Raw genomic sequence first — 112,461 nt, forward strand, 5'->3', positions numbered from 1 at the left:
TATGTAGATGGTCCCCAGCTGGACGCTGTGAGGGCACTGTTGCAGGTCTGGGGTTTAAACTCCAGGGTTAGAAGGGCACCTCCATACAACAATTCTTAACATGTATTTCCACTGGAATAGCTGAGGAGTAAGGTCAGGGCACGTGTCTCTCTTCCTCCCGCCCCTTTTAGCTCACGTAAGTTGCTGTAGATTGTATTTAAAGTAGATACCTTGAAGTCCACATAAATGGTTCTCGTTCAACACATTAACTAGTTTATTTCAAGATATGTAATTGTTGTTTGTTCATAACACTGCAGTAAAAAAAGAATCATCGATACAATAGAAAATAATTATATCATAAAAAAAGTTATATTTTCTTAAAATTCAAGGCATCATTTAACATCACCACAACAAAGATCTTTTTTTTTTTCTTTTTTTTTTTAAATTCCTTCCATTTCCTCACAGATTTTGCCAATATTTTTCACTCGATTTTGGTTGTTGTCAGGGTTTTATGTTTGTTTTTGTATTGATGAACTCAACTTTAATTGAGGCTGTGTGCAATTATACAACCTCAGTTATGTTGAGGTCAGGTTGTGTTCCATCGGCACATAGGCTTTTTAAGTCTACATCAAGTTTGTGGTGTTTTTGATGATGTTGGTTAAGTGGAATTTGCGCCAATTGTTTCCCTGGAGGCAATCAAGATTTAATTTTAAACCTATCTAGATCTTTTCTCTATGGGAAAGATGTTTTCGCTCTTTTCCCAACTGGCTTCAGCCAGTTTCAAAATACACAAATCACCTGCCATTAAACAATGGCAGGTGATTTGTGTTTTTTGAAAGTGCCTGACTTTACCAAACCGTTTCCAATGACGGCTTTTCATCTGGCGCGTCAGATTAAATAATAATAATTCATTACACGTATATAGTGCTTTATCATAGACACTCCAAGCACTTCAAGGGGAGGACTACTCTCCAACACCACCAATGTGTAGCGTCCACCTGGGTGATGCACAGCAGCCTTCCAACGCCAGCCGTTCACCACACATCAGCTTGGTAGAGAGGAAGGGGAACATATTTTTTGTGGTGGTGGAAAACCAGAGCACCTGGAGAAAAGCCATGCAGACACAGGGAGAACATGCAAACTCCACACAGAAAGGCCCGGGACAACCAGGGTTCTAACGCCGTACCTTCTTTCTGTGACGCCACAGTGCTGCAACATCATTATGTTAGGGGTATGCAGCCTGAAAGGAATATCTGCAGATACTACTTAGGGCTTTGCTTCTAAAAAGACGCTAGAACGAAATAGTAGTCAAAGACCAGACAGTAGAGCACAGTGTGGTAAAGATAGAACAAAGTATCCAGTATATCCACAGAAGGCTTTTGACTGGCATGATTCGTAATTCCAACTCAAATTTGCAATTGTCTCCATTAAACATTCTGCAAATAAAATGAGTGATGGCTGGAGTCCATTTAGCTGCTTCAGGTTCAGGGACCTTGTATTGCTCATGCTGGCTCACTGTCACATGGTTATGACTTGCAGGGACACTTGAATAAAGCAGAACCATTGTTAATATTATTAGTAACATCTGTGCTTTCCTATTATGACAAATCAAAATGTCCCTAGTGAAAAAGTCATATTGCCACAGAAGACAACCATGTACTTGTTACATGCTAGTAAAGAAACACTTGACTCCAAACGCTTCCTGGATATAAAAACTTTCAGCACTATTTTCTCAGATTGTTTTGGACTAATTTACAGTAATGCAGGGGAAAGTAGCACAATACAGTATTGTACCTATTCTAGCTCAGGTAATATGTTTGTATTTTACAAATTATTATATAGCTTTTTTTATTGATTGGCATAAATTGTTGTTTGAGGATTTTTAGAGAAGCGGCCTTGGTTAGTACTGGTTTTGGAAACAATAGTGTTTTCAGGAAAAAAATGTTTTGTAAAAAATTGTATTTTATTGACCAGTGTTGATTTGAAGAGGATTGACTACATATGCTAGTGACTCATTTATTGCAGTCCTGAAGTAAATAGTCAAAAAATAAGAAAAAGATATGGACTGGACAACACACACCAGCCACCTGTACAGGAAGACACAGAGCAGGCTGTACTTCCTGAGGAGACCGCGTTCTTTTAACATCTGCAACAAACTATTGTGGATGTTTTATCAGTCTGTGGTCACCAGTGTCCTCTTCTACACTGTGGTGTGCTGGGGGGGGGGCAGCATATCCAAGAAGGACACCCGCAGGCTGGATAAACTGATCAGGCGGGCCGGCTCTCTGGTCGTCATGAAGCTGGACTCACGGGTCACGGTAGCAGAGAGGAGGACACTGGACAAACTCCTGGACATTATTGACAATGCCAGCCACCCCCCGCACCCCATCATAAGCACCCAGCACCCACTTTTCCCAAAGTGTCGGACCAGCAGACTCAAAGACTCCTTTGGCCCTCATGCCATCAGACTATACAACTCCTCACTCGGGGGGAGGAGGAAATAGGGCGTAGAGGACAATACATACATACATACATACATACATACATACATACATACATACAGTACATATACATACATACATACATTCACATATACACATATACACACACTCCTGGACTTACATTAATACCTGGTCACTTTAACACTTGACTCAACACTGACACTTTTGACTGATAATTTATGGTTAATGACTTTTTATGTCTTTTTATAGCCAAAGGTTCTTATTATTGTTATTATTATTATTATCATTATTATTATTATTATTGTTATGTTTATGCTGTCTTCTATACTGTATTCTTGCTAAAACGGATGCTGGAATGCTGGAGTCATCCCAAAAGGATTAATAAAGAGAAGTCTAGTGTGATATATCATCTATAAAGTGCATACAGTATATGTATAATAATCAAATAGAATCATATTCTTTAATATTAAAATATCATTGCTTTACATACGTTTGTGACAACAAAAAATATATGTAATGTCAGTAAAGAAACACAAAGCCAACTATATTGAGGCATAGTACAGATTCATCATGATACAGTTCTACTAGATTATTACAAGCTGCCTCGCCACAACGGCTGTCAAGTCAGGCCTTTTTGTTTGTTTACTCTGGGCATAAAATCCAATTGCAGGAAATTAATTCTGAAATTTAAACTGCCATGTCAAACAGTGGAGATGTACGCCAGGATTGTTAACATGGAGGAAAAGCATCTCCCTTCTTTAATAGAGGGACATAATGAGTAAAATACAGTAATAAAGAAAATGAAATTGTGTTTTTATGGAGTCTTAAAGTCATAGGCAATGTCTGCTGAGAGCAACAAAGTCATTAACTGGTTATGACTGCTGTGAGATCATTTGCTCTGTTCCTTGACACCTGGGAAGTACACCTGTACAAACTTCCTCAAGGACATAATGTTCGGTAATATTGTTTATTCAAGGCACTAAGGTTTTTTTCTTCTGGCTAGAGTTTTGTTATGCGTTAAAAGGACACCTGTCTGGCACAGGCAAAGAACTCCTGGCGAAACTTGGACTGGGTGCACACATACAGGTACATGTTGGCAGCCGCATTGCTCAGGCTCAGCATAGTACCAGTGTCTGCTGCTATATTTATCTGTAGGTTATAATCATTCCTATCCAAAGTGTACATGTGAGTTGTGCGCAGGATGATCTGAGTTATAGCACGAGTGACAGACAACAGCAAGAAACTCATGGACACAGTCACCAGAAGGACTACAGATTTTCTTGTCCTGGAGCGCAGCAGGGGCATGACGTTGTTGACCCGGGAAGTTAAATCAGATGTGATATGAACCCGTTTTCTGAGAGAGATTAGGCGCAGTGTCAACCCATTAAGTGTGAGGATTATAATAAAGGGTAATATGTAGGCTTGCAGGGTTTGAACCCAAACCAGGGCGTGAATGAACTGAGTTGGGGCCTCCGGTTTGTAAATGCATCGGGTCTGGTTGTTCGCATAGACTGAGGCATTAGACCAGTAGTAAGGAATGGCAAAAAGATTACTGAAAAAGAAAACGGCCATTGTAGTCCATGCTGCACATCTCGAAGTGCAGATTTTAGTTTTCATTTTCCATGTGTGAATAGCGACATAACGTTCCATTGTAAACACAACCACCAGCCACGTCGAGGCGTTGGATGCTCCGTAGTTAAAAATGTCCCTCAGGCTGCACCACGGCTCGTAACTCCAAAACGGCTCCTGCTGGTGGTACTTTACAGAAAGCTCAAGAACCACAATGAAGATCAAAACCAGGTTGTCAGCCACAGAAATAGCCATCAGGTAGAAGGTGCTGGACCTGGAGAGCTTGCATTTCCTCCTCCAGATGATCAGAAAGGTGATGACATTGGCTGAGGAAAATATTTGTGTCAATAAAGGCATCTCTTTACTATCACCACTAAATTAAATTAAAAGCATCAGAAAACAGTAACGCATTTTGGTATGAAATAAGCCTACAGCTCTAACTCTGGCATTGATGTACAGTACTTACAGGGGATACCCACAGCGGCTAGAGCAGGGTAGAAAACCTCTTGGAGTGTCACCATCCAGTGTTTCTTTTGAGGGCTCATGTCCTCTCGCGCCACAGGTGGCACCACAACAAAAGCAACATAAGAAGCATCTTAGCTCCGTATGCATATATTGCTCAGCACAAGATGGTCACTCCCACACATCTCGACCTACAAACCATGACAGTGTGTCAACAACCTGGTGATATGTGTCGAGTGTTGAGGAGTAAAGCGGCTTTTTGACGGCATGACAACAGCTAAAGAAAAAGCAGGAATCCTCATGTGATAACATTGTTTTTATATGCCTATGGAGTCATTCAATTCAAATTAAATTGTTCAGCGGGGGTCTGCGGACAAAAGATTTATAACATAACGATGATATGTCATCACCTTTTAAGTTGATATGGTGAATTTGTTTGCAAACAGTTGCTTGTTTACACATCCAGCAGATAAAGAATACATGATTGTTGTACATGACCCAATTGTTGGGTATTTGTAAATTATAGAGTGTGGTCTATACCTACTCTATGGGTAAAGTGTCTTTAGATAACTTGTTATGATTTGATACTATAAATTAAATTGAATTGAATTGAATTGAAAGAGCAACATCATTTATTTAGAATTGTATTTCTGGCCTACAGCTATATGTTATTCCAACATTAACTCTCTTTAGCTCTGTTTTTGGTCTTTATACTCCTGAGGAAAACATGTGGTTCTTAAGCTGCTAAATGCTTCTCAATGTTTACCAGCTTGTTGCTAACTGTGTCTGCCATGGATGGATGGATGGAGTAGTTTATTAATCCCAGCAAGCATATTTAGTTTTTTTTCTTTGATATGACTCCAAATATGAAATAAAAAAGTCTGCACAAATAGATCTAATCTCCGATGTAATTGAATTATTAGACAACTGGGTCATTTAAAGTTAATAAGATGTCTTGATTAAATGAAAGGTAAAGCAGACTTGCCAGGTCCTAAAATACAAATCAAACATGCCAATTTCTTAAATCAGGAAAGAGCTCCAAAAATATTATACATAATAAATCTGGCAGTCGTGCACATCCTCTCCAGTGCTCAAATTGAGTTTCTAAAAAAGGGTCCCACCTCGACATTGCCCCACAATACAAAAAAACACAGTTTCTGTCTTTGAGCCTGCACAACAGAAAGATCTTAGTTCTAGCAGGATGTACAGTATTAATATTAAATGGTGTGAAGCTTTTTTTGCTTTGGAGGTAGTTTATTGCAGAAAAGTCTGAGTCACTCTGTATAAGATACCAGATAAAAATCCTTTGCTGTGACAAGTGCTCTACGGCTCTTTCCAGTTGGATTGTCACTCGGCTTCCAGGGTTTAAAGTCTTCAACACATTTTTGTTTGATCATTCCAGGCTGCTGACCAGGCCATGCACTCATTCTCTCAATACAGCATGTTGCATGACTTGGGCAAATATAGTGTGTCCAGGGGAGTAGATGAGATCTTAGTGAGTTTTGGATCAGTTTACTTAAGCTCCTCTAAAAAGCAAAGCATTTTTAAAGCGGCAAAAGTTCAGCGCAGTGAACTCTCAGAGCGAAATCTGAGCATGTTTACGTGGGGAGCAACTTCTTCAAACCCCTACTGCCGTGACCGAAAATGCCTTCCTCTGCCACCTCCCCTCACTGAAATGACAGAGGCAAAGCGTTACCGGTTGGCATTGTGGAAGTTCCTTCAAAGCAACACTCTTCGGCCCCCTTACAGGTTGTCTGTAGGGGGGACCGAAGATTGAAAAAGTTACATATTATTGCTTTGAGGCCAAGAGGAATGCTATTAGCCGAGTAGTTCCTTTCCGCTCTACAGCTTTTTCCACAGATGTTTCTGGTCAAACGCTCAAAACCTCAGTGAGGTTCACCTGAACACCTGAGTGACATTACATAAGATAAGCAATAATATAATTATGCAAAATGCTACCATCTTTTGAAAATGGAAGATGGTAGTTGAGACAGACAGGAAATGAGGGGAGAGAGAGGATTAAGGCATCCCACAATGAACCCTGGCTAGAAATGAAATGGGACGTTGCAGTTAAACGCCATGCAGCTTAACCATTCTGCCGCCAGTCATCCGTGTGCAAGCATGCAAACAGGAAAATAGTTTGTGGTCTGTGTTCATCCCAAACCCAAATATCTCTAACGTGTCTTATCCAATTTGCTAAAACTCTGTATGTAGGCCAACAGTCAGCCAATGAGCTGTACATTTATTATTCACAATATTATTCACATAATTAAGTCTGACAATATAAATGTCTTGGCCAATTAATAACCTAATTACAGGGCTGCCCTACTTGTGAGTCAGCGGTCCCATTATCAAAATGTTGATATTTAAATGTGTGAGGATCTTATTTGTATCAGCTCTACAATAACATGCCATTTGTGGGAAAAACACAGTGAAGGGGTGATTTTTAAAATTTTCTTTTTCCTTGTGTCTGTTCACATCATGTTCTCTGAAACCATCTGTTCGTCTGGTGCTGGAAATCCTTTTAGAACCTCTTACATTATTGACTTTAGAAGTACCCAGACTAAGCAGTCATGAGTAGAACAATACATGTATTTGACATAAACTGGTTACAGGCTGTTAAAAGTCAATGCATTATGCACCAGCATGCACGCTATGCACACTCTTTTGAGGAAGAGGAACTCTCTCCTCAGGCTCATAATCAAGGCGCTCTCTCTCTCTCTCTCCAGATGCCCCATCTGCTTTGATGCTGAAAAGGCTCTTTGGCCATTCTCCATGACCATGAGATAAAAAAAAAGAATGTGTCTTGTGGCTAATGAATTAAATGTGCAGGAAGTCTAAATGTTATGTGTCTAATCTAAAATCAAGACATACAAAAGCACTTTAGTTTTTTTGTTTTCAACATGTCCAATCCATATGATGATTAACACAGTGCTAAATTACAAGGAACTTGGGACATCTGACCTATTGCATGTTTTGGTTTCAGGTCATCGAATGGATGTCAGTATTATTAGTTGTGGGGTAACTACCCTTTTCTCAAAATACAATTCAGTTTTTTTGAAGCAATAGTTCAAAATCCAATACGCTTCATTTTCTCACAGAAGATTAGATGAAAAGATTGATGCCATGATGTTGTGTCTTTCCATTAAATATATAATATTACTTCATTTTATTTAGAGGTCCCATGGCATGAAAATTTCACTTTACGAGTTTTTTTTAACATTAATATGAGTTCCGTCAGTGGCTAGTAATGGCGATAGATGTAAACCGAGCCCTGGGTATCCTGCTTTGCCTTTAAGAAAATGTTAATGTTTGCCCCTTATGATGTCATAACGGTCAAGGTTACCTCCCCTTTCTCTGCTTTGCCCGCCCAGAGAATTTAACCAACTCATAAGAGAGAGACATCATGGCTTTCAAATGAGCAAAGTGGCACTTGGTCAAAGCCACACCCCCAGCCTCCATCTTTGTTGTTTGTAAATTTGGAGTGCTGTCAGTAGCGAGAAAAATGAAAACATCGGTGCTGCCGACAACTTGTTATCCTCCTGCTAGAGTTAACATCCAACAGGTTTAAACAGGGCAAGTTTTACATGGGTTTTTAGCCTCTAAACATGTTGAAAATGTCATTAAAAGTGCGTACCCATGTGCAGTGATTGTGAGTGAACACAGTGAATCTGACTGCAGTAGATGTGAAAGAAAGGCATGAAAGTACTGCTAATTCAGCTGTTTAGTTCCGGTCGCCCCCCCCCCCCGGGTTGAGGATTTTACAGGGATATGTGTCCGACTCATAATGTAGGTCTGGCTTTAAAGAGAAAAACCTGCAGTGGATGAAGGAACAGGCAGAAAGAAAATCTCCTTCACCTTAGTGCCCTGTGGCAGTTGAAACCAGGGTTTAATGGTCTGCTTTCTATAGAGTAAAAGATGACTGACTGCACGTAGGGTCATCTACCGTTTCACATGCTTCTTAATCATGCTGCCCAAAGCCATCTGGCTCTACTTTTCTCAGCGTGCAGCAGGGATCCCTGCTCCTCCCCTCAGCCACCCACTGAGCAGATATCTTGAACTTACTGATGCTGTGCCCAAAAATATGACTGTGATTACTGTGTGGTGCGGATGTTACATAAGTCTGTAAGCCAGTCATTAGGAAAGATGTTTTTAAACATTTCTGAAATCTGTGTTTGGCACTTGCCGGCTTGTTAGTAAATGATGATGGTGGTTGTGGTGTCATTTTTATCTACATTTCACCTTTCCTGTTACATTATAGCCTGCAGTCCATTTCCAATCCATGGAGGCTTGTAAATTTTCTTTTGCTACCTATAAAATCAACACAAATTATGTGACATTCCCATTTACCTCCCATGTTTTAAAAGTGATGTCCACTTGCTATGCATTAAAAAGTAATTTTGAGTTGCATCTCTGACTGTTGCATGACTAATTTTTTTTTTTTTTTTTTTTTGACAAATGCTTCCACTTGCACCGGTTTCACTTTAGATAACACACTTGCCGATTGCATAACGGGTGTGTGGCGATGCTTCTTTTGTGCTTACGTCCGGATCACTGAGGTTGTCCTGTTTCATTGCCAGCCCCATTTACAAGTCAGAAGATGAGAAGTTCAAAAATGATTTATCTGGTTCATCTGTTTTTGGTCTGTTGTCACCAGCAACATGTTTTTGTATATAGTATCTGATAATTCGGTGACAGTGTTTTGAGTTTGTAAAGTGGTTCATCAAATGACATAAAGCAATACAACTAGTATACAATTGTTCTTTTACATATAATTTTCCTTTGGTGAGGTTTTTGAGGCTTTTCATGAAACACTACAGAGATGAAAAGATGTATCTTATCTATGCCAACTTGGGTACGATAGTCTAGCTATGATTCCCAACAATCCTCCAAGATGAGTGTTCAAATTAAAATTCCAGTGTGCTGTCATGAGGGAAGAAAAGTAAAAACCTCAAGGCAGAAACTCATAGGAAGCAGATGTCAAAAAAGACCTGAAAAGAAGTTCGACAAGAACACAAGGAACTGACATATAATATAAGTATGCGTGCCTGCACTATGACTAAACACAGTACTGAGTACTGGTAATTCACATTAATAAAAAGATGCATATAATCAAACTGTTATTAGCCCGAGAATTAGCTGACACAGTCTGTGTCGCCATCTGTTGGTCATCAGCCAGCATAGCAGGACCTCTCTTCTCAAATCTAAACAGCAGAGAATTCGTTGGACAAACAGTGTCTCATTCCACAAAACCTGGACATTAAGACCTGGACATTAGTATCCTGCTTGTAATAAAATGCCCTTTAAACCCATAAACTTAACTTTGTAAGAGAATCACTGACATTTAAGATTGTCAAGCCTCATCTTACACTCAGCAACAATGCAAATAAGCATTTTTTCACAAAATCTCAAACCATACCTTAAAAATAAAGCTAACTGAACAAATATTTTTCTATTAAATGCCTGCATAAAAGGTTAGCAAGGCGTGACATTGCTTCACATAGAGCTAGCAATACTCGCATGTTATGAAGGGAGGCCAAGATGGCGGCGATGTGGGTGTGCGTATTCTCGCTCTATCAGTTAACTCTGAGGGTTGGAGTTTAACCGACTGATGCAACTTTAAATTTTACTTGAAGGCAGCATAGACTAGTGACTACTTTTTATATATTGAGCAAAGTCGGACCTGAATGGCCAAAAGAAAAAGAAAAAAGACTTTGAGACTGGAGAAAACTGACGATGCTGACGTTACTCCAAACGTCACACAACTTAAATGTAGGCTTCTAGACAGCTGTGGTGGTCATTTTAGATTTAGTCATAACCAAATTAGTATTTTTCATCATATCTCTTGAACCAAACATGATAAATCACAAGAGGTGATATTTACCCCATGTTCTGATGGTAAAGAATTACAATGAGGTCATATTCAACATCATAAAATATTTATTTCAATAGTTAAGTTGTTGGACAGGGGCTCTAGTGGAGGCAGGGTTTGTATCCTCAGGATCAGCAGAATCATTTTTAACAGCCTCAAGCACCACTAAACATGAACACCCTCAGATAGCCCAGGAGTTTCAGAGTAAAACATTTGTTGTGCACAAATCAAGCAGAGTTCTCTGCAATGGTTATATACCAAGCTCATGGACAGGTCTATGCTGTCATCAAGGGAAGTGGGGGTGCAATAGGTCTGACTTAAGATCCATCAGCCCTAAGAAGGTGGATGGTAGCTGGGAGAAGAAGAACCCAAACTTCATGAGCTAATCAAGAACTGCATGAACTTCTTCCATCAGGAACGAGCCTCTGTCAATTTTTTGAAGAAAAAAGGTGCTGAAGGACCACTGCCAGCTCTTCTCCAGACTGTTTATTTCATGCCAATGATCTGAAGGCGTTCTTTAGACGTGAGAATCAGCCATTCCTTACTGCCTTGAGTGACGGTGGGAAGCTCCACAGTGGACATAAATCTCAGCTGGCTGACCATCCTAGAGTCTCTTGTCAAAACCCTGACAATGAACCAGAAGCAGAAACCATCATTGTTGATGGGTAAGAACTGGTGAACAGTTTGCCACCACGGAGCTCAAAATCATTTGACTACTGGATCTATGACGACCCGGATGTTCTTCCTTCCGTTGCATTTCCCTATATAGTCAACTGCCTGGTTTTCTCGCCGAGCCCATACACAGTGGCAGACCTTTAATCCTACAAAGGTTTGGAGACCTATAACCAGATGTTGGGTGAGGGAGACGCAGTCTCAAGTCATCAATAGCCGTTGTGTTGTGACGGCCGATGTGTGAAGGTGAAGTGAGTAATGCAATAACGTCTTTAATCCACCTACTCTTAACTGTATGATATCATTGCGGTACTCAAGGTGTAGCCAAGTGACTCTCAATCGTTTTGTTTTTTTTCATTTCAAAGACCCCCAGTTTGCTATCTACACTGTACACACTGTATCTGAGTTAGTTTCATAATATGTTTTTATTACTTCCAGCATTCCTCTCTCTGGTTTTAAATAACTTTTGAAAGTAGATAATATCCCAAATGTTTTTCTTGGTCTGACCTCTTGGTACCACCTAAAACACGGCAATAATTAACCATTTTGCTTGACAACGTTCGGGATCTACTTCTGTGCTTTGTTGTGATGCAGAGTGCCGCCGATATGGCGACTTCCGGTATGATGTGGCGTGAATTCCCTCTTTAGCTCAACAATGACTGCCCACTTTTTTTAACGGCTCTGGTTCCACAAGTTTACCCCTCAATATGTCCATTGACGTTTCCTTAAATGCTTAAGAGTTTTAAGCCTGGAACCAAGCCAACCACCTCTGAGATGAATTGTGGCCATACAACATTTGATTAGGCGCAAAATAACAGTTTGAAAATGGCAAAAAAAAGGCAAAGGGACAAGACTGTGTACGAAACTGTTATAGGCTTCTGTGGTAGAAGCTTGCTCTAGCCGTTTTGCGGTGCAATAAACAATTCCATAGTAACAGCAAGTTCCACCAATCAGACATCACTGTTACACTTAGGATTGTTAGTAGTGTAGTATTTTTTCATAGGATTGCACATAAAACATGTTTTTCTTAAAACAAGGTTGATTTCATACGGACGTCTAGCTTCTACAGAAGCAGAAACTCCGGATGGTTTAAATTATGGCTGATAATCAATATCCTTATGGAGAAAATGAATGGGATTTTACTTCTGGAACCACACTGTTGAACTCATCTTTGGTTTCTAGGTCACAAGTTTTTCATGGACAAAATGCTTCTGTGCTAATGAGGTCTGTATAACAAAAACTACAGTAACATGAGTATGAATGTGCTGTTATGTTGTTGGACAAAAATAACCAGAGACCTTCCAAACCAAATACTACAGTCTGTGGTTTATAGCAACTTTCCAAAAAGTTGAAGTCTGCTACTTAGAAAACAGAATGTACCATTGTACACACACGCACACACACACACACATGCATGCGCACACGCACACACACGCACGAACAGACACACACACACAGAGTTATAGACACAAGTGTTTGGGTGGTCTATGAGATGCTGAAAGGGATTTACATTTTTGTGTTTTTCTTTTTTAAATAGTTCCTTATTGACATGATTTTGTTGCATTGAGACATTTGTTGATGAACTTATTTTTGTTTGAGAAAGTGACTGTCTCAAGTGTTGTGCTTCTCAGTATAAAACAATGCTTTTGTCAGGCTAAATTATGTATTATGTGTTATTAATAATTTCGTATTATTATGTCCCTTTGTAGTCTTAGGAGTTTGCCAGACAAACTGGGTGTCATTTCAGAGACACTAGGCCTTTTGTCTTGAAGAAGGGGGTTGGTCTCTTTGAGATAATTGTTATAATTGATGTAAGATTGCATTAATGTACTTTTGTTGAGGATTTCTATGAGTAATAACAATGTCTTTATTGACTGCATTGCCCTGATCCAATATGGTTATTAGACATGTCCTGACTTAAATTCCTTGTTGTTCCAGGTGATGCCTTATAGAAAAAGGAGCAGTTGACTTTCTGTCAACTTTCTGGTGTCTGGGGACCTTGGGCTCCTCACTATTAGTGTCCTTCACCACGATTTCCTGAATGACATATGGATGTAAATCAAAGTATGACATATTACATCTGTGGCCAAGGAGCAGAAACGCCTGCTGCTTCATTTCACTCACATACTCGGACAATCTGCTACTGTAAACTATGTGTCTTGTTCATGTGTCTGTTTCACCTTACCGTGACCTGCCATGGGCCCATTTCTTCCAGTTCCTTTCTTGACAAATGTTCAACAATCCCCACGCCAATGCAGTCTCCCAGGACATTGACAGCACTGTTGCCGCGATCTCTGAAAGACACAGACCAAAGAGTAGGGGATATGTGCGTCTTCACGCTGTGCTTTTTGGTCATGTGTAGTAATCCCTGCCAAAGCACAGGTTAAACTTACAGAAGCCACTCTAAAACCATCAAAAGAGACACGTCCCTCACAGGAATCCCAATGACTGTCAAAATGAAGAGGGTGATGGCTGTTCCTGTGGCTGGGATCCCTGCTTCTCCAACACTGGACACTGATACTGTCGCACTGCAAAGGAAACACAGAATCAGTGATCACAAAAGTGGACTGTAAAAGAAGTAATTCACCAGCTTCTAAATAACCCATAATGTATATTTTTTTCATGATGTCTATCACATACTTGTAAAGATTGTCCTGTGTCATGTTCCACAATGTTTGTGTGTTTATTTATAACCGTCTTCCCCAGATTTCTTTTTTGAAAAAGCAGCCATCAGACACCAATGCAGCACCACTCACATCCTACTTGCCATCCATACTTTGCAGTTATGTGCTTCTAGAAATGTTTTGCTGCACAACCAATTAAGGCAAAATCATAAAGTGTAATATTAAATAATAACATGTCACGGTAGCTCAAGACCAGCACTATCCAGCTACCGATCAGTTGGAGATATTGGATCGGCTACTTCCTCTAAGCTGGAAACTCATTACTGTATGCCAGCAATCAACTGGATGATCCACTGTAAATATTCTTTTACAATAATGGGAAGAGCAACATACTAGAATGATTGTGCCATGCATCATTATAATACATTAAGTGTGTTACTTATAGCATATGATTTATCTCCACTTCTTAATAACAGAGCAAGTGAGAAATAATGACTTACGCAAGGGTAATTATCTGGCTCCAGCTCAGTTTCATGTTGTTGAGTTGAGCAATGAAAACTGCTGCCGCCACTTCGTAAAGGGCTGTTCCGTCCAAGTTGACATTATGTCCAATAGGCAGCATGAAGCGAGTGATTCTTTTGTCCATCTTGATTACGTCCTCACAACATCGGAAAGTCTGTGCATAGGAATAGCTTGGAGACAAAGTGCACTCTGCTGTTAGTTCCTAAATATCTATAAATTATCTAGCTATTAATGTAAATCCTCTTGTGATACTATCTTGTTGAACGCTCATTCAAAAGGTTCAAGTTTTACTTCTCTTACCTGCGCGACACAAGGAATGACTCCTTTAAAGCAGGATAAACGCCCTTGATGATAGAAAAGGGGTTCCGTCTCACAATGACGACATAGATCAGTGGTAGGACTACTGTTGCGTGGATGATGAGCCTTAGAAAGAGCAAAAAAATACTTAGTGGATACTGAGCATACCAAACAAAATGAGCAAATACCGTTTATTTATCATGCAAAAGAGCTAAAAGTGTGAAAGAGAACATACCCGCTAACAACCACTGCTATGAACATTAAAAGGCTGTAGACAGTCTCGTATTTGTCCCAAACTTCAATAACATAGCTTGCGGTCATGAAGAACAATCCTATTGGCAAGAAGCTGAAATAAAAAAACAAAATCATGGGAATACTTCAGAGACTTCTTGAAACTACATTGTGTAAGAATTTCTCCCATCTAGCGTTGAGATCATATATCCCAATCAACTCATTCTCGCCACGCAGTTCAAAGTATGTATCGCACCTACGGTAGCCGTCACACTTCAGAAAGCGAAATTGTATAAAAGCAGTCTATCAGCTGTTTGCTGGTTGTTGGAGTGCATGTCAGAGAGTGGCTTCACCACCAGCGGGCACGCGCGCCACCCAACGGAAATGAGAGAGAAAGAAAAAGAGACTGCAGCGGTCCGGAGGATAATTAACTAGTTGGGATTTGGTGTAGCAAAGCAGCTCCAATGTTCACTCTTTTTTCTGATGACAACATTTTCTTGCTCTGTTCAATAACCATTTTTTTTTTCTGGGCGAAGAAGACTCCCGTTCCTGAAAGTTGGATTTTGAATATTTGTGGTCCTGCGTGTTTCCTTCTTCAAACTTGCCGGGGCCGGGAAGCAACAATACCCATTAGCAGCAGCTGTGAGTCGAACACGCCAAAGGCGGAGCAGTATAGCCTGTATGTCCCTCACCGGCTTACGTATTGCAAGATGGCGCATGACGACGGAGAGTTTACCCCAGTTCATGCAAGCGCAAATGTAAAATCTTAAGTCAATAGGAATACTTGAAAGTGACGGTGGTGGTCACTAATCATAAAAATGTTGAACAGGCAACACAGATTTGATAATGAACTACAAACGTTACACAATGTAGCTTCAATGGAAAGAATATTACGTTTTTTACTTCCACGTCTCATATTTGGACCAATACGGTAGCCTACTATACATTGCATACTATATTTCACATTTGAATATTGTTGAATTTGCAGAGGTTTTCTTCCAGATCAAGCGTGCTGTTTCACCCTACCCTTACCTAATTATAATGTGAACCACATGTTTAACGGCATCATGAACTGCGGCATTGATGTCCACAAAGAGTTGCCCTTCTTCTCCCATTGACCTGAGGGCCACTCCAAAAATAACAGAGCAGACAATAAGGCCCAGAGCGTTGAGTCCCTCAACATGTTTACCCACCAGACGCACTGCTTCCCTTGTCTGAAACAAGATGAGAAACTGGTTGTGTGAAACTGCAGTGAGAATGGTCTGATGGACACTTCAGCTATCAACAATTATCAATGTTAAAGTGACACAATGGGAAAGGTGTTTACCAATTCCTGGCCAGAAGTTTCATCGAATTCATTAATTGCAAGCACCACCTTCTGAGTCTTGTACTAAATATTAGAAAAACATCACATCATTAACTACACTTCATGGTCTCCTTCATGGGCCGTATATCCCATACCCGAGTGATAAAACATACCTGTTGAAAACTAGCTTGAACAATATTGTTTGGCACCATGTTTCTATAAAGGGTAAAGAAAAACACACACACACATCCACCGTCATAAAATGGATGAATTAAATGAGTCAGTCAGCTTGTAAATGTTGACAAATCTGAAAAGAAATGCAAAAAAAAAAAACTTTCTTCTTACCTTATTAGATCCAACAAGGCATCAACTTCGGAGAAGGCGTGTTCATCATCATCATCATCATTTTTCACACGGCCACTGAGAGGGACCCCAGGCTTCACCAACAGTGCCATTGTTAATCCTACAGCACATAATCCAGGGGTGAGCACAGGAAGCAAAAACCCAACAACAAACGCCAGATGTTCCGCCAGAGGTCCCTTGCCTTGGAATACTCCATTTGTTTCAGGAAAACAACAACTTTGCAAATAACTTTGAGCTAGCAAGCTGCACACTGAAAATGTCAAGTTTTGAAGGCAAAAGATTTTTTTATTTATTTAACCTTTTTTACCAGGTTAGTCTCACTGAGATATAACTTCTCTTTTTTTAAGAGAGGCCAAGACGGCAGAACAAAGTTACATGTAACAATTTAAAATTACAAAAGAGGCAAAGACAACCTAAGTGGATTTCAATTAAATAACAGTGCCATTAATTAAAACATTTGCACATCACTGATTACAAAAATTGCCATGTAAATTGTAGTCAGTAATGGATTACATTTCAAAGTAATCTGACCCAACCCTGAATACAACAGTCCTACAACAAACCCTACATTCATTATGTGCATAACGTTTTATAAGGTGGTGCTGTCGAATTATATGCTGACAGGCATTTCTATTATTTTGTCATCAACACAAACTACATCATTTAAAATGATCATACAGTTAAAGCAACCCCTCTTAAAAACTGAACATCGTAACCTTCCTGAAGGTAGGATTTACTACATTAGTTTGAGCTTAGTTAGCAAGTGAGTGTATATTCTATGTATTGTATTTCGCTTACCTATAGTAACAGACAGAAGAGTGGTTGAGATAAAGTATACTGCTGTACGTATGGAGATTTTTCTGGAGATGCCAACAGCCCGACTACAAACTCCTATTAAAAAAAAAAAGAAGGAAAAAAAAGGGTTAAAGCATCAATAAAATAATTTATGAGCGTTACATCATTGTAACGCAGGGACAGTTAGGACAACACAGTCAGTCAGCTCAATACCAGCATTTTCAGCGGTATCTGAGGCAATACAGATACTGGTATCGGTATGGGAACATCTCTAATTATTAGCATTCTGAATTTTGAACTGCTGACAGCATGATAAATACACCTTTGGCTTACCTTGTATAACATTTGACACAATCAGAGGAATGGTCACCAAATGAAACATCCGCACAAGTATTTCTCCGGGGAAACTAATGTACTCCATATCAGTAGGTGTCAAGGTGACGTATATCTTCAGAATCACGCCCAAAAGAATGCCTGCGAGACAGTAACAATTAGAACTTCAATAGAGAAAAAGGCTTCCAAATCGCTGAGAATAGATTTGTAGGCTAACAGAAGCTAAGCCAACCAAGTTTAGTGCCCTTGTAGCTGCACAAATAACACAACAATAACAATATAGTATCAGATTATGACACAATGATTTTTAGCTCTCTGTCCGGTCTACATCTAGACTGTGGAGACATTGGCGCTCCTTTTTGTATATTACAGATGAAGGTTGTTAACCTTTTAATAATTTATAAATTGTACTGTATATTTATTGCTATGTTTATAAATGTTGTCATCTTTAATGTACTGTTGACTTTCCATTTGTGTCCTGAATAGAGTAAATATTATTCTTATTATTATGACCAAACTAAACTACATGTCGAACTAAATAAAATAATACATCATAATTTATCACCTGGTTGTTTTTGTTGTCAGAGGCGCACAAACTGTTTTATAGGCCTATTTTGTATTGAATTGATGTCCTCTGTATCCGAACATGCTCATATTACAATGCTTTATGTCAGACCACAAGACAGATACACAATGTCACAGTGTAAAAAAAAAAAAAGAAAACACACATAACAACTTTCTCAAATTGCACAAATAAATGTGTTCTGTATAATGCTTTTCTCAACCATATCCAGTCTGCACATACACATACATTTCTATTAAGGTTCCCAATCAATGCCGTACAATGGACACATTTACCCGGATGAACAAGACATATGACCAGCACTAGTGTCTTAGCACACGCAATATAGTCCTCACAATTCAAAAGCTAGAACAAAATTAAGCATGATGTAATTTTACAGGCTTGCGTCATATGTGCAAAGTTTTGTACTGTAGTAAGAATGGTTAACTATGGGGTGCACATGATCTTCAAAACCAAATACAAGTGTAGTGTTGGGTTTGCATTTGCTCAAACAGAGACAGCACTACTCTGTCTCATGCGATAGATACAGTAACGTTAGGTATCGTTGTTGTGCCAAGTTCCAGCTGGGAGTTGCATCCACAAGATAAAATAATATTTTTAAGGTATAATACTGTTTAAAAATTATATAAACGTCTTTGTCAGGTTTTTCGACTATGATAAATCATCATCATTTTAGAACGTTTAGCTATAATAATCAATGTTTAACAGAAATAATTGTTGCTGTCCGAGTGAATGCAATATTGTTTGTTTACAGTAGCTTAAACCACTTACCCATTATAATAGCAAAAAGGCTGTACGCGGCTAACTGATTCTTCTTGTGGAAAGCGGCACAACAGGCTCTGGCGCGGTCCATTTTCACGTCTGAAAAACAAACTCAAATTAGCTAGCTTGCTTGCTAGCTACAAGCTAGCTACAGTTACCGTAATTATTTTAACGGTTGTCCTGAAAATGTGACGTTAGCTACTTGGCTAATTTAAATTATTAAACAAGGATGACGTGAATATGTGGACTATAACGGTATTTTAAAAGCAATACTCACAAATAAAACGTAACGTTAGATGATAAATGTAGCTATAATGGCTAACGTTAGGTAGCTAGCTACTTACCTCTCTGGTCTCTGCTTGATTTTTTGGTTGTAGTCTGTCACAGTCGTTGGTGATGGAACATTAGCCGTTTCGTAGCTAACGTTACAAAAAACAACAGAATATCAAACGCGAAAAATACAAGTCTGTCAACTGTAATAAAGCCTAGCAACATGACTCAAACAGGATGTGGCACACACTGTAGCGTTATCTATATATATACATATATATATATATATATATATATATATATATATATATATATATATATATATTATATATATATACACACACAACACAAGAGAAGGTATTTGAAACAGAAGGCTACACTGCTGATTTTACAGGTTTTCCTACTTCTAAAGCATGTAGAGGTTACATAAGGCTCAACTGTGAGAGACGGAATCTAAAACAAGAAATGAATCGAAAAGAAGAGAATCAGGAAAATCACATTGATTTTTTACATAATTTACATTTTATTGCATGACTTATGTATTAGATTCATCATAAAAGCTGAACTTAATATTTGGTACAGAAACCTTTGTTTGCATGTACAGAGATCATACGTTCCCTGTAGTTCTTGACCAGGTTTCCACAAAGGAAGGAGAGGAACTGATTGTGCCCACCCAGGATTCAAGTCCTCTTGGTTAGCCTTACGTCTGGTGGGCTGACTCGGTTGGGCCAGACTCGGTTTTAATTCTTGCATTTGGCGGAGTTTTAATTGGGTCCTTGTTGGATCTTGCGACGTGCGGACCAACATGGGCAGCCATTTGGACGTTGCCCTAGCAACTTACAGGGTCTTTCTGGTATGGCATATATAAAGTGTTTGTTTATCACACATGATGAGGGGCTTAGGTGATGTCATCTCATTGGGTGTCTTAAATAGCTACCCCATTAATATGTATCGTACAGTTGCAAGATCAGAAGAAGTTATTTTAAATACCTGCATTGCTTTTTCCTCCAGAAATGCACAACATTCAGCCAAACAAAGATCCATCATTTATCCAAAAGCATTGGATATTCAAAAGTGTCAGGAGGGGATTCAGCTTAACTACACCCTGAAAACAATGCATCAACATTCACAAAAACACTCATGATTCTGTAATGTAAGATTGTGTTTACCATAAAATAACCTATAATTAGGCTATGCCTAAAAGTAATCGGAACTTACCAAAATAAATCACAATAAGTACTAAAATTAAACACATATTGTAGAATTTGGCCATACAGTGCAAAATATGTGGTCAAATTGGACGATTAAGCTAATGCTAATTATGCTAATTATGCAAATTGCTCAACATATGCCAATTAGCATCCAGCAGTTTCTGTATACTGGGGACCCATACTTCACACTTCTGCAATAAAACTTTGGTGTACTCAACATTTCCGGGTTCACCTAGTTGGCTACTAGACTAGTAGGGGTTTTAATTTGTTACAGAAATTTAAAGGGGACATTCTTGAATGGGTTTCCTCTCAAGCTGGTAGATGGATTACACTGATAATTAAACAAGACAATGCTATCTTTATTGTTTGTAATATTTGCAGGTTTAATTCTCACGCTTTTAACAAGCTCTTATTTAATGAAATACCATTCAAATTGAAAGATCTGAGTAATAAGTACCAGGGTTCTTACATAATTCTTTGTGGTGATTTTAATGAGTGTCTTGATGACTGATAGATAGACACGCCATATCCACCTTTATCCTTCTTTGTGAATGATTCAACAGCCACTAATGTAAATCCAGTTTTTCTGGATTTTATCTGGAAAAATAAGTCACATAAGCTAAAGAAAAACATATTCAGTAATAAAGCAAAAGGAGGTCTTGGAGTTTTAGATTTCAGTGACACTGCACCTTTAGAGTTAATTAGTCAAAACTATTTCTTAAAAACCCTGAGTCAGTTTGGTATTTTATCCCAAATTTCATTTTAAACAAAATTGGAGGTCTTTCCTTTATTTTAAAATATCATTTTCTGCCTAATAAATTGCCAAATGGAATTGAACTAACATGCATAAAGTGTAACAATAACATAAGATATACCCTACTAGTCACCCTGTTTCTAGATTTGCCGATATTGACTCTTCCTGTACATTTTGAAAACAAAATATTGAAACAATGTCTCACCCTTTTTGATTGGGAAATTTCTAAAAACGTTCTGAACAAATTTGGAGTCTTACTTCTTTGACCCCACCAACTTTGTCTACTCCTTTAACCTTAAAGACATCATTATGTTACTGCAGTAATTCAGGTAATACCGCTCTTGAGTGTCTAATTCATTTTGTTGCTCTGTCTGCAAAATTCTATATTCACAAGCAGAAATGTTCTAACTCGTGTCCATAATTTTATACCTTTTCTCATTGAGTTTAAATCTCTACTGAAGTTAAAACGTTGGATAACAAGAAAAGTATTGAAATTGTGGATACTGTAGAGTAATTCTTTCCTGAAAACTCTGACTACCTACACTTTTTGTCTTCTAGTATGTTTTCTTTTTCTGTTGCATTGACTTGTATTAGTTTTTTTAATTATTTTTAATTTTTTTAACTATTATTTATTTTTGATTTATTTAGTTTCAATTTTTTATTGTATATGTATATTCTTTTTATCTCCATACGTTTGTACACTTGTTGTTTGTGTGCTATTATTGAAAAAAATAATTAATAAAAAATTGTCTTGAAAATAAAAAAAAATAAAAACCTGCACGTTATTCAACTAACCTGACCCCTGAGTTTTAGGATACATAGAGTGAACTCTATGCTGCCAGTGACTGATCCATCAGACATGCTACAGTACGTCATAAGGCTGAGAGGATTGCACTGCTAAAAAAGGATTACACCGTTTGACATTTTCCCTGACCAAAACTGCTTTGATTAGAGACCGAAAAAATGAAGAAGAAATTCATTTATGGAATTTATCAAAACAGCAGATATAGTATAATATAGAATATATAGAATAATTCTGGGGTGCTGATTATGTTCTTGTGGATTAGATAGATAGATTTGTTGGCAGATCTAAGCTGTCACTGAAATGCAATACAGTATAGGGTGTTATATATATGTCAGTTGGTTTTGTGTTATTTGATTTTAAGGTGTCATGGAAAGGTCCTGTCACAAAACCTAAATACATGTCCTTTTAACATACTGTGTTTTCTTTTATTTATTAAACAGTAAATTAATTAATTAAGAGAATACATGTAACAATGTGTACGGCATTTTACTTTATTTTATTTATTTAGGCATTTTAAATCTCCATGTACTGGGCCCTTCGTTAAGGGCTTTTTTGCCATGTTTGTTTCCATTTAATCCTTTAACCTGTAAAAGACAGATGTGTTTCTAAATTGGAGTAAGATGAAATAGACAAAAGAACCATAAAACCATATATTTCACCTTCCATATAACCCTAGATACATTTTTTCCCCCAGATATGTTTCTATTTAACACACAATAAAGCATAATTACAGAATTAAAAAGTCCAGTATAGTTTTCAGCACCCAAACTCCATATTGACCATATTAGGTGCTGAGAACAAGAGCGATCCTTTACACAGATCCCTGAACAGCAACTGAATCTGTATCCACTAGTTCAAAATATAACCAAACCCATCTGGCATTTTACAACTTGTATACGGTAATATATAAATTGATCTGTTGCAGATGTTGCTACTATCTTTCTTCTTTCAGATCTTCTTTGCCATCCAACTCCTTGATCTCACTTGGATTTTTTGGATCATTCATAATACTTTAGCTGTGTTACTGAAGAGCAATGTATAGAAATGGCGTGTAATGTATAGTGTATGTATGTATACCATATGACTCAAAGTTAAAACGGCCATAAACTGAACATTCCCCATTTGGTCTGATCCTGTATTTTTAGTTGATGTTGTTGTCTTTGTTGTTATGTACTGTATGTCAACTTCTTTGCTACTGCAGCAAAATTAATCGCCCCTCGGGGACAAATAAAGGTCTTGAACTTGAACATATGTAATGTAATCCTATAAGTTACATTGCAGTCCAGTCTGTGGCTGCCGGTTGCAGCGTTCACGCTTAATACTGGACCAATTTCAAAGATTGTTGTTTCTATCTGTCACTTACACACAAAAACTAGGAAAATAGGGTCCAGGTTGAAAAAAGGTAGTTACCCTTTAATTACTATATAATTATATCCATATAATGACGGGGGCGGCTGTGGCTCAGTGGTAGAGTGGTTGCCTGTCAATCAGAAGGTTGGTGGTTCGATACCCCGCCCCTGCAGTCATTGTCGGAGTGTCCTTGGGCAAGACACTGAACCCCGAGTTGCCCCCGGTGCTGCGCATCGGAGTGTGAATGTTTGTGAGTGTTTATCTGATGAGCAGGTGGCACCTTGTACGGCAGCCCCGGCCACAGTGTATGAATGTGTATGAATGGTGAATGTATCCTGTAGATGTAAAAGCGCTTTGAGCAGTTGTCAAGACTGGAAAAGTGCTATATAAATACAGCACATTTACATTTACATAATATTTGCCTGATGTGGAGACTCTTACTCAAGCTCGCTTTCTACAAACATATTCATCTGGTGACTAGCTGTTTTACACTTGAAGTCACAAAACCAGGGTTTTTCCCAGCACCTTTTTTCACAGCCTACTTGATTTGAGCAATCGATACTGTTCAATACAGTGACCCCTGGCTTCATTGAACCCCCTCACGGGCAAATATTGTAGAATCCTGTTGGCAAAGTTCAAACTGAGGTTATTCAGGGGACAAAACCATAAAAACATGACAAGGCTAAAGCTAAAGACATTTAAGATCAGAGGATTGCTTGCCCACGTGGTATCACATCTATTCAGTGGAATAGATGGTAGAAATACTGCATGTATGGATAATACTCATACTAAACTGCAGCTGAAAGATTCAGTAGCAGGATGGGTCACACCGAGTTTGTCTGTGTTGCAGTTTTGAAATATTGTAAGAAACGTTTGTCTTTCTCACATTTAAACACTTTGACCCATTATCTCTTATTCTTTTGCATTATTCATCAAGTATATTTTTAAATTTTAAGCAATTCTGCTTAGACAAAATTCTGTCTTCATTTATTAACATTCAATTTTATTTAGGACTCTCACGGACAGGGGGTGTGTGATGCGTGGCATTCTCAGAGAGAGGGAGCATGTTCAGGGGTTGCGCTCAATTTGGTAGTACAATTAGTATGTAATAAAAGTGTCAACATGTTATTGTTGGTAATTTGTACAGTACACTACTTTCTTAGCAGACAGACACAGTTATCAGGTGAGCATAGCAGAGCATTTAGCTGCTAAAAGTCAGATATTTTTCTCAGTAGTGAATGCAGACAAAAGTCAGAGCCACATAACTCCAAAAAAATGTTGCTCTGTCTTTTCGATGTGTAAAACAGGCAACTGTCTGCTAAGTTCATTATATCAACTTTAATGGTTATAATATGTCAGTGTTGTGCTCACAGCTTGTTTTTTTCTGCCCCCAAGTGGCTAGAATTTTATTTTTTATATTTTTATACTTGTGCTGCTTGTATACATTAATCTCTCCTTCTAACTTTCAACCTAAACCTTACTTTAATTAGATTATCACACGTTTTTTGATGTGACGAATGGATTCCATATGTGAACTCTGTCTTAATTCTTCCACATGAAAGTAGAAACCGAAGCTCAGAGGAGTGGATGAACTCTATACCTCGCCTGGAAATTTATGAAGCATCCTTTTTTCATTCAGACACCTTCAAATAGAAACAACACCACGAAAGTATGTAGTACATCATAATTCATATCCGGTAACGAGATAACAGTCAATTAATACTGCAACATCACCAACCTTCTGTCCAGAGAAAATCATTCTCAGCTAGAAAATATATAACATGTGATATAGTGTGTGCAGCAGAAATGTAGAAAATTACAAAGTGACACTTTGATGCAACTAAGATATTATCCAGCATACAACCTCCCATAAAACCCTCAAGTTGTAGTTTTAATCAATCAAGATATAACATGCTGTTTAATGAGCTTTAGATGTGAGGCTAATTGGATTTTTTTTATTTTTTTTCTAAGCTAACCATCTCGTGGCTGTAACTTCATATTTAACAACATTTTAGTCTAATTCCTTTAAAGTGTCCAAGAAATCTTTCTTTCATATGACGTTTTGAAATGAGATGAATTCAAAAAGATGACATATAACTTATAATGCCAGTTTGAGATGCAGCTTGGGCTTAAATGTTGATCAAGGCTTAATCCTCCCTTGACATAGATTTTAGGGCCAGGTGGAGGCCTTGTTTTGACTTGGATTCATTTTTTCTGGTGGTTTTCCCATTTCCTGTTTATTCTGAAGGGTTTCTGTTCCTCCTAGTATTGTCTTGTTTTACTTCCTGTTGTTTATTTTCCCGCCTGTGCGATTACCTGTCCCTTGTCCTAATGTGTTGCCCCTGTGTCTCATTGTCTCCCCTGTCTTGTGTATTTAAGTTCAGTCTTCCCCTTACACCAGTGTGAGATCGCCTGCTTCCCTGTGTTCAGTTTTCCCGGGGTCCTGTTATTCTGAGTTCCTGTTGTTTCCCTGGATTTTGACCATTGCCTGTATTTTTGGATCATCCTTTGCCTGCCAATTTGGACACTGTTGCTGTATATTTATTAAGCTTAGCCTATTAAATAAACTTTTGCTTTTTACATACCTGAGTTGTGTATTGTGGGTCCATCCTTCTGTATGCGTGATATTTAATTTATATATTTCCCTCCCTGTTGTGTGTGAAAATGTTTGAAGTGACAGAAATATCCATCTTTTAGAGGGGAGTACCAGAGATCATTTCTGTTTGTGTACTGTATGTACTTGCAGACTCCAGCTTGAGGTCAAATTCAGAACAGCTCTACCTCTCATCCTTCCTCCCCATATCCCACAGAGTCCCATATCAGTCATAAATCTTAAACCTCCCAGGACAGCGTTGACAATAATGACAAATCTGCCCCTAGGTATTAAAGGAATCTTTGCATGTTGCACTCAGTCAACCTTAATACCACTGATCGTGGCTACCAATAACCCCCCCACCACAAAAAAAAATAAAGTTTAAAAAAAAAAAAAAAAAGGGGAGGGAGGCAGGGAGGAGGGTGCCCATGGGTTAAGAGCTAAAGCCGCTTGGCCCAGATGAAGATGGCTCTCAGGCTCCCTGCCAATCAAAGCCCAGCCAACATCCCACTCTGACTGACAGGGCAGAGACACGGTAAGTTAGGCCACACGCACACTCGATGTACATGCAGCCTACAGTTTACAGACATATGGTGCATAAATCACACAGCATAACAGGGTTGGAGACAAAGCGTGAGGGCTCTGCTTGAAATTGAATTTACATAAAGCTGCTATAGTCAAAACTTTTATATAAACAATGGATTAAATTGAGTGTATGTAAAAAGGGGTCGCTATGGGTGACAAACCCACCTGATCCCCAACTCTACGGAGCAATAAATCTTATTTTTCTCACTGTTTTGGTTTCACAGCCCGCAAGTGATCATCTTGGGATCTCTTCTGCCGTCCTTCTAAATATCTCCTAAATGCCTCCTTTCAGTTGCTGATCAGGCAAAACTTACCAACTGGTTAATTCAGTAAATGTCATTTAAATATGCCATATTTACCTGATATTTGCAAAGAAGTGATCATCAGTCACTAGTAAGTAAAAAACAATGGAAAAGCTACTACAAGGTGTAAATGATGGAAGCTAGCCACTGTCTGGTGTTGGTAGCCTGGATGTGCGGTTCTTCGCAAGGCATGATGAACATGACATATGATGCCATTTCTCTAACAAGGGATTTGTATGTAAATAAATAACAGTGAAATGTCACAGCTTGTACTGTAAACTCTGGTATCATGGAACTTGCTGTAGTTTAAATCTGGTATGTAAGGTGTTTACACTGGTAAAGAGTACTTCCTGTACTACTTTATCCCCCTTGTGCAAATCCTTGATTTCATGTCTAACAATCCGTCAATCTTCATGTTTATTCTTGTGCACCTCTCACTGGGGGACATGCTTTATTTTAGACTGAAATCCCCCATTATCCTTAGAAATTGTTTCTTTTCCTTCTTGTGATCTGCTTTGTTACTTTCTTGCAGCTTCCATTTACTGACCAACTGACAACTAGCGTACTTCTTCCCTACATCATGCCTTTCTCATTCATCTTCCTGTCACTCAGCTATTTTCTTTCTTTCTCTTGTGTCTTGCAGTGATAACAGTGCAGCTAGTAAATTCATGGTGTTTTAAAATGTTTGTTGTTCTCTCTGAACATCTGCCAAAACTCAGATCATCTAACCAGAGATGGGCACACAGTTCCCTGCAATTTAAGATCAAGCATACAAATACTAATGGTTTGAAAACAAGCTTTCCTTTCATCCATTAAATGCCAGTTGTGTTGTTGCCCATACTATCGTTTTATCACAAGGCAGGTGGTGTGGATTAGGGAGGCTCTCTGAACTTCAGTATGACACATGCATCACACAAGAATGTATAATCCACAAGCCTGCAGCTTTTTAGTCTTTACCAGCCACCTGTATGTCCATCTTTTCCTTGGTTGCCTCATCTTTGCCTCTCCTCACTTTCCTCCTCCAAATTTCTTCCTATTTTGTCTCCTTTGTCCCTTCAACCAGTTCTGCCACATTCGTCACAGCTTATCATTTCTATTCATTAAGCCGCCCCCTAGGCTACATGATGCTGCCTTCCTCAATAACTGAAATTTCTATGGTTACCCCAAGCACACACACACATGCAGTACATGTACATCTAGGCACATGCATACATACATACTCACACTTTTATACCCTCATTCTCATACACATTCTTACATTATACATGTCATGCATGCATGTACTGTATATACTGTATATATATATATATATATATATAAATATACTCGTACAAGGCAGCAACATTTTACAATTAATTTCAAAAGAGACAAGAAGCCAATGTAAAGATGATAAAATGGGTGTTATTGTTTCTGCTCTCTTTTACTTGTTTTGCAAAAATGTCTGGTAGTTGCAATTTGTATAAGATGAAGTAAGTTGACCCATCTGATAAGTCATTCATTCTTTCACTCATTCATGTATTCATTGCAATGGTTCAGGAAAGAGAACAGCATGGCACAAATCAATTTATGTGCTTTGCATTCCAAATTGTGTTTTAAGATCAGCACCAAAAGTTAAAAATTCAAAAATAGTTTCTTACACACTTATTCAAGAGACCAAAATTATGCAATCACCACGGCAGTTCAACCAGTCTGTGTGAGGTGAGGGGCTTGCGTTTTAAGTTCAAACAGTTATACAAGTGCTGCCTGAAGCCCTTCCACAGATAATGGGCCATGATCACGCAGAAAAATATAAAAAAGAATCAGGGTGAGGGAAAAAAATACCAAAAGGGGGATGAATACACATCAACAAAATGGAATCCCATCTTCCATCTGAAAAGAACATCAAAGGAAATGTTTAATCTCAAGAGGCAGTACTTTGTCATCTGACGTGCATCCCGAATGTCTCTCAATCCTTTTCCATCCATCCCTCTCTCGTGATGAGATGGATGATGATGATGAACGTGCATGAGGGAGGGAGGGAGGGAGGGAGGAAGGGATAATACCTCCTGAATACATGATGAATGCAGTCATTGGGCTTAAACTGACCGGGGGTCGAGTGTCGCACTGAGACTGAGAGTGTGCATGTGAGTGACATTGAGCACCATCATCAACTCTCCCCTGCAGCCTCTTGCAGTCTCTCTATCCTCATCCTGAAGAGAGACACATGGCATCATGCAACAAACAAGACAAGTTAATGAGAGGATGAAATATTGCTTCTTCTAATTTTGAGAACTGAGTTACGAGAAGCGAGAGAAAAGAGGCAAGTGAGATACCGAAGTAAAGCAGAATCTTGTGGTTGCATCCAGCATCCAGCTTTTTTTTAGGCAGCAAGAGGATGCTGAACAATATGACGGACTGCGAGGAGGGAGAGGGGGGACCCACCAGCCAGGGTGAGTGACGAAATCTGACCACAGACTGATGAGAGAGGAGTATATGACAGTGTGTGTGTGTGTGTGTGTGTGTGGACGTGGGTGCGTCAATTTGCGTACATGTACGTGTGTGAGTGTTGTGGGGGCTACTGAATATGCAAGCATGCGTGTGGGAGTTAGGGAAAGTTAGGGAAATAAAATTATGTCATTTCAGGGAGTGCAGAAAGTGTTGGTCCTTACATCTGGCTGTGTGAAGAGCTAAAAAAACAGCGATGGAGAGCGGAAACTTGCAAACTCTGTCATCTCTGGTTGTATGTATGAGGTTGATTGCACACAAATATTACTGTAATGTTTCACCTATTGAAAGAATGGAAACAACAAGTGGATGTGCTTCGGTCAAGCATCCATCCTCATTACTGCTTTTTCAAAATCAGCTGTTTATGGTCAAGTGGATGGATGAATTTGACATCTTGGTGCAGTATATGTGTTTCAGATGTGGTTCAGCCTGTGACTGTAGATTTGCACGTCCATGTCAAACACGTCTAGCACGCTACTACAAAAAGGTTTCCAGTGGACTGAGTGCAGCCCCTGCAGAGCATCTGGGGAAACCAACCTTTTACTCTCAAACTCATTCATGTCTCTCTCCATCAAGAACATCTCACCGGGGGCAATAGCTGCCTTTCATAATGCTGTGTGTGTGAGTGTGTGTGTGTGTGTGTGTGTGTGTGTGTGTGTGTGTGTGTGTGTGTGTGTGTGTGTGTGTGTGTGTGTGTGTGTGTGTGTGTGCGCGCGCGTGCGTGCATGCATGCATTCATGCATGTGTGTGTGTGTGTGTGCGTCTGTACAGTCTGAGTGTGCCCACACATGAATACAGATATGCCTTGGCTGGTAACTTTTCTTTATATATTGTAATATGTTTAGGATGCAGGACAACATTTTTCACTTACTCTTCCTTTCATTAGTTAGAGCTGCATTGATTAATTGATTAGTCAGTTGACCGGAAATTAATTTGCTACTATTTGATGATCCATTAATCAGTAATTTTTCAAGCCAAAATACTCTGGTTTCGGCTGGCAAACATGAATATGCTCTTTTTCTTTTCAATACCTTCAGATTTTGAATTTAAAAAAGCCAATTGGAGACATCACCATGGGTGCTTTTTATTTAGAAATTAGATTATTTGATGATGAATTATCAATATACCCTAGTTATTACAAGTTTTGCAGTGTGTGTTTGTGTCTGTGTACACACACACAGAAATTCTGAAATCAATTCTGAAGTTCATTTTTTTCTTCCCAAAAAATAAAAAATGTCCTTCAAATTTGTGACACCTCGCCTCACACATACAGGCATACTGCTCCTAATTTTAATTTTAATTTAATTTAATTTAGTCTCAGTTTCTGTACTTGGAGTACTAAAAAACACTTCCATATTACTTACACCATTTCACAGTCCTTGTTTGTATCTTGATAAAGAAGTTATGTTTGTTATTGTTGAGTGAGACATTTTAACATCATGGAGTGAGATCCCTTGAGTTTGTTGAGATCTTGACTGGTTTTGGCTTGTTGGCTTGATTTGGTGTTTTTTTCCGCACAATACAGAATGGGATTCGTTTGATAATCCACACATAAACCCTGTTTGAGTCCAAAATGTCACTTAAATAACCACATTTAAGTATTAGAAGTATCAAAGTGTCAAAAGTAAAAGTACTTGTAAGGGAACCATTTATCACATGTTTATATGTTATTGTAATATTAGTTCTGTCAAAGTGAAGCTAATTTTAATTACTTTATATACTAGTTAGTTGAATCTATGACAGTGTGAATCTGAAAAGTAACTAGTAACTATGGCAGTTAAATAAATGTAGTGAAGACAAAAGTGTAATACAACCTCTTGAAATTGGAGTGAAGTGGAGTGAAACATATAAAGTTGCATGATGGAAAAACTCAAGGAAAGTATAATAGGATGCAGATAAAATAGAAGGAACACATTTTTACACAACTAAATCCACCCTAGTTGTCAACGTTTCCTTGAGCAAGGCATCTAATCATCAACCATCCTAATTAAGTCAGAGTGATACCGTTTGTACAGTAATAAAAACTGATCAAACCAACAGTTAAGTATCTGAAACAGTAGTCATTCACCTCATGTTTACAGTACTGTTGTGTCACAGCAGAGCTGTAGACACCAAAACATTACTTGTATGTTCTGGAGCAGCAGGTGCAGGAGATCATCATGTCGATGCCAAATTTGTGGCCGTTTACATAAAAGTATGTAATGACACCATGTGAGAGTCATGCAGGGTGAGAGCTTAGGATTTTATTACTAGAGCGGATAGACCAAAGCAAATACACATGTAGAAAGATGCAAACAGAAAACAGATGACATGCCATATTAAAAATGTTATATTAAAAATATTATAGAAGCCAAATCAACAATTTATTTGTGGCTTTGGACATGCAGACTGTGTTCAGTCAAACAGGAAAAATCTTTAATGAAAACATAGGGGTGGCCGGTGTAAACGCTGTACCGCTTACCGTCAAACACCGGTATGAATTTGCTCCATATTAACTTTGTGCTACTGGAAAAGCCCTTATTTTGCTTAACCCCCCAAAAAAGAGGAGTTGGAGGTTGAGTCAGGAGCCAGTACCGCACCACAGCGCAGTTGCATTACACACAGCCTTTAGCTGTTTACCTTGAATCGCCTTAAACAACACCAGGCTGCAGCATAATCATACAGACCTCTACACACATCAGACTAATCGGTCATAATTCCACTCAGCCAGAGATTCCCCTCTTTTCAGCTACAATGGACAGGAAACAGTGTTTCAGTGTTTACATTGTATAAATTGACATGAGCTCTGGGGGTCAGATGGTCCGGAATTGCCCTCTGGCTGTTTAAACTAGGAGAGATTAAACTTTGGTTGTGCATGCACACATACAGTATAACACACTCACGATACTAAGAAATAAGAAAAGAACATGCTTTTGGCTGTGCTTATCACAAGCTGCTTCAAACATCCAGGAGACACAGAAATGTGTCAGTCAGTTTTAAGTAATTATTAATTTCAGTTTAGTGAGTGAACATCACAAAAACAGCAACAAGACTCTTTCTGATCAACAACTTCAAGTTAATGATAACACCTGAGGAAAAGTCAGAGGGTCACCATACCTAGCAGGATTAACTTTATTTAATTGTCCAGTAATACACAAGAATGAAATCAAAGATTATAGGAAAGTACTTTTACAAATATAATTTTGTTTATTGTAGTTGTGTACTGCTCTCCTATACATTTTTTTGACCCCCTCAGATTTATTTTCTGACCCTTAGCGGGGGCCCCGACCCCCAGGCTGGGTAGGACTGCCTCTTAGCCTGCCGGAGGCTTTTATCAGTCAGCACATGTTACTGAAATTAATCAGTTCCAACAGCATTGTTTCAACTAAATTGCTTTTTATTAAGCAGAGTTGCTCCAGCTCTCTTTCTCTCTCTCTCTCTTTCTCTCGCTCTCTCTCTCTCTTTCTCTTTCTCTCTCTCTCAGGTGAATGATTAATGGTTGACAGGGAACAAATCAATCATATGTAAAGGATTGCTCCCACATTTTGGGGGTGTCATGCTGATTTGCTGTCTGACACAGACTAAGATGAGATGTATCATAATAGTTTTTCATATTTAAAAAAAAGTCAGTCTTTATAATGAACAGCTATAGTTTTAACACAGGCAGAAGAAAGCAAACCATCATATTATACATAGTGTTTTTTTAAAGGAATAGTTCAACATCTTGCCAAGAGTTCGATGAGAAGGTTGATACCACTCTTTTTTTGGTTGACAGCCAGTTAGCTTAGCATAGAGAAGGGACTCAGGGAAACGTCTGTCCAAAGGCAAAAATACGTACATACTGATAAAAAAATAAGTAGTGTAAAAATGTTAAATCATAGTTGTTTTACGGGGGTTATGAGCTTGTCTTCTCATCTCTCTGCAAGATTAATGTTAATAAGTGTCTTTGCCAAAATAACAAACTATTCCCTCATTAATTTGATGTGTATGCTCCTCCTGCCCTCCATAACACAACCACAGACTGCTAAAATGGATTTAATCTGCTGGCCAGATGTTGTTAGCTCATCCACTGGTGTTTGAATCTGAATCAATTTGTCTGATTGCCCATACGTTAATGCAGAGTGTTTAACATTGTAATTTCACTAAGAGACAAGGGGCACCTGAGACATTTGGGGGATGAGTGGAGCACAGAGAAAAATAACTCCTTCTCCTCCCAATGCATTCATTGTCTTTGCCAGCGTCATAGCTAAAGGCTAAAGACGTATAATGTTACCCGTTCATATATTATAACATTATTGGTATTTACCACAGTGCCAAAGGTAGCAGCATCATTATTATGATTGTGCTGTAATAAGGCAATCACAAGGATGGGGACGGGGGAAACAGCAGTTACATAAAGTTTAAGGCTAGAGCTTAGTTTCTGTCTCCCCCATGAGGAAATAAGTAATGACACTCCTCCACACAGTTGCTAGTATGCAAGGAGGACACGGAGGATTAAAAAAAACATGATGGACTCTTCAGAAGACGTTATTGTCTTCACTTGAGCTTCTGCGCAGGAAAGTCATTGGACAACACAATCTTCTTCTGAATACAGAGAGAGTTTTGTGGAGCTGACAGTCTTAATTAGCTTTGTAGCAACTCACTTGGTAATGGCTTGAATGTAAAGGATGTTCATTAATGTCAAAAAGGTCCGCACTTATCCTTTAAATTACTTGTTTTGTGTCTATGTGGACATGAGCTGTCATGTCATTATGCATTTGGAATTATCTCCTTGCAGAGGACTGCTGGATTATTTAAACCTGCTCTCTTAATGCCATATAAAGGATTTTAATATGGCTGCTTCTTTGTAATTTCACTGATGTGTCTACAATACTGAGGTTTGACATAACAGATTTACCTTTTACCTCCAGCATGTGACAGTTGTGCATTAACCAGGGTGGCTTTTGAACAGTGAGCAACAGGAAGATAAGTCACGTCAGTGATTGACAGTAATCCTCTGTCGAGTCCCTGCTCTTCTGTTGCTGAACACTCAATGAGGAGTGTGTCAGACACGGACTTTAATCCACAAAGAGTGACATGATCAGAATGTGGAAGTTGGATTAAAATTGTCATGCACAGTATCCAATTCAATGTGCTTAATGTATGTACATTGTCCGTTTTATATTAAAATAAACCCACCTTGTGTCTTCTTATTGGACGAGCCATGGTACGTCAGATGAACACTTAACGTTGTAATGAAATGTCACTGCACTGTTGTCATGACATGCTGTAACGTTAATACATATGTGGTATCTTACAGAGGAACCTTTGTTTACCTTTATTTTGACACTTTCATTTGGTGAATTTGGTTAAAAGTAAATGATGTGTGACAAAATTTTGATTCCAGGAAAAATAAGCGAGAAATAAATGTCCCAAAAGAAAACAATACTCATATACACGTTTTCTGATCTGATGTATTAACACTGTTGGGCCAGAAATTGGACGGATATGGATTGATTTTAGGTGTAAACCAATGGGCCGTCAATTGTGGAAATAAAAAAGCTTGAAAAGATGGGATTTTTTAACATATTTGAATTAACACCCACAGTAAGTGTTTTTAGTAAGTTGCCCAAAGCATGTAACTTTCAAATCTGAATTAATTGTTTTTTTTTTGTCCATAGCAGACGACAAGCTGTAAAGATAACACAGACACATTATCCCCTTAGACAATTGGCAAACTTGTGAGCAAACAGGTACTTATTCACACATCCAGCCGATGCAGAGTCACATTCATTGGGAGTCGTGTTTGATCACGTGATGAACGTATGGTTCCAATATTCACTCTCTTTAAGCTCAACAACTCTTGAGGAGATCTCTGGCTCGTTGCCAAACGCTCCACAATGTTCTCCACTTAGTTTCTAACAGTGTCTGTCTGCTGTTCGGTGCTGATTGAGTACTGCACAGAAACGCTGTGAGAGTGGTGAGACTGAAACAAGTTGTGCAGTATACAGTGATGCTCAGTAGAGTTGAACGGAGCTATTGAGGATTATTTGTGGGTTTGTCGACACGTTTCACATTATACACTCAGTTATTTGAACCATAGATCAGGTCAAAAGCAATTTTAAGATTAATGAATTTGGTTCTGGTATTAACAGTCTCTAATTGAGATATGATAGCTACTTCCTAAAGCAGCGACATGACTCACTGGGGCTTTTAATGGTTTTACTCAGACCATGGTCAGAATACAGAGATCAGGAGCAGAGCAATTTAACTGGAGAAAGTGGGAATAGTGATATAGCTCTCCTCTAATCCTCCCACTGAACACATCTCCCACCCAGTCGTCTTAGACTGGAGATTATGAAAAACAGTGTGGTCTAATCCTTTCTTCCTCATCACTTTCCTTCCCACAGCTTGCTGTCAGCGGTCCAGTCATTTATTCCTCTATGCTATTGAGCTCCATTGTTTTTTTTGATTTTTTTTACTTGGTAAAAACACATCAAGGAGGCACAAAGTAAGACTTCACATACCACATAATACCACATACACGGAACAGTTGCTGGATATAACTCCTAGAGCACCAAATCTACGGCTGAAAGAAGTCCCTGAACAAAATACACAAACTTCTCCTGTTTGAATAACATTTGCTAGAAACTACCATTCCCATCTGTTTTTGGAAATGAAAGTAGGTATTGCTAACCCATTTTTAAAGATGTATGTCTTCAATAGGAACCAGTGGCTTGTGACTGAGAGCCACAACAGGTTGGAGAAATCGGAAAGTTACATTTTTGGCATTTTAACGGGATTTGTTGCCAGTAAAAAATGCTTTCCCACCCTTTCATGCATCTACAGATACCTTTCATTGGACTCTTACATTCCCAAAGTAGCTTTCTGCCTTCATCTGAACCTGTTTATTGTATCCATGCCCACCCATGTGAGGGAGACTCATCCAATAGACAGTGAAAATCCCTTTCCTTTAAATCATTTGGTAAAATCCCATTCATTAACCTTCACACTCCCTTGAGTGCATCTAGCTGTGAATTAGTCAATTGATGTTGAGTTTGATGATGAGGAGGAAGATGTGGAGTATACTCAGCAGCAGCCTGGCCCAAGTTTAGGGCTTGTTTACATAACAAATAAGCCAAAGGCATATTTATTATGGAACAATTGCTTTAGAGCTTGATGCATTGATGATAAACCTGCTCCTCACACTCATGTTATTTGCTCATAGTTTAAATGAAATTAATTTCACACTCTTTTGTCATCCATTTGAAATCCACACAAAACTTTCTATAGTTGCATGCATGTGTAAGCTACCTTGTGAGAACATAATTAGTTTGTAAACTATGATTCAGTCCAATTGAAATCTGTTGTTGTCAATGTTACTTCCTGCCCTGCTTTTATCTCCACTGTGTGGGTTAAGCAGCAGTGGATAGAGTACTCAGATTATACAAGCCTGTTGCATTGCATCTTCTCACCACATCCAGGCCTCTCCTGGCTCCCAAACATGTGAACAAACACAGGAGCAGGGTGGTCTCATTACTAGCTGAGTTATACTGGGAACACCAATTCTCACCAATAACTGACAGCTATTCTCTCTGGCAAACACGCTCATGCATGCAGAGAGGCGAAAGTGTAAACTGATATCAGAGGCAACAACATTGTTTGGTTTGTGAAAAAGCTTCACATCTGGATGTTGAGGCTGGTTTGAATTTGGAGCTGTTTTTTTGTTTTGAAGCATCAAGATGAGCTCTGTTGACAAGTTGATGGATGTGTTCAAGTTTGTGTTCACAAGTTTGTTTCTGTGGGAATGATGAAGTGTTGCTATAGTGATAAAACCAACATCGGACTTCATGCAAGTTTAACACATGAGGGGGCTGATGTTAAAAGACGAGGGGGAATATTGACTAAACCCATTGCAAATGATTGACAAGGGTGAAAGATTTTGCATCGCTGCAATTCAGCTTATTTGCATAAAGTGCAGCTTAAAAAGCTGGGCTGTTTTGCACGTGTTGTGTATGTCTGGAGAACGATGGAGCACAAATGAAAGTTTTTTTCTGCTGGTAAACATACATATTGAATACAAAATTAAATATGGGTTCTAGAGAAGACACTTTTGAAAGTGCAAGCGTGCATTAATCAGAAGAAGAAAGCAGCATGTGAGGATATTAGTTAAATAGCCCGTCTGTTTTACAAAAAGATCAGTGACTGAAGTAAAAAAGTAGTACTGGCTTGCTTTCTGCTTTGAACTAAATGCTGACATCAGCATAATTAAATATTCACAATGTTGATGCTAAGCAGGTGTAATGTTCACCCTCTAACTTTAGCATGTTAGCATGCTAACATTTGCCAACACAAAGCAAAGCTGTGGCTGATGGGTACATCATTAGTTTTGGAAGGTATTTGGTCATAAACCCTAGTATTTTGACCTGATGAAAAGTTCAGGGATCACCAAAATTATTACAATTTATCTTGAGAGGAATGTGAATGTGTGAACCACATTTCTAGGATAAAAAATGAATTCATGAGGTTAGGGAAATGGCAGCTTTTGAGTGGCCAACCTGAAGGACTTCTAGATAAGATATTGGAGTGAGCTGAGAGCAGTGTTTAATAATGGTATGCTTGAAGTGAAGGAGAAAGCTATATTGTATAACTGTTGGCCAGCCAGAGCATTACTCCAAATTAAGAGCAGTGAATCAGGACTATTTATGAGCCTGACACATCTTAGCTGAGTCAGTTGACATTTCAGCAGGCTGTGACTTTATTAATCCCTCAAGTCTATCAAAAGCTGTGATCAATCTGTTTATAGTATCTTGTCAGGTAAAAGTGGCAGTCATTTCATTTGGATGTGAATGTCTGTATATTTGAGGTTTTATATAACATCATCCAAATATTAGACTATTTCAAATTTGAATTTATGATGCTAGAAGAAAAGTCAAACAATCTCCAAAGTCAGTAGTAGGCCTATTATCTTTAGGGAAAAATTAATATCTGCACAGAAATTCAATGGCAATGCATCCAATTGTTTTTTAAATACTTTTTAAATGTGCCAACGCATAGCCAAAAATGCTTTTAAAAGAGTCTATCAGGGGTAACTGTTTTGTTTCAAGATCCATTATATATACAGTACAACAAAAGTGGATATATCTGTAATGAGATTCACGTCACAACATTATTCATCACATATTATTGCTTCTGCTGCAGAAAATGCAACATCATCCCTTGACTCAATATTTTGTCCTCATTCCTGTTTTAATAGCAAGTTTCACATTCAATGTCAAACCATTTTTGGCAGAAAGCCTCACATTCAGTGTCACCCCTGCTGACTACAATCTGCCTAAGATTACAGAAAAACAGGCAGGCAGCAGGCGTTGAAAGAGTGTCAGTTAGGAGATAGGATAATGTAAATTAAACAAATGACTTCATGGAATCAGGTTTAATTCCTCAGTTACAGCAGAGTGGGTGGAAATCAATGAGGTATGTGTGTTGTGGATGTAATTGTGATGTTTGCTGTACAGCTGATTGGTGCAGCTCTGTAACATGCAGAAGTTAATTTCTGCTTTCCTCTGTGGCCTCCAGCAGCTGCTGGATAATCCCCTTGAGCCTGCGTCCTATTAAGCTTTTAAAAGCCGGTATAAACTGTCCATTTTGTAATAGCCATGTCACATCAAGGGTAAAAATCTACACTGCCCTCTGCTTTTCATCTGCAAGCAAGTCACAGTGACAGCTTGGCCCACTGCTGCTGCAGCCGCGTTATTATAAATATGTTCGGATCTTGTAAGCCAGCAGTGATGTAATCTTACTGAGCCGATCACTTCTTATCAATATGTCATGTCTGTCTTGGCCTGAGGATAAAACAAGCTAGGAGACAGAAGGATTATCCATTAGTGGCAAATCTGCTCAACATTTGAGTCACAAACTCAAACTTAACTGTATGTGTTTTGTGTTTTTGTTTTTCAGGTTACGTGTGTGTGTGTGTGTGTGTGTGTGTGTGTGGTGTGTGTGTGTGTGTGTGTGTGTGTGTGTGTGTGTGTGTGTGTGTGTGTGTGTTTGAGTGTGTGTGTGTGTGTGTGTGTGTGTATGTGTGCGCACAGTCTGAGAGTAAACATTTTGTAATGACAGCTCATTTATTAGTTGAAATCTGTAGTTTAATAACTCTTCCCCTGAGGCACTGAATATGATAAATCATGAGAGTTAGACCACCACAAGCATTATAACTTTGAGGTGGATGCTCATTCCTTCTTTCTGAAAAATTAACTTTACAATCTCTTTTCCTGCCTCACTCTCCACAGAAGAGTTCACATTGTGAACACACACGCTCATGGTCTCCGGAGGATAAATCCTATTACTTTGATGATCCCCTGATTTTTCCTCTAGCGCAGCAAAATGTGTGGTCTACTAGTGGATGGATGGCATGAAATTTGGTACAGACATTCATGTTCCCCTCAGGATGAATTGTTCTTATAATGTATGAATATTTACCTCAGATTTAATAAACAGTAAAGCAAAATTGATTAAGCCATTAAATGCAAAACCTATTCAACCACTATCTTAAACCAAGTCATTTTATTAAGACAAAAACACATACAGTATAAGCCATTAAATCCATCCGCATCCATCACACAATAAGATACGGGCTGACAACAAATGCAATTTTGTGTTTTAGAGGTGCTTTAGAACTAAGTCAGTCAAAAGAACACAAAAGAGCTTGTCCTGGGGCAGTAATTTGCTGTGGACATGATGACTTTGGGTCAGATGAGGCAACTCGTCCTGATCTGAAATACACATTCAAGACAAAGTCGACGTAGTACTTTTGTGTTCTTGCTTCAGCCCCACAGTAACTCCTTACCTCAAATACACTCAGTGTGTCTGTTCCCTGTTGCTTTAATAAGCTTTTTCACATGCCGTGCATCATGTCTGCTTCTAGATTATATATTACATTTAAGTCTCTAGTTTCCGTTGCTGCAGCGATGTTTGGGAGTTGAACCTTTGCTTGGTCACTTTACATGACATTTTTCTGGATTTTCAGGTATTGGAAGCTTTTACAACTGAATACAGATAAATCTAAAGAGCTGTTCACAGCCATATAAACCTCTTTGTTCTCTTCAGTTGCAGAAATGTATCTATGTAGGTCACTTTCAACACTCTTTAATCTACTGGCCAATGATTCTTCTGTGTTGTGTAATCGAAGGGAAACTGTTGTCTGTACTTTGATTTTATCAGAGTTACACTTCATTTTACAGGGCTCGCCTAGACTACAGATAGTACAAAAAGCCCCATATAAATAGACTTACAGACATCTTTTAACCACATAAGAACTTGAACAGAGGGAGAAATCCTCGGGCAGTGCACTTCTGGTTGTATCACAGTCATGGAGGAAGAATAACAGTGTTTTCTTCTTCCTGCATTACCGCCCCCAGGTAGTTCTACCAGACTAGCTGGTTCAGTTTTATCTTTTAAAAAGTTTTAAAAAACACGTTTTTTCCAGATGACCTGGGGTTTGAATTTCTTTCCTGTGCAGTGTCCCGCTTGTGTGTCGCAAAGTGCCACAGAGAATTTAAAAAAAACAGTGAAGACATAAGATCACATTTGGTTGAATGTCATTACTTTTGCAAGTATTAAGGAATCTAATAGGCATTGGGGTATTTTAGCCAGCATGGCTAAAAAATAAACTGCTGCAGCAATGTAATATTTTGAAAACATTTTGTTTGAAACCATTTTCAGAGTGATGGAAATGTTATATTGACTGCATGACCCTTATTATTATAAAGTGTTACCGACACGTTTCTAAACGCAGCACAAATGATATGATAGATGTAGGACTTAATAAAACTACTATGACAGGCAAAAATAGACTGATGTAACCTTTTCTGTCACAGTAATGGTCAAGAGGATCAATTCCAGTGAGACCTCTGGTTGGTTGGTTGGTTGGTTGGTTGGTTGGTTGGTTAATTACACTCCTGGGTCACTCACTGATTGCAGTAAAGGATGAGGGGAGGATGTGGTTTCTAATCTGGGGATGGAAATAAATAAATGAGGAGTGAGGTTTTTGTACATCTTGTAAATGGATTACTATTGTTGACATTTTGGGGTGTGAAATACACAGATTTCATAGCCAAGTACATCTTGTATTATTGAACGCATCTGCAGTGTGATGTACACAACACTCCCATCCTATGGCTAACATTGCGGACTTTGACATGCAGCTTCATTGCGTGAGAGACATAAAAATGGCTTTTTTTAGAGGGTGAGGAAGCAGAAAACAGAGGGTATATCATAGACGGATTGGATGTAGAAATTAATGCAGCCACTCTGACTTCACCCATTGGTTTGTGGACTAGCATTGGAAAGCTTTGAGTTTGATTTTTTGGAGACTGAAGGGACCATATGACGAGAGGGTGGAGCACGGCAGGAGTGCTAAGTTACCAGTTCGGTTAGCGAGGGGCATCATTGGTTCACGTTAACATATTAATTGGGATGCTAATTTTGGCTAATGACAGGCTTCAAACAAAACGTTGTTACTAACAAACAAAAAAATAATCAGCTGACTTCTTAGGGCCACTGTCAAACAGAGAGTCAAAACGTTTTGCTCACTGCTTTTTGTGTTGCTGACCGCCTCATGTTCTTTTGCTGGAGAGCCCTGAACATCTCAAGTTTAAAAAAACTTCTAATCATTATAGTAGGATCATTGGCTTCACTTTTCAGGGCCAGAGGTTGCCTCATTAGATCAGATCTAGATTAGATTTCAGCAAATCAGCCTCCTCTGCTGTGATGCCCCCCACTCAAAAAAGAAAAAAAAGAAATGAAGAAATATTGTTAAATATACAATAAATTAACTTATGCTTTTTGGAATAATTAAAAAGATTATTAAAACTCAACCTCATTATTTGAAAAGGTTACATCCTTTTTTGAACGCGGTGTTGTCAACAGTTACACCTTTCAGCCAATCACGTCCCCCTCAATGACGAAACAGCAGGAATATAAGCGACTTGTTACAAACACACAGACGTGCACAGAGAGAAGTCCTCACACACACGTTAACTCACCCACACCCACACACACAAACGCACAGACACATCCACACAAAGGCATTTAGTAAAACATGGTTTAAAAATCTGATTTCACTCTAAGCTAAGAGCTGAAATGAGCTTTAAATGCAGATTTAAAATTCATGGTGGATTACGGAATACTCAGGTGCTTGGCTTCGACATAATCTAAACTAACCCTGAGTATAAATAAACGACCTGCTGTGAGTCTAAATGTCACAAAATGCAGTTTGACTGGTCAGGTCATTATTATTGTCTGCTGCACAGTCTGGGATTATTTGCCTCTTGAAAACAATAAGCAAACTAATTAAAAATGAAGAGTTCATATTGGTAATTTTAACGGATTTTCACATCACTAAATAAATGTAACCCTCTCACCAAAGGCTCGTAATATGAATAATACTTTATGCAGCTATCACAATGTTAGACATGTGTATTACCTGCTTGGTAAGAATGGTGAAAGAGACATCTCAGTGTATAATTAATCTGTCTAGGGTAAGATATGACTCTCGTTATGACTTTAGCAATTACTGAGAGGCCAGGAGAACAACCCTGGTTTAATAACCTCAAAGAATATCAACTTAATACTCTACATTATCCCATTCAATTTTACTGAGAATTGAGAAACCAACACAACACAGTATCTCGTTTTGATTTTGTATTCACTGAATGCAGATTTAGTTCACATTAGTACAGAGACATCCCCAATATGAAAATAAATATAAACAGAAAAACCCGACCGTTTGTCTTTAATAATTTCAACCTGAGTGCACTCTTTAGTTTAGTTCGTTCTTTAGCAAGCTTGCATTAAGTTTCGTTGGCGCGCTTAAAGTTGGAGCTCATGAAAAAGAAAGAAAAACGAGGCCAACAATAGGCCTACCTCCAATGTTGTGTGTAGAATGAGAACAGTTCCTACCGCGTCCTCTTCTCAGACCCGTTTCAGTCCGCACAGAAGCGATGAGCAGCAGGCCGCCCTTTGACTCACAGCAAACCCTTCGTAGCAACACCTCCGCGTCGACCTCCGAAACCTCTTCCAGCCAGCCTCCGCTCCGGTCCGTGTATGCAGACGAAGAATGTGGCCGTCAACTCTCCAACGCTGGCGGGTTCTCTTTTTTCCACTAAGCTAGCGGCTAGCGTTTTTTTATAGCTAAGCTAGCGAACGGCTTAAGTCCCACAAAACCACACTTGACCGGCAGTAACAATGCCGACTAATGCTCGTAGCCTAATCAGGAAAAACAGTTCACAGTCCCACGTATTTGAAGTACACATTTGCAAGCTAGGCTATATGGTTGGACTCCCACTCTCTGCTTGACGTGTTTCTCTCTTTTTTTACTCCTCGTGTCGTTCATTCTTCTTCTTCTCTCCTTCGCCAACCGGAAATCAAACTCTCCCAGGTCATCTCTAAAGTAAACAATTACGTTGTTGTTGTTTTTTTTCCCTCTGTACTAATCAAACCTTGAAACGTCATTCACATATTATTAACTGCAAATAACTGTCTGAACAGAATAATAATACTTATTTGTCTCAATAAATGTTATGCACTTTGACATAAACCAAATGAAGGTGTGCATCTTATTAATAACTCACATATTTAAAATGAGAAACAACTACAAAATAACTGACTTTACCAGGTTATTACACTCTCCCCTCACCAATATAAGACATGCCCTCATGACTTGGTGCTTTTAAAACATAAGCAAACATGGCACAACATATTAGGTGAGTTATTGGATACACTGGGAGTAGCACCTATGACTAGGTTATAACAGGAGAACCTATCCATTATAAAGACAAGAAACAAATCTCACCGATTGAGCTGCTAAGGAGCTTGGATGTCCTGGGGGTGTCATATGTTAGCGACAAGGGAGCTCTTCTGACTCTCTGAGTTCGTCTAGTCTCAGTTTCAATGTCTGTGTCTTCTTGAAGCAAACAATTTTCCACATCCAGAAAATTTGGGCTTTGGGTTGTTTCTTGCGTCCCACTTGTCTCTTTTAGATCAGCTTCTCCTTTTGTCTCAGCAGACTTGTCCATTTTCAACATTGTCGGTTTCCACAATATCTTGCATCACTTCTGACTGTATTGACTCTGGTTGTCCAGTCATTTTATTCCATACAAGATCCAGATCCAGGCTGATGGTTCGACATTTCTTCATCCACTCTATTCTTGGGGGTTCTGACAGCTAGGTCATACCACATCCCAAGTTCTTCATCTTCTGAGTCAATGTACTCTTTTTCATCACCATCGTCTGGTTTTAGTTCTCCTTCCCCAGATTTGTTGTCTGGTGTTTGCTGTGACATTTTGTCATCTCCTCGCATATCCTTGCGATTCTTCTTTCGTCTCCTTCGGAGGACTCTCCTACTAGGCGCAGTGTCAGCAACAGGAGCTGGGCCAGACGCACTGTCTGTCCTAGTGGCAAAAGTTGATTTCGATGGAGCACTTAATAGTCCGCTACCATCTTCTGGTCTCAACCGGAACACTGGTAAGTTTGGCATCTGACTTTCCACTACATAGGAGTTGAGGCCCAGCGATCCGCCAATTTATTTTCCCTTGTAATCCCAGATTCCGTATCAAGACTCTGTCTCCAGGCAATAGCTGCGAGTAACGTATCTTCTGGTCATATCTTGCGCTTATTGCCTTGGTTCTGCTTGGCAGCAGTGGATTCTGCGAGTTCATACGCAGCTTTCAAGTCTTTCTCATATCTGTCACATATTTGAGGTAGGTCACTTGTTGTTGCTATCGCTAGATGTTCCAAAACACAAATCCACAGCATCTCGCCTCACGTCCAAACATTAGGTAGTAGGGCGAAAACCCAGTGGCCTCATTTGGAGTGCAGTTGTAGGCGGGGGACAAGGTGTCCAATGTGTTGACTCCATTTTTCTTACTGTTTGGCTCCAGGGTCCCCAGCATGTTAACAAGGTCCTATTAAATCTCTCAGCTGGGGATCACCTGAGGATGATAGGGCGTAGTTCTTGATTTCTCAACCCAAGTGTACTCAGTAACTGATGAATTAGACGACTCTCAAAATCCCTTCCTTGATCCTGTGCATCCTCTTTGGCAATCCGTAGTGGACAAAGTACTTCTCCATTAACATTTTAGCCACCGTAGAAGATTTCTGGTCTTTTGTTGGAAAGGCCTGAGCGTAGCGTGTATAGTGATCAGTATGACCAAGACATGTTCTGTATTGCTTGAATCCGGTTCAATAGACAAAAGTCCATACACACAAGGTCTAATGGTCCATCACTTTGCATATGAGCGAGGGGAGCAACTTTCTGGGGTAAAGTCTTTCGCTTTATGCACGCTCACAGGATTTGCAGTAATCCTCAACATCAGACTTCATGCGTGGCCAGTAAAATCTATCTTTGATTAGGCCATATTTTTTTGTCAAGGCCCAAATGACCAGAGTCATCATGTAGTGTTTCATCACCATCTCCCTGTATTTTCGGCAAGACAAGCTGAGAACGGCAGGGTTTGCCAGGTGGACTGGTGACGCGATACATGACTCCTTGTTTTGTCTTCAACCGATCCCACTCTCTCAGAAGCAGAGGGCAAAATGGATGCCTTGTCTTATTAACGTGTGTGGCCATCTCCATTTCGAAGAGCTAACCATACTTCGCCAAGGCCAGGATCTTCTTGTTGAGCATTTGATAGCTCTGTAGGACTTAACAAAGGCATCCCCTTGACACTCAGGGTAGACAGGTTGCAGTAGGCTTGTGGAATAGCATGTATAGAGAGTCCTAGGTGGTCAACTGCTCTACCAGAACATGTTTTTTTCTGTTTAGTCACCACAGACATCTGACACATGGCTCTCACACCGGCTGCAGGTATGTCTTTCCACTCCTGTCCTTGGGCTGGTGTATGGTGTGGGCGACGAGAGAGAGCGTCTGCATCAATGTTTTGAGCACCAGATCTGTACTTGAGACTGAAGTTGTAAGTGGACAATGCAGCAAGCCAGCGGTGACCCGTGGCATCTAGCTTGGCAGACGTCAACACGTAAGTTAACGGGTTGTTATCCGTTCTCACTTCAAACGTTGTCCCGTACAGGTAATCATGCAGTTTGTCCACCACCGCCCACTTCAAGGCCAAGAACTCTAGTTTATGGGCAGGGTAATGTTGCTCGGACGGGGAAAGGCTTCGACTTACGAAGGCGACTGGTCTTAACCCTTCTCCTTGGTCCTGATACAACACGCCACCTAGACCTTCTTGGCTAGCATCCACATGTAGCACATATGGCAGTTGTGGGTTTGCGAAGGCCAACACTGGAGCTTGGGTAAGCCTCTGCTTCAGTTCCTGAAAAGCTGCTTCACATTTGTCGTCCCACCTACAACCAAATGGCTCTGACGGGTTTAGATAGGTGATGCTCTCTTTCTTCTTGGATTTCTTGGCAGCGGGTGGGTAGCCGGACAACAGCTGGTTCAACGGATAGACCACTTTGGAGTAATCCTTCACAAAGCGTCTGTAGTATCCACAGAACCCAAGGAATGACCGCAAAGCAGTCACAGTAGTTGGTCTGGGCCATGTGGTTACAGCTTCTGTCTTCTTTGGATCTGTGGATACTCCATCTTGAGAGATTATATGTCCCACATAAGTCACAGATGGTAGACAAAACTGGCATTTATCCAGTGACAGTTTGAGACCCTCGGTCTTTAGGCGGTCAAGCACCTTTAACAACCTTGCCTCGTGCTCTTCAAGTGTTGCTCCAAACACGATAAGATCATCCAGATAAACTAAGACTTCCAGCAGATTCATATCCCCAACAGTTTGTTCCATTATCCGCTGGAAAGTTGCTGGAGCTCCTGTCACTCCCTGTGGCATCCTTTCAAACTGGTAGAAGCCAACTGGGCAGATAAAGGCTGTTTTCTCTTTGTCTGCTTCATCCATGGGCACTTGGTAGTATCCACTTCGTAGGTCTAGCACACTAAACCACTTGCTTCCACTCAGACATGCCAGTGCATCTTCAATCCTTGGCACTGTATACTGGTCAGGAATAGTGCGTCTGTTTAGTGTCCTAAAGTCCACACACATCCTTATCTTTCCATTCTTCTTCCTCACCACCACAATGGGCGAGGCGTAAGGACTTCGTGAGTCAGTGATGATCCCAGCAGCTTTCAGTTGTGACAGATGCTGTCTCAATGCCTCCACATCAGCAGGTGGCAGCCGACGCGATCTCTCCCGAAATGGTTTGTGCTCAGTGCATTTGATAGTGTGGTGGGTACTTTTACAGCAGCCAACATCAAACTCATGGGTCGAGAAAACATCACTGCGTTCTATTAGTTTTCCCACTAATCTGTCCTTCCACTCCTTAGGGACTGGCGAATCTCCAAAGTTAAAGGAAGACAGGGTGACTTTTCCAGCTGACTCATTTGACTCTTTATTTAAAGAATGAGAGGGCAAGACATCTACTGGAAACAGGTGAGCAATAGGCGTTCCTCTGGTCAATGTGATTTCTCTTGCAGACACATTCCTGACCAGCACAGTGATCTTCTTAGACATCACACCAGATGCCTGCAATTCTGGTCTTACCAAGAGCCCTTCCGGAAACCTTGGTTCCTCTGCAGGTTCATCAGGTGAATCCACAAGTATGGCATGAGTACTCTGCATTTCTTTGAACTTTGGCAAACCTGTCACTCTAGCTACCCCTCCAGGGCGCAAAATAATAGGTTTATTTTGTGTGAACCACACAGTTCCTCTCTTGTTGTCGTCATCATAATCAGGTGGGAGCTCTGTAAGCTCTTCGAAAACCTTTCTGAAAGCGGGATGAATGTGCATTGAGGTTAAGACATTTTCTCCTCTTCTTTCTTTACAGCTCTTAAGTAGTCGTCTCACGGTCGGTGTGTTTGTACCAACAAGTATGGAAGCTTCACCTTTCACAACTGGATCGGGACAAACCAACACAAGGGCATCAATGGTCTCAGTCAGTCCTACGTCAGCTTCCAAAAACTCCAGCTTAAGTGACAAATAGCCATCGTAGGGGTAATCAGAAGAACTAAGACCCCATAATTGCAAAACACTAATGGGTGTCAATGGCAGGTGTGACAAGTATCTGTCGTAGAAGGATCTGTACAGCAAGGTGACTTGAGAACCACTATCGAGTATGGCTTTAGCATAAATGCCTTCAATCTGTACTGGTACAGCAGAGCATGGCCCCACTAAGCCTTCCGGTATAGTGTCTTTCACTTTCTCGTCTGGATCGATGCACTTGGTGGAACGTGTTTTCACCACCGGGTTGCCAGGCCGTTCCTCTACTGGTACCCGTGGTAGTTTACCGACTTCCTTGTCAGTTTGATGAGGCGCTTGTTGACTTCTTTAGGTTTTCTTCACCTTACAATCCGCTTGTAATGTCCATCCTCCCCACATCTGTAACAAAATACTCTGGATCTTTCATCATCATTTCCAACCCTTTGTGAGGTTTCATTACTCCTGTATCTTGCCTTGCTGGGGATTTCAGCCTGTGGACTTTGGGTGTCAGCCTGTGTTTCAACTGTAGCAGCTTTGAAGCTAATCATTTCGGCTTTCATGACACTAATTTCTTTTCTCAGTTGTTCCAATTCAGGATTGACAGTTGTTTCAGAAGCAAGCCTGGGAACGGGAGTAACAGTGTTAGACATCACTGTGCTCTTGACATCATTCCTAGTCTGAAGCATGTCTTCTTCCTCCCTTACCTCTTTTAACAACTCATTGAAAGTAGGAGGATCTCGCAACTTGTGTGTCATACGGATACGAAGGGCAATCATGTCTTGTGGCAATGCCCCTCTCACAATCTGCTCAATGCGTAGTTGATTCATTTCGGATAGCTCCACCCCCCCTTTTCGTAACACACAGTGTAGCAGTTTATCTAGCCTAAGCAAGAAGGCAGACATTTTCTCCCCTTCAAATTGAAATGTGTGTCTAAATTTTACAAGAAGGTCAGATGGACTCTCAGTGGTACCAAAAGCTGTTTCCAAAGCTTGCATGTAGTCGAATGAAGTAGCACTGGGATTCTGCGCCCGTAGAAACCTCACTATGTCAGCAGCAGGACCTTTCAGACTTTCTACTATCCTTTGTTTCTTCACATTGTCACTGCATTGCCATTCCTCCAACAAATGCATTGTCTGCTCTGCCCACGCATCATATTCTTCTTCCCCACTGGGGGTAGGTTTTACACCAGAAAATGTGCGAAGCTTTCTGTAACTTTGGGTATCAGCAGGCACAGTGTTGCATTTATCGACCAGAGAACTGATTGCGTTAATCAATGCAGTGTTCATGTCAAGAGGTGAAGTGTTGAGTAAGCCTTTAACATCAGTCATGGACTTCCCTTCATGCTTTAGAAAAGACAACAGTTTAGCTTCAAACTCTTCACCCTCATCAAGACCAGGGAGAACATGGATAGGCCAGGGGCCAGCCCCTCCAGGAAGCCCAACACGATCAGGTAAGGTATGTTGAGTAATGTCAGTGGATGTCTGAATCAACACAAAATGTGTCTTGGAAGCTGTATCAAGGCAGTGATCAACTATTTTAGTCTTTCCTAAGACTTTAACTAGACTCAAAGCTTCAAGCAGAGTATCATTTGTGACATCAGTAGCAACATCACTTAAAACAACTGCATTTTCACAAGCTAACTGCTTCCTTTTACACCAAGCTTCAATCTCAGCAGTATCCATTTTGTGTGCTCAAAACAAACAGTGAATGCACAAATGTTAATTACACAGCTTAAATATAGTCTGTGCTAAAGTGTCAATCTGCCCTCAATATCAAAACATCAACTGGTTTACATAAAAAAAAAAAGAATCCCGGACGAGCCCCCAAAAATGTAACCCTCTCACCAAAGGCTCGTAATATGAATAATACTTTATGCAGCTATCACAATGTTAGACATGTGTATTACCTGCTTGGTAAGAATGGTGAAAGAGACATCTCAGTGTATAATTAATCTGTCTAGGGTAAGATATGACTCTCGTTATGACTTTAGCAATTACTGAGAGGCCAGGAGAACAACCCTGGTTTAATAACCTCAAAGAATATCAACTTAATACTCTACATTATCCCATTCAATTTTACTGAGAATTGAGAAACAACAACAACACAGTATCTCGTTTTGATTTTGTATTCACTGAATGCAGATTTAGTTCACATTAGTACAGAGACATCCCCAATATGAAAATAAAATAATAAACAGAAAAACCCCGACCGTTTGGTCTTTAATAATTTCAACCTGAGTGCACTCTTTAGTTTAGTTCGTTCTTTTAGCAAGCTTGCATTAAGTTTCGTTGGCGCGCTTAAAGTTGGAGCTCATGAAGAGAAGAAAGAAAAACGAGGCCAACAATAGGCCTACCTCCAATGTTGTGTGTAGAATGAGAACAGTTCCTACCGCGTCCTCTTCTCAGACCCGTTTCAGTCCGCACAGAAGCGATGAGCAGCAGGCCGCCCTTTGACTCACAGCAAACCCTTCGTAGCAACACCTCCGCGTCGACCTCCGAAACCTCTTCCAGCCAGCCTCCGCTCCGGTCCGTGTATGCAGACGAAGAATGTGGCCGTCAACTCTCCAACGCTGGCGGGTTCTCTTTTTTCCACTAAGCTAGCGGCTAGCGTTTTTTTATAGCTAAGCTAGCGAACGGCTTAAGTCCCACAAAACCACACTTGACCGGCAGTAACAATGCCGACTAATGCTCGTAGCCTAATCAGGAAAAACAGTTCACAGTCCCACGTATTTGAAGTACACATTTGCAAGCTAGGCTATATGGTTGGACTCCCACTCTCTGCTTGACGTGTTTCTCTCTTTTTTTACTCCTCGTGTCGTTCATTCTTCTTCTTCTTACATTACAAATTTACAAATTTACATAACCTTATCGCCAGGGGACTATAGTCCAATACAAAAACTGACTAAGTGCATCGAACAAATTAACGGCTGGATGTGCCAGAACTTTCTGAAATTAAATGAAGGAAAAACTGAGGTGGTTGTTTTTGGAGCAAGAGAGGAACGATTAAAAGTCTGCGCTCAGCTTCAAACAACAATGTTAAAACAACAGACAAAGCCAGAAATCTTGGTGTAGTCATGGACTCAGACCTGAACTTTAACAGCACATTAAGACAATTACAAAGTCAGCCTACTATCACCTTAAGAATATATCAAGGGTTAAAGGACTTATGTGTCAACAGGATTTGGAAAAACTTGTCCATGCCTTTATCTTCAGTAGACTTGACTACTGTAACGGGGTCTTTACAGGTCTCCCTAAAAAATCAATCAGACAGCTGCAGCTGATTCAGAACGCTGCTGCTCGAGTCCTCACTAAGACCAAGAGACTGGATCACATCACTCCAGTTCTGAAGTCTTTACACTGGCTTCCTGTGTCTCAAAGAATTGATTTCAAAGTACTCTTGCTAGTTTATAAATCACTTAACGGTTTAGGTCCAAAATATATTGCTGATCTGCTACTACACTATGAACCACCCAGACCTCTCAGGTCATCTGGGACAGGTCTGCTTTCTGTCCCCAGAGTCAGAACTAAACAGGGTGAAGCAGCTTTCAGTTTCTATGCTCCTCATATCTGGAATAAACTCCCAGAAACCTGTAGATCCGCTGCTACTCTCAGTTCTTTTAAATCAAGGCTGAAGACCTTTCTATTTGATGCTGCCTTTCTTTAAATGACTAATCATTTCTTTAAATTTCTTATGCTGCACTGTAAATTTTATTCTTGTGTTTTATGTTTACCGGTTTTTAATGCTTGTGATTTTTAACTGTTTTTACTTGTGTTTTATCTGTTCAACTGATTTTGTGTAAAGCACTTTGAATTGCCTTGTTGCTGAAATGTGCTATACAAATAAAGCTGCCTTGCCTTGCCTTGCCTTGCCTTCTCTCCTTCGCCAACCGGAAATCAAACTCTCCCAGGTCATCTCTAAAGTAAACAATTACGTTGTTGTTGTTTTTTTTCCCTCTGTACTAATCAAACCTTGAAACGTCATTCACATATTATTAACTGCAAATAACTGTCTGAACAGAATAATAATACTTATTTGTCTCAATAAATGTTATGCACTTTGACATAAACCAAATGAAGGTGTGCATCTTATTAATAACTCACATATTTAAAATGAGAAACAACTACAAAATAACTGACTTTACCAGGTTATTACATAAAGAAGTCTGGAGGGAAGTAGGATGCAGGATTCTGGTGTTTCGAATGTGTTGTGGTTAGGTATTGATAGAAAGCTATTAAAACCTCTTATCCTTTATGAAACTCAAAAAACGACATGAATTGAAATGCTGTCTAATCCAATTTGACAGGCAGCGCGTCTTTAAAACAGCAGTCCATCGTTCAAAGGATTATGTGCTGCATGAGAGCAGTTTGGCTGGCTTTGACTGTCCTCTTTGCTTTAAAGATTAGTGTATAATACAGCTGCAGTTTGGAGAATTGAAAGAGACAACTTGATTGTGTTGCTTTTACCAACCAGGAACTGCAGGCATTTTACAGGCTCTTCATTAGATTTGGTTCTAATATTCACTTGCAGCAACTAAAGTATGATTCAATGTTTGGTTAAGGATTGGGAAAGATCATGGGTCTGGTTTAATATTGACTAACTCAACATGGGACAAGACGTGTTTACTGGATCAGCATTTAACTAAAACCAAGACTTCTCTGTAAACCTAACCACACCTAAAATGCAAACTTTTTGCTCTCTGGTGTTAAAATCCTATAATGTGTATGCTCTCCATATTACTCACCTGCTGTATATAAATGTAGCATTTCCTTCACTCAGAAAGCAATATTGTGTTTGAACTGTTGCATTTCCATACAAAGAATTGATTCAAAAAAGTATAAAACATGATCAAACCCTTCACAACACTTCCCAAGTAAGTTGCTGCTGAGAAGAGACTGTTTTTATATCTTTACTCAAACCCCTTAGTGCCAGCAGAAAATCCAAATCAAATCCTACATTAGTCCGTCTAATTTGAGTTGAGAGATTTGAGAGCACTTTTCAGTATTAAATTCCAAATGCTGGATATTTTTATCACAGCAATTTCATGTACTTGCAATCTACTATTCACTGTGTTGTCAACATAATCGCATGACGTCTGTGAATGAAGGAGACTCGGCTCTGAATGTGCCAGTGGGTCTTTCTGTGTTTCAGGTGATGGGAACCCCAAAGAGAGCAGTCCATTCATCAACAGCAGTGCAGCAGGCGACACAGGCAAGAGCCAGCAGTATGACGGCAAGAATATGGCTCTGTTTGAGGTGAGGATAGTTTTCACAGCCCAGTGAAAACACATGCAGGTCACATTGCCAGGTATAATATGACTGTGTGTGTGTGTGTGTGTGTGTGCAGGAGGAGATGGACACCAGTCCAATGGTCTCCTCTCTGCTCAGCAGTCTGGCCAACTACTCCAACCTGCCTACGGGCAGCAAAGAGCACGAAGAGGCCGAGAATAACGAGGAGGGGGCTCGCCCGTCTAAGAAACCTGTCAAGGTAGAGTACTGCGTGTGATCTGTTCATCCATCCAACCCTGCAGCAATCTGAACCAGAATCATCATCTGAAAATCATGAAACTAACAGGAATCAGAGAGCAAAAACAATTCCCGCTATGCTCCGTTTTGTAAGCATCGTTGATTTGTTTTTCAGTGTCCTCAATTTTGACTTTAATTTTCTTCATTTCTGCTTTGCTTACATTTTTAGTCCGTATCCATCAACACAAAAGTCAACTGATTTTACTATGCCTGCAAACCATTATTATTATAAGTGGGAATGCAGCTTCTAATTTGATCCAAACAAACCTTTAACTGGACTGAGGAACAGATCAGTAGAATGGTTGAAATGAAAACCAACACCCCATACATCACTGCAGCAGAGACACTAAGTCATAACTTGGTATGGTTATATGAATGTTAAGGACAAACTTTTAACTAAGCAAACCTTGAGAACCACACGGGGTTTTCAAAGGCTATTTATTGTGGACATCTCACGTAATTGGATTAAACGTTGTATTTCCTGATACTTGTTTTCACATAACAAATCCGATATCCGGGGAGAAATATGGAGAATTAACCAAATATCAATCAATAATTGTGTCATTGTCAATATTTCAATTTCAAGGCCTGGCTGTACTTCAGTTTTGTTTCCTCTGGCTGGTTTATTATGTATTGGCTCTCATCAGAGTTTATGTCAGGTCGGTTATCCTGCGTTTGCTTGGTGAAGCACAAGACAATACCCTGAATCCTCTTTGGGTTTTCCTCCAGTTTCTCTTGGGTTGTCCTGTCATGCTTGGCTCTTTTAAGCCAAAACGTAAATTTATACCACTAGAGGATCTATTTATTATTTTATTTGATTAGGACAATACACTTTGCTTCTTTTTTTTTTTTCTTTTTTACATACTATATACAAAATTGTCTTTTTTAAATTTATTTTTTACTTGTTGAGTATTTCTGCCTTCCCCATCCTGTATTAATTACTGTAAGTTGTGTTGTCATAAAACATCAGTTATAAATATCCAGTAAAGAGAGGGCATAGTAAAGCCATCTATATAAAGATAATTAACTAAATGAATTTCTAATTACGCCCAAAAGGTCACATGTACCATTGGTAGGAAAATCTATGTGGGGTTTGTCACGCAGGGGATACAAAAGAAAGAGTGGATGTATGAATCTTTCTCTCAAGGATGTTTTCAGGTGTGTTATATTCTGGTTTCTTTGAATTTCACAAGCTGCACACACAGGAGCAGCTGTTTTCCATGCAGAGTGCTGGAGGGGCTTTTTTGTCTCTTTCTTTCTCTTTCAGCTCTGTGAAAACTTACGTTTTGAATTGCTTTTAATTTAAGCTTTCCCTCACTGGACATTTGATGCAACTGGTAGAAACTATTCATACTAAGATGTGCATAGTGAAAGTAACTTCTTCTCCCGAGGATTACAATCTCTGTCTTTGAAAAGAATAAACCCCTTTCTTTCTAATGTGCAGTTTTACGTCATTTCATGAATTTAAAAGGCTGAAGAAATATAAGGAAACAGAGACAGATCAACAAGGGGAACTCCTGACAGATTATAACTCCAATTTTAATCCATTCACATGGAAAGTAAGATGAAAGACTGAAAACTGAGACACCACAACTTTACTAATTACTTTCAATGTTTGTGTTCTCAGGCTCCACAGCTGGGCACTCTGATGGGTGTGTACTTACCGTGTATCCAGAACATTTTTGGTGTGATCCTCTTTCTGCGGATGACTTGGATGGTCGGGATTGGAGGCGTTTTAGGCTCCTTTGTAATTGTCTTCATGTGTTGCTCCACAGTGAGTAAAACTGCAATTGTGTAACACGACTTCTCTCTGTGACTGCTGTGTGGCCGCACAGAAAACAGATGTTAAATTAAATATTTCTGTTCAATTTAATGCAGGACAACAGAGATGTCAATCTAAAGGGACTCTTCAGCACACACATACCCAAGTAGGGTAGCATCTGAATAAACAACAGGCTGTAATAATATATAACAGGCTAAATAATTATAATTTGCATTGCACAGATGCTGAAGGTGACATAGTAAATCCTGGCATAAGGCGGACTGCCAATAAACCCACTAACACCCCACCACCACCACCATTCCTCTGTTGGAATCTGTCATTCGCTGCTTCATTAACAACCAACTCAATATAGTCAGGAGCTGAACCCAAACATGCCTCAAAGGGGATTATTACATTGCTAGAATTTGGTCTAAAATGTCGGAAGCAACAATGTAGAAAGGCTAAAAATGGTTATATACAATCTTCCATTGGATGGAATCTTATATTATTGTACAGGTACCTTATAAGTGTAATCAACAAAACTATAAGTATTTAGTACGTTTTATCTGTTTCTTTATGCGCCTAACCAGTCATACAGGCATCCCTGCAATGAACAATTCAACGTGAGCAGATGAGTTAGACTTGTGCTGTTGGATGTTTTTATCTGCCTTCTCCCTCAAGGCCTTACTGTTTGCCATATTAAATTTGAGGTGCCCACTTGTTTCCTCTCAAAGTCCCTTAGTCTCGCATTGCCAGACCTATCTCCGCAGCGCTGTATCAGCAATGAAATGTGGTCCGACTACAGTCCCCATCTATTTTGGGATGGGGGAAAAAGTGCTCTGGCTTGTTAAAAACATCCTGTGTGGCGCTAAGCCAGAATAGTGGAGATGGTAAGAGAGGAAGGACATCCGGTTCCAGATGTCACGCTTCATCCAAGACAAAGAGTCCCCTAACCCTCCGCTGTTGGGTGCTGTTTCTTTCAGACGATGCTCACAGCCATCTCTATGAGTGCCATCGCAACAAATGGAGTTGTACCAGGTGAGTGGATATCTGAGGGGAGATATCACTGTGTTTGTGTGTGACAGAACAATGCACTGACTCTTGTGTGTTTGTGACGCACAGCTGGAGGTTCATATTACATGATCTCTCGCTCTCTGGGGCCTGAGTTTGGTGGAGCTGTTGGGATCTGCTTCTACTTAGGCACCACTTTTGCAGGTGCCATGTACATTCTTGGCTGTATTGAAATTCTGCTGGTGAGTTGCCTTAATTATCAAATAACTCAGATTATTATTGTTTTGCAAATTGTCTATGCAGCATTCAGTATTGTCTACAGAGGCTTTTTTCACATATCACACATATTTTGACATGTCAATACAGGAAAAGCACACATGTATCATTAATTAGTCCTGTTATCGTGCATGCTGCTGTCTTAATTGTATGACTACAGGGACACAAAGAATGTATGCCACATTAATGTATTCCCAATAGACCCATCAAGCAGCACTGGCATTCTTTAAAAGAAAATCTGATGTTGTCATTATCACAACACAGCGCACCATTGTAACAAGAACATCTAATCCATCTCTACATCTCTCCACCACAAATTGGCGTAATTCCTTCCTTCCTCTGCCAAAACTTTTCCCTCTCTATCTTTCCATTCTTTCAGATTTATATCGTTCCTCAGGCAGCCATCTTTAAGATTGAGGGTCTTGAGGGGCAGGAGGCAGAGGCTGCTCTCCTCAACAACATGCGGGTGTATGGCACCATTGTGCTGAGCTTCATGGCGCTGGTGGTGTTTGTGGGGGTCAAATATGTCAACAAGCTGGCACTGGTCTTCCTGGCCTGTGTCATCCTCTCCATCGTGGCTGTCTATGGCGGAGTCATCAAGACCGCCATTGACCCTCCCGTATTCCCGTAAGTGTAAGTTCATTCACTGGTCAAAGTCGCTGCCGATGATCCGAGTTTGTGATGCTGATGTGTTGACTAACTTTACAGCGTCTGCCTCTTGGGAAATCGAACTCTTGCTTCGAAAGGATATGACGTCTGTGCAAAGGTCATTGAAATAGACAATGAAACCGTCACCACAAAACTGTGGATGTCCTTCTGTGATTCTGAGAATCTCAATGCCACTTGTGACGAATACTTTACCAACAACAATGTTAAAGAAATACAGGGCATCCCAGGGGTCACGAGTGGCATCCTGGCAGGTAAGAGATGCCTTATCACAAATACTATCATCATCAGTATGAGGATTAATTCACCTCACATGCTCATTTAAATGCTCCTCGGTTTTTTAGAGAACCTGTTTGGTAACTACCTGGAAAAAGGGATGTTCCTGGAGAAGCGTGGGCTTGCATCAGAAGCAGATCCAGACAGTCCCGCAACCGGCTCCAACCGCTACGTCCTGGCTGACATCACCAGCTTCTTCACCCTGCTTGTTGGGATATACTTCCCATCTGTCACAGGTCAGCAGAAGAAAGGCTGTACATGTTCTACATTTTCAAATAATTTATTCCAAAAGTGAGTTGAGACTGAAGAGATTGTTAGAGTACTTTTTTACAGCTTTACCATCTTTCCATGTGAAATGACCCCAGTGGACAAACTAGAGAGAAAGAAAAATAAACAGTAACACCCTATGCAGGTGTATAACAAGTGCTTATTTCATCTTGCTCCACTCACAGGTATCATGGCAGGCTCCAACCGCTCTGGAGACTTGCGTGATGCTCAGAAGTCGATCCCCATCGGCACAATAGCAGCCATCACCACCACATCTATTGTGTGTATCCTTCACTGAGCCGAGGTCGTTATAAAAAAAAACTGTGTAGACATGAGAGTGCTGATTGAGGACTTTTCTATAACCTTTTTCATGGTATTGTACTATTTGTATCAAACATTACCAATAATACATTTCTTTAAGGCTTTTCCCAGACATGTCCTGTGTGGTGCTGTTTGGTGCCTGTATAGAAGGAGTAGTCCTAAGGGACAAGTGAGTGTAATTATTTAGATTTGTGTAAATATATTATAAAATGAGTGTTATTATTATTATTATTATACATGTTTAGGTTTTTTGATTATGTCTTTTTTTTTATTAAAGTCCATATTCAATAAATTCAATCAAGAGAATTGATAATTTGCCAAATCCCACCGCCAGACAGGGATAAAACAATCACAGTTTAGGAACCATTGCTAAGTCAAGTGTTGGAGTTCTCTGCATGTGTTCACAGGGCGGTAGCAATGTCTTTTTTCTATCCACTCCATATCATATTGGAAATATTAACAATAAAGCATACATGTAAGCTTTTTCTTGCTTGTACAAACTAAGCAGCCAAAATATAGTTAGATTCACATGGATCATCAACTGGTGTGGATGCAAAAATTTTGCCCAAGACATGCAGCTTTATAGCACAATATCATGCATGTGGCCATAACATTGCATATTTAAGGACTCTTTGGGTTATTGTTTTAAAAAACTTGAGAAGCTAATGTTCCCTAGTTGAAGCTGATAAATAGCTGATAGAAAACTGACAGGAGTGATTTCAGGCAACAAAATCAACTCTCACCCGCTAGAAATGAGAAGCCTGCTTTTGTTTTTCCCCTTTCTCTGAAATCAAAGTCTCATTTTTTTTGAAAATTACTTAGCTAAGAATTTTGAGTGGTTAATCTGCCCAGCCTTCTGTTTGCTGTGCGCCAACAAACCCTCGACATGTGGACTTAGCTAACGGTATTACCAGTTATATGTCAGTTTAAAAACATTAAACAGTTCCAGGGAGCCAGGGTAGGTCATCTGGTTGAGTGTGCACACTGTGTACAGAAGATCAGTCTTTGCCGCACACTGAATTTGATTCCAACCTGCAGCCCTTTCCTGTATGTCATTCCCCCTCTCTCTGCCCTTTCATTTCTTCAGCTGTCCTGTCAAATAAAGGCCTGAAATGCACAAAAATATTCTTTAAAACATTGAATAGACGTAGTTTATCTGTTAGTTGTGAGTTGAGTATTTTGTCTTCACCTTTCTCCGCAGGTTTGGTGAAGGGGTCAATGGCAACCTGGTGATTGGGACTCTGGCATGGCCGTCTCCATGGGTCATCGTGTTTGGCTCCTTCTTTTCCACTTGCGGAGCAGGACTCCAGAGTCTGACTGGAGCGCCACGTCTCCTACAGGCCATCGCTCGAGACGGCATCATCCCATTTCTTAGAGTGTGTACAAATGTAGCATTCAAATGCATCTCTTCGATAAAAGCAAAACAAGTGTTTCAGACTTCTCAGACAGCCAGAACATTTATGGAGGCATGTGAATTTGCTGTATCGTTAAACTGCAGAAACAAACAGATAAAGTCCCATACTATAGGTATAGCAATTCATGTCCAAGAAGATGCTATAGTGATTTAATTTAATCATTTTATGTTGCTGCAGGTGTTTGGGCATGGCAAGGCCAACGGAGAGCCCACCTGGGCCCTTCTGCTTACAGCCAGCATCTGTGAGATTGGCATCATCATTGCCTCACTGGATGCTGTTGCACCCATCCTCTCTATGTGAGTACATATTAACATCACACACACATGTTCATTGCTGTGCAGGCCTAACTGTAGTTAGGATCCCTTTTTCTGTCTTACTTGTCTTTTTTTCTTTTTCTCTCTTCCTCTTTTTAGGTTCTTCTTGATGTGCTACATGTTTGTCAATCTTGCCTGTGCCCTGCAGACTTTGCTGAGGACCCCAAACTGGAGGCCACGCTTTAAGTTCTACCACTGGTGAGTTTGTGTGTCAAAAAAAGGAAACACACGTATAATAATAATAATAATTTACCTTTATATAGCACCTTTCACAAAACCCAAGGACACAACATTGACTTTACAGAGTTGACAATACATACAATATGACAATATTAATACATAATACAATACAATATTAATACATACAACTCTTCTGTCTGAGACAGAAGAGAGAGAAGAATAGTAACTGGGGAAGCAAAGCTAAGGGAGGTTGTAGGCTGTGGTGAACAGGTGGTGTGTCCAGGGACGAAGCGTTGCAGACATCTGCAGGGAGGGAGGGTTCCAGAGGGTCGGGGCTGCAACACTGAAGGTCTGGAGTCTGGTGTGGGGAATGGAGAGCAGGCCAGAGTATGTGGACAGGAGGTTTCAGGGTGGGGTATTTGATGTATGGAGAATTTGATGCAGGACTTGATTGGGAGCCAGTGAAGGTGGATGAGGGTACCTATTGCAATGCCTGCATTTGACACAAATTCTAGGAGGAGAAATTTTCAGTTACAGAAGGCACTTGTACAGTGACAACATTAGCTTGTGCTGTGTGAACAAATCACCTTGGAAAGCTGAAGCCTGTCTACATGGAACTTCAGCATGACCACCAGACTAAATACAAACATTTCTATCTACAAGCTGTGGTCACTGCTGTGTTCCAGCCAGCGGTGTGAAGTCGGTAGAAATTCCCTGTTAGACCAAATACGTGATGTCCTGTCTTCTGCAGGGCTCTGTCTTTCTTGGGTATGAGCCTGTGCCTGTCGCTCATGTTCATCTGTTCCTGGTATTACGCCATGGTTGCCATGGGGATTGCCACCTGCATCTACAAATACATTGAGTTCTGCGGGTAAGTAATCACAGTGGTAGAAGAAGTATTCAGATATTTTCTTTAAGTAAAAGTAACAATACTACAGTGTACAAATACTGCATTCAAATTTTTACTTAAAGCTTTAGTGCGTAACTTTTCAATATTAATAAACGTTTGTTACATTCAAGTCATTGACAAATGAGTTGCTACAAAGCTAATTAAGACTTTCAGCGCCACAAAACTCTCTCTGTATTTCTCAGTAGGGCTGTGTTCAGAAGATTGCGTGGTCCAGTGACTATCCCGCGCCGAAACTCGAGTAAAGATGATTACCTTTTCTGAAGAGTCCACCATGTTTTTTTAAAGCCCTGTGTCCTCCTGGGCTACTAGCAACTGTGTGGAGGAGGGGTGGGGGCTTGTGAACAGTTTGGTTGTCATGACTTGGAATTCCTAATGGGGTTGACAGAAACTACGCACTGTAGCTTTAAGTTAAAGTAAAAATGTATTAGCATCAAAACATACTTAAAGTACCAAAAGTGAAAGTACTTTGAATGTTCCATGTCACAGAGCGGAGAAGGAGTGGGGTGATGGGATACGTGGCATTTCTCTAAGTGCAGCACGCTTCGCTCTCATGAGGCTGGAGGAAGGACCGCCACACACCAAGAACTGGAGGTCAGTCCGTGCATCTTCAACTTTTAAACTGTAACCGTTGAATCCAAAATACTAAAATATAAATAATAAAAAAAGAATAATGTCATTACCTTACTGAGATGAGTCTCCTTGGTGCTTTGCTTTTCTTTGTCAGGCCTCAGATCCTGGTTCTGGTGAGCGTGGATGCTGAGCAGAACGTAGAGCAGCCTCGTCTGCTCTCTCTGGCCAATCAGCTAAAAGCAGGGAAAGGTCTGACCATCGTTGGCACCTCAGTTCAAGGAACCTTCCTCGACAACTACACTGAGGCCCAGAGAGCAGATCAGGTTCTTCCTCTTGTCTCTGACACATGCACTTTGACTTGTGATAGATAAACACAGTTGATTTTCATTACTAAACTCTCAAAACAGTTTTCACAGACACTGACAGCTGTCTTCCCCTCTCTGTGTATTTGTAGTCGTTGCGTAAGTTAATGGAGACAGAGAAGGTGAAGGGCTTCTCTCAGGTGGTCATCTCCTCCAATCTGAGAGATGGGACGTCCCACCTGATCCAGGTTGGAGGACTGGGCGGTCTGAAGCACAACACTGTGTTGGTCAGCTGGCCCCGAAACTGGAAACAGCCTGAGTACCACCAGCAATTCAGGAACTTTATTGGTAAGTCTGAAACAACATAAATAACATAGTAAATGTCTTTTGATAATAGTTAATACGTTTTATGTGATTCCTAATCTATTCAGCATCTGATTATCCTGATCATTGACCATGTATAATTAAAAGCAGTCTGTTCAGAAAACAGCTAGAATTACATTGCCCTCTAACTTTAACATTATGATGGTTACAGCTAGTTAATAGAGCTTCTGTCAATCTGTAATTTATTCTGTAATTTATATCTGTTGTTTATTTATTACATGGACAGTGCATATTTATATACATTTCTGTCAATATCCCAGAGTAAGCCAAAAGGCTATTTTTCATCTGCAGTCCCTAGATAATGCAGGATTTTTTGTGGGACATTTTCTTCATCCTTTGTCAAGGGTTTAAGGTCAAGGTCAATTTTTCATTTTTACTGTAAATGTTCCATTCAGCTCATATCTTAGTCATAATTCTTTAATATTCAAATATAAGGGTTCATTATGAGGATTATTTGTTTCTGTTATTTATGGTTTTATATTTAAAAAATGAATATTGGCAGATATATTTGTCAATTTTTTAAATTTCTCAAATGTTTCATCAAATACGATCAATATTACCCTTTGTGATCCAGTGTTGTTCCGGCTCTGGACCTTATGTGTGTTTTTTTGTTTATGTGCAAATAACACCATCACCAGAGAAATACCTCCCTCAATGTCTAATGAGATGAATTAAACAGTGTAACCCTTTCCTAAACTCTTCATTATATTTGTATTAAACATCAATTCTCTCCCTGTGCAGAGGTGGTTAGAGAGACAACTGTAGCTAGTCTGGCCTTGTTGGTTCCTAAAAACATCTCCAGCTACCCGTCCAATGGAGAGCGCTTCACTGAAGGCTACATAGACGTGTGGTGGATTGTCCATGATGGAGGCATGTTGATGCTCCTGCCCTTCCTGCTGCGCCAGCATAAGGTAGGAAACTACACTGTGACATATTCTTTACATTTGAGGTTTTAATGTAATGAGAAAAAACTAAAATGATGAACACAAGTTACGAAGGACGCAATGCAGAGGGTTAAAAAGAACATCATCTGTCAATGTTCCTGTTTGTCCTGTAGGTGTGGAGGAAGTGCAAGATGCGCATTTTTACTGTAGCTCAGATGGATGACAACAGTATCCAGATGAAGAAAGACCTCATCACCTTCCTCTATCACTTGCGCATCGATGCTGCGGTGGAAGTGGTGGAGATGGTGAGAGACTTTGTTAAAAATAGTTTTGAGATTAACCTATTTTTTATCCATAGAACCAAACTTTCTTCCATGACGTGACTGCTGTTTCAGTACTTGGACAACTGTATGATAAATGAAAAATGTATTTTTCACTTTAAAGCTTGACAATGATATCTCAGCCTACACCTATGAGAAGACACTGGTAATGGAGCAACGATCACAGATCCTCAAACAGATGCATCTGACCAAGAATGAGAAGGAAAGAGAGGTAAACCAGAAACGTTTGTGCAAAACCTAACTGGAAAAACCTTGATAATTTAATTTAATTTACAGAATGGAACATCCTGACATTTTAGAGAGCATAGGGGCCTAAAAACAAGATATTAAAGTTGACACTTTCATTATCTCTCTGTGCGCTCCAAATGCCAGCTCTAGGGCAGGGAATTGGTTTGTAATAAGCTGTCTGGACTTGTTTTCAACGATCAAAGGGAATTAATAGTTCATTCCAGAGTGAAATTACAAATTGAACCAAATCCATTTCTTTGTGTGTTTATAACTATAGATTCAGAGCATTACGGATTCATCCCGTGGGTCCATTCGGCGCAAAAACCCGTCTGCCTTGCGCTCACATCACAGCAATGATGAAGGAGCCAGCGTGGCAGAACAACCAGAAGATGAGGTAATACTTCCATGGCCTAAGGGAGAAGAACTTTAATTTGCATTACCTCTGTCCTCATTCCCACACAAACCTGTTGTCTGTCTGTGCTCTGGCTTGGGCAGAATATTCCATTTGTGCTATTGTGTTTTATCTCATCACAAGAGCAGCCATCACAGCAAGTTTCACCAACACTGACAAGTGTCTCTTTTCTCTCTTTCACTGTCATGTCACGGTGTCCCTCTCTCAGTCTGTGGCTGTCTCCAACCCAAAACAGGTTCAGCTGATTCACAGTAAGAACGCCTCCACACCAACCAGCCCAACGTCTCCCACTGCGCCTGCAGGGGGTACTGCGACCTGGACGGACAGCAAGGATGGGGACAAGGGGAAGACCCATATTGCAACCAACCCGGAGACGGGCAAAGACCTCTTCAACATGAAGCCGTGAGTGACCTGTCAGTTTCATTCAGCTTCCAGCACAGGACGCAGACATGACACATGACGTGCAAACAGGGACATGGATCAGTGGTACATATTTGTGTATATCAACTTATGTTCCAGGGTTGAAAGAGATACATTGTGTTTCTGCACATATGACGAAAAAAAACTTTGCACTTAAACCACAAACAAATACAGCTTCCTGTGTGAGTACATGTCCTGTTTGTAATTCACTGTAATATCTCCCTCTACTCCTATTACATGCTGCTGCAGGGAATGGGAGAACTTGTAAGTACTAACATTTTGTAGCCATATCTATTGTGTATGCTGAGCAGCTGACTGAAGGATTTGTCAACCCTACTGTTTCAGGAGCCAGGTCGACGTGAGGCGCATGCACACAGCGATGCGCCTCAATGAGGTCATCACGAAAAAGTCCAAGGAAGCCAAACTTGTCCTGCTCAACATGCCTGGACCACCCAAGAACCGCGTGGGCAATGAAAACTGTATCCTACATCATATGTATGACCTACTGCCGATTAAATTATTTTTGCCGCAAGGCAGCTTAAAAACATTAACGTTGCTGTAGCAAGTTACGGTCGAGCTAATTTTAAATACTTTATATACAGATAATTTAGTCTTAATTGTATCAAATCCAGTTAGACTTGCCCCCCTCCCAAGTGTCACAAGATAAATCTGAGGGGTTACAAGATGATTAATGGAGAAGGGGGGGGGGGGGCAGAAAAAACAAAGTTCTGCTCTAAATGTCTGTCTTCATTTTTGGGAATTTAATTTTTTAATTTTTTTAATTTCATTTTTCAATCTGCAAAGTAACAAGTAAAGCTGTAAGATAAATGTAGTGTAGAGTTAAAAGGTGTAAGGTATAAAGTCATGAATAAATGGTTTAACTCAACAGCTGGAACGTTCATGTCATGTAAGGAAACTACATTCCTTCACTGTGACTGTCTCTCAGACATGGAGTTCCTTGAGGTGCTCACTGAAGGTCTCAATCGGGTCCTCCTGGTGCGTGGAGGTGGACGCGAGGTCATCACCATCTACTCCTGAAGGGCTTTAAGGCCGTTTAACGCCACCTACACGGACTCAGCCCTTTCTATATTGTTCCAGAACATTCCTCCTACACCCTCCGTCTATTCTTTAACCTTTTAACCATTAGACCACTTGAAGAATTGTGCAACAGTCACTTTTCTGTTGACTTGTCAGCTGATAACAGCAAATGAGTTTATGGTTTGTTCTGACACTTTATTGCACAAGACTCTTAAAGCTTCACTTGTTCTCAGATAGTGGAAGGGTTTTTTTGTTCTTTTTTTTCTGATATTTAAGTCAACTTTCGGTCCTTTTGCTTTTGTTCTTGGTTATTTGTAACAGAGGAATGTTTAGTTGTTTTTTTGTTTGTTTTTGCTTTTTTTTGTTATTTATTTATTCGTTGATGTTATTTATATATTTAATAATCTAATCAAGTCTGTCTTTGTCCTGGTCTGTTTTTGTCTTTCATTGTCCGGTTGGAAGCACACAAGTGTTAATAGAAGAGATGTAAGGATTTTAATTCATAGTGTAAAAAGGTGTGGATGAGAACCTTCCTATGTTCATGCAATACATTCACATTATTGTACCACCAAAGCTATAGTGAGTAGTTTGATCATGAAACCAACAGTATCATTAGCACAGGAATTTCCCCATTGTGGAATTAATAAAGTCTGTCTTATCTTGTCTAATCACTGGCTCGTCCTTCATATGGCAGGGATTTAATCTCACTGCAGAGAGCTTGAGAGAAATTTAAATCAAAAGTAAACTATTTGATGCAGATGATGAAGATCCCAAACTCTATTGTTTGAGTTCATTATCCTCACAGTTGGATTACATACATTGAATGGACTCAGTGGCATACTATGATACAAAGCCTTTGAGCTCAGCAAGGGCCATTTTAAATACTGCATATTCACTAATCGTTTGATGTGTATTACCTCCCGTGTTCTGCAGTTATGTAGCCATGTTTCCCAGCATGCCCAGTGAAGCCCATGCATTGTCATGTGTTAGATGTTATGCTAGTTGATCAGGGTGCACTTGGATCTTTATTTCTCTGTTGTTTTCATATTGAAAGATTTGAAGTAAATCACTCAAAAGGTAAATGATAGAGTAGATTTTGGTATATGATTCTTTTTTTTTTTTTTAAATCCTCTTCACAACTCTTACTTCTTCCTGATTACTTACAAACAAATTGTGCCAAAATAACATGTAAAAATGTTTTGATACCAACTTTAGAATAAAGACAGTTTAAAAAATCTAAATATAACATTTAAAGTGGAATTTGTGGCCAGGTTAGCTCAGTTGGTAGAGCAGGTACAGATATGTGGAGGTTAACTCGTCAATGCAGCAGCCGCGGGTTCTGTTCCGACCTGCGGCCCTTTGCTGCACGTCGTTCCCCTTCTCTCTCCCCTTTCATGTCCTCATCTATCCTGTGGAATTAAAAGCCTAAAAATGCCCCAAAAAATAACATTAAAAAAATATAGAATTTAAGTGTAAATTTTTACCCCATTTCAGACCATGCATCTCTACAAACGTTTGTAAAATATAGTGTTAAGTGTTAAAGAGAATGTTAATGAATCTAGTATTTGATGGTTAAAAAACAAAAATTGCATAGATTGTAAGATGTTCGTTGATAAGCATCAATGATATGTCATACATTTTATCTCAGAGAATTTATTTTTTTACTGAAAAAAAAAGGTTTTGGGTACAGAAAAATGCTTTTAAAACATTGAATATACTGTATTTTATGCATGCTAAGTGCACTATTATAAGCAGTACTTTGCTTGTTTAGTTTTATTCTGATTCCAAGAATACAATACCACTCTCAGCTGGAGCTAGGGGACTCTTAGTTTAGCTTAGCATAGCATAAAGGCTGAAAGCATCCAGTATGACTTCCTTCAAAGTACCAAAATCCACCAGCATCTGTGGTGTTAAAACCAATGTTTTAAAATGATAATTAGCCAATAATCAGGAGAAGTGACTCCATGGAGTCTCGGCTGGTCGCCTGGCAACTGCAGACAACCTAGCTAGTTAGCTGTTTCCCTCTGTTTTCAGTCCTTATGCTAAGCTAAGATAACTGGCTGCCAGACTGAGAGAGGTACAGTATATTGTCTAACAAGAAAGCAATTAAGCGTATTTCCCAAAAATGTCAAACTCCTTAAAAGGCTCATTTGCTGCTAGGCTGTCACATTTGATAATGTGAAGGAATAGTTTCAACAAATGAAACATGTTAAAAGGAGGTCCATGTTTAGCATGATTTATGCATTAAGTTGCAGCGGAATGGTGGCACAGTAAGTAGGCCCTATGACTACTGGGTTTGATTCCCGATCCAGACCTCCCCTCCCCCCATAAAGACATGCATGCTAACTAACGCCTGCCATTGCCATAGGTACAGGCATTACAACTGGATTTGGTCCCCCGGCGCCGGACCATGGCTGCCCATTGCTCCCAATTAGTTACAATGGGTTAAATGCAGGAAATACATTCTTCCTATTTGAAATGCAATTGGCAAATAAAAGAATGATGTGTTATAGGTTATATTACCCTGCAGAGTACCTCTCAGACCTTTTTTGTGTGTGTATGAGGATGTTTAGTTTCTATGTGTGTACAGTGTGTAATTTTTAACATACACACATTCATGCACATGTGCTTGTTTGTCATAGATAGTCTCACTTGCAAAAAATAAAACAGTGTGTGTGTGTGTGTGTGTGTGTGTGTGTGTGTGTGTGTGTGTGTGTGTGTTGTGACTCCATGCCTGAGCTGTGTGTTTGTGTGTGGACCTGATATGTGTATGAGTGAGGACAGTGTATGTAACTGAACATCAAGATAGAGTGAAGATGGGATATTTGTAAATAGATGTGTGATTTTAGGCTTAGAGATAACACGTGTCATGTGTTATTTTGCAGGTATACACAGGTGTTATAGATACATTGGCAGTTTTTAATGTCTTTTAAAATGATAATCTTTGTTGTGTTTTATGTTTGAAACATGCAATTATGTATAAGTAATGGTTTGAAGAAACCTTTTCATGTCCACACAAAATGCAATAAATTAAATATCGTTTCAATAGAACAGAGACAATTCACATGTCAGTCATTTTTCGTCTCACAGCGTCTGCAGTAGTATTATTGCATTGGCTTCATGATTTTAAATTTTGCAAATGTGACTGTACATGCCTCCTATTTCTCAGCATCACTGATCTCAGTAGTCATGTTACACAGACACTACTTGGATTAAAGTGGCATCACACTTGACACCAACAAGTTTTTACCATGTGCACATTTATATCTTCTTGCTCGGGCTGCATCTTAGCAAGAACAATGAATTGCCTTTTTAACTGTGATATACTGTTAGGACCACAACCATTTATTGGTGATGGTAAGGATTTATATTTTTCTGAAGGAAAAGATAACATCATGTGTACAGCGGCTCTGTGAGGCTGCTCTTTTATAGGCCCAGCGGCACTCTGAGATAAATGCTAACATCGGCATGTAAACATGCTCTCATGCCCAACGCCAACATGCTGATGTTTAGTAGGTCACGTTGGCCATCTAGTTTAGCGTGACAAATCATGTTGAACCACACTGACTGTGACTGACTCCATAACTTAACAGACATCTTGTCCCAATCATAGACTGTATAAAACAGTTCCTGACCCACCGAAGCTCACACATCAGCATTTTTTCTTTCACAATATTTCCAAATGGAAATCAAGACAAAGACACAGTTTTAATTATAAATTCCCATGGCAATATAAATGATGGAACTGTATCGTAAGAACTTTGTTAGAGGACACGTTTGTTGCAAATGCATCAATTAAGGTTTTTACTCTATTTGATTGATTCTGATATGATTGTGACAAGGGGCAAGGGGGCGACTTTACGTGCTCCAGCCCCAAATGTTTTCTGAAAAGCCTCGAATACTTTAGGGTTTTGAAATAACTTCAACCTTGTGTCTTTTTCCCTTTGTCTCTTTGACTGGATCAATGGAGAAAAAGTTCTATTACTCGGTTTTTGTCGGCATTATACTCTGACTACATTGAGCACTTGAACACTACACTTAAAATAGGCTTCAAAATTTGTAGTGCTGTTCATCAAATTTCAACCTACATTATGTAACTTAAAAATAGTAACATCAGGCATTTTTTGCCTCTTTTTAGGTGGCTCTCATTCTCATTACTTGTTGGATTTTGGTTTCAGAATAATGAAGACAGCTGGAGAACAATTAGATACAAAATAGGATGTAGGCTCTACAGGAGGATTCTTTTCCTTGGCAACTAAAGCCGTGAATGAAGCATTTACACACACACACACACACACACACACACACACACACACACACACGCACACACACACACACACACACTAGGTTTAGGCTGAGCCCCAAATGAAAATGTCCTGCTCCGCCCCTGATTCAGACATCAGGTGCTTATACACTTCATGAGGTGGGCTATTGTGAATGTGTACTGTAGATGCAAAGTCACACTGTATTGTGCTATAACCACAAAACCATATATGTTTCAGAACTGCTACATGTCTTATTACGGTGATCAAAGTCCACGCAGCAGTGTTTCTCTGTGAGGGTATTATTGCTTGTGTAGAGAGAGCAGGAGTTGACCAATGTCTTTGACCTGTCTTATCTTAACAGATATTATACAGGCTGTAACTGTCACTGTAACTGTCATTTGCCCAAAGATCTGTCAGGATGAAGACAAAGTCAACCAGTCTCCGAGTGAGGTTCCCTGTGTTTTTGTTTGTCACACAGGTCATTTTTGTCGCCTTGTATGCTGCCTTTGTCACCTACGATGAGCATGCAGATGCCAGATTTCAGACCAACAGGACTAACCCCATGGACAATACAATGTACAGGTACTACCCTGTTTTTACAGACATACAGGTCATGATATTCATCGGCTTTGGGTGCCTGCTGGCATTTTTCCGTTTCTATGGCTTTGGGGGGATGGCTTTTAACTTCCTCACGGCTACTTTTGCCATCCAGTGGGCCATTCTGGTGCAGGGATACTTCCAGTTCAGCCATGAGGGTAAGATCCACCTCGGAGTGATCAATCTCATAAATGCGGAGTTTGCCTGTGCTGTGGTGCTGATATCTTTCGGGGCAGTGCTGGGGAAGACAAGCCCGTTGCAGCTGCTGGTCATGGCTCTGCTGGAAGTGCCAGTGTTTGTAGTCACAGAATGGGCAGTGCTCAAGTATCTCAAAATCAACGATGCAGGAGGCTCTATTCTTATTCACATATTTGCCTGTTATTTTGGCTTGGGTGTCACTTTTGTACTGTACAGGCCTTGTCTAAATGAAGGCCATGCAAAGGAGACCACAAGCTACCACTCTGACATCCTGTCTGTGATGGGGACCTTGTTCCTCTGGGTCTTTTGGCCCTCCTTCAACTCAGCATTGGCCCTTGAAGGAGACGACCAGCATAGAGCCATTCTCCACACTTTTCTCGGTCTCAGTGCCTCCACGCTCACAGCCTTTGCTCTCAGTGCCATGCTGAACAAAAATGGTAAGATCACTATGGCCGATGTCCAGAATGTGACCCTGGCTGGAGGCGTGACAGTCGGGGCATCTGTGGATATGATGATATCGCCTGTAGCTGCGTACGCTCTGGGTGTAATAGGCTGCACTGCATGCATGCTGGGCTACAAGTATTTGAGCCCCTTCTTGGCACGACGCTGCAGGATCCAGGATCAGTGTGGAATACACAATTTGCACGGTCTAACAGGACTTATATCCTGTGCTGCAGGGATATGTGCTATACTGATGGCTAGTGAGGAGATTTATGGCCCAAGTTTGTATGAGATCTTTACGCACAGAGCCCCAGTGGAGGGAGACCCTAAGCTGCACGAGCTCCAGATGTTAATTCCTGGTTTACAGCCAGGGTTGGGGAGGACTGCTGGGGATCAAGCTCTCTTCCAGGTTGCAGCAATTTTCTTCACCATAGGCGTGTCAGTGCTGGGAGGCATCCTCACAGGCTTCGTCTTGAAGCTGTCATACCTTGCACCACCATCCGATGATTTCTGTTTTGACGATGAGCGGTTTTTTGACGTTCCTCCGGACTATGACACACCACTTAAATTCAGTAATACAACTACATCAGAGGATTCTGCTGCTTGACAGGCAGCAATGCATTTGACTGAGGAAGAAATTTTGTCTTTATAAGTAGTGGACTTTACAATCATTAACAGTGTGAAACATTAACTGTTAATTAAATGTTTATATTCATTACATTGTAAATGACCATACATGATAATAAAAACACAATTCCAGTGCAGGGGCACGTTTTACACACATTTTATACCGTGTGGATTTTTTTTTCTAAGAATTATTTCAATATATTATCTATGAACAGGGAGAACAGTCAACTGAAGCTCCAAAGCTGAACCTCCACGGTATGATGGCAGGACATGAAAGATGGGAGACCATTATCCTGTATTCATACTCATCGCTAGATGGCGACACAAAGCAACGTGCCGTTCTCTTAACGCATCAATGTCCAAAGATGAACAACAAATGGTTTTCCAGTAGTGTTATATAAAACATCACTGGATGGCATTCAGAGGTTGTTAGTTAACGGTCCTGCAGAGTGCGCTGAAGCCCAACGATTAGACTGGATTGACTTTACGCGTTCAGCAACAAGGAAACTGTCAGGCTACTGAGGCAATTTAACTTCCCATACGGATTGCAAAACTTTGCAATAACAAACAACAATAGACGTCTATGCCAGTAATGGGCAAATAAATTGTACAATGAAAAGAAAGGATTCAGTTTTTGAGACAATTAGGCTATACAATTTACATAATTTAAGAGTCTTTAAGGCTTTGGGGTTTGTAGAGTGCTGAATAGTTGGCATCTGTTTTTGCATTTCATTTATAAAAAACAAAACGTTTGTTACACAACAATCACATTGTGTAACAAGCTAATTATTCCAAATTATATTAGCAATAAAATATATATTGCACAGCTGGGTGAAAAGTCGTATTTTAGTAGATATTAGAAACAGAGCACGCAAGAGCCCAGTGTATGCTTAATGACATATACTGTGTCCACTTTTTAGGTACACCTGTGTATGTAACAGAATATGAAGATAAACAATATTGTTTTTAATTAAAGGTAGAGGCAAAAAAAACAACATTTAAAGTCAAGATTTGAAGTTTACTAGTTGACATAGAGATGTACCCTAATAAAATTGAACGCCGCTTCTCAATGTAATGTTGACCTATTGAGATGTAGGGACTAGTGGGTCAGATAAAGTACTTCAACCTATGACAATGTACTGTGGAATTTGCCTGTGGGTGTGGAGAGAAAGACACAAAACCTCAGTTTCAACAAATAGGTCATGATAATAGGAGGCGAGTACTTTGTTTTTGAGGAAGAGAGCTGTGAAGTGCTGCTTTGCTCCAGTAGGTGGCTGTAAGACAACACCAGATATTGGCGCCGCCGTCAAAGCTCAAAGTAGAGGAAGAAGACGAAGCAGGAGGAAGGCGAGCATTTTGATACCAGGCCACGACCTGCCACGGATAGTCGCTAGCATAAAAAGGTTACATAACTACGATAATTTAGGTTTCATCTTAGGTTTGTGTGATCTGCCAAGAGGGAGACGTCGAGACGAATCTCTTCATCAACAAATTAACCGTGATATTTTGACTTTGGCACATCACTTCATCAATTTCAAACGGTAACGTCAATGTTTGCTAATTAACGTTAAGCTAGCTTGCTGCCGCGGAAATGCTGTTAGCTATGCTAGCTGTTCGCTGTTAATTTAGCGCTTGTTTTTTTTTTTAACGTAAGCATTACTTGGACTATTGGAAACATCTAGTAGCAGTGATGAGTTTTGCTGACGAAATGTACATGTTTATTGATATTCATACTTGCAGTCTAGTCAAATGCAGCGGTACATTAATAACAGGGGTCATTGTTGAGACGACGGAGATGTGTCGCTAGCTTCCCCAGGTGGCTAATTTAGCATTAGCTTCGTGTTGAGTGCAACGTGTGTTTATCCTTTATGTCAACGTTACTTCTAACGCTAATGCTAAACATATGTCCAAGCTTGATTGAATCTGTAACTTTAAGACTGACATAGTTTCGTAAATTTAAATGTTTAATTAAATCGACGAAGTCTAAGATTTTATTTGGGATATCGAGTGACATCTTTAGGAAGTTAGAACAAATCCTTTTGTACTGACTTGGTCTAACTGTTAAATTCGGGTAGTTTACCAAAACAGTTATCGTTTACGTCTTTGACTTCTGACAACTTATTTTATTAGATGAAGTGAAATCCGTCACGTTAACGTCACATTTCAGTGCACGGATGCGTTCACTAGCTAGATCAGTCGGTCCGGTGATTCGTCGCAGGGTTGTGCGGCGGTTGCAGTGTCATCAAAAGGCCCATTTGTGACGTCCTATGACTTCATTTTTCATTATTATTGTTTTCCAAATCGTTTAGAGATCTCGACATTCCGACCACACATGAATTCAGCTTCATTTCACGGAGAAAGAAAAGGGACTGAGAGTCTGTGCTTTGTTGTTGCTGGAAACGGTCAGCTGTTACACAGACGGTTTAGTTTTTTACTCTTTGTGTTCTAAAACTTTCTTGTGGCAGTGATAGAGGCCGTGAGGACTGACAAGTCTGATCGCTGTTACATGATTGGCCACGCAGCGTGACGTCGGATTGCGTTTCTCTAAAAGTTAGATCAGTTTTAAATTTTCGCCCACCAACACAGTCTGAACGCTCTACCCTATTCAAAATTAATGAGAAGACGTTTTTGTTGTTTAATGTATGAACGCAGCCAGAATCCTTAACCAGTCTTTTCCAACTTTTACGTGTGTACTATTGCACAACAAGGGAAGGAAATAAATGCCCAACTAGCTTTAAAACAAGTTTCTTGTTTGTAAAGGTAATCATTGTTGTCTCTTTTAAAGGATCATCATGGCTGATGATTTTGACGTTGAGGCCATGCTGGAGGCTCCATTCAGAAAGGTGGGTTGCAGATTACAGAGATGAGGCCTGTTTCACTGTTATGATTTACTCTGGAGTCCTTTTATATTTGCTATTGTGACAAAGTTTACTTGAATGTTAGTGTGATTGAGTATTTAAAACACAATACAGAATTATAAATAAATCCACATCTATCTCTCTTTATAGACTTCCCTAATGATATCTCACCTCTACTCCCATGAATTCATCTTTGATTCCACTGTGAACTGTGAAAAAAAGGAAGGTAGTTATTGTGCATATACTGATGTACTGTGGTTCACCTTAGGACTAAAAGAGATTCAACCTAGAACATCCAATCCCTATTCGGTTGCAACAAGGAGAATGCCAATGGTTGATAAGCCCATCTATACTTGTCCAGCATAGGAGGCAGTATTCAGATTTACGATCTGCATGCCATCACTGTTTCAGAATGTGCAGTCCTATTACGTCAGTTTTAAACTCCAGTTGAGATGGAAAACAAATGTTTTACACTGTGTGGGGTTTGGATGAAAATGTATCACTCTGTCACCCCAAATTGCTCATTAGTTAGAATCATGTATGAAGTTGTAACGAAAAACAATTTCCCCAAAAAGGGATACTGAGTTGATTGTATAAATCTATTACTGTTTTATATCCAATAGTTATAGTTTGACAACAACATAATAGAAAAATGAAGATATTGCAGATTGTGGACCTTCATTGTGCGAACACATGAGCCATATCATGATTTTATGGCAAAAATACAGGTGAATTATTGTAATGTATATTTATTTGTCTTGCTGGTAAATATGAATACTGCCTCTTTGCCATAGTCAACTGTAATGTGAATCAGCATCTTGATTTTGCATGCTACACAATACCACAGATATTGATATATTACTAGAATGACTGTAAAATAGACACTTCTATCTAGCATCATTGTATTATAGTTATTTTCAGTAGTTAATAATTCCTTAAGTCAAAAGGTTGGAAATAATTACTATAGATAATGGCAGTGTAACACGTGGCTGAATTGATGGATTTATTTCATTTCTTTTTTTTATTCTTTTTTTTTTTTTTGTTCTTGGGCGTCAATATTACTAAGAAGTGTGAATCCCTGTTTGCTTCAGGGCAAGATGTGTGACAGAGGTGGCATCGAGCTCTTACAGTCCAAGAACGAAAATGGGTGAAGATCACTGGACTGACACCAACCACACAGGATCTCTTTTAGTGGCCGTGGGCCATGCGTGGTCACATGATTAGGCACAAATAGTGGCATTGGTACGACCTATAATAAAGGGGAATGGTGGAGATGATCTGACTTCTGTCAAAGCTTCCTCAACTCAGCTAATATTTTGGACACACTCCCTTTGCTTTGTTGCATAAGTACTGAGCAGCCTTGTAAAAAAACTGAAGTGGGATGGGAAGCTATTGGGGTGGTGGAAGGACACTGTCCAGACATGACAGTAGGAAGTTTTGAAGTATTATTATTAATTGAATATATTCTGCATTTTCTCTTGTCCCACCCCATCCCCTTTACCTTGACGACTTGAAATGTTTCATCTACGTCCTCATGATCTTCTTCTATCAACCTTGCTTAGGATGAGATCAAGTCCTCTCATGCAAATGGACATGACGACCAAAACAAAAAGTAAGTTTTTTTTTTTTTTTTTTTTATGTATGAAATGGCATAACCGCTTTGGGATTCTGGACTTCATGATGTTCATTAATTTAATTAAATGTGTTCACTTTGCACGACGATAGCAATGTTGTAACATGTTTCAGGAAAAAGAGGAGCCGAAGCAAGAGCCGAAGCCCAGGCTCTAGGAGGAGAAGAAGCAGAAGCAAAGACAAAAAGAAGAGTAAGAAGAGGAGCAAGAGCAGAGAAAGAAAACGAAGCCGCAGCAGAGAGCGTCATCGCAGCAGCTCCCGAAGCAAGGAGCGTTCTGGCCGGTACAGAGCACGCAAGAGCCCACTGTATGTGACCTTTTATACTCAATGACCATATACACTGTCTACTTTATTAGGTCCACCGGTGCATTATAAGGCAATCCAATGCAACAGTCTGGCTGTAACTTCTATATTTACAAAGCATGCTGTTTTGGGGGAAATTGTCAGATGTGTAAATTCAGTTATTGAGGTAAAGATGTACTGGACTACATTATAGAAGTGTTTCTAATGGTTTTATCTTCCCATACATGAAGGTGTCAAAATATTAGAAATGCAGTCTGGTACAAAATCACCACTATGACCTCATTGGTAAAACCTATCATTTAATTAACACCTCAATGACTTATAACTTCATCTTAATCTTTTTTCACAGCAGACATTTTGACTTGTCATAGTGGGAGAAGCACAACATTGACGATGGTTCTATTCAAGTGTTCCAATGAGTCAAGACAGTGTGAGAACAAGCCAACATGCCTAATACAACATTCTGAAATTTAAATTAATTGAATAATTTACACCTGTGTGTTTCCTACTGTGACGTGTGAACATGTCTTCTGTTAAAGTTCTAGGAAAGCTCTGTAGGAGAACTAGAGGCATTTGTGATGCTGGAGCAGGAAGTTACTTGATTGCTAGTTTTTGCAGTAAAAGTACTGCAGTATACATCATTGTAAGCAATACAAATGTTAAACTTCAAAGTTTAAATGCTCTCTTGTTGCGTTTTCCCCACACAGCGCTGTGTGTAAACTGCCAAAACAGGACCCTGTATCTTTAGATTTGAATTTGTCAGCTTTAACTAAAAATGAATGTTCTCGTTTTTCTATTTCAGTCGGAAACGTTCCAAAAGTCGGAGCCCTGTAAAAAAAGAGAAGAGTCCCATCAGGTGAGATGAATCTTAACATAACTGCTTTTTCTAAGGGTACATTACCTGATTTTGTTATAGCACCTTGAAATCAGTGATTTTCTTCAAACTCACTGAGGTTTTTAACAGATCTTTGAAAATGTGTTTTTCATTCAAGAAATTTTGAGGATGCTATCGGGCCGTATAACAAAATCAGGGAGTATGTCTACGATTTACCTTCTTAGTGTTGATAATTTCACTAATTATTCATTAGTTTTTTTCCCCAGAGGCCTTCTTTTTCAATTGTTTTTTTCCTCTTTTTTAAGGCAACCAATTGATAATTTAACACCAGAGGAGAGGGATGCCCGCACAGTTTTCTGTATGCAGCTCGCTGCAAGAATCAGAGCTCGAGACCTGGAAGATTTCTTCTCAGCTGTTGGAAAAGTCCGTGATTTTCAAGTATTTTTCACATATAATCCAGCAAGTCTGTGTACAATAAAACTCTTAAATTGTCCCTGTTACTCTCTGTAGGTAAGAGATGTGAGAATGATCTCAGACAGAAACTCCAGGAGATCAAAGGGCATCGCTTACATAGAGTTTGTGGAGTCTTCTTCTGTACCACTGGCTATTGGATTGACTGGCCAGAGGCTTTTAGGAGTGCCCATCATCGTGCAGGCATCTCAGGTGGGTTCATCTAAATATAGACTGCAACTGGATTATTTCTACATGATGTAACAGAACATATAAATGTCCAACAACAATTTACAGCAAATAGAAACTTGTCAACCCTAGATTACATTTGAACATTTATATAGTGAATTAACTTGATTACATTGCTTTTCCACATGTAATTACAGGCAGAAAAAAATAGAGCTGCAGCTGCTGCCAACAATCTACAGAAGGGCAGCTCAGGGCCAATGAGGCTGTACGTGGGCTCCCTGCACTTCAACATTACTGAAGAAATGCTTCGAGGGATCTTTGAGCCTTTTGGAAAGGTCAGGAACATGTTTCACATGTATAAATGATCATTTTGACCCTCGTGTAGATGCATTCATGATAATCCTCCTGCTGTGTTTTTGTTTCGAAAGATTGAGGGCATCCAGCTAATGATGGACAGTGAGACTGGACGATCAAAAGGATATGGCTTCATATCGGTACGTAAAGCATCTTCATTTCTTTTAAAAAGGGCTTTAGTGTTTGCAGCTAGCTTGATTCTATCTTCCATTTTTAAAGTTTGCAGACGCAGAATGTGCAAAAAAGGCCTTGGAGCAACTCAATGGCTTTGAGCTGGCCGGACGTCCTATGAAGGTGGGGCATGTTACAGAGCGCTCAGACTCATCGACAGCCAGCTCGTTCCTGGACAACGACGAACTTGAGAGGACTGGCATCGACCTGGGAACCACAGGGCGTCTACAGCTAATGGCTCGACTAGCAGAAGGTTCGTAATATCTGGCATCGTTATCGGAAAATCCAACATAACGCCATGACTTTACGTAAACATACACGCAAACTTTCTTAAACAAAGTGTTATCTGTAAGCATTTTGAGCTATCCGCGTGTATGTCTACGCTGTGTACAGCGGACGTACAGGCCACTTGGCGTGGTATTGCATGAAGAAAGCAACGGTTGAGTTAAAACTTGACATGCGGGACATGATCCCCAGTCTCCTGGATGAAGGTTCTGTGTTTTACCCATCCACCACCACGACACACTCCCTTTCAGATTTTTGCCCTTTCATACTACTCGCTATGCCATAAATTCAGATGTAATGTAAGTCAATGGAGGCCAAACAGCATTAATAAAGACGCTAAAAAGCAAGTATGCATCTTGATAACAAAGCAATAATGGTATACAAATTGGCGTGTCATGCAATACATCATTTTATGAGATCAGTTTGGACAAATGTCATGAAGCAATCAGATTTTGTTTCATAAATGAACATTTAATTTCTTTCTCTCCGCAGGAACTGGTCTGAAAATCCCTCCTGCTGCTCAGCAGGCTCTACAGATGACTGGGTCCATACCCTTTGGAAACATTTCTGCTCCAACCTGTGAGGGCCTGAATAATAATAAATATTTGGTGTATTCGTTTATTAGGAAAACTGACTTTTTTTTAAAATTTGTTTCAGCTGTCCCAACTCCAGCTCCAAGCCAAGCCTTGAACCTCCCTTCACAGCCGTTGGCAACACACTGCCTTCAGCTGTCCAACCTGTTCAACCCACAATCGTAAGGACATTATCATTTCCACAAGTTCATTTGTTGGTCTTCAAACATTCAGAAGTCCAAATTTCTAGGGCGGCCTATAGCTCACCTTGCAAAACAGAGGCCCTTTTACTGCATGAAATCCCGTCTTGCACCAGTTTCCTGTCTCTCCAAGATTGTATATTGAAAGAGCCCTTGGTCTAATTGTTCCTTCTGCAGCTTCAACTAAACTTAGTCATTTTTACACAGAATGACATTTGTTCTCGGCTTACATTGAAATAACTTTAAGAATGGATCTTTGCCAGTCTTAATAAGATGAACAATTAAACAACCTACCAATGAATTGGTGTACATACAGGCCAGTCAGTAAAGTGAAACTTTCCTTTTACAATCTCGTTTTGTTTCAGTGAAAACGATCCCAGCTGGGCTGTTGAGATCCAAGATGATGTTATTGAAGAGTGCAACAAACATGGAGGAATTGTTCACATCTATGTTGATAAGAACTCTGCTCAAGTAAGTCCAGTCTATTCACCCAAATGGATCGAAGGGCAGAGGGTGTCCATTTTCCAGTTGATCTACAGATCTCACTGGATCCCGAGTGACTTCTTTTGTAATCTTGTCTTTTTCCCCCCTTTCACATAGGGTAATGTGTATGTGAAGTGTCCCTCAATACCAGCAGCGATGGCAACTGTGAATGCCCTTCATGGACGCTGGTTTGCAGGTATGCAACGATGCCATTTGGTTTTGAATCCTTAATATAACTAATGAATAACCTCAAGTTTTCCAGATTTTTACTTTTTCTTGACCTCTCTTCTAGGCAAAATGATAACGGCTGCCTACGTTCCCTTACCAACCTACCACAACCTTTTCCCTGATTCTGTAACGGCGAAGCAGCTCCTAATGCCGGCACGCCGATAGTCTGACACTCATGATGGTCAGTGTAAATACATTGTTTGCAGTCATTGAAACAGTCATTGACATTAGTTGGCTGTGTGTAATAAAATTTGCCTCAAGTTCATGTGTTCATCATTGAAAATTAGGCAGGTATTTTGAGTTGCTTTTCAAATCTTTTTTGGTTTGTGTTGTAAACTACAGGTATATTGGTCTGTATGTTTTTAAATATTCCTGTTCTGCTTGTTTAAATCAAACTGTTTTAGATTTAAAATAAATTGCAAAGAGTTACAAAACTGTTGGGTTAATAGGCCTTAAATGCCAAAAGTATATCAATGTCAACAATAATCCTTTGTAACTTTTTACAGCCATAATTTCATTTTTTGTATGAAGGCTCCCAATAAACTTTGGCAAATTTGACATTCCTTTTGTGGAGTTTTTTTTTTCCATCCCAGGTTTAAAAATCAGCATTGTTTCTCTATTTTTAATCACTTTTATTTCTTCAGCAAGTTGGATTTAAAATGGAGTAGAGTTTAGTGCTGGGCATCTGCTGATGGGCTCAGTTCTGAAAATGGTACGTTCTGATTACTTCTAAACATGAATGGTTTCCATAACTGACTTTGTACTCCAGTTGGGACCAATTTTAATTTTTCAAATAAAATTTTATGTGAAAAAGCCATTAAAAGGATCATTTTCACACCAAAAAAAATTGCATTGTGACCATTAGCTATGCATTGTTTTTAAACGGTAAATCAGACCCCTTTGCAAAATCCACCAGTTTGTACTCTGCTCTTGTAATATTTAAAAACTCACCTTTTGAGGTGCTTGTCACTGTTTGCTTTCTGCAATTGAATGGGCTTTTAAAAACTGGTATTTTAGTTTTACAAGAGAAAAGAGTTCAAGGGTGCAGACAAACTGGTTTGTTTGGCTAAAATCCATTTGAATAACGGTCCCACTTCTGTAAAGAACTGCGCATAACCCCCACCCTGAGCTTTTCTATTGATCATCCAGGACCGCCTCATACACTGACAAGTACCAAGTTAAACTTGAAGTGGATTGCTGCATTTCCTTTGTGTTAAACAAATGACACAAGACAGATATAATGCATATACTGTAAACTTTATATTCTAACCAAAAGGTATTGCAACAACAAAATAGCTTTAACTTTACAAATCTTTCTCAATTGTACTCTTATTTTTATTTTTTCCCTCCTCCAGAAAGTCGTTGACATCTGGGGGGGAAAAACAACATGGTTAAAGTCTTTTGCGGCAACATTTAATGTCTGCAACTCAGCACGCTTTCTATGAAACACAGCTGTTCAGGAAACTAGCGATTTGTGATTGTTTAATTTCCAAACACCAAAGTCCTAACGTCCTGATGCTTTTGTGAAATTTAAGATTTGAGAGTAAAGATCAAGAACTTTTTAAACAATAAGAAAATGACTAAGCAAATATTTTCAAAGCAGATTGGGGAGGGCTTAGCACAGGTAATTTAATTAATACCCAATACTTCTAATTCACTTCTTCACTTGCTCTCACCCACGTTTAAGTCAAAATAAGCAAAACTGCCAATGATAAAACACTTAAATTTGTAGTAACTATTAACATTGTATACTATGTGCTGTAAACAGTAAACAGCTGTAAGGATCCTTTCACTGCTGAAATGTCTCAACTGAGAAAGGAAGTTGTTGCTGACCTGAAAGGGCTCTTCACTTCTTAGGAGAGCATTCCTTCGCCTGGTGAGCCTGCAGGACAGCAATCGCCTCGTCCACCTGACCCCAGGAGGGGAAAAAAAGACAATGGGACGATTCAGCAGCACAAGTATCATCATTACCACTCATGTGTGCGGAAAATGTGAAGCTACAGCCAAGAGCTTGTTTTCCTAGCTCAGCATAAAGACTGGAAACGGGAAACAGTTAGCCTGGCTATGTCCAAAGGTCACACAGTCTGCCCATTAGAAACTAATTAACACTTTATATCTCTCCTGTTAATCCATAGAAAAAACGACAAGCAAAAATGTCACGTTGTAGGTCTACGAAGGGCTATGTGCGGGACTGGTTCTCGGCCAGACTGGTGAGGTTGGTGCTGCTTTCTTGCAAAGACTTTGGGAGAAGATGGCGTAAACAAAATGTCCACAAGTAATCTAATCTCTAATCACCGCTCTCTTCCTAAAACTATACAGCTGTTTTAGGGCTGGGCGATATAAAAAAACATTTTTTAATGTGATATGGAAGTAGACCATATTGCATATATCAATATAGTTCATATTTGCGCTGTGATACTTGGTCCAAGCAAGCTGCTGACCCGGAGCTCTCTGCACTGCTCCCCGGCCACCCCCCCTCTTTCATGCACAGAGGGGGGAGGGGCAGGAACAGACACTCTTCAACAAACATGGAGGAAGCAACAATGTCTGCGGAGCGTGCGGAGGAGGAATTGAAAAGAGTAAAAGAAAAAGCAGTGGCTCAGTAATTTGGAGGTTTGGATTCAAAGTATTAGATGAGCAACAAAATCACGTTATATGTAGGGAGTGCCATAAATAAGTTACAGACAGGGGTGGAAGCACTACAAATCTTTTTTACCACCTAAACAGTGGCACAAACTGCAGTACGACGAGTGTGTGAGACTGCGCTGCAGAAGCCCCGGCCGCAATCCATTGACAACCCAAAAAAGCTCCAGCTCCGAAACAAAACTCAGTGCAAACCTAATTTTCCCATAATGTGCCTTAGGAAAAGAAAAGTGGTGTACTTTAACTTCAGCGGTGTCTTATCACATTGCTAAAGATATGGTCCCTGTTGAAACTGTGGAACAAGTTGGATTTAAAAAAAGCTACTGAAAAATTAAGGACCTGAGGTATGAGCTTTCCAGTCCCAACAACTTTGCACGTGAAGCACTGCCACAAATGTACAGTCCCTGACTAAAGTCTTGTCGCTTATCTTTTTTGTAGAAACACCTGCTATTAACCTGACTTTTAATTAATCAATTGGTGTAAGACATAGCTCATATGAAAAGCTAAAACCCTCCCAAATGATGAATAAATTAGTTTCACTAAAAAAAAATGTATTATTTAAACAAGACAGAAAGGTCAAATTTTGGCAAGACAAAAGTTTTGTCGCCTATACATAAATTGAGCAAATTTACTACAAATACTAAAATATGTCAGCAAATTAAATAGTGGTGCTGTGAGATCCAAATTTAATATCTTGTATGACTTCCATGAGCTTGAAGGACTGCATCCATGCGGTTTGGCAAGGATTCATACAATGTATTGATGAAGTCATCAGGAATAGCTAGGAAAGCAGTCCTGCATGCCTCCCAGAGTTCATCTATATTCTTTGGTTTGGTCTTCCATGCTTCCTCTTCCATCCTACCCCACATATGCTCCATGATGTTCATGTCTGGTGACTGGGCCGGCCAATCCTGGAGCATCTTGATCTTCTTCGCCTTGAGGAACTTTGAAGTGGAGATGGAAGTCTGCGATGGAGCACCATCCTGCTGCAGAATTTGGCCTCTTTTATGGTTGGGAATATAAGAGGTAGCTAAGATTTCTTGGTATTTGAGACTATTGATGTTACCTTCCACCCTGCAGATTTCTCGCACACCCCCATACTGGATGGAACCCCAGACCATGATTTTTCCGCCACCAAACTTCTCTTTTTTTCTGGGTGAATCTTGGATCCATGCGGGCTCCAGTAGGTCTCCTGCAATATTTGCGGCAACTGTGGTGTAATTCAACAGAAGATTAATCTGAAAAATCCACTTTCTTCCACTTCTCCAGCGTCCATCCTTTTAGCAGGCTGTGGGCCTTGGCAAATGCCACACGGTTTTTCAATTGTCTTCTGTTTAGTGCTGGCTTCTGGGCACTGATTCGACCATGGAGGCCATTTCAAGACAGAATCCGACAAACCGTTCTGGTTGACACAGGGACTTCAGGGGACCAGGTCTGGTGGAGCTCTGCTGCAGTGGAAAATGGGCTGGCCTTGGATTTTCGAGCCAACAAACGGTCCTCTCGAGCAGTTGTCTTGCGGGGTCTGCCTGACCTGGGCTTGTCAAAAACGTCTCCAGTGTCTTCAAATGTTTTTTTAATCCTCTGTTCTTGACGCTGAGACACATTGAAGGTGTCTGCCACATCAGCAGTGGATCTGGTCTTCAGCCTCTTGATAATCAAAACTTTAGTCTCAGGGTGAATCTTAGGCATGTTTGCAGAGGTCTAGTTGCAGTTGAAGTGAAGGTCTAGTATACTGGGGTTGTTTTTATACACACCTGGGACCTAATTGATCCATTATTAGTCACAGGTGAAGCTCATATGACAAGGTGACAACACTTATGTCTTTGCAAAAATTGACTCAATGGACTTTACCAAGCTGTGAATATTAGAATACTTTTTGACAGTTTCTTTTTGCACTGAAACATTACAAAAGCTGTTGGGATTCAAATGAGCCATTTCTTGTAAATAAATCTTGATTAGAAATATATTTCAGCGGCATTTCAGGTCAATTTGTACACAAGCGACAAGACTTTTGTCAGGGACTGTAGACTGTAGTCAGGCAGAGCCTTGCTGACCAGCTCGCTAACGTGACCCATTTTGCGTTGACCAGCGATACATGGTTGAGGAGGACTGACAGTTTCCTTCATTCAAGACTGGGAGATAAAAACATTGTGTCTCCAAACAGGATGCAATTGCAAGCTGGAAACTCCAAGAAAAGCATCTGGTTGCTATTACAACCAAAAACAGGAGCAACATCGTCAAAGCGGCGGCTGAGGATGCCGCAGTGCTTTGGTCACAGACTACACTTGGCTATTGGCAAGTGTCACTTTGCGGAAAAAAATATCAGGATATATATCGTATATATCAATATTCACCCAAAAAATACATCAGGATATGATTTTTGGTCCATATTGCCCAGCCCTAAGCTGTTTGGAGGCGTTCACTTTTCAGTAAACTAACCAGAATTGACCACAAAGTTCATGATCCAATCACAGCATGACATCCTGCTTTAAATGTCTTCTCCGTTGTTGTCAGCTGTCTTTTTAGGCAAACATGCATAAATATAAATTATAATCAACCTCTTGGAAACACTGCAATACCATCTATGTTGTTTAAGCTTCAGAGAAGTCACAGTGACATCTTAAGATACTCCTCTTATCTGGTCTAAGACCTTTTCAAGTGTATCCAGTTTTTGGCTACAAGAAATTGGAAACGTGTGGACGTGTTTGGGACAGGTAAAAAAGTGTATGACACAGCCAAATCATTAAAAAGAAAAAAGTCTTCTAATCGGCACCAGTCCATAAACGTGACTGTGTAATGTTGTAAAACAATAAGAAAAGAACACAATTATACCTTAGAGTGCAGGGAATCAGGCGTCTCCAGCATGTGCAGCAGCTCCGAGTTGTCGATCTCCAGCAGCATGCCAGTGATTTTCCCAGCCAAGTTTGGGTGAAGGGCATGGATTACTGGGTACAATCGCTCCCCTTAGTATCACAGCAGAGAGAGGATTAACAACCAAATACACACAGAAGTTGCTTTCATCTACATAAAAGAAGAAGAAAAGAGGCAGGATTGAATGATGCCACACCGAGAAGCTGTTTCTGATCCATGAGTGGAGCTGAAGCCAACATCGAGGCGGTGAGCGGCTCGTGGCCTTGAACGTGCGCCGGTTGCTCCATCACAGGGGCAGGAATAACCTGACAACATTGAGTATAACAGCGTTACTCCAATGACGTCTTAGTGAGGAAAAACTAGATGTAAACATAGCTTTGTTGACTAGAAAACTCCACTGGGTACAGGGCAGTGAAACCCAAACAATGAAGATCACTGTTCCATAGTAGTTTCTGGTCCTGGCCGTGTTTTAGGATTAGAGAACAGTACAGTACAGACTACAGTACCTGTAGTCTTGTCATGGGTGCAGGTACAGTAACAACCTGCTGGACGTTTCTTACTGCAGACGAGTACTTATACTGGCCGCTTCTGGTCATACCAGGCATGTCAGTACGCCCTCCTACAGTCTGCGTGGCAATGTTATCTAAATAAAGATAATTTACCATCCACGTAAATTGCACATTTTAGTAGAATGGGGCTTGTCATGTTGTCCTACTTCTGGTACTTACTTGTCTTTTGTGTGGAGTTTATGATGCGCGGAGCCTGGGTGGAGGCCTGTCTGACTGTAGCGATGGGGGTCGATCCACGTCGGGGAACAGAAGTACCAACAAACTGGGTCGAATAGGTGCCTAAAAAACAGGAGAGATGACATTTATACACATCAAATATACATTTTATGTATACGTGTGTGTGTGTGTGTGTGTGTGTGTGTGTGTGTGTGCGTCTCTCCATGTGAACACAAATGAGCCATTCACCCTGTAGTCTCGGTGGTTGTCCTGTCCAACGAGGCACTGGTCTCATGTTGCTGACGGCATTGTGGTTGTAGAAGGAGCGAGTGGGAGGCTGCAAGAAAAATGTGACTTAACTTAATTTTGCAGGTCTGAACCCCATTTTTTGGAAGTGCAACTATTTTAATAGCATTGATGGGGCATATCTTTGAAAGGGGAAGCAGCTTCAAGTTGGTCTGAATCTTATTTAATTGAAGGTTTTGTAATTGTTGGCCTATGATGACAAACAAGACTTATTACACTGCAAAACACTTAGGATCCCTAAATTTACTGTCCAGTAAAATAGCAAAAAGAAGGCTATCGCAATTCTCATTATTCAATCGTCCATACCTGTGGCACAGTCATGTAGTATCCGGCCTGCTGGTAAGAGTCAATGATCGGACTCGTCATGGTCCTCAAGGTAGCGAGTCTCTGCATGTATTTGTTGGTCAGGATCGCTTTACGCTCCTCTCTCCGCTGAGCCAGAGCCACATACAGTGGCTTGGTTGCAACAATTCTGCCATTCATTTCAGTCACTGCTTTTGTTGCTTCCTCAGGTGAAGAGAAACAAACAAAGCCAAAGCCTTTGCTTTGGGAGCCGTCTGTCATGACCTGCAGGAAACAAAGAAATGTTTAAGATACATGACATCAGAGCTGTAGACTTGAGACTTTGACAAAAGGCTGAGAGACCTGACGACTCATAAATATTGAGGAATAAATGCATTTGTGCCTTTTGGAGCTTTGCCAAACAGTCGTGAGTAATTAATAATGTTGTGCCAGTATGGCACAACATTATTATGCACTATGATGCAGAAGAGAGAAATGCTCTCATAATAAAATACTTAGTGTATAGTAGTAGCTCACTAGTTTCCCCTCCTCTCCATCAAGTTGCCTGTTTTCCTCCCTGCAGCTATTAACAAACCTAAAGCAGAAATCAATCTAGCTCCTGCTTTCTTTCTAACACAGTTCCTGTCAAAAATGACAAATTTACACATTCCTTGTACCATAAATATGGCATTTTCATTAGCCTGCCTCAAGACCTCATGCCATCCTTCACAAAAGGAATTTGAACACATACAATTCATTGTGACTACTTTCTTATTCAACTTGGTCTCACTTTTGTTTACAGTCAAAAATGGCAGCCATAGGAAATGAATGGGAAAGAGTATCATTTTCATCCAGGACATGAAACGCATCTACACACACACACAAAAACACACACATGAATCATACTTTCTACAAAAGATTTTAGAGTAAATTATGGGAGCTCAGTGTTTTCTTGAACTAATACTTAGTACTTTTCCCCCAATGTGAACAACACCTGCCAAACAAATCAATCTTGTGGAACCCATCTTTCACATACTCCTACTACTCCTCTTCACATGTCCTTCCCTCAAATGGAACACACCTTTGCCAAAGAAGTTCAGTGTAAATCATGGGAAGCCACTTCTTTCCCGTGCTTATGTGCCCTTCCCCCCCACGAGAAGAACATTCCAAAATCAAACAATGCATCAATATCTTCTTTCTTGTGCTATGTGGTCCTCCCTTCACAAGAACATCATATTTTGTAAATATGTTTGTGACCCTTTTGGGGGATAATAGCTCATTCTCATCCATGCTAATGTCTCATGAGCTCAGTTTGCGGCTCTCCGACACATGCAGTTCTTCTTCTTCTTATTTTTAATTGCAACTTGCAACCAGAGAAGAATCATGCATTTGACTACTAACTTCCCATTGATCTCACGCGGGTCAGTTGTGGCCCGGGAGCCGTACAATGCCCAGGTTTGAAATTTACTGACAGACAGACACTATATGAGCAGTTTTCATGTTGCTTTGCCCTCATTTTACTCTGCAAACAACATGAATACGCAAATGACAGTGAACAAATAGAGCAAGAGGAACACACCCCCCCCCAATGTTCGCAAACACGCACGTTGCCACATGTGCATGTGAACTATTAACACACACACACACACACACACACACACACACACACACACACACACACACACACACACACACACACACACACACACCACACACACACACACACACACACACACACACACACACACCACACACACACACACACCCCACACACACACACACACACACACACACACACACACCACACACACATTACAATAACTGTTCTATTAGAAATACATTGTCATTTTTTATTGGTATTTATGTTAAAGTAAGAGCAGTTAAAACTCTCCGGTCAAATTGGACCGCAAACACTGAATTAAGTGGGGTAGCCACAAACAGTGTTTAAAGGTTAAGAGCTCCTGTTGTTTTTTGTCAAATACTTGTGATTATCATTGTTTTCATTTTTCTATTGTATTTATTATAAAACAGGTTTTTTTTGCCAGTCGCCCTGTTTAAAACATGACGTCATACATACAGAGCATAAAAATGGATGAGGATGTGGACTGTGTTGTGGGAATGGTCTGAGAAGTTAATTTTATCCTGCACTACTTAAATACATTGCAACTATAATTATTTCAGTATTTTATTAAGTTGACCAGAGCTGCGGTTCACTTTTGTGAAAAAAGGACATTATCTGCATTGACTGCCAGTATTCAGTAAGTCAACAGGGCGGTGAGTCCTTGATACTGAGAGGATACATTTTTAGTATCCCTTTAAGTTTTATTGGGCATGCTTGTGAAGTTTTATTACTACTTCTGTTAAATCAACAAAAAATGACAACGTTGGTACTAGCAAATTTCAGTAAAAGGTGGCCCAAACCGTATCTCATTACCTTGGCACTGGTGATGGTGCCATAAGGGGCAAATTCCTTCCGGAGTCTCTCGTCATCTATGCTATCATCCAAGTTCTTCACATACAGATTCACCCCCTGGAATCAGACAGATTAAGAAATGCTAAGTTTATGCCTTCAAACCTTCACAAATAAATACAGATATACTATACATTTACTTTTTCTATGAAATTTTGCAGCCCTCTTTAGTATGTAAATTGGCTCATGTCACCCTTTAGTATAAATTTCTACATTACAGTGATGTTAGGAACTATCATTCGATGTCCAAGCTGACAATCAGCTGAAACCAGTACAGCACACGTCAATCTGATTTAAGAAAGATATAGTCAAACCTTAGTTTTAAATTATAATTATTTTATTTATTTATACACTTCTTGGTTTTCTTACCACATTAGATTAGAAGATAAATCACTCATGTTTTTTTCATCATTCTTTATATTTACAAAGTGCATCCTCTGTTGGACTCATAAGGAAGTGTTACTGTTTCCAGAGGTTTCAGACAAATGTCAGCGTGTGACGTAGACAGTTGAATCTGACAGTTAGCAAGTTGTCAAAATGAAAAGGACAACAAAGACAACACAGGGACAAAAGCCACTCAAAAACTGTAGAATGATCAATGGATTAATCTCTCTAATTATTAAAACTGTAGGCTATCCAAACAATTAAAAACATCTCTAGGGGAATGCCGTTTATAACATGCCTCCAGCCTTGGGCCCTTACATTGTGTCTACCACTCGGGTCTTATCTGCATTATTGGGAATATTGACAATATTTTATAGAATAAGGACAGCAGGTTTATTTTCAAAGACACAACATAACCCCTATTATTTATATTGAAAAATTGTCATCTTATGTTATCTTTGTTATCAAATTCATAATTATCTGCAAAGATGCCCATCCTTGTCAGTGACTGCTTTAAATGAACCTGAAGTGCGTTCAGCTGAACTACATTGTATAAATAAAACATCTGAATAAAACATTATATTCTATAAACAAACTCTAAATAGGTAGGAACAAGACCATCAACAATGCCTTTAAATGACAACGCCCATATCCATACAATGCAGCAGCACCTGATAGCGCTGGATGCGGTCCTGTTTGATCTGGTCAAACTTGCGCTTGAGCTCTCCCTGGCGCTCCAGTCGCTTCTGAGCCCGACCAACATAGATGATCTTCCCATTGATCTCCTTTCCATTCATTTCATTAACTGCCTGGGAAAACAAGGAGAAGCATCAACATGAGACATGTTTAACAGATTCTAAATGTGTCAGCCCAACAGCGGTTGCACTGTTCCCTTTGTTTATATTTATTTTACATATTTTTATGATGGAAATCAGGACAGTCAGTACCATTGGAAGCAGGACAAGGAGTCTGGCAAGCCAAATAAAAATAAGGTAAATAAATGATAACACTCCCCCACACTTAAGGTTCCCAGCTGTAGTAAGCTAAATGCATGATGGATGTTCCGCGGGATGTCCCTCGCCTTCCGTTCTCAAACTGTGTTTGCTTTGGGAAACAGCAACAAACTTCGAGCTAGCAAGCTACACGCTGAAAATGGCAAGTTTTGAAATTTAGATTGTGCAACAAGGCAGGCCTGCCTTGTTCTTTTGGGGAATAATTGTAAAGATTAACAAGGAATATGTTTACAGAATTATTTTTTTTCGGGGGGGATTTTCTTTTTATTAGATAGTATAAACAATTAGAAAAGGGGGGAGAGAGAGAAGGGAGGACAAGCAGCAAAGGGCCGCAAATCAGATTGGAACCCGGCCGCTGTAAAGATCTCAGCCTACACATGGTGCACACTACCAGGTGAACTAGAGGTCGCCCCGCAGCATTTACTATCTAACTGGGACGTTCTGGGATCACGTTATTGTATTGTGTGAGCAGTTAACTTCAGTTAATATGGGGGGGGGGGGGGAGGAGAAGAAAGAAAAAAAACTAGGAAAATGGAGGAGAAGCCTGTCCTGGTTGTGTCCATCTATCCCGAGCTGTATGATATGACAGAAACCACACAACAAAGACAGCAAAGCCCATTTGTGGGAGCAGATTTGCCAGACACTGAATGTTGGTGCTTTTATCACCACACATACGTTATAGAAACAAAACCCACCCTTTGCGCTCTCCAGCGCCCTGCCAACAAGAAAAACGCTATATGGATACACACCATTAATGTCAATATAATGAACTGCTACTGTTGGTAGGTATCCAATCTGGGTTGACATAGAAACTTGACACACACTACCTTCTGAGCATCCTCGTGGTTAGCGTAGTTTACAAAGCCAAATCCACGTGAACGGCCCCTCTCATCCTTCATCACTCGCACACTGAGAGTCCTCCCTAAAGGTCGGAGTATAAAAAGCAGTCTCTAACTATCCAATATGCAAAGTGATAGTTGTTTGAAAGAGTTGTTTGAACTGTGGCATTGAATTCATTATGGAACCCCCCCCCCCCCCCCCCAGCTGAGTAGGACATAAAAAAAAATTAAAAAAAATGTGTTTCTTACCAAATGCAGTAAATTCTTCCATGAGTTTCTCATCAGTGTAGTCTTCACCAAAGTTTTTGATGTATACGTTGGTGAACTTCATAGCTTTGGTGCCAAACTCCACCTCTCTTTCCTTGCGGGACTTAAAGTGGCCAACAAAACTGCAAACAGAACCAAACCCATCACCAAGCGAAAGGGAACAATAATGAAGGGATATAAAATAAAAATGTTTGTCTTTGGCTTTAGTACACCGCATCAAAAGACCAAGAAGACAAGACAGCTGATGAGGACAAACATTGAGAACAAAACATCAACAAACATTGTGACTTTAGCACATAAAGTCCCAAAAAAATTGTTTTGAAACAGACACATATTTCAGTAAATGTTTACACCTAGTCCCCCTCCAGAAACATAAAAAGTATGTAAATTGGATTGGGTCCTTAGGTATGTGACATATAAATCATTGGCTGTCTGAATCCATTTTTTCATTGGTACACTGCAGTTCCAAGGCAGAAATGCTTAGCCATAATTTGACTGCTTATTATGCTCATGCTATATCTTATAGGATATAAGAACACCATGTGGACTTTAGGGGTGTAACGATACCTCAATCTGGATTGATATATATTCAATCATCAACAACCCAATATTTTTTTCTTCCGACTACACCACTGATAAACATAAAAACAAAAATGTATACAGTATATATTTCTTGAAGCTGCACTTTCATATGGCTCTGTGTAGTTTTGCTTATTTAAAGTTAATGTACTTGCACTTACTACTTGTCTGGAATTCGCACTTTGGATAAAAGTCTCAGCTAAATGACATGTAATGTAATTATTGATACAAAGTGAAACTACAAATTACATATCGTCATAAAAAAAAAAGAGTTTATTTTTTATTTAAACCTCTGGAAGAGTCAAATTAGGCTTGGGCGATCTCTAATATTTTCAAATCATCCAACCGCGGTTACTAGAGATCCTATTTTAGTGGCTTTTTTGTAAATGTATACATATAAAATGTAACTGATTGTGTTAAATGAGCTTATGTTTCATCTCATATCGGGTGCAGAACCCTCAATAAAATCCAAATTGTATCGTGGCAGACTTTGGGATATCAGTAAATATTCTATAAATTGTCCACAGAATCTATATATTATTGTATTGTGATATAATGTGATGTACACCCCGAATGGACATGTTAAAAAGCTAAACACTTGATTTTCATTGGAGGGGTTCTTTAAGAACAAATACAAATTTGTTTGTTCGTCATGAATTAAAAAAGGTAGAGGACAAACCTACACTGTAAGGACATGCGAGCTTTCGGAGGACCTTACTTTGCCTGTTTAAACCTAAAAATCACAATACACACATAAACAAACCTAGACACATATCCTACATATTCACTGACCTAAGCAGGAAGAACTGACATGTTCCCCCCAGAAAATGGGCCTTTGGGTTGACAATGCCAGATTCCAACTGATTACCTGTCTTTCCACTGAGCAGCAAAAAAAAATTTCCAGAATTAATTTACAGTTTATACAGTTGACATACATATTCTGCACTATTCTTTACCTCAACTTCCTTTTTTAGATTGTATTTTTGCCACCTTTTTAGATTGTATTTAGTTTACTCACACTTTCCTATCATTCAGCAGCATCCCATTCATGGTTCCAATGGCCCGGTTTGCAGCCTCGTGAGTTTCAAAGTGAACAAATCCATAGCCTTTGGACCCTTTCTCGTCACAAACAACCTACAAAGACAAAAGGCATTAAATCCTGCAAATTATAGTTTTTGCAACTTGCATTGGAGTTTAAATGTGTACTTAAACGCCCTACTCTTGTTTACAAACTTTACCATCAAACACTGACTGCCGAAGATATGGATTTTCAAACATGCTTAATACTCAATGAAACAATAAACAATAATACACATGGAACAAACAAGCTGACAAAGACCAGAGAGCTATGGCAACCATGCAGTATTCAAAAGGATGACCCAAGGCACTTACCTTGCAGGACAAAATATTGCCAAAGGCTGAGAAGGTATCATACAGCGCCTTGTTGTCAATCGACTCATCCATGTTCTTGATGAAGATGTTTCCCACACCAGACTTCCTGAGTCCCGGGTCACGCTGAGACCACATTATTCGGATAGGCCGACCCTTAATAACGTCGTAGTTCATTGTATCCAAGGCACACTCCGCTTAAATTAAAAAACAAACATACATAACCAAACGCCCTTCAGTCATTAAATTTAACATGTTCTCATTAAGCACCACCACACATAATACAACTTTTGGTTGCCATTTTTTAAGTCACCTTATATTTGGAGTAATTAGGATACTGTGCAGTTATACGTCAGCCTAATAATGAAAGTGTGACATAAAAGACCCAAAATTTTACAAATTCCTTTTTTGCTTTAAATTTAAGTTCACCTGGTTCTTGGTTAGTTGATCCAATTTGCATTGCTGACGACTTAGTCAAACTTTTGGCCACAGTTAAACAACTTAATTTGATGCACCAATGCCTCTACAACATATGCCTCCGCATGCACACCCGCTTAAACGCAGCAACACACTTGCAACTTTGTCTTGTGCAGTTGTTTGGTTCTGACTGTTACAGCAATATTTTATTTGACTTATGCAGCAAATAATTTCAACAATAGACTGAGCAATATTAGTTGAAGATTTATTTTGCACTATATTTAATGTGTGTGGCAAGTGCTTGATAAAAAAATGTTAGTTATTGCTTCACTCATAAGCTAAAAAGTACTTCTCCTAGGATAACTTCTAAAATACTTGAGGATATCGGGTGAATACCAGCTTGATTTCCATCTTAATGCTGTCCAGCCTACACAAACGTCAGCAGCAAAATACAACATGGGATGTTACTATTGAGCAACACTTACTCTAATCCCCCAAATTTTTATTGATATGCCATCAGTAGAGCCATCACATTTTTAAACTTGTTCTTGCCTGTAATTCTGAATTTTTGCTGTAGAGCCGTAGTGTGTGACACCTTGTTGCAAAGTATTCTTGTGAAATAATTTTCCAGTGATAAAAATAGTTTGACTACCAAGTTTTGGCCAAAATGGGTACTTTACCATCAGCTGGTTGCTGAAAGTTTATGTAGGCGTATCCCAGAGATCTGCGTGTTATGATGTCACGGCATACACGGATCGACATGATGGGTCCAGCAGGAGAAAATTTCTGGTAAAGCATAGCCTCCGTAACATCAGAATGCAGGTCGCCTACGTACAGAGAAGCGAGGGGATACGCTTGTCCACTGCTGTTCATCTTGGGTGACAGCTAATTCAAGAAAAAATAATCTTATCAGTTATGAGTATTACATAGTATAATTTCCTAACAATAAAAAAAAGCAACATTTTGACACGCATAAAAAACATATCCTGACTTGCTAATTTATTAGGTACACAAGTTGCATCCCATGCAAACCTATATGAACAGCTTTGCCACTATTTCTACCTTAGGTCATCATATTGCATTTGTGTTGACCAAAGTGTTGATTGGGCTAGGGTTAGTACAATGGACCTAAACAGGTTATTTAATAATTTATGTTTTAATTTATCATTATCACATATTATCAGTATGTCTTTTTAGTGTATAGAACGCACATCATGAATGTACAAAAAACATATTTGTTACAGTTTCAACAAAAACTTCAAATTACAACCACCATGAATGTAGGATTTATTGCAGGGGTGTTGTATGTGCCTGCATTACTCTAGATCAGTCTTTCATTTTAATAACGCTTTTAAATTAAAAAAATTAAACTTGAAGTGGAATGGCAACTGTAAAATTTGCTGATCATGAAATGAGAGTTGGCTACTAAGCCACAGTACTCTGAATTACATGTGTATTATCATATTTTTTTATATTTTTCATATAAAAAAAATATGATTGTGCTTTTGACTGGCTATGATTTTTAAAGCCCTAGTAAAAGTCAAATCACTATGCAGACAGATAAACAATTAGGACTTTGATTTAAATATGTTAATTGTTTTATTAGGTCCATCCTATTTATATCAATGAGGATGAACTTGACTAAATATTAGAAACACCTCTCTGTACAACTGCAATACAGTTCAACACTGTCCCGCTAACTAAAAACGTCCTCCAAAATAATCATGTTGTCTCAACACCTCTAAAAATGTTTTAACAAAAAAACTGAACCTTCAAACCTTCATGAAGGAAGGATTTAACGACTGCAGGACTGTTAGCTGTTACGTCATACTATATTTATTTTAGCTAGCAATGTGTAACGTTACCTAATAAACCGACAATTGAGTACATTATAATAAGGATATATATTATTAAAAAATTAATAAAACTTTTGAAAAAAACTACGTACTTTAATGTTAATTGTGTGTGTGTTTGGGTGGGGGCTAAATGCTGGGCTAAAAAGGCCTCACAAACTAGCTAACATTTACCAAAATATTGTCTCCTAATTATAGCAGTGCTTTAATAAAGTCAAACATATCAAGCTAGCGCTACAAGAATTAGTTTAAATTCAAAGTTCATAACATATTATTGAACTTGTTACCAGAAAACTGTAAAGAGGGCTAGCTAAAAAAAAAAAAGTTAGCTAAATTTTTTTCGAACACTTCGCATCAAAATTAGCTGATATCTACTGTAGAAGCAGCAACTAAATCTCAAACAAACCGATGAAAATCGCTTAAAATTCACGTTACTTACGGCTTTCAAATAGCCAATGCGTCGGAATGCTGATGTATGATTTTCAGTGTAGCGGGTAGTGAGCGCTGTTCAACACTTTCCACATGGGCGGGAGGTTGTTTTCGTTTAATTATGACCGTGGAACACCTGTACGACTCCTCCGCGAATCTTATTTAATTAAGCTGTGAGTGGGCAGAGGTTAACTGACGTGATACTCCGCGATGAAAACTAGTTCTCGCATCTCAAGGGCTAAGATCTATTTCCGTCTATCTCACCCTCTAGTGGACGTTTGCAAGGCCCTGGCTGAAATCAAAGCCCACCCACAATTCATCAGAATGGACTAGATTAGATTTGATTTTGAGCTATTTTATGAATTACTAAACCAAATCAATATTCCTTGTGAACAAAAATGAAGACGTAATTTACCGGTTATCTTAAACGAAACTTTATTTCACTGAATGGTCTTTGACACTTTCCTATTTCTTACATGTATAGTGAAACTAGAATGGTTTTAAGATACATAAACACAAAGCTAGAATTACACCAACCATTGTTTACCTCCATGTCATCATTGCTTTTTAGAGCTATTCTAAATTTTCACAACCACGTGTGTGCACTGGGTAATAGACTGTTACAGAAGCAAATTTTTAGCCATAAGACTTGTCAGTAAAAACAAAGCAAGTAGATACCCGATATACAGACAGGCTTCGTTCCACATTCACTAACTGCATTTTCATCAAGCATAATAAGCTGACATGATTTTTTTTTTTCCTTTTTCTTTTTTAAACAGAAGATATTTCAATTCATTGGAGCATTGTCAGAATAAACAGACTGTCAGCTATAATGTGGAATGGTGTCTTCAACTACAATATGTGGAATGTAGTGGTGATAAATGGTATTGTGACACTGAGCTTCTTTCCAAAGTGATGGCTTGGGCGTCTCCAAATTGCACCTTCAAAATAGACCTGATTTTTGAGGCGATCATTCACACTAGCTATCCTTAACAGCAGAGAGATGCACCTGGGTAAAAACTGAGGTCAAGATTTAGCAATTAAAATTTGTCATGTCTTACTCGTTACCGTTAAGATTTCTTTAAACGACAAGCAGATGCTGCCAAAAAGGCTACAAGAGAAAGCCAGGCACAGATTTTTTTGGAGAAAACAACCACTTTAAGAGGAATATTTTGCAAGCAGGGTTGATACAGTGTGGTAAGACATTTTCAATTAACATCAATAAAAGGTTACTTTAGGTTTTACAAACAGATGATAGTCAATCTTGCAAAATACATGGAACCACATTTACGCACATACAATTTTCATTGTACTGATATCAAGCAGCACCTGAACAGTGAGTAAAACTACAATGACAATCCATACTTAGTTCAAAAAAACCCCAAAAGGAGCACTGCCTTTCCAAAAGCCTAATAAATGTGGAATGTCTGATGTCTGAGCAAATCTAACATGACAATTTAAAGGGGTCCCTTCAAAACTGAAGTTGTGAACATGATCAAGGAGCATTACACCAAGATGTCAGTGTCACAATACAGCCTGCCTCCTTTCTGTATGAGCCCACAGCAGAATTGCAGTTAGTTGTTAATACAGGATTGTACGCGTGTCTGGAAATTCAAACACAAAAACTGTTTTGGGGTTGTGAAGCAAATGGAACGCCTACCATCACAGTGTTTGGTGGAAATCAACTGCCAGTTTAATTACCATACAATAAAACCTGTAAATATCATGAGGAATCACAAATAAGAAAGTAACAAAAAAAGGGATGAAAAATGCACAACTAACTAGCTGGGACAAAGGGATTTGGAAGGACAATTAGAATTCACAACACCCACCTCCCCCCCAGGCCATACACACCCACACACAATCTTTCACATCCTCTCTCACTACATACAGACATACACACAAAGCCGACAAAAACAACAGCAACATGGACTCACTAATCAATACAACATGTTTCCACAAAGTGACTGAATCTGCTTACTGAAAATTACCCTGTCACCTCACAGTGAACTGAGAGGGGTAAACTAGTTGGTCAGGAGCAATTCAGGCTGCTTGTCATACAGAAGTGGGAGGAGCTGATGGAGTGGAGGGGGATGTATATAAGCTGTCTGTGTTTAAGATAAGAGTGTAGGTGGATTAACAGTGCAATTCCATTAGTTTTCCCCATCTCCGGTCTCTCCCTCATCTGCCTGGTTTTCTGATGTCCACAGCTGGGAACAGAAAATGAAAAACATTGTAATTTGTGTAATACATCAGGATCAATCCAAGGCAAAACAGCATATGGCTTAAAACTCACAGTCAGGTTGTCCCTTAGTAGTTGCATGATCAGGGTGCTGTCTTTGTAAGAGTCCTCGTTCAAAGTGTCAAGTTCAGCGATGGCGTCATCAAATGCCTGAAACACACAAGATAAGTATATAATAGTAATAAGACCAGCAGCATCCTTTGCATAGTTTGGCAGTAACTACGCAAAACTGATGTCTTTGAGAGTGAGTCAACACTAAAAACTACACAGCTCAAAATTGCAACCCTTGCAATGTATGCAAGGGATCAAATACACCTAAGGTGTCTGGCCATTTGTAATGTTTGTCTTCAAATCTTAAAAAGTACACTTAATGTAAAAAGTTTCAAAACTATGACATGGCTTTAGTTCATACCGTCTTAGCCAGGCTGCAGGCCTTGTCCGGGTTGTTGAGGATTTCATAGTAGAAGACTGAGAAGTTGAGGGCCAGGCCAAGCCGGATAGGGTGTGTTGGCTGCATCTCCCCCTTGCTGATGTCAAAAGCTTGCTGGTACGCCTTCTGGGAATTATCCACCGTATCTGTAGGAAAGAAAAGATGAACAAAATAATTAACCTTCACCATTTACAACACATTTTAAAGCAGTAATTGATTTTTGGCCACATGGGGGCAGCAAAACAAGCAAACATGGTGACACACTGTTTTGTATCCTTATAATTAAAATGACAAATGGTATACCAAACAGTTGCCTATTACATATTCAGCAGACCTGGAGAAACATTAGCATTAATTTGAAGTTGTATTTGTGTCTGCCTAGCACATGTAAGTCCAATATTCATTCTCCTCTTAGCATTGTTTCAGACTTCACCAAGTCCTGAGGGAAATAACTGTCTTTTTAGGTGGTAAATGCTCCACTCTTTTTACTAGCTAGGGGACAACTTTGTCTTTATTTGCTATTTTGTTTCTTGGCAGGTAGTCTGTCAAAAGGGCACTGCCTTTTTTTGTTGCTAACAAACAGCTGTGCTATTGCTGAAAACAAAGTGACGAGAGCTGTGTACCAAAATAAATTTGCAGGCAGTAACGTCAAAAAATTAGCTGAAAGACGCTACACAGAGCTGAGAGGGACTGAGGAGTTGGGTGATAACTCTCTGTGGGTCGTCACTACCAGTGACCCCTTTCAAATAGTTATTTGACCCATTGTTATTATAAAATATTCATTGATGCAGCTTTAAGCGCATCCTGTACAAATTTATAACTGTAATCCTGTCCTCACTTACCCTTTTTAGCATCCCCAGATGCAACCTCAGACAAGTATCTATAATAGTCGCCTTTCATTTTCAGATAGAACACCTTGCTCTCAGCAGCAGTTGCATTGCTAATGAGAAAGTTGTCCAGTAGCCCCTGAAAACAATAGTTAAATAGTTCAGTTTTGACATGATAAGGCTAAATTACACACGAGCAGTCTTTACAAGTGTATGAATTAGGAATGTCTTTGAACACCAATGAAATAAGAAACCCTTACGAGGACATCATGGCAGATTTCCTGCAGCTCTGCTTCAATCTTCTCCCGGTATTCACGTGCCATCTGCTGTTTTTTGTCATTGCCCTCAGTCTTCTGCTCGATGCTGGAGATGACGCGCCAGGATGAGCGGCGTGCTCCTACTACATTCTTGTAGGCAACAGAGAGAAGGTTACGCTCCTCATTTGATAACTCTGCACCTTGCTCTGTCACCGACTTCATGGCTGCGGCCATGTCGTCGTAGCGCTCAGCCTGCTCAGCAAGCTTGGCCTTCTGTACCAGGTCGTTCTTATCCATTTTCTAGACTGGGGGAAAGAATAATACTGTATTAGATGTTGTCATTTGTACTTAATCAAAAACAAGGATGAATGCTATCGTCCATTCACCAGACATTTCTGTGTGCTTTAAACACTTGTGTTGTGAACTACTATTATTTTGCTTTGGCAGACCAGGACTTTAAAGCAAGGAAACCACTAAATTCAATTGAAAGTGGGGATAAGCATTGCGAACTGGGCCCCTCTGGCAAGTGGGTCAACCATACACATCACTAGCTAAGGTTAGCTGCCAGCTTGCGTTAGTAGATAGGATTCTAATCCTTTCTCGTCCTTAGCCAAATTTTGACTGAATAGGACTGAATCCCTATCATCAGCAGTCTTAGCATCTACGATAATGTAGAATTTAATATGCACAACGGTTTACTGGCTCGTTTAATGTTGTTTCAATCACCAACCGAAGCCCTCCAGGGTCGGGTTTTATGCTGCATTCATGTGCTCCTCGGATTTCCCAAGTTATGTAGTCGTTCTTCCGACTTCGGTGTATTCGTGATCTTAAGACCGTAATGTGGGAAAAACATTGACGTTGAAAAGATATTTTGTATTTTATTGCTCAGAACGTTTCACAATAACTGTTAGTGTTTATTTCCACTTTGAAACTATGTATTAGTGATTTTGTCCCAGACGTGTACCAATTATTGTTAACTCAAATAAAAATCATATGTACTACTTGAACTAATAATGATTTAGCAAACATTTGCTTTCGTCCGCCATGTCAGCTCGTAATATCACGCCAACACGACAAGTAATACGCCTACTTTCCGCGTTGTTGGGACCATTCACGCAAATTTCCCCAGTCAGGAAATCATTTATCCGATTATTCCGACATGTCCCGAATGCGGCATTAATGCCCTCCCCTTATGTTGCTAACACAGCTAGCGGGATGCTACATCTAGCTAACTGATATTAACGTTAGCTTGTTATGTGCGGCCGATCTGAGCCATAATTTGTTTTGTTAATATTTAGCTACGTCAGCAACCTAACTGGATTAGATAACCTTACTGTTGCTAATTTGTCGTATTAATGATCACGAAAAGCGAATGGAGTGGCTAACAGTTAGCTAGCTAGCGTCTTCTAACGTAGCGTTACGGCTATTTGACGATAAGGTCCGTTAGCTAGCTAGGCCAGCAAAAGCAACGACTGACTTTCGTTTAAAAAAACACGGTTAGGGTGTTGCCAATCCACATTTGCCATTTTTGATAATACCCAGAAAACAAAATATTGTACTGCAATGCATTACTTTCACGTTTAATTCATTTTCAACAGCTGTATCACGGCCCGCCCCGGCTGACGAGCCTGTCAGAACAAAGTGTCATGGAATCCGACCGTCGTTTAGCTCACTGGTTAGCATTAGCTTCTAGCTAGCGAGCTAGCTAACCCACTAACGTTAGCCTTTACAAACCCAGCTAGCTAGCTCCGTTATCATGGTGACTTCTCTACAGGATTCAATCGAACACGATGAAGCAGCCATTCTAACATTAAGCTACGAATAAAAATATCTAATATTATAATGCGCTATGTATACATTGTGATGTTATTACACTTACAATATTGGCGACTTTTAGTCCTGCTTTTTTTTCTCTCTCTCTGGACGATTCAGCCTCCGTCCTCCGTCTCGCTCAGCGTATCGTTCAGGGCAGTACCACTTCCGCTACACTAGCACTTCTGTTTCCTCTTTTCTCACCACACATCTGTCTTACGTAATGCTAACACTGCCCATACGCTAAATACGATAATTAATCAAGTCAAACTTAAAATATCGATTTTCTAAAACACGTACTTTGTGCGCTCACATCACATTTTCATAATCTAATTGATTTTAAAGTTACCATTTTCACAATAGGCGGTTTAACCATGGTTGAAATGGTTACATGGGGATTTTTTTTAATTCAAATATAATTAAAACAAAATAATGCATATTAGCCTAGTTGCTGATCCTTGTCTGGCAGCGGCTTTATGTTTTAGTTACTCAGACAGAATTAACATTATCCAAGACTGGGCACACGGTGGAAAACCCGTTTATAGCATAGGCCTACTGCTTTAACATGAGCTGTCTGCAGCAGCATTCAAAAGTCACACAACTATAACAATTGTGGGCGGGAAATCTGGAGACTCCTATACTTGTATGGATACATCTGATTAGTAACTGGGACTCTTTATACATGTAAGAAAGCTCTTTTTGCTTTCCATCGTGCACAGCAAGGTCAAAGGTAAAGTCAGCCGCACAGTGTGACCACTGGAACAAGCAGGGCTTCGGTGTTTTGCTCAAGGGCACTTTAGCAGTTCAAATGTTGTCAGTGCAGGGGCTTGGACATGATAATCACAATCAATAAAAACAAGCTGGACATCTTTAAACCTTTCAATGTTTAATCCTTGCATGAGTGCATATGATAACAGTGATGTAAATGATAAACATTTTTATTATTGTGTTTCCTTCAGTTTTTTTTAATAATCAGTTTATAAAATGTCATAAAATAGCAAAACATTCCCAGAGCCCAAGGATAGATCTTCAAGTTGCTTGTTTTGTTTGAACAAAAGTCCAATACAATATTTAATTTGTTGTGAAATAACACAACTCCTCACATTGATGTTTTATGCACGATGAAGGATTGAATCAATTGAATTGATTAATTTTCTGCAGATTAACTATAAATTATCTGACTACTCCTTTCAGCACTATATACCAGTTTTTTACATTTTCAGTAGTAAAGCTAACAGAACTAGATGTTTCAATCCCTTTAGTAGGAAACTCTTTACAGTAGCAGTCGGTGTGGAGTGGTGAAAAGGAGGGTAAGGTGTGTCACTTGGGACATCAGGTGGGCACCCTGCTTCATCGACGTTTCGCTGAAGCCCACAACATCTCCAAAGGGCTCAACAGTGTTCCCAGCGTCCCAGGTGCACCCCCTCCAAGCCATACCCTCCATTTCCCTTATGGGCTCTGCATGGCAGGGGCGTCCTTCTCCCTGAGTCGGGACCAAGCCTGACCGCATACCATCTGTTTCTACCTTGCTGCCCAGTTGGGGTCCTTACGCTTCATTCAGAGCCAGTTACTGTTTTTTCTTGGCAGCACTTGACATGGACTTGATGGCCTGTTGGAGCGAGCGACCCTTCACCCTTATTTTTCTCAGCAAACTGGTGGTAGATGTGGAAACAAATCCCTTGCAACCAACCTCTACTGGGAAGATGCTGGTCTTCCAACCGTCCTGGGACGCTTCAGCTGCCAGGTTAGAATATGAATTATTTGCCCTCTCATAAGCCTCTTGAACCCCATATTCCCATGGTACTGTTAATTCCACAACACATGCCAGCTTTGTTGTTGGAGACCACAGTACCATATCTGGCCGGAGTGTTGTGGCCACTATTTCTGGGGGATACACAAGCTTCTTATCAAGGTCCACTTCCAGTTTCCAATCCTGCGCTGACTGCAGGATGCTTGCATCCTTGTGTGATGCTCTTGATTTTGGCCAGCTGGTATGAAATTTGTGAAGTTGACCTGTCCTGCTATTTGTGGTGGTACATTTCTGCACCACTAGGCAATAACTGACTATAGCGTGTATGCAGAGTACTTATAGTACTTATATAATAGTAATATTAATAGTTGTATTACCTCTGTGGAGAGAAAGCATGTTTATTTTCCAGGTGAGAAGATTGGACACCTCCCATTTATAGCTGTGAATAGAGAAAAGCTACTTGTATTCAGTTAACTTGAACGCTAAAATGTCCATCATAATTTTGGAAAAGGGATACAGCTGCACACTAGAACTCATCAATGGCAAGCTGATTAATAAACCAACATAAGTAAAATACTCCATCACCCTCAAAACTGTCTCTTTCTTGAGAAATAGTCACTTGTAAGAGGGGAACCGCCCACTCCCAGAGAGACAGAGTGCATTAACTGCTGTTACTGAACTGGTACTGACATTAGGCTGAAAAAGGGACAAACAGTATTCAACAAAAAAGAAGAAGATGCTTTTCAGTTTGGTGTGGCTCTGGCAATTCATTTCATAAATCACTCCATTTTTCCATCAATTACTGGAATTGAAGACCACAGTTTTTCCAGAAACAATCTTTTGTCAGTAAAAGTAAAATTTAAAAGCAGCTTTCATTATGATTTATTGAATGATTTGCCTACACATATTTTAATCACCACTTTGCTCCATATCAACAGACACTCTTCCTGTGTGTTTGCTATACACAAAAATACAATATATAGTTTTTAGACTCACCCTGAGATCATCACAAACACAGCCTGTATTGAGTTAAAGTTTTTCTTTTCTTACTCGACAGCGTACTGCCAGTTTAATAAAAAAATAAAAAAAAACTGGATGGAAATGTACCCTGCTCATATGTACCTCAGATCCCAGCCTAGCAGACGGACACTCTCTTCTCTCACCAGCAACTAGGAAACAATGATGCAGTTAAGGACTTTCATTTTTACATCTATTTTGCTCCCATGGATACTGTCTTCTGCGGCAAAAGATGAATACATGGAAGTCAGAAAACTTACGGTAAAAGCATCTTTTGTCAAGAAGCCAGTCGAAGAAATGCATAATATGTTTGAGTCGGGAAGAAGCTTTAACAACGAGTTATCCTTTTTCACAGACCTTTCCAGACTATGGCACCCTTCAAGACTCAGACACCCACCCAGCAGCAGCTCCAAAAGCTAATGGTAAGGTTTGTTTAAACAGGTAAATAGTTTATAAACAACTGTTTCAAAGCCGATTATGCAACCCTTTCTGAGGGATTCTTTCCCATTTTTGTGAACGTAGCTAAAGCCCACATTATGTAATAATGGGGTCGGTCTGGAAGTGGGAAGTGTCCCCAACTAAACTATGTGTAGTGCGCTTTAAGCTGCACAGTTACTTCGCTGAGACCAATTAGTCGACTTTTTCATAAGTAAAACAAGGAAGAAAAAAACTTTTGTGTACAAGGGTGATGAAATAAACACTGTGATGGTTTCAGAGATGCCGACCTGTCTGCTGTGTGTTTGCCTGAGTGGATCTGTTTACTGTGAGGAGGTGTCCCCTGAAATGTCAGCCATCCCAGCACTGCCAAAGGAAACAGAACACCTCTATGCACGTTTCAACAAAATCACAAAAATAAGAAACAAAGACTTTGCAGACATGGGTAAACAGAAGTCATTATGATATTTAACTCTTTAGCGAATGCCACCTTTTAAGCTCTCTCCCCTTTTTGTGCCTTTTTCCTCCAGCCACATTAAAAAGAATTGACCTTACTGGCAATCTCATCGCTGAGATCGACGACGGAGCTTTTTCAAAACTCTCAGATCTTGAGGAGCTCACTCTTGCAGAAAACAGACTGACTAAACTTCCCATGCTGCCCGTCAAGCTGGTGTCATTCAATGCCAATTTCAACCATCTTAAAACCCAGGGTGTGAAGGCAACTGCTTTTAAAGTAAGAAAGCCAACTGATCTAATTTTAAAAAAAAGTTTGCAGACATGATGTACTTTGAGTTTAGATGTTTAACACAACGAGTTGCCCGATTCAAAATAGCGGTCTTTTGTTGTTGCAGAAACTCACGAGACTGGCATATCTTTACCTTGGAAACAATGAACTGACGGCAGTGCCCCAACTTCCAGAATCTCTTTACACCGTGCACCTGCATGTAAGTGTATCAGTATTTACTGCAATCACAGAAATGAATCAGAGTAGCTCTGAAGACGCAATTTGATTACTTTTTTTTCTCCCTGCGGCGCAAGTAGTTGTAGCTACATGTTGTGTCCTTGGATTGTCTCTCCTGTTTGTTCTGCAGAACAACAAGATCTCCACAGTAACGGATGAGACATTCTGCAAAGGTAACAACAGTCACTACATCCGGACCAACATGGACGAGTTGAGACTGGACGGGAACCCTGTCGTGCTGTCGAAGCACCCGAACAGCTTCATCTGTCTGCGCTCTCTCCCTTTTGGATGGTACAACTGAAATAACCAAAGCCTGCTTTTTTTTTTTTGAAGGGAAATAAATGATACAGACACATATGGTAAAATACTTTTTTGCAAAATGCAGTTCTTAATTTAGATTTTAAATACTCAAATCTACCGTACAGTTCAAGACTTTGACAGTTTTTCATTTTCACACAGAAAACGTATAATCGCAGAACAGCAGTATTTTAAACAAGTTTGTGTGTTTTTTGTTTCTTATCAAACTCTATCTACCAGTAATGAACACATCTGTGCAAAATCATCCAAGATTATTTCTTGCATTTTCTTTTTTGTTACAATTTGGTTGAGACTGGTTTGTCTTGGCAGGTGCTATGCAACGCTTGAAACCTGACCCATCAAAATTGACTTGTTGTCAAATCCAAATGAGACCATTATTACATCGTTTCATTTGATTTTCGCTTTTTTTTAGCTAAAAATCATATTAACAATAAACTTGCATGTTTCTCCATCAGCCTTTCACTCTTTACTCCTTCATAACTGTGATACAGTTGTTGTAACATACTATGAAGTCCATTCCAGCCTGTTGGAAACAAGTAAGGGAGCGTGGGTCCAAGAATGTGTCCCTAGAGGACACACGTGAAGTCCACATTAAATCCGACCTTCCTTCACTTGGCTGCAGGCTCTTCAACAACTATCACACCATCTGCTATCTTCTGCATGTACTCCCGCTCTGATCGTTTTCTTCGGTAGACATCATCTAGAAAGAAAACAGAATTAAAGAAAACGGATTTAAGAGACTGAAATGAGACACCTGTGATACAGGCAGTTTCGACTCAGCTAAAACTGCAGTGAGTAATTAACAACACGAGTTCTGACTGCACTCCATTTAGGTGAGCCGGTTCCAGGACGCAGGCTCACTAGCAGTGCTTACTGGGATACTTAATATAAGTGAGCCATCTTTTACACGATTTGTTTACACCTTTCCTTTACTGCAGTGAAAAATTAAAATGTCTGCAGTGAAAACGATCTACACCAAGACAAGACTCAAACCAAAGCAGCTGGAATTCTTTCTTATTTTTTTAAAATCCTTTCCACGTGTGCTTTTCATACTGTGACATCTTGTGTGAAAAAGTCTGTAAGTTATCCTTCGGACTAATGATAGTTTGCAACTACAGCGGATACAGTGGGTACGGAAAGTATTCAGACCACTTTACATTTGTCACTCTTTGTTTCATTGCAGCCATTTTCCAAAAATCCCAAAAAAGTTCATTTAATTTCTTATTAATGAATACTTATGACCATGTGATATTTCAGTTTGTTTTTTTATAAATTTGCAAACATTTCTACATTTCTGTTTTTTTCCTGTCAAGATGGGATGCTGAATGTACATTAATGAGAAATAAAATGTACTTTTTTGATTTTTGAAAAATTTTGGAAAATGAAACAAAGACTGAAAAATGTAAAGGGCTCTGAATACTTTCCGTACCCACTGTATATAAAAAGGAAACTAAATAAGGAATGAAAAGAGGGATGATATTGAGTCTCTTCTCTGTAGAGGGGAATGTCTCTATATCCCTAAATGGCCTCAGAATACTACAAATGCTACAAAATATGCAGGGCAGCTTCTTTTGTGTTTTTTAACACAAGAGTCTTTTGACAAATTTGAGCTCTTCTGAAATGGCACATCTGGAACAAATGGATGTGGGTTCGTGGAGAGTAGAAACACATTAGGGTTATTTTTCCTTTTAAATTTTTTGAGTGATCCAACATCCACTGTGTTCTCTTGGCAGGTGTAGCTACAGACATATCAACGCAATATCAACAATGTGATATACTGAATAGTGGAAATTGCTTTACTTAAGTACTAATCTAAAAGTATAAAGTTTGAGGTACTTCTACTTGAGTTCATTTCTTTTCATGCTACTTTATAGAACTTCTACTTGACTACATTTCAGCGGGAAATATTGTAGGCTACTGAATTTATTTGGCAGGCATAGCTACTAGTTACTTTGAAGACTCATTTTTGTTGTCATATTTTCATAATATACATTATGGTGTCTTTTTAGTTTTTCTTGTCTTTTTAGTCTGTATCAGGGTCTAATGATATAAGTTACCAGTATTTGTTTGTGTGAGACAACAAAAATATTACCACTTCAACGAATACTGAGGTACTAAATCAAGATATATTGTGATATATTTCTCTGTTAGCAGCTGTGCATGCAGTGTCCTGCAGATGCCTGACCCATTTAACTGCCTGCACTGTGCGTTTCTTAAAAATAAAAAAAATAAAGGTTTTCCACCTTTCTCAGTTTTTCCAGATTTACTAATGACAGCAGGGCAGAGGAGGAGAGGAACGTTTGAGCATGTTTGAAAGACCAACAAGGCCGTTATGTGCGTCCCAAATCTGTATACAAGCACAGTCCTAACCGTAGGTCCACTGTAATGAATTACTTACAGACATGCAACATGGCATTGCATTGCAACAGTTAAAGTCCCCCTCCAGACACATTTTAAAGTATGTAAATAAATACTCTGTTATGGTAAATATGCTGTTTACCATGTTTTTCCAACATACAAAGTAAGGGGCTGGAAGCACTTCTACTGTTTCTCCCTCGCTGCTCCTCCAGGTTGAGACTCCTGATGTCACGGAGTCCCATGGTCGGTTGTTACGGAGTTCCACCAGACTCAGATTTGGAGTCTGTTATGCACTTAAACCAGCGACTTGCATACGTACAGTATCATGACTGGCAGTGACTGACACAGCTACAATGACAGTGTGTTTTCACTCTCTGTACTGGATGTATGTGTCTATAGGCAGCATCATTTCCACGTTTCCCATTCACTGTCCAGGCCGCTGGGCAATGCATTCTGGTAGCATCGCAGCCACTTTTGAGAGACGGACAGTTGAGTTGCCTGCTCCTTACTTGCATGAACATGGGGTCCAGGCTACTTTAAGTAAATTAGGAGCAGCTCAACTCACCCCCTCTTAAAAAGTCAAGAAAATCAAGAAAAAATTTAAAATGAAGATTGCCAGTATTTAGCAGCTGCATAGCTTATTTCTTGCCTAAAATCTTTTGAGAAACACATAGCAGTGCACTACTTTCATGAAAACACCATTGTGCAAACCGTGACAGTCTGCTCTGTGCTGTCTCAGGTTTCTTTGCTAGCTTTTGGGTATTAGACAGCGATTGGTTTACAAAATTGTGATGTACATATTACAATTTTCCAGGACACAAGTCGGTATAGTCAGGGTCAGATATTTTAGGGGACATAAACATTCCCAAAAACACATTTTTCAGTGAAGGGTGGCTTTAATGTTAAGTGAAGTAGCTTGCCAGACATAAGTAAGTAATTCACTCTGGCAAGTCAGGAGATATTATGTACTGCAAATGTTGCTACTTAGCAATTTTGGTCTATTTGTTTACAGACGTACAGCTATTTTCAACAGACTTAGCTACATGCGAAGACCCAGGGCTAACAGGCTAACAGAAGTCCACATCATGCTAACGTCAGCTAACGTTAGTGTAAATCCAAAGTCAAAAAAAATAAGGATTAAACGTTACCGCTGAGAAGAAACTCAACTTCCGAGTTTACACTTACAGAAAGTCTCCCTTCCTATCCTCACGTTGATCATGATCCACTCCATGACGCCTCCGATGCAAAAGAAGATGGGAAGAAACCTGTACGTCCCGAGACGTTGTTTACCCGGGACAAGGCTCAGTAGATATTTAATGTTATTATTCCTATTAAACATCCTGGCTAACATACATAAGACATAAGTCTACAGTGTCAGTCTTAAGTCTTCAATGCGGCAAGAAAAAAACTGCTGTTTACAGGCTAGAGCAGGCATTGACTTTTCGCATGTCCTTCACACTTGTAACAAGAACAGACGTGAGCAGAGAGTGCGCTTGTTTTGTTTCCCGGCGTAAAGAAAACGGGCGGTTTAAAACGAGCTGTCAAGAATCTACAGCAGCTCGACGTTGGTTTTTAAAACGAACGCACCGGAACATCCGGTTGTGTTTTCTTTGTCATTAGATCTTAAAACGCTAAAAGATGAATGCAAAAAATATATGTACAAAAAAAAATAGTTCAAAGGTTATGTTAAAAAAATTGATGATTGAGTTTTTTAGTCATGTTTCTCAAAGCAACCACATTTCTTAACACTAAGATGAGACCTGGATCATGGACACAGATGAAAAAACTTGTGTAGCATAGTGAACAAGTGCAGAAAGAAATACAGGCTAATGTGGTTGCTAAATCTTGTAATTGGATTTGATACTCAGATTAATTTTATAGATGTCAGCATGTTTCTGTTCTATTGGGATTCAATAAATAATCAACTAAATAGGTCAATGAATGGAAGTCCAGTGACACCACAGGGTTGCACTGGCATACAAATGAAGTTTAACATGGCTAGTATTTCTTTGTTTTTACAATTACATACACTTATTTTTAACTAATGAATAATGAGTAGTACAATTGCTTAAAAAATCCTAGCATTTTATTTAATCAACTTTGTTTTCTGACAGGGAAAATGTTATTGAGGACATTAGCTGCCATCTTTAATTTGTGCTTTACCACAGGAAATACATGAAAGCATGAAGTCCAACTGGTAGCCTGGCATATGTAAGGCCTACAGCCTTCCATTGGTAACACAATTATGAATTTAACTATGCGAGAAAATACTTTGCAAACATTTTAAAATTTGATGCCACATTGCTAAAATACTTAAAATGGCAAACACAATTTGTCACATTTCCTACCTCATAAGTAGCCAAAGCCCTGGTGTAAGACTTGGTGTCACATGCTTGCAAGGAGCTTTTAAGTGGTTGGATGTTTGAATAGGGTAGGAATATCAAGTTAAGGTGAAAATTTCAACCATAAAATAAAAATAATGACAAATACACAAATGAGTTTATTTTGGCTAGACTGACCAAACGCATTACTGCTGATATGAGCTCTAAACTGTAACAGTATGACATAATACTGCAAGCGCACAATTACATATACAAACACAAGACACTCAGACACATGCAACGATGAGGGCCTTCAGAAATAGTACCATACAAGGAGATAAGAGAGCTAAGAGATTCATTTTAAGATCTACTGTAAATTGGGCTAAAGATAATCATAATTTATTATTTAAAAAAAGTTCACTCCTGAGAACTTGGGCTCCAAAGTGTCTGTCGTCAAAAACATGACCAAGACAGCTTGAGTCTGGGGTACAAACCTTTTTACAACCACCTTATTTTTTTCTCTTTTGATCTAAATGCACATTAATGCATGTTTAGACATAGATTTGATACTGTATGTAGGCATAGAGTTTCAAATCATGGCTTCATGTTTGCAATCACTTTATTACGGACTTTGGGAAAAAAATAGATACAGGCATTGAAACCACATTAAATTACAATTATTTCTTTAAAAGCCAATTTACCCACATTGTTAGCATCATTGGGGGTATAATTGTGTCCCTAAATACTGTACATAAAATAATTGCTATTGGGTCTTTCTGCTTCATAAGAATTTTTTGTTTTGTAGACCAAATGGAGTATTTATAATTCAAGAAATGTCAACTGTGTAGTGGTAGCACAGATAAGAAATGTTCCTGCACTTACAGGTGAATGAATCAAGAATTCACATTTTCGTTGTTTTTATGCTATCTGTCTGGAC

At 39.6% G+C, this 112,461-nt stretch overlaps 7 protein-coding genes across 30 annotated transcripts; 3 read left to right on the forward strand and 4 right to left on the reverse strand.

The window, feature by feature from the left end:
• Positions 1-12,741: 12,741 nt before the first annotated feature.
• On the reverse strand, positions 12,742-19,350 carry LOC116693165 (excitatory amino acid transporter 3). Of its 3 annotated transcripts, none has more exons than XM_032521948.1 (14): positions 19,177-19,350; positions 18,842-18,931; positions 17,488-17,628; positions 17,158-17,250; positions 16,342-16,459; positions 16,170-16,212; positions 16,018-16,080; positions 15,723-15,904; positions 14,695-14,805; positions 14,463-14,585; positions 14,141-14,332; positions 13,410-13,544; positions 13,202-13,310; positions 12,742-13,053 (listed from the first exon to the last, which is right to left on the reverse strand). In XM_032521948.1, the coding sequence occupies exons 2-14, from the start codon at positions 18,921-18,923 to the stop codon at positions 12,934-12,936; spliced, it is 1,512 nt and encodes a 503-aa protein (XP_032377839.1). In that variant the 5' UTR covers positions 18,924-18,931; positions 19,177-19,350; the 3' UTR covers positions 12,742-12,933. The 3 variants fall into 3 exon arrangements, with proteins under 3 accessions (XP_032377839.1, XP_032377840.1, XP_032377841.1); XM_032521949.1 differs by lacking the exon at positions 19,177-19,350 and adding an exon at positions 19,110-19,174; XM_032521950.1 differs by having other exon boundaries at positions 12,929-13,053; positions 13,197-13,310.
• Positions 19,351-28,763: 9,413 nt separating this feature from the next.
• slc12a5b (solute carrier family 12 member 5b) lies at positions 28,764-71,772 on the forward strand. 3 transcript variants are annotated; one of them, XM_032521910.1, is made up of 26 exons: positions 28,764-29,131; positions 53,291-53,394; positions 53,486-53,626; positions 55,292-55,438; positions 56,410-56,464; positions 56,549-56,679; positions 57,093-57,340; positions 57,422-57,633; positions 57,724-57,891; positions 58,108-58,206; positions 58,355-58,412; positions 59,445-59,619; positions 59,836-59,954; positions 60,072-60,170; positions 60,904-61,023; positions 61,549-61,653; positions 61,787-61,955; positions 62,087-62,282; positions 63,060-63,229; positions 63,376-63,507; positions 63,647-63,754; positions 64,049-64,165; positions 64,392-64,585; positions 64,853-64,867; positions 64,949-65,066; positions 70,451-71,772. In XM_032521910.1, exons 1-26 carry the CDS (start codon positions 29,077-29,079, stop codon positions 71,747-71,749), a joined length of 4,554 nt encoding a protein of 1,517 aa, XP_032377801.1. In that variant the 5' UTR covers positions 28,764-29,076; the 3' UTR covers positions 71,750-71,772. The 3 variants fall into 3 exon arrangements, with proteins under 3 accessions (XP_032377801.1, XP_032377799.1, XP_032377800.1); XM_032521908.1 differs by lacking the exon at positions 70,451-71,772 and adding an exon at positions 65,550-68,694 and having other exon boundaries at positions 64,949-65,082; XM_032521909.1 differs by lacking the exon at positions 70,451-71,772 and adding an exon at positions 65,550-65,795 and having other exon boundaries at positions 64,419-64,585; positions 64,949-65,082.
• An 865-nt stretch (positions 71,773-72,637) lies between these two features.
• LOC116693162 (RNA-binding protein 39) lies at positions 72,638-80,892 on the forward strand. 17 transcript variants are annotated; one of them, XM_032521931.1, is made up of 17 exons: positions 73,039-73,310; positions 74,555-74,612; positions 74,778-74,849; positions 76,190-76,239; positions 76,374-76,565; positions 77,365-77,418; positions 77,555-77,596; positions 77,703-77,820; positions 77,908-78,060; positions 78,234-78,371; positions 78,465-78,530; positions 78,610-78,814; positions 79,339-79,425; positions 79,504-79,600; positions 79,984-80,089; positions 80,219-80,297; positions 80,394-80,892. In XM_032521931.1, the coding sequence occupies exons 2-17, from the start codon at positions 74,562-74,564 to the stop codon at positions 80,492-80,494; spliced, it is 1,611 nt and encodes a 536-aa protein (XP_032377822.1). In that variant the 5' UTR covers positions 73,039-73,310; positions 74,555-74,561; the 3' UTR covers positions 80,495-80,892. The 17 variants fall into 17 exon arrangements, with proteins under 17 accessions (XP_032377835.1, XP_032377834.1, XP_032377822.1 ...); XM_032521927.1 differs by having other exon boundaries at positions 79,339-79,600; XM_032521933.1 differs by lacking the exon at positions 77,555-77,596.
• Positions 80,893-81,668: 776 nt separating this feature from the next.
• Positions 81,669-97,078, reverse strand: pabpc1l (poly(A) binding protein, cytoplasmic 1-like). Of its 4 annotated transcripts, none has more exons than XM_032521920.1 (17): positions 96,807-97,078; positions 95,195-95,387; positions 94,101-94,294; positions 93,727-93,842; positions 93,501-93,587; positions 92,112-92,251; positions 91,851-91,945; positions 90,682-90,819; positions 89,591-89,686; positions 87,181-87,441; positions 86,818-86,905; positions 86,572-86,691; positions 86,350-86,486; positions 86,040-86,148; positions 85,805-85,935; positions 82,163-82,238; positions 81,669-81,698 (listed from the first exon to the last, which is right to left on the reverse strand). In XM_032521920.1, exons 2-16 carry the CDS (start codon positions 95,385-95,387, stop codon positions 82,176-82,178), a joined length of 1,968 nt encoding a protein of 655 aa, XP_032377811.1. In that variant the 5' UTR covers positions 96,807-97,078; the 3' UTR covers positions 81,669-81,698; positions 82,163-82,175. The 4 variants fall into 4 exon arrangements, 3 of the variants coding, with proteins under 3 accessions (XP_032377811.1, XP_032377810.1, XP_032377812.1); XM_032521919.1 differs by having other exon boundaries at positions 95,195-95,399; XR_004332860.1 differs by lacking the exon at positions 86,350-86,486 and having other exon boundaries at positions 95,195-95,399.
• Positions 97,079-97,540: 462 nt separating this feature from the next.
• LOC116693179 (14-3-3 protein beta/alpha-1) lies at positions 97,541-102,636 on the reverse strand. Its single transcript, XM_032521972.1, has 6 exons — positions 102,432-102,636; positions 100,556-100,857; positions 100,311-100,434; positions 99,451-99,614; positions 99,093-99,188; positions 97,541-99,006 (listed from the first exon to the last, which is right to left on the reverse strand). Exons 2-6 carry the CDS (start codon positions 100,847-100,849, stop codon positions 98,950-98,952), a joined length of 735 nt encoding a protein of 244 aa, XP_032377863.1. The 5' UTR covers positions 100,850-100,857; positions 102,432-102,636; the 3' UTR covers positions 97,541-98,949.
• A 2,569-nt stretch (positions 102,637-105,205) lies between these two features.
• On the forward strand, positions 105,206-107,299 carry ognb (osteoglycin, paralog b). Its single transcript, XM_032521970.1, has 6 exons — positions 105,206-105,392; positions 105,487-105,553; positions 105,847-106,011; positions 106,097-106,299; positions 106,418-106,510; positions 106,658-107,299. Exons 1-6 carry the CDS (start codon positions 105,294-105,296, stop codon positions 106,826-106,828), a joined length of 798 nt encoding a protein of 265 aa, XP_032377861.1. The 5' UTR covers positions 105,206-105,293; the 3' UTR covers positions 106,829-107,299.
• uqcc5 (ubiquinol-cytochrome c reductase complex assembly factor 5) lies at positions 105,298-110,790 on the reverse strand. The gene is made up of 3 exons (XM_032521975.1): positions 110,389-110,790; positions 105,803-107,545; positions 105,298-105,728 (listed from the first exon to the last, which is right to left on the reverse strand). The coding sequence occupies exons 1-2, from the start codon at positions 110,552-110,554 to the stop codon at positions 107,454-107,456; spliced, it is 258 nt and encodes an 85-aa protein (XP_032377866.1). The 5' UTR covers positions 110,555-110,790; the 3' UTR covers positions 105,298-105,728; positions 105,803-107,453.
• Between the last annotated feature and the right edge of the window lie 1,671 nt (positions 110,791-112,461).

This window comes from Etheostoma spectabile, chromosome 7 (genome assembly GCF_008692095.1).
Source record: "Etheostoma spectabile isolate EspeVRDwgs_2016 chromosome 7, UIUC_Espe_1.0, whole genome shotgun sequence".
Lineage (NCBI taxonomy): Eukaryota > Metazoa > Chordata > Actinopteri > Perciformes > Percidae > Etheostoma > Etheostoma spectabile.

Excerpts from the sequence above, each read along its gene's own strand:
- LOC116693165 (XM_032521948.1), bottom strand. The coding sequence starts at position 18,923 with ATGGACCGCGCCAGAGCCTGTTGTGCCGCTTTCCACAAGAAGAATCAG. Across the intron at positions 16,460-17,157 it reads TCTTCTGTCTGTTACTATAG|GATTAACAATGGCACTGTTG; the intron begins GTAAGCGAAATA and ends TATGTGCTGTAG. Across the intron at positions 13,545-14,140 it reads AGCCAGATAATTACCCTTGC|TGCGACAGTATCAGTGTCCA; the intron begins GTAAGTCATTAT and ends TTTCCTTTGCAG.
- LOC116693162 (XM_032521927.1), top strand. The coding sequence starts at position 74,562 with ATGGCTGATGATTTTGACGTTGAGGCCATGCTGGAGGCTCCATTCAGA. Across the intron at positions 78,531-78,609 it reads AAGGATATGGCTTCATATCG|TTTGCAGACGCAGAATGTGC; the intron begins GTACGTAAAGCA and ends CCATTTTTAAAG. Across the intron at positions 80,090-80,218 it reads TTGATAAGAACTCTGCTCAA|GGTAATGTGTATGTGAAGTG; the intron begins GTAAGTCCAGTC and ends CCTTTCACATAG.
- LOC116693179 (XM_032521972.1), bottom strand. The coding sequence starts at position 100,849 with ATGGATAAGAACGACCTGGTACAGAAGGCCAAGCTTGCTGAGCAGGCT. Across the intron at positions 100,435-100,555 it reads AAATCTGCCATGATGTCCTC|GGGCTACTGGACAACTTTCT; the intron begins GTAAGGGTTTCT and ends TATTGTTTTCAG. Across the intron at positions 99,007-99,092 it reads TACTAAGGGACAACCTGACT|CTGTGGACATCAGAAAACCA; the intron begins GTGAGTTTTAAG and ends TTCTGTTCCCAG.
- slc12a5b (XM_032521910.1), top strand. The coding sequence starts at position 29,077 with ATGCTGAACAATATGACGGACTGCGAGGAGGGAGAGGGGGGACCCACC. Across the intron at positions 29,132-53,290 it reads GGGGGGACCCACCAGCCAGG|GTGATGGGAACCCCAAAGAG; the intron begins GTGAGTGACGAA and ends TCTGTGTTTCAG. Across the intron at positions 57,892-58,107 it reads ATACTTCCCATCTGTCACAG|GTATCATGGCAGGCTCCAAC; the intron begins GTCAGCAGAAGA and ends CTCCACTCACAG.
- pabpc1l (XM_032521920.1), bottom strand. The coding sequence starts at position 95,387 with ATGAACAGCAGTGGACAAGCGTATCCCCTCGCTTCTCTGTACGTAGGC. Across the intron at positions 93,843-94,100 it reads GCAATATTTTGTCCTGCAAG|GTTGTTTGTGACGAGAAAGG; the intron begins GTAAGTGCCTTG and ends TTGTCTTTGTAG. Across the intron at positions 86,692-86,817 it reads ACAACCACCGAGACTACAGG|GCACCTATTCGACCCAGTTT; the intron begins GTGAATGGCTCA and ends CCTGTTTTTTAG.
- ognb (XM_032521970.1), top strand. The coding sequence starts at position 105,294 with ATGATGCAGTTAAGGACTTTCATTTTTACATCTATTTTGCTCCCATGG. Across the intron at positions 106,300-106,417 it reads TGAAGGCAACTGCTTTTAAA|AAACTCACGAGACTGGCATA; the intron begins GTAAGAAAGCCA and ends TTGTTGTTGCAG. Across the intron at positions 106,511-106,657 it reads TTTACACCGTGCACCTGCAT|AACAACAAGATCTCCACAGT; the intron begins GTAAGTGTATCA and ends TTTGTTCTGCAG.
- uqcc5 (XM_032521975.1), bottom strand. The coding sequence starts at position 110,554 with ATGTTAGCCAGGATGTTTAATAGGAATAATAACATTAAATATCTACTG. Across the intron at positions 107,546-110,388 it reads GATAGGAAGGGAGACTTTCT|ATGATGTCTACCGAAGAAAA; the intron begins GTAAGTGTAAAC and ends TTTTCTTTCTAG.